At 41.9% G+C, this 144,179-nt stretch overlaps 2 protein-coding genes across 2 annotated transcripts in view; one reads left to right on the top strand and one right to left on the bottom strand.

Annotated features, from left to right (window-relative positions):
* The first annotated feature begins 78,851 nt into the window (after nt 1–78,851).
* LOC131248941 (tryptophan synthase alpha chain-like) lies at nt 78,852–136,073 on the top strand. Its single transcript, XM_058249469.1, has 9 exons — nt 78,852–79,067; nt 81,202–81,348; nt 81,466–81,531; nt 84,361–84,469; nt 116,697–116,773; nt 119,113–119,190; nt 132,251–132,328; nt 135,417–135,476; nt 135,594–136,073. Exons 1-9 carry the CDS (start codon nt 78,885–78,887, stop codon nt 135,726–135,728), a joined length of 933 nt encoding a protein of 310 aa, XP_058105452.1. The 5' UTR covers nt 78,852–78,884; the 3' UTR covers nt 135,729–136,073.
* A 7,662-nt stretch (nt 136,074–143,735) lies between these two features.
* The window catches only part of LOC131248940 (pentatricopeptide repeat-containing protein At2g22410, mitochondrial-like), a 2,920-nt gene continuing 2,476 nt past the window's right edge, over nt 143,736–144,179 (bottom strand). Inside the window, exon 2 of the mRNA XM_058249468.1 lies at nt 143,736–144,103. The gene's annotated coding sequence lies outside the window, so the exon portion shown is untranslated. The remainder of the gene's footprint in view (nt 144,104–144,179) is intronic.

The following is a 144,179-nucleotide window of genomic DNA, read 5'->3' as shown; positions in this document are numbered from 1 at the left end:
TTACATATACAGAACTTTTCAAAAATTTGGGAGGAAGTTATCCTAATCTAATAAGAACCAAATGGAAATCCATCTAACCTAATCCCAATATTTCATGTTCTTCACAAACATAGGGTGGAATTTGCACAATACTAAATGCAATTCCATCCCACCTAATCCCATATAACATCATGAGCCAAACGCCCCCTAAGGTGGGCCCCACGGTCTTGGAAGCACCCCACTACTTGTCATTCAGGTAACACGTATCCAGTCCCACCTTCTCGGTAAGGTTGCACATTTTCAAGAACTAATAGTCAAGAGCAATGCACACCCTATATTTTGTACTGGGCCCACTGTGATGTGTACCGTGACATCCACTTCGTTCATTAGATGTGTAATTCCATGTAGGGCTCAAAGAAAAATAAATTCAAGCTGATACGTGATTCAAGTGGGCCATATCAATGAAAATAATTGGAAGAGAATCCACCCTTGATTGTTATTAGGCTCAACGTGATGAGCATGTGAAATCCATTCCAACCATTAGACGCTACACCAAATGCTAGGCTTGATGCCTAAAATGCAGGCCCATACATGATTCAAGTGGGCCATACCAAGAGAAACATGTAGTTTTAAGGGTTAGTTTTCCCTACATACTATTTTCAATCGTGTGGTATACATGAACCACAGATAGGGTTGAATTTCAGGCTTTTGGTGTAACATGGGGTGACTTATCTAATGGTTGGGGTGGATTTTACATAAACACCATGGTGGGGCCATCCCAAGCTAGCAACTCCTCTCCTTCTTTAATTAACTTTTCCACAAGCATCATATATATATATATATTCTTGTGAGACCATCCCAAGCCAGCTTATGATGCTTGTGGAAAAGTTATACATACACCAAAAATCCACCATGACCACAAGATATGAGTTATACATACACCACCATGTTCATGTTTTATGAAAAAAGAAAATTAAAAATTAAAAAGACCCACAAGCTTCTTGTGTAGAGGATTGACATGCCTGAGTCCATGCACATCATGGCCCCTTCCCATCAATGCTCTCGATCACCTTTTCATACAGTCATAGGAGAACAGATCAATGAAACCTAACTCAACCTTACGACTTTTTCCAAATGCATTTGAATATATTCTTCATCTTATTATGTTGGGGGACACGAAAGCAACTTTGAATTAGAATTAAACAATAAGATGTCAAATAAAATAAGCACACGGAGAACACAAGATTTTATATGAAAAATTCTTGCGAAAAAAAAAATCATGGCACAAAGCGACAGTGAATTCACTATGATAATCAATATTATAAGAGATGGAAGAACTTACCGATATGAGGATACACCCCGAAAACCACAAAAAATCCTAGCTTTAAACTTCCTTTGCTCATCAAAAGACATAAGCACGTTTCCAATACCCTAATTCCCAATTACAAACCCTTAAATAGAGTTAAAACTGAATTAGGAAACATAACTCGCAATTCCAAAAAACTACGCAAGTCGTCAATGGGAGCTTTGATTATATTGAGTCCCATCGATGGGATCGAAGTCACCTTCAATCAGATCGATTTTGACCCAAAAACTATCTAGCGAGAGAAAGCTAAAAAAAATGGAATTTTATCAATGGGATCGAGTAGACTATCAATGAGATTAAGAGATGCTCGATGGGATCGAGTGGTCCGTCGATGCCATCAACATACCCACTTACAGACAGATTGAAGACATATGACAACAATATCCATCATGTTTTCAATTATCTTGAACTACATCTCCAAGCTTCATCTATAGTTTCCTCCATCATCATTGTGGCTTCTCGTGCACACTCCGTCTTTGTCAAGCCTTCCTTAAACCCAGGGAATTCGAATAGAACTTGAACTTCTCTGTAGGAACCACCTTCGTAAACATGTCACCAAATTCATGCTTGTGTGGATCTTCTCAAGAGTCACTCCGCCTTCTTCAAATACCTGACAAATAAATGATGACAAACATCAATACGTTTATTACAAGAATGATGAACTTAATTCTTCACCAAATTGATCGCACTTTCGCTGTCGCAATTTACTGGCACAACTTTTTGCTAAAGCCCAAGCTAATTTATCATCTCTCTCAACCAAACACTTTCTATGAATGCTTCTATCACTGCCATATACTCTGCTTCAGTTGTTGAAAGAGTCACCACAGATTGAAGCTTCGATATCCAATTGATCGCTCCACCCGATAGCACAAACGTGTAACCGAAAGTCGATCTCCTGTTACCCACATTACCTACGTAATCGACATCCACATAACCTACCAACTTATTCTCGAACTTTTCAAACATCAAGACATAGTTTACTGTACCTCAAATATATCGAAGTAACAATTTCAATGTCTCCTAGTGTTATTTGTTGAGGTTAGCCATGTATTTGCTCGCAGCACCTACTATATATGAAATATCAGGTCTCATAGAGACCGTGACATTATCAAACTACCAACAACACTCGAATAGAGCACAAGAGATATTATTTGTCTTTCTTCATTTGTAATAGAATATTGTTCAAAAGAAAGCCTAAAATGAGCAATATGGGGTATGCTAACTGATTTCGCCTTGTCCATAGCAAACTTAACCAATACATTATCAAAGTATTGTGCCTATGATAACCATAGCCTGCTCCTCTGCTCGTCTCTATAAATATTTATTCCGAGAATCTTTTTCACAGCCCACAGATCTTTCATTTCGAATGCCCTTGAAAATTGAGTCTTCAACATATCGATCTCAGACATATTATGTAACGTCTTGAATTTTTGCGGTTCGAGTATATACTCGTGCCCGAGAATTCTGGGTATTAATAATGTAAAAATTGGATGCTTTAAAATCATACCTTGTTTTTTTAAAAAAAAAAATAGATCATGTCCAGTTACATTCATGAAAGTAACCATTCAAAAGAATAAAATTGATTGTTATTATTACACTAAAGTAAAAGGAGTTTAACTAATTTTCTAATGCTCTCTCAATGGAAGCTTATTACATTGTCTTAAAGTAAGCAGCAGAAAATTAAATAAAAGTAAATCATGTGATATTCTTCTTTGCTATTTGAGCATATCTTTCACAAAACGGTCATCGTCTGTATCATCAACCTATAATTTACCTGCAACATCTGTATGGTTAGAGAGGGTCAACGCCCTACTCATAGTGATGGTTATCCTCTAAAGATTAACAATAATTTAAGAGATTCATAAAAGTAATTAGAATAGTCATCTCATTGTTTTGATGATTGTAATCCTTTGTATTGAATGTTTGTTGAATTTGTTGAGAATTAATATGCTATATGTTGTTATATATATATGACAACTGTTAATACCATGCACCGATCATTCTCATACATCTATTACTATACATCACATAACTGTGCTAAATACATGGGGGCACTCTTTGGATGACCTATAGGTACATATAATAACGACGACCTAGGAGACCATCCCTAGATGCCCACAATATGCAAAAGCCTATCAAGATGGTGAAAGCCTACCCAAAAGGGGAGGTGCGGATTGATGGAATTCAATTTAAGTGGATGGATCTACCCACTTGATGCATTCACATATCCATACATCTCATAACATTCATCCATTCTTATTTTAATTATGATGTGAATAAACCATGATGGGTTTACTCACTAGCCTGGCCAGCTAACATTGTGGATTAGCAACCGTACAGAGACGAATAAAATAGGAAATTTGAACCAATTGCCAAAAAATGAGGACCGATTGTTGAATGAATCGCCAGACAATATGTCGTATTTAGCAAAAGATGAATTTACTACGCTAGATTAATGAATCATTTATATAGCTACTGTTTAGGATTTAAGTTTTTGTATAGTATCTATTTATACATAAATGTGATTCATCATTGTTTATAAATATGATCGTGTTGAACAATATTTGATTTTTTTTTTGTTGAAGTAAGTTTTAAATGAGTAGACTCGGATGATTCATGTTCATATGATGTAGTTTTGAATATACGATGTTAGAAATTATAGGAATGTAATACAAATATCGATGAACGGATGTTAAATTTGGATGTCGACTTAGAATTCATTAAGTTGTGTCTCCAGACAACCATATGAAAAAGGAATTAACTACACTCATGAGTCAAAACTTGAGTTTGAGGGTACACACTCTATATCCGAATTTCAGGGCGTGACATTATGACTAGCAATAAGCATGTCATCGTCACATAATACTATTACAATGAATTATTCATCATTCAATGTCTTGTAATAGATATAATAATAGTATTTATTTCTGATGAATTGCCGACCCATCATGAAAGTATCAAACCTTTTGTACCATTGCCCAAGCGACTACTTTAGGCCGTATAACGACATTCTTAACCTGTAAACTTTATTCTTTGCCCCATTTATTTTTAACAATTCTAGTTGTTTCATGTAAATCTGTCCATCTAACTCCCCATAAAAGAAAGTAGCTTTCACATCCATCTGTTCCAATTCCAGGTTTTCATTCCGCAACCAACGTTAATACAAATCTAATAGACACCTGCTTAACTATGGCGCGAAAAATCTCACTAAAGTCGACACCCTCCTATGCATACTCTTTTTCGACCAATCTTGCCTTATATATATCATATTTATTCTTATAAATTTACTTACACCCAATCACTTTATGCCCCACTAGCTCCAATGTCTCATTCTTATGTAGTGAATCCATTTCGCCATACATGACCGCTACCCATTTCTCAGCATCATAATCATCTAATGCTTCTTAGAAGGTATATGGATCTCCCTCATTTGTAATAAGGGCGAATACAATATTCAAGTCATCCTTGTATCTAACTAGCAATTTCCTATCTATTGGCAAATTTCTTCTAAGAAATGGCTGTTCCACATGCTCTTATACCTCTGACTACAGCTCAAGCTCTACTTGTGTATCTTCTTTTTTAATCTCGACATTAATGCCCTCTGATTTCTCCGATTCTTTACGTTTGTTATTGTGGAACAATGAATCTTCATCAAACCTGATATCTTGAATAATTATGATCTTTCATGTGATTCGGTCGTACAGTCTATACCCTTTCACACTATCACCATAGCCCATAAAAATACACTTCTTAACCATTTGGCCTAGTTTACCTCTCTCAACTAACGGTACATGGTAATAAGCATTTAACTAAATACACGCAACTATGAGTAGTCTACCTCACGACCATCCCACACTCTTCAGGCTACCTTTGACACGCAACTTGAATATTGGCCCATAGATGGAAGTGAGTTTTGCAATGAAGTGGCTAATGTACTAAATTCTATCGAGAAAGCCGTTGATTTCCTTTTTTGCCCTTGGAGGTGACTTTTGTCTTCGTTTCGTCAACCCTGATGCCTTCTTCACTAACTATGAAGCCGAAGACGCATTTTTGATGGTTAAGACGAAGATTGTACTTCTTAAACCTATCCAAATGGGTTGGTCTAGGTCCTCTCACATTTAACTCAACTCAACTTGACCTAAAGCAATTTTGTCCATATTCCAGAGAAAATGTGGTTTAGGATGTGGGTTTTTGGTTTTCTTTTGGGTTAGACTCTTACCAATTGTTGACTAGCTTTTTTTTCTCCTTAGACATGGTAGCCCATTCACTACTCATAATAATGTAGACCATGCAAATCATGGACCTTGTTATCAAAATCATATTAATTGAACAAACTAAGCCACTTAATTTAGTTATTGAATTTGGATGATGAACCATTTTATCTCTGTAACCAAAATTAATAGCCATCAGTAATTGGATGGTTTAAGGTATTGTTCACATAAAACTCAATTGTAACTTTTATACCTAGAAAGGGCCCATGTGATAAAAAAGTAAGGTCCAGCTCTCCATGGACCCAGGTTCTATTCTTTAAATTAATGGGTTGACTAATTTTACGTTGGACCCAAATGTATTGATGTCCATTTTCAATCATCTCAAATGTGACACATGAGTGTCATCCAACTTGATTAAACCCCAACTTCAGGTGCTCACACATGTCAGATGTATCAATCAATCTATTATAGCACATGTACTACTGTATGTCTCCAGTTACCTCACATATGCCATATTTATAACAATTCATCTCCAAACACTTCATATGTCTCCACATGTAGCACTATCCATCTTCAAGCATCGCTAAAGTAGTGCATGTGTTAGTTTGATGCTTTTCCCATGATTTTTTTTTGGTTATGCCAAACAAAGGGCAGAAGAAATATTATGATTTAAGACTTCTTATTTTTTAGATATCCACCATCCGAAGGTGATGACCATGGCATAAAGGGTCTGGATCATAGGAAAATTATCTAAGATTGAAACATTAGCATGGCATAAAGGGTCTAGATCATAGGAAAATTATCTAAGATTGAAACATTAGTCCTGTTGTTGCAAGAATCTGGACCCCCCTCTAGCGAGCCCTGCATGCTCGGGATGAACCCTGGTCCTGCACAAAATAGTAAACAAAGGAGACCCTAGCTCAAGCAGGGGACCCTTTGATGCCAAAGTCAGGCTAGGGAAACCGAGTCTAAGTTGTGTAGAGTAGAGTGGGGTGCGAGATATTGCGTACCTGTTGGAATGGGTTTCCCTGGTATTTGTACCTATGGATCGAGAAGGTCGATGCTGTTAAACTCGGCACGATCTTGTCCATCAAGCGGGCATTGCACGCCGGAGATATCGATCATTATCCTTTAGATCGTGTTCCGGATTATTCTCTCAAATGCCTTATTGGGCTGAGCTCTGTACGTGATCTCCGGCCATGTTCTCATCCAAGCTGGTCTTGCAACTCGGACCTGAGCTTGTGGTGGGACTAACCTTGCTTGGACCTCCGACTCACCACATCCGAACTTTTAGTCAGATCTCATGGATCCTGTGATCAGAGTCTGTGATAAGGGCTTGTGGTCGGAGTGTACATCTTGGACTCGATCTCTGGTTTAAAGGTCGAAGATAGGCTCGGGTCGGCCGATCCAAAGCCGTAGTTCTTCGGATGAGACCTCAGGTCGACAGATCCAAGGCCGCAGTTCTCCGGATGAGAGTTCCAGTTGGCCGATCCAAGGTCGTAATTCTTCGGATGAGGGTTTCAGTCGGCCGATCCAGGGCCATAGTTTTTCAGATGAGGGTTCTAGTCGGCCAATCCAGAGCCGCCTGGGGAGCTCAGTCTGCCTCTCTTCCAGAACCCTAGTTGTGGAATCGTAGTCTGGAAGCATAGCCGACCCTGATGTAGCGTTGTCCTTCCGTGGTTTTATTCATTGGTTAGGTTTGCCCAAGTCGACTTTCATCGGTTCGGTTCTGATTTCCCATAACAGAAGCCCCCTACTTTCTTGGTCCGAGCTCTAACCTAGAGAGTAAATGCCCTGGGAAATGAAGCACCGCTTTTACCCATGATGGCGGGTTAGGGTAATCGAAAAGAAATTGTCGTAATGATGACGCTTCGGGATACGTACACGGTATGATGACTACAGCTTTTTGTCTTCTGACCTCTAGATGGTGGGCACATGGTGGCGATTATAGATTTTAATCGACAGGGCGAGCGGGACGATGTCGCATGTCCATTGGGAGGTGAGAGGCCGCCTATGCCATAAATGCCATTCAATGCCAACGATACTCGGCTCTGGGCACAAGGGCCTGATCATATAGTCTCCTTCCACGTGTCCCAATAGTCTCGGCACCGATCCACTCTAGATTCGGAGACAACTGTTTGCAATGTTGCCGTTAGGCTAGCAAAGGTTATATAAACCCTTCCTTGCCTCCATTTGGACTCTCCTACATTTGCACTCTTGCTTCTTTGCTCTCCATTTTCTCTACTTTTCTTAAATCGTCTTCTGCATGAAAAAGGGTTTTTCTTGCCGGGAAATGAGATTTTGTCAGTCAGAGAGGGGATCTTGCTCAAGGAAAGCACTCGGAGAAGAGAGAATTTTTGCCGGAGTAAATCACCCAAAGCGCTGTGAGTCCTCCACTATTTTAGCTTTTTCTTCCATTATGTCGAGTAATTCAGACAAGTCCAAGAGGTCTGAGGAACGTATGTGGACTCCGAGCCAGAACTACAAACTTAGAGCTCGGGGATTCCAAAGGTCCCTTGGAAGCCGTACTGCTACGCCCACTGGTTAAAAAAACTGCGGGTCTAAGGGCCAAGAGTCGAGACGCTAGACCAAAGAAGGCGCCCCGGGACTCGGCTGGAAGGTTTAAGGCTGGCCCTTCAGGAGGCAGATCTAAAGTGGCAGTTCCTGGGGTCTCAGTTTTGATCGAGTCTCAGATGGCCCAGCTCCGCGCTGACTATCAAATTCCTGACTCGGTGCATATCCGAGCTCCCTCTCCTCCGGATCAACCAGGTGCGCCAGCTGACAGGGATGTTGTGATATTCGTCTGTGCCCTTCAGTGCGGACTCCAGTTCCCCATCCATTTGTTTGTGCGTCTGATGACCGTACGCCTACAGCTGGCTCCGTGTTAGTTGGTTCCAAACGCCTGGTGGATCTTGGTTTCTACCTTCATCCTTTGGCACCAGGACCAAAACCAGCACCTGACGCCAGATGAGTTTTTAAATCTATACCTGGCCAAGCACGATAAGTCTGATCCGGCCTGGTATTACTTCTCAGCCAGACCCCATTGTACCCTGGGTCTGATAATCCGACTTCCCATCTCCAACAAGGATTGGAAGAGAAAATGGTTTTGTGCCTCAGGGGAATGGAAAGAGCCTACCTCTGAGCTCGATAACTTACGGGTCTGAGTACTACTTTGAATGGCTTGTAGCTTTGAAAGCGGTGTGGGCAACTAAGCAGGCAACCTTAGGAACCCATTTCAGAACTGTTTTGGGTTTGGGAATATAGTTGGTCTTCTTCTGTCTGATGCTATAAGAATGACTTACTGAGTTAGATTTTAAGAGCTCCTTGAGTAAATCAATTATCCTTTCAGCTAGTGAGTTTCTATTCTGAATTTTGAAGTTGACATAGCTGCTTTTAGATTTTTAAAAAGCTTTTGTATTTTTAGAAAAATCTTGACTAGTAATTTTTCCTTTTGAGTTAGAGGACTCTCCTTTCACAAACTTAGGAGGAGTATACTTTTGTTTAGGAGGAACATTTTTATCGTAGCCCAACCCAAATCTATCACCACATTTTCTATATCCGGATAAAAATTTTTCTAACTTTAGATCTCCTTGGGCATACCTCCATGTATCCTTTAAACTCAGAAGAGAAGATACTTCATTTTTAAGTTTCTCATTTTCAAATTTCAGATTTTCAATCAGGGAGGTTTTGAATTCTAAATCGCATTTTGATTTTTCAAAATAATCTGAAATTTGGGATTTTTCTAAAATAAGAGATTTAAAACATTCTTTGAGTTTAAAAAACTTTTCTTTATGAAGTTTAAGTTTAACAACAATTTTTTAACTTTCCTTGTATAAGGCATTGTAAGCATCTTGAAGATCATCTTCATTTTCATAATCATTATTTAGATTTTCTTCACTAGTTGAATCATCATGATCTGAAAAAGTGAATTTGGTCAGAGTCATAAGGGCTTTAAGTTCACTGCCTGAGTCAGTTTCAGAATCTTCTGATCTAGAAGAAGCTTCAGAATCAGACGATTCATCCCAAGTAGCCAACATACCCTTCCTTTTTGGTTTGTCATTTTTAGGACATTTGTTTGCTAAATGCCTATATTCTTGGCAGTTGTAACATTGACTATCTTTCAAAGACTTCCAAGTTTTAGATTTAGGTTTTGATCTTTTCTTATCATTTGATTTTTCAAAATCAACCCTCTTTTTACTCTAGAAAATCTTGTAAAACTATTTTAGAGTTTTCTTGAGAAATACATTTAGAAGATTTAAGAGTGATAGATTTACTTTTAGGAGCTTTAAAGTTTAACTCATAGGTTTGTAAAGAACCAACTAGTTCTTCTACCCTCATATTGTCTGTATCACGAAGTTCCTGGATCGCGGTCACCTTAGAGTTAAACTGTTCAGGAAATGAGCATAGTATCTTTGCACACACTTTACTTTCTAGGATTTTATCGCCAAGACCCCACATTGAGTTTACAATGTCATTTAATCTTGTGTAAAAATCCATAAACATTTCATTTTCCTCCATATGAATTTCTTCAAATTTGGTTGTGAGGAGTTGGACTTTAGATTTTTTTGACAATTGTAGTACCCTTGCGTGTCATTTCTAATATATCCTAAGTTTACTTTGTAGTATTATAGGATATGATTCTTTTGAACTCATCTGGTGATAGTGCGCAAGTGATTGCATTTAGTGCTTTTACATTGGCACTACTCTCATTTTTTTGAAGGGTGGTCCAAGAGAAATAAGGAGTTACTCTCATTGATTTCGAACCATCGATACTAGTCACTTCAGTGGTAGGTGGGTTCCATTCAGTCACTGTAGCTTGCTACATACTCTCATCCATTGATTTGAGGAAGATCCTCATCCTGGCTTTCCAATAGGCATAGTTGGAGCCATCAAAGGATGGAGGCCTAGTGACTGAAAGGCTATCAAAATTTGACATCTTATATAAAGCTTAGATCGTTAACTCATGAATTAAATCTAAATAAAAAAGTCAACATCGGTATATCCTGAAATGGCCAAGCTATATGTCCTAGAGGGGGTGAATAGGACTATGCCAAATTTAAAATAAATACAGTGGAAATAAAGAAAGAGAGAGCCAAATAAATAAATCAATACACAATGCGGAATGCAATCTCAAAATATTGATTGTTCTAAGGACAACCATGCACCATAAAAATGGCAGGGCAACCTTACTAGAACAAATAGAGAAACTGAAGCTTAAACTAATAAAGAGATAGCAAGGAATAAATTAGAGAAATATAATTCTAAGCTATTACAACATTCCCCATAGAGCTTGAAATAAAATGATTACAACATTCACATCCACATATACATCCCACAAATGAATATTAAAGATATGAAATATAAATCACAGAACCACAAAACACAAGGGATTATAGTGGTTCGCCTATGTGTACACAAAATGTTAATAAACAGCCACACAGCTACTCCACTCCTCATATCCTCACACAAGGGATATTAACGCTCACTATCAAAGATAGGTTTTCTAGGTTCACCCAAAATCTTCACAATTGTATCTTTCTCTGTGGGCTTACACAATTAAAAAAAAACCTCTTCTGAGTTTTCCGGACTCTCCTCAAATAACCAATACAATGAGATTTTTCTAACAAATCCCAAAAAAAACCAAATAACAGTAAATTACTTAAAGGTAAAATACTTGAATTTCTACTTCGTTGTAGCAACCCAGAAGAACCAAGTTGGAGTAGAGATTTGAACGTCAAAGTTCAATGTCCAATACTCACTTTATAATGGTTCTAGGTTCTAATAGATTTTAAATCAAACCAAATGGGGCTAGCTCTAATTGATTTTAATTTCAGAAAAAGGAAAAATGAAACTTCCTCTTTTTCAGATCAGATTGGAATATAAGAAACAAAATCAATTTGCAAAGCTAAAGAAAGAGAATATTAAACACACACACTTAGCTTAAATGGAGCATAGACTTATCTCTCAGAAGGCCAAATTAAATTAGCTTGAATTTCATATTTTATTTTGAGATTAGTGCTCTATTTATAGGTGAACAAATCACATCTTCGACTAGTCTAAAGATCTTTACGACTAGTTGTACAACCAACAGATATTTGAAAATTCAAGCACAATACGATCTGGCGGTTTCACGACTGGTCGTAGGACTCTTTCGACTGGTCATAGGTTTCTCACAACTAGTCGATGCTAGCCGAATTTTAACACTGTACTTTGAGTCGTAGGACTACGACTGGTCGAAGCAACAGTCGACACTGTTCATACGACTAGTCGAATAGTCCCTAAGACTAGTCGAAGCCTAACAGAAAATTTCTAAATTTTGCAACAAACTTACGACTGAAATATGTAGTCTAAGTGTTAATAGAAATGTCTAAATGGTCAGACCCTCTAATCATGCTGATGCCACTACAACAACTATATAGCCGGTGTAAGATACACCAACCAATATGATTCAAACAGGTGGATCCCAGAGTGATAGAGAGTATGTTGTCTAGTAGTACGCCCCACCCGAGATTTGGATACACCTCATATGGATGGACGGTGTGGATTCACACCTGTGCAGCGAGGTGGGTCCACGTCCCAAACAACTGGGCTGGACGGTCTGGATCAATATACATGGGGTGGGTCCCACCCATTCAGAATATTGGAAGGTGTGTATAAGACCCATACATCAGGTGGGACCAGATAACTTGCCGACGTCTGTAAACCAGCTATATAGCTGGTGTGGTGGTAGACCATCCAATCCACTTCCATGGTCGGTGGGTCCCATGTGGGGCCCACTAGATATGTATGTTATATACATAAACTAATATATATATATATATATATGAAAGTGCCCTAGTTTGTCAATTAGCGTGAGTGTTGAGTCCGCTAGATAGAGAAGCTCCATAGGAAGATCAATCAATTGTCTGCCTCAACCGGATGTGTGCCCGAACTCGCCACAAGTAAATCTAAGCCTCACATCCCATGTCGCAAAACATCAGGTAATTAAAACCCTTAAAACTGATTAGAATATCATAGGGTTTTTGAGTGAGAATTTTTTTTTTTAATTCACAAAAAATTCTAAGTTTTCTACCTCTGTCGATTTATCGATAGTCTGATCGATATAATCAAAAATTGATGTTGATATCCTCGAAACTCACTCAATGGTATCGAATGAGGATATATGTTGTCTAGCAACCGCATATACTTCTAGACAAAATTATCAATGATTCGATAGCTGTATCGATATCATCGAAATTTGAATCTCGAGTCTATCAAAGTTGACTCGATAAAATCGACAGTAGAGATTTTGTGCCCCTATTTTTTTATAGAAAATCATAAAGACCTTCGATATATCGAAGTACCCCTCGATATCCTCAGAATTCAACTATCGATGATATCAGAAGTTCTTCGATGATACCGGTCTTAGACACAGTTTACTAGCAATATTTTCAAATCTTGGATCGAGGGTCACTTGATAGAATCGATATTCAAATATCGATGATATTGAGGCTAGGTCGATTACATCGAGAATGGACATAAACTGTCCAGCAAGCTTAACTAGAAAATCCTTTGGATTTATCGATACATTAACCCGACTACCGATATCATCGACATTCAAATTCCGATGATATCGAGTGTACCTTGATCATATCTTTAGCCTGAAATATTTCAAAGAAAAGTCTCTCTCATTTTCAAATATTGAGGAATCGATCCTCGTATCGATGAAATCGGAGTACAAAATTTAATGACATTGACGCGTGTTTCGATTTCCTTGACCAACTGGCAAAATATTTCAAAAGCGTATGACATTTGAGTTTGTGTCATCGAGCGGCCAGTCGATGCAATCGAGAGTATACGCTCGATGATATCGACCCTGTTAAATGATATCGAACTCTATCATAAATATGACCATTTTATATTCGTTAGAACCTTTTGCCTATATATAGAGAGCTTGTCTTTAGTTACTTGTAGAGAAAGAAGAGAGTGCTTTTGAGTGTTTAACCGTAGATCATATACCCAAAGCCCTTTCTCTCATGAAAGTTCATCCTCCAATCCACCCTCATCATTGATATTTAATAGAGAGGATTGGGGAATAAAATTTCACATTCAAGGATCCTGCAGCTACCATCTTAATGGAAAATCATTAAGCTGGGATGCTTTGAATGCATAAATGATTGGAATCACTCTATTTCCCTTATAGGAAAGCTTTCAATAGAGTAGGATTCCATTATAACCTTGACCCAACCCGTCGCCATGTATTGGTACATCTTCTGTGTTGCAATTCAAGGAAGCAGAAGATTCTTCATCAACAAAGGAGGAGATCTCCGACAACGTGCTAAATGGGGCTCATCTACTTATCTGTAAGTCAATAGAGTCCAGAGAACCCTTGTGATCATTCCTTTGTAGGATTGGGTCTAAGGTGTTTCTCACCCCTTACAAGACCTCTAGGAGGCCTCTGGTGGGAGTATACGTAGTGGGTGCATTATGTTGACCCTTGCTCTGTGGAGAGCATAAACATTTAGGTTCCTTGTGTGAATCCTTGGCCAGTGTGCCTAAAATCAAGTGATATGTGTTGACCCTTGCTCGTGTGAGCATAAACAGAGGTTCCGTGTGTGGATCCTTGGCTAGTGTGCCTAAAATTGGGTGTTATGTATTGACCCTTGCTCGTGGGAGCATAAACTATCAGCCTAGGTATAGGTTGTACTGGTTAGAGGTGAACCTGATTTAAAACCTCGAGTTTGAGGTGAACCGTGTGAAACCTCCTTAGTGAAATCTGGTACACTCAAGGGTTAATTGTGATTGCCAGGAGTGGAGTAGACAAGTAGTCGAACCACTATAAAAATGACTGTATTTGAGATTGTTATTGTCTTCTATTACTTATGTGATTTCCTTAAGTATGTTCATGTTCGATTATTTGAGATCACACCTCACACACACAGTCATATCCATCATATACTAATTTGCATATTGTTCATCTCTCAAATAGTTTGTGATTGGATCCTCTACCGGGCTTAGAAGCTAGTAGAGTTACTCTTGAGTAATCCTAATATATGCTTGTTGTTAGGATTAGAATGATAGGATTTTAAATTGTTATAAAATTATTAAAGTCCTATTCACCCCCTCTAAGACATATTGGCATATTCCTACTTCAAATAAAGCGGTCATTACCATAATTTCAATTGGTATCAGAGCGGGTCTCTCTTTAAAGGCTTCACTGCCTAGAGAGCGATATTGACTGAAGTTGGTAATATAGCCAAAGGAGAGGGCTCATCGATCTCTAGAACTCTTGTATTTGATGGATCAAATTATGTATACTAGAAGGCTAGAATTCACTACTTTCTGAGATCCTTGAATCATGATGTTTGGGATATAGTTGAAAGAGGATATGTGCCACCATCTGAACAGATAGTACTTGAAAACGGCACAACTATCACCAAACCAAAATTTAAAGAGAAGTGGACAGCATTCAACAAAGAAAACCAAACTGCTGAGGCTAAAGCTATAAATGTTATCTACTGTGCTGTGTTAGTATGTGTGGGACAACCAAAGGAGCATGGGATTTGTTGGAAACAACCCATGAAGGAACAAGCACTGTGAAGAGATCCAAACTACAACTCTTAACATCACAGTTTGAAAGTCTCAGAATGGAAGAGCATGAGACTTTTATGGAGTTTTTCACAAAGCTGAATATCATTTGCAACTCCATGGGTGGATTAGGTGAGAAAGTTCCAGTTCCAAAAATCTATAGGAAAATACTAAGATCATTGCCGGGACGATTGAATCCTAAAGTAACAACCATTGAAGAATGTAGAAACATAAATGAAATAAAAGTAGAAGAACTAGTAGGTTCCCTACAAACATTTGAACTACACTTCAAACAAACCCCTAAATCCAAAACTACTGTCCTCAAAACTTTAAAGAATACAACAAATAAGGACATTGAGAGTAAAAGAGAAAATGACAATGAGGAAGTGGCTTTGTTGGCGTAATGATTTAAGAAGTTCTTTCAGAAAAATCGTGGCCGTCCATTTCAAGGAAGAAAGGTGGACAACAAGCATTCTGCAGGTAAATTTGGTAAAAAGACTAAAGAACCACAATGTTATGCCTGTCAGAAGTTTGGACACCTGTCTACTGAATGTCCAAATAGAAAAAATAAGGGTAAGGCAATGGCTGCCACATGGGATGGTATGGAAGAGTCAAACTCAGAATCTAGTCGCTCTGAGAGTAGTGGAGACCAGAAATCTTTGAAAATTCTTATGGTCTCCACTGCTCCAATCATTCCCATTGAAACTAAGAATGAGGAAGAACCACAAGCCGCTAAACAATTTCCATCAAACAATGAGGAAACTGAAAAGGAAGAAGAACAACAACAAAATAAACTACAAGATGCTTACAATCAACTCTACATCCATAGCATCAACATAGTTAGAAGACTTGGAATGTTTGAAAATAAAAAGGAGTTGCTACAAAAAGATCTGGATAAAACTTTAGAAATTAATATACATCTAATTAATGATCTATAGCAATATCATTCAGCAAATGATAAGTTGGAAAGAATCAGTCTATCCCTAAAAACTGAATCATCAAACCCTACTAAACAGATTGAACTATTAGAAGAAGAAAATGAGCATCTCCAAAATGAGAATCAAACACTCCGGTCTGACTTAGAAAAATCTAGAAAATCTGCTGAAATAAACTATAAATTTTCCCAGAGTGGTGAAAAGCTTGAAAAATTGTTAGGGATGGGAAGACGAGGAAAAGACAAGAGTGGCCTAGGGTATGATAAAATTAAAACAAGAACTGGAAATGCAACACAAATGGATAGATCTACTGCTTCTGGAAGTAAAACTAGAACTACTCCAGTGTGTCATCTATGTGGTGACTCGGGTCATTATAAGTTTGAATGCAAACAACCTGGAATGACCAACAGGATGAATCAAGTGCCTAAACCGAATAAGAAAACTAATAAATTTGTAAGACAAGAAAACACGATTCAGTTGCCCAACTCGATTAAAGAAACTAAAACTCCCATAGTTAAAAATCCTGTCACAAAATGGATAATCAAAGAAAAGAAAATTTTTCTTATTACTCATTCAAATCATATGACAGGTAATGATATTAAGTGGTACCTGGATAGCGGTTGCTCAAGACATGTGATGGGTAACAAATCTCTTCTATCAAACTATTCAGATCTGAATGATGGGATAGTCACCTATGGAGACGGAAACACAGCAAAGGTAATTAGGCAGGGAATTATAAAGGGAATAAATTTGCTCGAAAATGAGAATGCCTTTTGCATTAAAGGATTAACGCATAATCTCTTAAGCATTTCTCAAATATGCAACAATGGCATGTGGTTACATTCAACAAAGAAAAATACATGATCCCAGACCTTTCAGGTAAATCAGTGATGAAGGGTTCTCACACAAATAACCACTGCCATGTTATTAAAGGTAAAGGAAAGGCTGATTCATATGCTCAGAAATATTGAGCATGGAAAAACATGTCCAGGTCATGCATCTAGATCTGGATAACTGCTGAAAAGATGCAATTTTACTGAACTTCTAATGATATATCTGAGGTCTCTCACCTCAACTTTTGTATATAAAAATCTTGATGTTTATAATTTTGGTTTGTACAACGTTTGTGCAAAATTTTGCTATGTATACCATGCGATTCATATATATACTAAACTATACATAAAAATTTGTCAAAATACTGAAAATTGAAAAACATTCATCTTCGATATGTCTGTCGATACATTGTGTGAACTTTTCGATATCATCGACCATGAATCGATACCATCGATGACCTCTCGAGAAGCTGAAACGTCGAGATGGTTGGTCTTCCATCGAACTCTTCATTAAAAATATCAAATTGGGTATACAGATATCATCGAACCTATGCTCGATGATATCAAAAGTTACTGCTCAATTAAAGTCGGAAGACGGAAAAAGAGGCTCACTTGTTTAACACTACATCATTCTGAACAGTCTCTTTTGTTGGACTCTTTCATCTCAAGCAACAATGATTCACGACAAAGGACTTGTTCTCCCACAACGTTCCTCAACGGAGAGTAAGAAAGGTAAGAAGAATACGACTGTCTCATCTCCATTTTTCAACTTAAAATTTGTGGTAGAACGAGCAGTCCATAGGAAGTGCATTGAACCCTTCGGGATCATTGATCTCTTAGAACTGATTGGGTGTGGAAATATCATAAATTTTGGTGGAGGATTTCAACATAATCTTATGCATTAGTTTCTGAACTTAATCTAAAATGTTGAAAATAATCCTCCAATCGTTTCAGTCGCTGTTATAAATCGGACCGAGCACATCACCCCTAGATTGATAAGTCGTCTGGTTGGTGTAGAAGTCACTAAGATACATGTATCAGAACGAAGCATGAATGGTCTTAGTGTATGGAGAGAAGTTACTCGAGCACTATGTAATGGTGCTACAATCCTGAGAAATGCAAAGAATGTTCTTCTTGTTAAGCATCTCAGTCCTGCATATAAAATTCTTCACAGCATCTTCAGCACAAATGTCTATCCCTGTGAAGTCTCTGACAACGAGCTTTCTCCATACATTCTCAATGTTCTATATGATGTTCATCTAGGTATTCACGTGTGTCTACACATTCTCATTCTACAACAATTGATTCGAGTATCTTCAAACGAATCCATCACTACACTTCCATTCACATGTCTTGTCTCCAAGCTATCATGACAGTTTGGACTGCATCCTACTAATGATCTTCTGCGCCAGTGTGCCTGGTTCAACTATGAAGACATCTATAATCTAAATATCATTGACAACGTGTTTCGTGGGGGAAAAACCGATCCAACCTCAGGCAAGGGCAATTCTGAGCACAGCCCCGACTCTGTTAATATCATTCAGGTTGTCACAGAATGAGACATTGTTCAGGATCTTTTGGATAGACAATCTCACATGATGAAATGGCTCGATGACTGTGAAGCCTGCCTCTCAGAGATCAGACACATGCTAATGACTCTGCAACATGCTACAAAACAAATTTTGGATTCCTTACTAGAGCAATAAAGGCTTTCGTCGTCGATAGTACATCCTTCTATTCATCACATACCTGGAGTCTCCCTGAAATGATTAGGGCATAAATATCTTTTTGAATGCCCTATGCTCATTCATATATGTGTGTGATGCATTACTAATTTACAAAGTTTGATAAGTTTTTTTTTGTGAGGAACATACTCTGTTTTGGGTGCTCATGGATGGGCTTGAAATTTTTTTTGGGATAACTGTTATATTACTGCCAATCTTGGGCAGTATATATGTTTTGGATATTTTGGGCTATGATTGGTTATAATTCATATTTGCCTTACTGCCATCTCCTGTTTTATATAAGTACAGCTCCAATAGTATGTGATGCATGTGATATTTTGATCTAGATATGTTCTGCTATGTGTACATGGTTTATATCGATCTATTTTGTGCATGTGCTCTCTGCATAATGGTTCTCCCATATTATCTACTTCAGTCAATATCAATTATTATATTTACCTTTGCCAATGACTGACAAAAAGGGGGAGAACAAATCTACACCTGCCATAGGAAAATTGTGTGTATTTGCTTGTGAATGGTGATGCAAGTGTTAGGGGGAGCAGCTGCAAGAAGAAAGTGGGAGTTTGCAGTTAGGGGGAGCGGCTTCTGCATGGTTGTGTATGTGAACTAGATAGCATTGTACAATTGTGTAAAGTTCATTTACACATAATTTAAGGTATCAATATAGAAGTTGTTCTAGGATGTTTTGGTATTTTGTCACATAATTGACAAAGGGGGAGATTGAAAGTGCCCTGGTTTGTCAATTAGTGAGTCCGCTAGACAGAGAAGCTCTGTAGGAAGATCAATCAATCGTCTGCCGCAACCGGATGTGTGCCCAAACTTGCCACAAGTAAATTTAAGCCTCACATCCCATGTCCTAAAACATCAGGTAATTAAAACCCTTAAAACTGATTAGAATATCATAGGGTTTTTGAGTTAGAAAACTTTTTTCAAAATTCAGAAAAATTTCTAAGTTTTCTACCTCTGTCAATTTATCGATAGTCTGATTAATATAATCGAAAATTGTTGTCGATGTCCTCGAAACTCACTTGATGGTATCGAATGAGGACATATGTTGTCCAACAACCGCATATACTTCTAGACGGAATTATCAATGTATCGATAGCTGTATTGATATCATCGAAATTTAAATCTCAAGTCTATCGAAGTTGACTCGATAAAATCGACAGCAGAGATTGTGTCCCTGTTTTTTATGGAAAATTATAAAGACCTTCGATATACGAAGTACCCCTCGATATCCTTGGAATTTAACTATCGATGATATCGGAAGGCCTTCGATTATATTGATCTTGGACACAGTTTACCAGCAATATTTTTAGGCGGTTTTTATCTTGGATCGAGGGTCACTTAATAGAATCGATATTCAAATATTGATAATATCGAGGCTGGGTCGATTGCATCGAGATGGACATAAACTGTCCAGCAAGCTTAACTGTAAAATCCTTTAGATTTATCGATGCATCGACTCAACTACCGATATCATCGACATTCAAATTCCGATGATATCGAGTGTACCTCGATCATATCCTTGACCTGAAATATTTCAAAGGCCTGTCTCTCTCATTTTCAAATGTCGAGGAATCGATCCTCGTATCGATGAAATCGGAGTTCGAAATTCGATGACATCGACGCGTGTTTCGATTTCCTTGACCAGCTGGCAAAATGTTTCAAAAGTGTATGACATTTGAGTTTGTGGCATCGGGCGGCCAGTCAATGCAATCGAGAGTATAAGCTCGATGATATTGAAATCAGTCATAAATGTGACCGTTTTATATTCGTTGGAACCTTTTGCCTATATATAGAGAGCTTGTCTTTAGTTGCTAGTAGAGAAAGAAGAGAGTGTTTTTGAGTGTTTAACCTTAGATCCTATACCCAAAGCCCTTTCTCTCATGGAAGTTCATCCTCGAATCCACCCTCAACATTGATATTCAATAGAGTGGATTGGGGAATGAACTTTCACATTCAAGGATCCTCCAACTACCATCTTAATGGCAAATCATTAAGCTAGGATGCCTTGAATGCATAAATGATTGGAATCACTCTATTTCCCTTATAGGAAAACCTTCAATAGAGTAGGATTCCATTACAACCTTGACCCAACTCGTCGCCATGTATTGGTACATCTTTTATGTCGCAGTTTAAGGAAGCAGAAGATTCTTCATCAACAAAGGAGGAGATCTTCGACAACGTGCTGAATGGGGCTCATGTACTTATCTGTAAGTCAATAGAGTCTAGAAGACCCTTGTGATCATTCCTTTGTAGAATTGGGTTTAAAGTGTTTCTTACCCCTTACAAGACCTCTAGGAGGCCTCCAGCAGCAGTGTACATGGTGGGTGTGTTGTGTTGACCCTTGCTCTATGGAGAGCATAAACATTTAGCTTCCTTGTCTAGATCCTTGGCCAGTGTGCATAAAATCGGGTGTTATGTGTTGACCCTTGCTCATGTGAGGATAAACAAAGGTTTCATGTGTGGATCCTTGGCCAGTGTGCCTAAAATTGGGTGTTATGTGTTGACCCTTACTCGTGGGAGCATAACTATCAGCCCAGGTGTAGGTTGTACTAGTTAGAGGTGAACCTGATTAAAAACCTCGAGTTTGGGGTGAACCATGTGAAACCTCCTTAGTGAAATCTGGTACACTTAAGGGTTGAGTGCGGTTGTCAGACAAGTAGTCGAACCATTATAAAAATGACCGTGTTTGAGATTGCTATTGTCTTCCATTACTTATGTGATTTCCTTAAGTATTTTTATATTTGATTATTTGAGATCACACCTCACACACATAGAGTCATATCCATCATATACTAATTTGCATATTGTTCATCTCTCAAATAGTTTGTGATTGGATCCTCTACCGGGCTTGGAAGCTAGTAGAGTTACTCTTGAGTAATCCTAATATATGCTTGCTGTTAGGATTAGAGTGATAGGATTTTAAATTGTTATAAAATTATTAAAGTCCTATTCACCCCCCTCTAGACATATTGACATATTCTTTTGGCATATTCTTACTTCAACTAAAGCGGTCATTACCGTAATTTTAATATATATTCATATGTTATTTATTTATTTATTATTATTATTATTTTGAAATGGACCAACGTCGAGGCCTTGGACGGCTTGGATGCAAATGCATCATCCAAGCTAGGCCCCACCGTTTAGGGGGTGGACGGTGTGGCAAAACACATACATCAGGGTGATGCAACGTGGTGGCCCACTCGACCAAGCTGATATTTGTGGTTTCTCTCCATCTTGGCTAACCAAAAAGTGGGCAGCAAGGCGGACCCCATCATTGGATGTTCAAGAAGAAAAATCTAGACAGTCCAGATGGTTAATCACATTGGGCGGGCCACACACACATATCATCTTCAACATAAAAGAGAAAAAAGAAATAGGGAGGGAGAGAGAGAGAGAGAGAGAGAGAGAGAGAGAGACAGAGACAGCGTGCGATGGAGGGACCTCGACACTATGGGCCCTCCCTCCCATGCATTACAATAAATATATCAAGTGGGTCCCATTACATGTGGGTCCACAAAAAAAAAATATCAATGGTGGAGATCCCTTTCCACCATAAAATACAAGGTCTAGATGACCATTCACAATGGAAAAATAAACATCATGATGGGGTCTATGGAGAATGGCCCTGTCATGGAATGAACATATAAGTCATAGTGGGCCATCAGCCACACCTAGGGTCCAAAGTGAGATCCATACCATCAATTGGTAGGCCCCACTTGGCCCATCATCAAAAATACAAATCTAATCCTATTGAACACCCATCGTTCGATCTTCTTGGTCTGATGGAATGCCAAACTCCTTGGCTCTCTCTTTGATGGAGGTTGATGAGGATTGAAGGGCTAGGATGGGAGATCTTAGGGTCGGATGTGGGACACACTTGGCTCTTCTCTCCTTAGTCTTTTTCTCTCTTACTTGCTATGAAAAATGGTAGAGAATGAGTGAAAGATGGGAGATGTAAGGAGAGAGGGATGGGTGTGTAAGAGGGATGGGATAAGAGGTATAGTGGTGTAAGGAGAGATGACATGTGGGTTGACTTATGGGGGGTGAGGTGGCATGGGGTATAGTTTATTTGCCTTTGTTGGTAAGAAAGGGATGGGAGAGGCAAGGGTTGTTTACTTGACTTGTGATTAATTGATTAATGTGATGGGTTGCAGAGATTCTCTCGGAATTCACAACGCGCGACATTTCTTTAAAAAATACGCAAGCCCACAACTCTTGGCCTAGGTATCTCATCATGCGCAAGACGTGGCGTTGGAACCACGGCAACGGTGTGGTCGTGATGGTATAAGTTTCGAGTCGAGTTGACTTAGATCTACGGGCTGCGACTCATGGTCCCGTGCAAATGTCGATTATAGGTCGCGGGTTGCTGGAATTCGACAGGGAGGATTGCGGGAGTTTACGGAACGACATTGACTATGATACGGGTCTTACAAGGTATGCGGCAAAGCCCACCATCTGTGAATCGGAACACTCAAGTGGCTGCATCATCTTGGTAATTCTCGCTAGCCAGTGTTCTGCTTGCACTGGATTAGGTGCCCCTTCGAACGTCGGCGGTCGAAGCCTTTGGAATCGTTTGAAGATATCTGCTCCCCTGTCATCTCTATCCCATGACGACTCCCTACGGTCCCTACTTTGTAGGGTTTCCATCATCAACACATGTATGTCCTGTTGTTATCGCTTGAACGCATCCTGTTGTTGCTGCATTGCTGCAGCCATTTGCGCGAAGGTTGTAAAGGCTGCTGTCCCCATTGGTGAATCCACAGGTACGTCAACTGAGGGCATCCTCAGCTCAAAATACTGTGAGGGCAGCCCAAAAGGAATGACCTGAGGAGAAGGATAATCCCCTATGACTTCAAATCCTGTATCTAGATTTGCTACACTAGGCAGAAATCCTGGCGTGTATTCAGGGCTACGCTCTCGCTGGCGTTCTGACAATGGGAGGGGATGTATATTGGTCGTATGGATCCATTGTGACCATAACATAGGCAACATGACTTCCTGTATGGTCAGAATTTCATAGTTCAGGTAATAGAGCAGTGAATTACCATAGTATGATGGTGACAGCAACATGACGTCACGTTGGGTCTAGGCCATGGGCTAATTTCTTTATGACCATTAGTTGGATGATCACATGGACGAGTCATGCTCTAACAAGTACCATGACACATGCACAAATGGTTTGTGTAAATCAATTTATCTTGTGGCCATGAAATTCTTAAATAAAGCTTCTCTACTAAATGGGTCTGGGACTATGGAACTTGTGTGTGAAAGTCCTAGAAAATATATACCTTTTGCAAGGTCATGGAAAAAAAACGAGGCATTGGAAAAGTTGTTCCCAAATCCCTACGTTCTTGTGGGAGTCAAAATTATCCGTTATCAATATAAACTTCTTACTATGGTCAGTATACAATAGTATCTATAACCTGGACAACTCAAGGTACCAAACCATCAAAGCTTTTCAATTTTCTCTACTATGGTGGTGGTCAAAATAATCTGCCTAGTGTAAACTTCTTATTGTGACCAGTATAAAGAAGCATCTATAATTTGGACTACTCAAATCACCCAACCATATGACATGTGACTACATAAATTGCTCCATTAATTCCACACTCATTTTCTTCCAAATGGAATGACTTCTTAAATTGCTCCATTAATTTCGCACTCATTTGCTCTAATACCCTTATACTAAGCTTATTTTCTTCCAAGCTCTTTGGGACATGCTTTAGCCCTAGGCCCTCGCCCAAAAATCGGCTATATTATGTACTTGTGGACCACACCATCTTAGACATGGCTAATGATTAAGATAAGGTAAGTCATATGCAACGCATTTATCATCAGTTAGAAAGTCTTTCTAGGGAACCTAGGATTCCCATTCACGTTCTAAATCCCTTCTAGATATTGGGGATTTCTTTGTAGGCCAAGTGTTCACCTTACTAATATCTGCGAGAGCCTAGTGTTTTGTTTCTATGATTGTTTGTCCTAACTACCTTCTAAGGGAAATTTCCTAAGTTTTTCTCAAGTTATTTCCTTATGAATTTTATATGTTGATCCCACAGCCAGGCTGTCTCATACTCTTCTTTGCTACCAACAAACTTGGAAAATTTGATCCCATAGCCAAGCTGTCTCATACTCTACTTTGCTACCAACAATCAGGCCCCGGTTTTTAGGACCTGAGTATACGACTCGCATCCCAAAAACCCAGGAGTTAACAAAATATTAATGGCAATCAATAAGGATCAAAGTGCAAATAGCGAAAATCAAGTATGGCATAAATTTAACCAAGATGGGAATAATATCCTGGGCCACTCAGCTGGGGCCCAGATACAAAACTTCAAGTTTCAAAATGTTTCAAGAGTTACTAACCAGGAAGGAAATAAAAGCAATGATTGGTTTAGCCTATAAACTCCACTGCGCCCTGACAGGTCTCCTCTTCATAATAGTCTTTTCCCAATCCCGTGGATCTGTATCCAAATCTACCCCATTTGTACCTTCATTTATGCCTATATTCTATGTACGGTTATATATTCAAAGGATGAGTGGCCAGCTCAGTGGGAACTCCCCTCAAGATTACACACTACCGCATTAACTAAGCATTGTTCCAGATAATATACATTAAAAAACAATTCACAAATGTGAGCTTATTTAGGTGCATGGGTGCGTGAATGCATACCAACTGGGGATGCACATCCAGTTGGCCAAGTGGATAGACCTTTCGAACAGTCGGTCCAATAAACAAGAGAATGGGCCTTTCAAATAGTCGACTCAAGTAATGAATGACCTTTCAAATAGTCAGCTCATTCATGCTAGGGGATGGGCCTTTCGAACAGTCAACTCATCCTAAACAAGGGAATGGACCTTTCAAACAGTCAGTCCATTCAGGCGAGAGAATGAATCTTTCAAACAGTCGACTCATTCAACTTGCGAAGGAGTAGGTCTTTCAAACAGTCAACCCGATCAAGTAAGATAGTGGGCCTTTCAAACAGTCGGCTCACTTAAGCAATGAATGGGCCTTTCAAACAGTCGGCTCATCCCAAATAAGAAAAATGGATCTTTCCAATAGTTAGTCCATCCAAAGATAGGAGCACCATGTATGCATGACTAATTTCAGCAATTGTTAAACAGTCAATTTAGGAAGACATTTAAATAAGTGTCGCAGTTCAAGATTTATGAGCATGTGTTTCATAAAGGTATATATAGGTTTCCACAAATGAGTGTCATAGTTCAAAGGTTACGTATTACATAATTATTCCTTGAGTAAAATTTAGCATACCATACATGTAGGTTTTCACAAAATTGATATTAAGCATGAATAACTATTGTAAATAGCCAAGAAGACGGAGTCATTGATTATTAAGTAATAATTAGAGTTGAACCAACACATGAGTTAATAGGGAAGAGGAAAGCTCGAAGGGTAGAATCCTGACCTGAAGTGTTGCGGTCCTATTCTTGATTCAAGTTCCCAAGAATATCTTGCAGGCCAAATTTGTGTAAGTAACTTCCTGGAGGGCAGTTTGTATTAGTCAAGTATTCCTAAGGTATTTGTTTACTAGCATATTGGGGATTTTATGGGGTTTGAAAATGGCCATAATTAGGGCTATTCGGGCTCGTGCCTGGGTGATCAAGCCCATCAACAATGACCCAAAATATGACTTGGACTGGGCCCAGAACTGTCTTATACCAAGGTCCGAACTTGTCTTTGTTATGGCCCAGCTGTTGGGTCCAATACAATCCCAAAATGGGGCTATGTTAGGCCATCCCTGGCCCTGCAAATCATAGCCCAATGGGTCTGTTTTTAAATTAGTGTGGCTCGCCCGCACTTAGGTAGCATGCGGCCCACCTACTTTTTAAAGTGAGGCCCACTATAAAAGGTGAGGCCCACTATGGTGTGTGGCCCGCTGGATTTGGACTGGGCCTAATCTTAGGCTTGGACTGGAGCTGATTTCAGCCCAGATCCAGGGCAGATTTTTTTTCTAGCTCTAGGCTGGCTTTCAGCCCCAGATAACGGCCCTAATCTCATCACCTTTTAGCCATTATTTTCGGCCCACACCACAGCCCAAAATGGCCAGGTTTTGGCCCACTACATAGACTAGTTGAAGGGCGATATGCAGGCCAACAACAGGACCTGCCAAGGGTGTTCTCAGTCCTAATTTTCAGCCCGATTGAGGGCCATTTGAAGGGTGTCTTTTAGTTCTTCTTTAAGGCCCAGCTAAAGACTTTATCCAGCTTAAGCAATGGTCCAAGGTTTAGCCACTACATGGCCTGATCAGGAGAGCCAAACAGCCCTATAATAACCGCAATCTTAAATGGCTAATGGAGGGGGACGTTTGGTGTTACCTGGATTTTTAACCTGTTGGGGTGCACCAATAGCTCACCTGGTTATTGTAATGGCTCAGGGTTTGTAGGAAATGGTAATGGGTTTTTCAGCAACAACGGTAATAGCTTTGGCCCACGCTGACCCGGCTCAATCCGATTTAAATGGATTGACTCGGTGCAGTATAGAACCAGCTCAGCGCATGTGCCCTTACTCCCTTCTTCCTTACTTTCTCTCGCCTTTTTTCTATCTCTCTCTTTCTCTCTCTCAATTCTTGGAGTGCTACTGGTTTGCACTAGCTCAACTCAACCCACGCGGTCTGGGTCGACTCAGTGCAGCACCGAGCTCACTCTCCTCAAACCTATCTCACTCTCTCCCATTCTCTCGGCTCTCTAGTTCTTCTCTCACTGCCTCTCCTGGACGCTAGTGGAGATCTCGAGACCAGAGACCCAATTTTATAAGGCTGGGGCACATGTGGATGGCCCATCCAATGGCCACGATTTAATGGTCGAAAGCACACGTTTATTTCAAAATTTTGCATGCATGGAATCCATCCGCTGCTGGGGATGAGTTTCTGATGCCAAGGCCCATAGGAAAAGTAATTTTCCTCCCCCAATGGGTCCCACTCATCATGATGGGTGCTTTGGCGAAATGGGGAAGATGACATGGCCGATCATGGTCAATTTTTATTGACGGTATTTTCTCAAGATTTGATCCATTTGAACGGATCAGATGTAGCCTTTGATCAATTTTAGTTGACTCAACCTGAGACTTGTACCCTAGCGACCGCGCCATCGCCTCGGTTCTGAAGCCGCATATTACGAGCTGAGGCGATACCCGCGCCAGGAGATGTGGGCCTGCATTCGGTTCGAGAAAACGCTGCATATTTGTAAACCTAAGAGAGAGCTTTCAAATCAATCCCATCAATCACATCTTATGTCAAGTATACATCACCTCACACCCCATCCCCAAGCAACCCTAAAGTCAACTTTCTCTTTCAACCAAAGTACACCCATCACCTTTCACACATCCCTCACCCATCACTCACCCATCCCCCTCTCTCTTACATCCCATCCTCTCTCTCTCTCATTTCAAACTCCATCTCCCAAGCAACCAAGGGAGAGTGGACGTCCATGGCTTCCAAGGAGAGAAGAGCCTAATGTGGCCCACCTTCCTACCTCCCATCTCCACCATCCAAAGATCATCTCAACCATTGAAAATGCACCCTTAGAGCTCTAGATCACATCGGTGGAAGGAAGAGTCTAAGATCTAGCAGTGGGTGTTCATTTCATTTGATTTTGATGTAGCGTCCACATGATTTGGGACCCACTTAATGTATGCATCGTAAAGGGAGGGCCCATAGTGGCGAGGTCCCTCCCTCTATCTCACCGATCTCTCCATCTCTCTCTCTCTCTCTCTCCCTCTCTCTCTCTCTTTCCATTTCTCTCTTCCCCTGTTGATGGCCCACCCATATTCACACTGTCCATTCAGTGGACCACACCGCTGTCTCATGAGCGGGGCCCACCTTCCTGCCTTGTCCGGGGGCCCACCATTGCTGTCCGTTTGGGGTGGCCCGGACTGTAGGGAAAACACAAAATATCGGCTTAGTCCAGCTCGTGTGGCCCACCCACGTGGGACCACCGTGATGAGCGTAATCTGTCCACACCGTCTAGATCACTGGATGATGTGACCCACCTTTCATCCAATCCGTCTGTCAAGGACACTGGACACTGGATTCCAGTAGCATTATTATATTTTAATTATAATATATATTATATTATATGGTGGGCCCCACGTGGGACCCACCATGCTGGTGGACTAGATGGTGTCCACACACCAACTACATAGCTGTTGTAGTGACACAACAATTATGAGGGACCCACCTCATTGTATATCCACGCCGTCCATTTGGACGGTGTGTTGTGGACTACACCATGCTCTACAGCCACACCGTCCTTCTGACGTGTGATGGGTGGGCCACACATGATATATATGTGTTTTATCCATGCTGCATAGCAACCGTGGGATCCATACACGTGTGGACTCTACCATGCTATGTGTATTTCATCAACCCCATCCAAACAGTGGGCCACACATCAGCAATTACAGCTGCTGCTTTGACGCAGCAAGCTCTGTGGGTCTGTGCTCGAGCTATGTGTTGTATCCATCCATCCACACGTGTGAGGTCACACATGTGGGTCCTACCATGTAATGTATGGGTTTAATCCACATCGTCCACAGTGTGGGACGGTGTGACCCACTAGGATATTTATGTCTTATCTCCACCGTCCAGTAATCTGGACGGTGGATCACACCATGATGTATTTATTTCATGCACACCGTCTAGATTGTACTGGACGGTACTGGACAGTGTTTGGATGGTGCTGATTTACCTGGACAATGTTTGGACGATACTGATTTATATAGACAATGTTTGGACGTGCGATGGGCTCCACCATGATGTAGGGGGCCATTTACTATGTATGCGGGGCCCACCGTTATGCATATTAGGCCCATGTGATGAGGTCCACCTTGGTGTACATATTCTATATTCGCACTGTCCAACTTTGGACGGTGCCACGTGGGACCTACCATTGATTCATGTATTGTATCTCTATGTCGTTCATTTGTACAGCCTACCATGATGTGTGTGTTGCATGCACAAGGTTTATCCACTTTTCTAGGCCAATTGTGATGTATGTGCGGCCCATGAATGTCTGATATGATGTATTTATGTCCCATGTGTCACAGCCCATTGTGATGTATTTTCGGCCCATTGGTACGGCCCAATGATGCGGCCCATCTTGATGCATTTGTGGCCCATCCATTAAGGCCCACCTTGATATATTTGTAGCCCATCTATGAGGCCCATTGGTGGAGCCCATTGATGCGGCCCACTTGTGATATATGAGGCCCATTGGTGCGACCCATTAATGCGGCCCATTGTGATGTGTATAGACCCATGTCATGCGGCCCAATTTGATGTAATTGAGGCCCACATGATGCGGCTCGATTTGATGTATTGGAGGCCCATTGATACAGCCCACTTAATATATATGATGGCCCATTGATGTGGCCCACTTGATGTATATGATGGCCCATGGGTGCGGCCCATTGTGATGTACTGAGGCCCATGGGTCGTAGCCTATTGAGATGTATTTTCAGCTCATACGTCGTGGCCCATTGTGACGTATTTTCAGCTCATGTGAGGTGGCCCATCATGATGTATTTGAGGGCCATGTGCAGGGGCCACTTGTTATGTATTTATGGCCCAGTTGATAAGGCCCATTGTGATGTATTTGTGGCCCATATGGCGAGGCCCGATGTAGTGTATATGTAGCCCTTGAATGAGGCCCAATGCGATGAATGTGCGGACCGATGTAATGTGTGATTTTACTATAATGTATGTAATGATGTTATGTGGGCCACTGCTTGGGAGCGATGTGGTTAAATGTCCACATTGATGGACAATGATGGTTAGATGTCCACATTGTGACCTTCCCTTGGGCCATTGTGAGGCCTATTCTTGTTTTGAGTAAGTTGTCTAGGCCTATCCTAGATATGAGGAAAGTACACCATCATCATATAACATGCTTAGTATATCTTTATGACTCATGCCCATGCGCATCATATGTATACTTAATATGAGGAGTGATTGATCATAGTACATGTCATTAGGCAGATTATCATGGGACTCCCTGGCAGGCAGAGTTACCCCACATGAGCGCGCGGTACGCGCAAGTTTGATGCATGACTGGATAATATGACTCATGCATCTCACATTTTGTGATATGACCACCGTATGCCTCAGTGACATAAGGGTCGTAGCCTCCACAGGCATATCATAGATGACCAAATGGGACACCAAAAATATGTTCTACATTGGATGTTATAGATATCCCTGGGTGAAATTTCCAAAACCCTTTTAGTTCCAAAGGTTGATCCAACGTCTAGACCGAGTGGATGCATGAGTGCATGAGGGTCGTATACTGTTAGGCTACATCTCCCACTGTGTCGTGGTCGGTTGGAAGGGGGTGCGGCCTTACCTGTCCGTGAGGAGGCTGAGTTTGGCTAGCTCGAGGAATGGGTCCGCTATCAACGAACCGGGCCCGATATTAGCAGGCAGATAGTGAGGTCTCTTCCACTCACCTTGTTGCACGTGATGGGGCGGCAATCTGGTTTGGAGTGTACTAGAACCCAGTGATTTCCCAGAGAGGAACTGTACTGATATATGAACTTATTAAGTAAGAGTTGCATAGTCATTCATTCATTCATTCACTATTCACTTGGGTTGGTGGTACGCAATTAATTATTGTGTACCTTCGTAATGGCAAGAATTTCAGTTGGGGTGCATGACTGACCTGGATCAGGAGTCTATTACATTGAGTCTGGCTATCCAAATTTAGGTATGGGAATGGTTTGGATAGAAGTCCCTTGTGATGGACCCCATAGCCTGCAATACTATGTACTATCATCCCGACTTCACTCCAGCTTGGTCATTTTATTCGCACTGCATATTACATTGCATCCTTGGCATTCGATATTGGCTTATTATGTTTTTGCATCGCATAGCCTTGATATGGCCATTAGCATTCATGTCTTGCATCGCATAGCCATGATACGGCTGATAGCACTCATGGACTTAGCAGTATATTTACACTTACTCTGATATCGTATGATTCATGATCTTGTTAGTATTTTCACTTATTTCTGACATTGTATGATTATGGCACTGTATTGAATACTTGGCGCTTATCTTGTGCACACACTTTCACTACCCTCTAAGCTTTCTATAAACTTATCCACGATAGATGTGTGCAGGTGGCGTCAGGTTGTACAGTGTTGAGCTTGAAGCATGTGGCAGACTTTTGGAGCTTTGATTTTTGACATATGTATTTCCCTTTTAGCACTGTATTCAAATGTTTATATTAATGGATATGTGATGATGATGTTGCCTTTGTGATTTGGGTAAACTTGTGGTTATGCTTGTTATGAAACAAATGTACGTTAAAAATCTTCCTTGTAGGATCCCATAATCGGAATATGGCGTATGAACGTTGGAAGCCAAGAATGGGGTACTACGGAGGCTATCAACACCGGATTCGGTGATCGAGAATTTTGTGGGCCCGGTTTCTGAGTTTGGGGGTGACAGAGTGCCTTTTATTCTGTGTTGTATCTCTTACATTTGATTTGTCAATCGTACTCTGACCCATTTTCTGTTTTTATTTACACCCCAACTAAAAGGGCTTTCCGATCTCTCTCCCTTCCATCGAGCCCAGGTTGCCAGAGCTCGGGTATTCCGAGAGGACCAACACATCTGACACGACCTCATAGGCATGGATAGCCTCCTGTCATCAGGCTTCTGTAGGTTCAAACCTCACCCCTTTGCTCTAGGTAAGCGTCATGCTACTTTATTCAATAATTTCTTTGTGTTTATACTTGAGCTGGCTCTCTTTTGGGCAGGAATGGCCGAGGCAACTAGCTCGAAGGGAAGGAGGCCAGCCATAGTGCGCCCTTCTATGAGCGTAGTCCTGGCCGCCGAGCCAAGGGTGAAGATAACGACGAAGAAGAGGAAGGCTCCCGCCACGGAGTCCACCCCAGTCGGAGTCGAGCCCCCAACTGCTCCAACCTCTGCCCCCTGAGACCCAGCCCCCCAAGGTCATGGTTGGAGCCAAGCCTGCAACCGTTCCAACCTCTACCCCCGAGACACAGCCACCTGAGGCTCCACTAGCAACTCCTTCCTGCCCTCCTAGGGTTAGGAGGGAGTTCATCGGAGAGACTGCTGACGCCGAACTCTCCTAGCATGAGGACACTTCCATGGTCCCCGCCCATGCCGTAGTTCGCCTTACTGCCACCGAGGTTGATTTCTTAGTTGGCAAGACATATACTTTGGTCGGGAATGCTGATGTGCCTGAGGCTGAGCACTAAGCTTCCAAAGTCAGTGGTGTGGGGAGAGCAGCTGACCCGACTCCCTCAGAGACTTTTTCCCCAGGCTATCACATGTCGCTGATTAACAATTGGGTAGCTTAGCATGCACCTGAGACGTCCATTGCCAACACTCTCTCCCGAGCATATGATTCATTAGTGACCGATTATGCCTCGGTTGCTATACGGTAAGTTTTTGAGGTTGACTTGTTGACTTCATTTGTCACTCCTATTTTCTAACTCTCTTTGCTATTCCAGTCACTGCCAATGTTTGTTGCAGCCCAAGACAGGCTGAGGGAGATGGGTCGTCTTGAGGCGAAAAAGATCGAGCTTGAAAGGCCCTTGAAGGCCTCGGCTGGCGAGCTGGAATAATTGAAAGGGCTCGTAGAGGAAGGCCGGTCGAGGGAGTTAGCTCTTTAGGGTGAGGTTAACTAGCTTCAAGCTCGCTTAAACGCAGCAGAGCATGAGCTCGTACGGTTGAAGGCTGTTGTCGAGCGCACGGAGGCTTACGTCGAGCGCGTGGAAGCAAACAATGCACGGCTTTCACTTGAAGTCGGGATGGTGAGGCGTGAAGCTGTCGAAGAGCTGTCTAAGCAGCGGGCTGAGCTGGAGGCCTTGGCTGCCGCGGGGCTGGCCAAGCAGCAAGCTGAGCTTGAGGCCTCGGCTGTGTCGTAGGTTGTTGTGGTAGTTGAGGAATATAAGGTGTCCTTGGAGAGATCCATGGAGTTGGATAGGCTATATTGCACTGCTTACAACGCCAACCTCACCGATGTTCAGGATCTCCATCCCAACATTGACCTCGATTCCCTGGCCACGGATGATGCCAAGGAAGCTCCTGTTGAGGAAGCCGAAGTAGCTCTGACCATTGCCCAAGAGGCTAGAGAAGTTCCAGTTATCGCCGTTGCAGCCCCCAACGCCCCACCCTTTAGCTCAGCAGTTGGCCCCTCCTCTTAGAGGGAATGATATATTTTTCTTTTACTTCTCTGACATTGACACAAAGGATATTTTAACAATTTTTAATTTTTGACATGTGGATGGTGATTTGTTGATCATTTATGATAAATTACTTTTGCAATGTCTATCGATTGATGAGCTAACTTCTTCTTTAAGGGGTCAGTTCGTTGAAGGATATCATTTCTGCATGTGAGAAATGGTCCCCCGTAGCGTACTTGGAGCGATCATTTAGTAGATAATCTGAAGTAGAAAGTAAACAATCTTTTTATTGAAAGCCAAAATGGCAAGTAGACTCGAATCGTACATAGTAGATATGAGTACATAACTTTTTCCCTCAGGGGTAGTAGATCTTCAAGTGCTCGGCGTTCCAGGGGTGGGGTTGGTGGACATCCCTCCAAATCTTTCAAGTGATATGATCTTGGTTTTGCTGAGCCGACTACCCGGTAGGGACCCTCCTAGTTCGGGCCCAAGGACCCCACCCTAGGTTCCGCGGTGTTCTGGAAGACACGACAAAGGACGAGGTCTCCTTGTCCGAATTGCCTTGTTCGGAGTCTGGAATTATAGAATCGGGCGACTCACTGATGCCAAGCTGCGACTCGAAGTTTGGCGACGTCTCTCACTTCTTTAAGTAGATCGATGTTTGTGAGATCTGCTCAGTATTTTGGTCTTCCTGATAGCTCCTTACTCGCGCGGTGGGGAGGTCGATCTCTACTAGGACGATCGCCTCCAAGCCATAACATAGGGAAAAGGGGGTTTCCCTTGTGGATGACTGAGCCGTGGTCCTTTAGGCCCAGAGAAAGAACGAGAGTTTATCGGCCCAGTTGCTTTTGGCTTTTTCTAGCTTTGTCTTAAGGTGGTGTTTGATGACCTTGTTCACGGCTTCCACTTGCCCATTGGACTGAAGTCCGAGGAGTAAGCGTTGGCAATGCCGAGCCTCCGGCATATGCCTCAGATTTGTCGTTGTCAAACTGCTTACCATTATCAGTCACGATAGTATGAGGGATTTCGAACTGACAGATGATGTTCTTCCACACGAAATCTGTCACCTTCTGTTAAATAATTTTCACCGCTGGCTCTGCCTTAGCCCACTTAGTGAAGTATCGACTGCCATAATTGCAAACTTGGTCTTCCCCTTCTCGAGAGGCAGAGGCCCAATAATGTCAATCCCCCACTGGGCGAATGGCCATGGCCTGCTCATGGGGGTCAACTCTTTTGCAAGCTACCTTGGCACAATAGTGAACCTTTGGCACTTGTCGCACCTCCAGATGAAGCTTTTGGAATCTTCTCAGATTGTTGGCCAAAAGTACCCTTAACAAAGTATCTTTTGGGCTAACGCACGACTCCCAGAATGGTTTCCATAGATCCCTTCATGGACCTTTCAGATCACATAATCTGCTTCATCAGGTTTGAGACACCTGAAGTATGGTTGAGAGTAGCCCTTCTTGTATAGCGTGTCGTCCAGAATCATGTACCGAGCTACTCTAACCTTTAGACATCGAGCCTCCAACTTGTCTTGAGGAACTTCACTAGCGGTGAGATACTTTATGATTGGATCCATCCAACTCAGAGTCACTTGCACTGGACTAACCACCTCCTGGTCGGCTTGGTCGATGCTTGGGCTATCCAAGAATTTCACGAGGACAAAATCCTTGGGATCTTCCCCTCAATAGCCGAGGCTAGCTTTGCGAGGGCGTCGGCGTAAGAGTTTTTGGCTCTTGGGATCTGGTTGATGACATAATATCTGAACTTCCCTGTGAGCTTCCTCGCCTTGGCCAAGTAAGCTAACATCCTTGCCTCCTTGGCCTCATACTCTATCAATATGTGGTTCACGATGAGCTGAGAGTCACGACGTACGTCGAGGAGCTGGACTCCAAGACTAGCGGCTAGTCTAAGTCCTACCAGTAGAGCTTCATACTCAGCTTCATTGTTGGAGGCCTTGAAACTGAGTCAGATCGCATACTGGATGGTGGTCGAGTTGGGTGCAACTAAGACAATCCCTGCCCGGCTCATTTCGAGTTGGACGATCCATCCACGAAAAGAGTCTCCCCCTCTTGACTCTGTATCCTTGAGAAGAGGGAGAGCTGAAGGAACTTCAGGGGAGGTCTCCAGACTTGTGTTCCTGATGTCGTGTAACACCTCAAAATTTGAGGGCCGAGCAGGAACTCGGCTCCTAAATTTCCAAATGCCATGTGTGCACTGATGAGTCACGAATGCATGTAAATATCAGGTATTAGTAGGTAATGGAGATTAAACTAAGCATGCTTAACATTGAACCAATTAAACAAGATCCAAGTGCTACTAAAGTAAATAAATTCTCCAACATAAATCCAATCTCCATAAATAAACCCAACAATCCATAGTATCGTCATCTAGGGATCATGTCCCATCTACACGTCACTCCCTAAAATGATTTGGGCTCTAGCCCAATCCCTTCGTCATTCATCACGCTAGTAAGATCAGCCAAACGTCTAGAAATACACCCGCTTCTCGCTGTCGTCGACACCGACATCATCCAGCACGTCCCGCTCTAGGGTACTTACATCTATGTTGGATTTGGTTGGTGTTTTAGAACTCTATCCCAGAGTGGGAGTGAGTAACTAACTCAGTGGTATCATTAGCAATAGGTCATAAAAATTAGCATGCATAAAATATATTTAATGAACCACATACATCATAAAATCCTAAATATTGTTGATTAATGTAATACATGATTTAATGATATAGTGCATGCCCCTCACCAACAACACTCCCTCAAGCGATAACATCTAACGTTCGCAATGACTAATACTCCCTCAGTTGTGACCTCGACTACCGAATCACCACAATAATAATGCAATGTCATGAAACATGTTAGCCCAGTTAGTTAATTAGGTTCATTCGTCCAGCAGGTTGGGAAATCGGAATACCCTTAGTGGAGCTATTGCCTAAATCCGATCGCGTGGCTCAAGGGTCGTGGTCATATGACTCTCGCGATCCTTAACCCTGTATGGGGTCGTCAATCCTGAAATCCTTAAGCTCAGATGAAGATAATTGGGACTTAAATGTCCTACTCGCGGTCATTATGGGGGTCGTCACCCCAGTATAGGCTGACAACACGGGCACAGTGTCCCATACTACTGTCCCTGACTCACGAGTCTATGTGCTTAAGGCTCGTCACCCCAGCGTAGGTCGACAGCACGGGCATAGTGTCCCATACCACCATCCCCAGCTCATGAGTCTTGTGGGCCATAAATTATAGTTAATAGTGGGCGCAAAGGTCTTAGGGTACTTTGAGATCATACAAGCGTGATCAAACATGGTTAATGTATAGGGATGGCTAATTTGTGAGTTAATATACCCTGACAAGCTGAACCATAACTAGTCGGCCTGAGAACTATGTATCGTGTAGTCTAACTATGGCCAACAACCTACAGTTTAGCTAATCGGGCCAGATTTACCAGCGGGCAAGTCCAACAAGAGATCACCCAAGTAATTCCAAGTAATCGGCCGATCCATAAGGGTATATACATCAATGCACAACAAACATTATCAACTTTGGGGATAATTCACACATGACAGACATAAATCAGTAAATTCAGTACATGGATAGCAACATATGAAGTTCCACCAAACATACGGGTCACATCCAACATGTTCCAACCTATACATTTTTAAAGACAGCCATACATCGAAACATAGTAGTTCAATTTCACAAATTTTAGCATAAATTACACCAAACACCCATGTAATGGGAATTGAATGAAAATAATTCAGCAATTTAGAGATTTATCAACATTCATCACCACAACACCACACATACATGGCATGCAACAGGGTCAAATCAATAGACAATATTACTTGAAGAAATTGAAGTTCATACCCTAATTAAACATGCAATTCAACATTCCATGTAATTGGGGATGCTCGGGCTAAAGCCCCTTTCTTAAATTTTAAGAAGTCCTAGCCCTAAAGTCCCATTCATGCAATCCAACGAAATTTCAGCACATGCACTTACAATACACCACACACATTCACTAAACCTATGCTAGGCACGATAATCGGCCACCTAAAGGTAATGATCCGCACCTATTGTTGATCGGAAGTTGTTGAGATTGTCCTAGCATCGCCGAGTCCGCAAGCTCGATGTGTTGGGACCCTGCATTGCATGGAGTAGAGGGTAAATCACATGCATGTAGCTAAAATCAAGTGAAACATGATTTGAAGCCCTATCTTACCTTAGATTAGGCAGAATTTTGCTCCAAAGGTGTTTTGAGTCGACGTTTTCCAACAATAGGGTGGTGTAGGTGCGGGGATTCCCAAATCCCAAGCACCACAACCAATTACACCCACATAATCCCCTTTCTCTCTCCTCCCTTGCTCTCTCTCTCTCTCTCTCAACTGCTGGAGTTTATGGGAGTGAGAGAGAGAGGGCTGGATATTTATATGTCCATATTTATTTCAGTTGGCCCCACAGTTTGGTGAAATTCCTTCAATGGCCCCGTGGGTACATTTTTTATTATTGGGGCTGTCCTGATGGACCCCTGGCCCAACTGATCATGGAACACGTGCTCCATAGCCCAATGAAGGGTTGGGAAAATTTTAATCACAGATGGATGTTGGGTTTTGCTGCAATGGCTCGATTTGCGATCAATGGTTACCGACCCTCGATCGACGGTCAGATTTTGTGGGCGAGTGCAGGGAATTATTTTTGGCCTTCGATGTAAATTTAGAAGAGATCCGATAGTTGAAATACCTATAATCATTAGCTCAAGTCATAGGGTCAATTGTTTTAAAAATTCAGGTACTTGTGTTTTGAGTGGGGCGACTTGCAGATTGTAAGTGCTGACTAGACACAAATTTACCATTTGCGGGTATCATCTGAGCCTAACATCTACCATAGACCTCAAGTCTAGTGAGGCTCCAGGCTTCCATGAATTTTGGGGAATTGGGTCCTACCCCAGGCGATGCACGGCTCACACAGGCAGTCACCAAGGCTATTAGGCTGACTAGTTTTACAGCCCATGCTTAGCCCAAATATAGTTAGATTAACATCTCATTAGTGGCTTGATCTAGATTCATTTACTGGAAATCCATTCACATGTGCAATTAATTTATACACTCCTACACCAGTTCGCACGTGGGCACCTCAGGACACTGTTCATATTTGGATGGGGTGTTACATCTCGTCACTCGGAATGGTGAATTCAGCTATAAAGTCGGCCAAGGCTTGGCCCTTAATCGCAGTCCTCGGTCGATATTGGATATTGAACTCTCCGAGTTTTATCACCCATTTGGTGAGCCGCCCGGACACCTCGGGCTTCTGGAGGACCTGTCGGAGGGGAGAATCCATGAGGACGATGATGAAATGTGCCTGAAAGTACGAACACAGCCTCCTAGCAGAGATGACTAAGCTGAGGGCTAAGTTCTCTATGCTTGGGTACATGGTCTCGGCTAGGACCATTGCTTTGCTTGTGTAGTACACAGGACGCTACTTGCCTTCTACTTCTCGGATGAGCGTTGAGCTAACGGCTGAGCTTGAGACCACTAAGTACAAAAATAAGGGCTCGCCCTCTTCGGGCTTGGACAACAAAGGTGGTGACCCCAGATATTGCTTCAGCTGTTGAAAAGCCTGCTCACAGTCTGAGGTCCATTTCGTTTTCTTCTGACCCTTCAACTGCTAGAAGAAGGGGAGACACTTATCAGTGGCTCTGGATATGAACCGTTTGAGCACGGCTACTTGTCCCGTGAGGCACTGAATTTCTTTCATTATCCACGGTGAGCTCATGTCAAGCAGCACCTTGATCTTGTCGAGATTCGCCTTAATACCTCTCTAGCTAAGTTGAAACCCAAGGAACTTGTCCGAGCCTACACCAAAGGCACACTTGGTGGGGTTCAATTTCATACAATACTCTCGGAGGACCGAGAAGGTTTCTCTGAGGTTTGTGATGTGGTTGGATGCTCTGATACTTTTGACGAGCATATCATCAACGTATACCTCCATGGTCTGACAAATATGTTGGGTGAACATCTAGTTCACCAGCCTCTGATGTCTCCCCAACATTCTTCAGGCCGAATGGCATGACCTAGTAAGAGTAGAGTCCTTTGTCCATGACAAAGGTTGTCTTCTGCCTGTCTGGGGGGTACATCGCGATCTGATTATACCCGGAGTAAGCATCCAGGAAGGAGAGCTGCTCATGGCCAGTGTGCTATCAACCAACTGATCGATTCGAGGTAATAGGAAGCTATCCTTAGGGCATGCATTGTTCAGATCAGAGTAATCTACATAAATACGATACTTTCCATTAGCCTTCTTAACGAGGACTACATTCGTGATCCAGTACGAGTAGTGGATTTCTTTGATGAAGCCGTCGCTGATGATTTTTTATACCTCGTCGGCTATAGCTACATATCTCTTGGCTTAAACGCTCTCCTCTTCTACTTCACTGGTTTGTGCTCGAGATCCGCGTTCAACCTGTGAACCATTAATTCTAAAGGGATGCCCGACATGTCTTCGTGTGACCATGCAAAGACATCCTTATATTCTCGTAGGAAGACTAGCATCTAAGCTCATTGCTCGGTATTTAGTGACGACCCGAGCTGAACAGTTCTGCTCAGATTGGCCTCCTCGGGCTGGATGGGCACTACATCCTCTGTGAAGGAATCTTTCGCAGGGTCTTTGGAGTCGAGTACATTTATGGTGAGATCTTGCTTTGTTGAACCCTTCCTTACTACCATCGAGTAGCACCTCTGTGCCTCTCGCTGATCTCCTCGAACGTACCCGACCCCTCCTTCTGTGGGGAATTTGATCATCAGATGATAAGTAGATACAACCACCCTCATTGCGTTAAGGGACGACCGACCTAATATGACATTGTGGACTAATGACACATTCACTATCAGGAAGTCCACTAGTAAAGTCACCTAGTTTTACCCTTCTCCTGCCATGACTGGGAGGGAAAATCACCCTCAGAGATAACCTTATCTCTGGCAAATCCGTGAAATGGGGTCTTCACAGGTCGAAGGCGCGACTTATCGATCCCCATCTTGTCGAACGCCTCAGAGTGGATTATATCGGCCGAGCTTCCCGTGTTGACTAGGATATGGTAGACTTTATGGTTAGCTATTGTCATAGTCACCACTAGGGGGTCATCATAAGGATGTTGGATTCCACGTGCATCATCCTCTGTGAATGTAAGGCTGCATGGGCTTACTCAGAGCTCTTTCCTCAACCTTTCTGCCAAGTGGATGTAGTGCTCGGGGTTGGAACTTTGGGAATAGGCTTTACAGGCCCTATTTGAGTCACCACCTCCGAAGGCACCGCTATAAATCGTCCAGATCTCTGCAGCTTCTTCCGCGGCCCTACTCTGTTGATCATCATTCCGAGCTAATTTCTCTTCCTTTAGGTATTAACGCAAGTGACCCTTGTGGATGAGGGTCTCGATTTCTTCTTTTAAATCAACACGTTGCTGGTGTTATGCCCATGATCGCAATGAAAGCGATATTACTTGCGCTTATCTCAATGGCCGACGTCTGCCTTCATGCAACTCAGCCAATGCAGTAGCCTCTGATCTTGAATGTCCAATAGGATCTATTCCAGAGACGTTTTGAGAGGAGTATATGAGCTGAACTTACTCTTGGGCTTCCTGCTTGGCTTGGGGTCTCAAGAGGTCTGTCATCCAATCTCTTATTAGTCAATTGTGGCTCATCGTCCCTTGACCTCTTCCCTTTAGATGAATGCTCTGCAGCTTGGACATTTTTACGTAAGCTAAAGTATTCTTCAATGCTTGTGTACTTCTGAGCTCGGTTGATGAGCTCGGCCAAGGTGGTTGGTGGATTCTTCCCTATGGAAAAGAGGAACTTTCCTTTCTTAAGTTCGCTAATCATGGCGGACAATGTCATTTTAGTCATCCACCTGGAGAGCTTCCTCGTTGAAGTGAGAAATAAAGTCCTTCAGCGACTCTCTACTCTCTTGCTTTAGTGTAAGCAGGTAAGTCGACGGCTTCTGACTCTTCTTGCCCACGATGAACTGGGTCAAGTATAGTCTGCTGAGCTCAGTGAAGGTGCTGATAGACTTCGGCTTCAGTTGTCGATACCAATTCCTTACAGCCCCGGTTAGAGTTATCGAGAAGGCTCGACACATTATTGCTTCCGAGGCTGCCTGGATGTGCATCCATGATCGGTAGGACTTAACGTGCTCTGTAAGGTCCTTAGACCCTGAGTACTGAATGATCGGAGGCATCCTGAACCTCAGAGGCATCACCTCGTTCCTAATGTCCGAGGTGAATGGAGGTTCGGTCTCTTCCGTCATTACTTGCACCACAGTCGTGGTCGGGGTCAGCTTGTTCTGCTATAGAGTCTTAATCTAACTCCTAAGTTCCTCCAGTTAGGCTTCCCAAGGATTTCGGTTCTCAGTAACAGTCTCTCAAGGGGCTTCAACCTCGGGCGTCTTACCCCTTCTTCTCCTCTCTATCTCATGGCGAATGTCGGTCGGAGCCAGTGTCGAGGTCACCGATACAAAGATTGGGGTCCAAGTCGTTGCATTCTGTGTGGGGTTAGGTCTAATAGACAAGTTCCAAGATACTCCAGCCTACGAGCTGATCCACACTGGTTCTTCTGAAGCTGCCGGGGTAACTTCTTCTCGGATCGTGGGCGGTCGTTACGCCCGTTGTTGCCTGAAAGTGTTAATTTCATCCCTCAATGCTTGAATCTCGTTCTGCATGGCCTTATAGTTACCTCCTCAGCTTCGAGACCTTTGAGATGGCCCTGTTGGAGCTGACTCAGCATGTTGTAGGGAGGACAAGCGCGGTTGCCTGTTCGGCTCGGGCTCCATGCTCGCCATAGGCAGTGCTTTCTTCTTTCCTTTTGCCATTGTTGGTAAGCTTTTTAGTCTTTTTATTCCACTTCTCACAGACGGTGCCAAAATGTTGTTGCAAGAATCTGGACCCCCCTCTAGTGAGCCCTATGTGCTTGGGACGAACCCTGGTCTTGCACAAAATAGTAAACAAAGAAGACCTTGGCTCAAGTAGGGGACCCTCCGATGCCAAAGTTAGGCCAGGGAAACTAGGTCTAAGTTATGTAGAGTAGAGTGGGGGTGCGAGATATTGTGTACCTATTGCAATGGGTTTCCCTGATATTTATACCTGTGGATCAAGAGGGTCGATGTTGTTAAACTCGGCACAATCTTCTCCATCAAGCGAGCATTACGCGCGGAGATATCGGCTATTATCCTTTAGATCGTGTTCCAGATTATTCTCTCATATGCCTTATTGGACTGAACAATGTACGTGATTTTCAGCCACGTTCTCATCCGAGCTGGTCATGCAACTCGGACCTGAGCTTGTGGTGGGACTAACCTTGCTCAGACCTCCGACTCACCACATCCAAACCTATGGTTAGATTCATGGATCTGTGATCGGAGTCTATGATCAGGGCCTGTGGTCAGAGTGTTCGTCTTGGACTCGATCTCTGGCTTAAAGGTCGAAGGTAGGGCTCGGGCCAACCGATCTAGGGCTGTAGTTCTTCGGATGAGACCTCGGGTCGGCAGATCCAAGGCCGCAGTTCTTCGGATGACAGTTCTGGTCGGCCGATCCAGGGCTGCCTAGAGAGCCCAGTCTGCCTCTCTTCCAGAACCCTAGTTGTGGAACCGTAGTTTGGAAGCATAATCAGCCCTGATATAGTACTATTCTTCTATGGTTTTTCTTATCGATTAGGTTTGCCCGAGTCAGCTTTCATCGATTCGGCTCAGATTTCCAATAACAAGTCCCTTGATGTATCTAAATAAATATAGTGTTTTCTAGTAAACCTTCTTTTCTTTTTCTTTATTTTTTTATTACACACCTATCACACAAACCTAGGTGCTCAATCCAAATTGGTTTTTAACCCAATGGGTGTTGGGGGCCGTTGCACAAAACCTTAGGATCTAGCCTCCTAAAAACACCAGAATTATGGGATAGTAAAGCAATGAAATAAATCAAAGCATAAATCATACGACACAAGAGAATTTTACGTGGAAAACCTTCAAAGAGGTAAAAAGCATAGGACCGTGTCCAGATCAATAATTCACTATGAAGTAGAATGTTACAACCGATCAGAAGCACACACCGCTTGGATCAAACCTTCTTCATTCACGCACGAGTAGATAAATAATAAGATAATAAAGAAAAATGAAGAGATCTCACTGATTACGAGGACGTAGAAGCGCTGAGATATCGAGTGGACAATAGATCACCTATATGAGCATAACCTCTCTTCCACAAGCTTCCTCTCTCACTTTCTCTCTCTCTCACCTTTGATAGCCCTAAACCCTTTAGCAAACCCTTGTAAAACTTTAGAAAACCCTCTTGCATTACCTAGAAAGCCCTAAGTACCTCCTATTCAAAGTTTAGGAAACTCCCTTTCGCATGGGTGCGAAAACCATCCCAAATTTCCGTATTCCGCACAAAATCGCGGAAGTGAATCTGCGTAACCTCGACTGGTCGAGCAGGATCCTCGACCAGTCGAGCGGCCCACTCGACTGGTAAAGCACCTCCCATGACTGTTCGCGCACCACAAAAAAATTTCAACTAAGCTCTATGAGACCCGTATCCTTGCCCGTACCGTTTGATAGGCTCCCACAGTCTTCTCGGTTGAATTTCGACGACTCGCGACCTACGAATTTTATTTGCGATGACCCTTAAGTTCAATCATGTAAGCCTGACCCGGGTCGACTCAGAAATCAACGCCATAGCAACCGTCTTGTCGTCATGGTTCTAACACCACATTTCATGCGGCAATCTGAGTTGTACATCAAAAGATATAGGTCGCGCCCTATTTGGACCATTAATTGTGTTTTGGTGGGACCCACCTATCACAATGGCACTTTTCCCAAGGCTAGGGTGACATCACCCTAAGCCATCCATAATTTCTAGTCAAGCAATAATAACCCTAGCCCATAATTACTCCCTTTTCCCCAAAACACTTGTTACCTAGCTAAGAGAGAGAGAGAGAGCTATCATCATTACTCTCTCTCCTTCATCTCTCTCTTCCCTTTTCCATTCTCCATTCCACCATTATAGCAAGACCTTGGACGTCCCAAGCTCTCCAAGATTCCCAACCCTCTCTCACCTTAGATCCCCCATATCCGGCCATCAAAAACTCATCTCCACCGTTGAAGGAGCCCCATTGGAGCTTTGGAGCATTAGGAGGAATAAGGAAGGTGGGTGCTTCTCTCTCTCTCTCTTTCTCATTTTTGTGTGATGTGTGACCCACTCGGATGGACCCCACCATGAAGTATGTATTTTATCTGGACCATCCACTGGGTAGGCCTACATATTTGGTGAAATCCGACTATAGTGTGAGTGTGATGGGGCATGGAGGACGCTTCTGCCAGTGTCCAAAGAATGCTGCAGCAAGCAGCGTCCAGGTTGTTTTAAGTAGAGAGGAGAGTGGGGCCCACAACAGGCCCCATACATGATGCATGTGTTTAATCCACACCGTCCACCCTATTTCCCTGCTCATTTCAAGTGTTGAGCCAAAAAATGGAGCTAATCCAAATCTTTGGAGGGCCATGTTGTTGAGAATAGTGATATTTATGGCTAAAATCTGTTAGAGCCCACTGCGATGTTTGTATACATCAAATATGTTGAATATCGGGCTTATTAGACCCGTCACGAGCAGGAGAACCCAGTGGATGGACTGGATTGTCCCGATGTGGGTCCCATGTATGAAAATCTTAAAATATATATATATATATATATATATATATATATATATATATATTAATATCACACAGCAGATGCTCAAGCAGCGTCCGCAGCCTGGTTGGACGCTGGAAGAGCGGACCCCATCTCAGGCCCCCACCGTGATGCATGTGGAGCATCCATATTGTGCATTTGATTGGGCCCCTTCTAGTTGTGGGCCATTGAAAAAAAATCAGCTGTATGTGAAACTTAGGTGGCCCACGTCACTGGAAACAGTAGGATTGAAGTTTACCATTGAAACTCTTTTTTCGGTCAGAGAAGTTTTGGATCCATATGAAATTTGTTTTTCATCTTAATCCAGGTCTCTGTGACCTTATGAACAGATTGGATGGTGAATAAACATTATGGTGGGCCCTACGTGAGACCCACCTGCTCCGTTTGGCTAGGCAGCTAAATAGTAACTGTATTGCCGTTAGTAGGGTCTGTGGGACCCATCTCTTGCGTGGACCCATCCACGCCGTCCGTCTATTTGGATGGGCCACACATGATGCATGCGTTGTATCCACCGTCCATCAGGTTGGGACGGTGGGACCCACCAGTAGTGGGAAGGTTGGTGGGCTGGGTACCTCACGCCGGTTATATCGCTGGTGCATTGACCCCACCAAGCTCTGTGGGTCCCACTATTGTACGGCTTCAGCAAGTTCCACAGCCCCACAATGATGTATGTGTTTTATCTTCACCATCCACAAGGACGCGGGGCCCACCTTGATCTATTTGGGTTGTATGCGCACCGTCCAATCCATGGACGGTGGGAGAGGATTGGGTGGTGTACATCACATCAGCCATATAGCTACTGTAAGTACGCCAGCAATGTTATGAGGCTAGGCATTTTTTTATATTATATTATATGTATTATATTATATTATATTATAATGTAATATAGCATTGTATTATGGTGGGCACCACGTGGGACCCACCTGATGTGTATGCTGTCCATATGCGGACATCACGTGAGGTATGTGCCTCATCCACACCGTGCATCCGTAAGCCCACTACCATATGTGTTATATCCAGATCGTGGAGCATGGGCCACCTTGATGTGTGTGTTATATTTACACCTTCCATCTGTGTGGCCCGCCTGCTGGACGTGCAAGGTTTACCTATGATGTATGTGTTTTACCCTCTCGTCATTTGGCCACGTGAATGTGAGACCACCTTAATGAATGTGTTTTTACTCCACGTTGTCCACTTCCAGATATGAGTCCCATTGTGATATATATATGGCCCATTAGCGAGGCCCGATATGAAGTTTGTATGGCCATTGGTGCGGCCCATTGATGCAGCCCATTTGTTGTGTATTAGGCCCATGTGATAGGGCCCACCTGCCTTGTATTTAAGGCCCATATGATGGGGCCCGCCTGCTTGAATCTGAGGCCCATGTGTAGGGCCCACCTATTGTAAGGCTCACGAGTGAGGCCCATTGTGATGTATTGGAGGTGCATGTGATGCGGCCCATGTGATATGGCCCATATGATATTTATGAGGCTCATTGATGAGGCCTATGGACGCGGTCCACTTGATGTATATGAGGCCCATTGGTGCGGCCTGTGGGTGCGATCCGCTTGATGTATTTGATGGCCCAATGTTGGTTAAATGGCCACATTAATAGGTAATGATAGTTTTATGTCCACATTGTAACCTTGCTTTAGGCCTTGTTAGGCCCATTCTTACCGAATCTGATTGTCGTGACCGATTTGCCAATTCTGATTATCAATCGATCCGATTGTCGTGACCGATTTACCGACTCTGATTATCGATCGACCTCGATTATCGTGGCCAATTGCCGATTCTGATTGACGTGACCAATTTATCAATTCTGATTATCGATTGACCCTGATTGTCGTGACTGATATGCCGATTTTGATTATCGATCGATCCCGATTGTCGTGGCCAATTGTCGTGGCTGATTTTCGATTCCGATTGATGTGACCAATTTATTAACTCTGATTATCGATCGATCCCAATTGTCATGACCGATTACTGACTTCGATTGCCTTGACCGATTTGTCGATTCTGATTATCGATCGATCCGATTGTCGTGACCGATTTGCCGACTCTGATTATCGATCGACCCGATTGTCATGGCTGATTGACGATTTCGATTGACGCGACCGATTTGCTGATTCTGATTATCTATCGACCTCGATTGTCATGACTGATTTTTCGATTCTGATTATCGATCAACCCCGATTGTCGTGACTGATTTATAGATTCTGATTATCGATCGATCCCGATTGTCGTGGCTGATTGCCGATTTCGATTGACGTGACCGATTTACCGACTCTGATTATCGATCGATCCCGATTGTCGTGACCGATTACCGACTCCGATTGTCGTGACCGATTTGCCAACTCTGATTATCGGTCGATCCGATTGTCATGACCGATTTGCCAACTCTGATTATCGATCGACCCCGATTGTCGTGGTCGATTGCCGATTTCGATTGACACGACCGATTTACCGATTCTGATTATCGATCGACCCCGATTGTCATGACCGATTTTACGATTCTAATTATCGATCGATCCCGATTGTCATAGCTGATTGCCGATTCCGATTGACATGACCGATTTGTCGGCTCTGATTATCGATCGATCCCGATTGTCATGGCCGATTGCCAATCCCGATTAACGTGACCAATTTGTTCATTCTGATTATCGATCGATTCTGATTGTCGTGGCCAATTACCGACTCCGGTTGCCGTGACCGATTTGCCAATTCTAATTATCGATAGATCCAATTGTTGTGACCGATTTGCCGACTTTGATTATCGATCGACCCCGATTGTCGTGACCGATTACCGATTCCGATTGACGCGACCGATTTGTCGATTCTGATTATCATCGATCCCGATTGTCGTAGCCGATTGCAGATTCCGATTGAGCGAGGCCGATTCCGATTGTCGAGGCTGATTTCAATTGTTGAGGCCGATTTCGATTACCAAGGTTGATTATTGAAACCTATATGATGTTTATGCGACCCGTAGTTAAGGCACATTGTGATGTATTTAAGGCCCATTATAATGTATTCGTGGCCTATGGGCAAGGCCCACTGTGATATGTATTAGGCTTATGATGCATTTCCCATTTGATGTATTCAAGACCCATGTGTAGGGCCCACATGTCCTATATTTAAGGCCCATGAGCAGGGCCCACCTGTTGTGTATATGTGGTCCCTGGACAAGGCCACTGTGTTGTATATTAGGCCATTGTGTGAGGCCGCCGGCCCATTATGTGTTTGGCTCTATATGGGCAATTCCTTAGGGCAATGTTGGTTATATGTCCACATTGTCGAGGCCGATTGTTGATGCCGGTTATTGACACCAATTAGAAGTATGAGACAACATAGCATCACAACACATACGCATTATCTGTATGTTTGTTACGAGATGTGATTAACTATTGCATATGCCATAGGGCAGGTTATTCATGGGGCTCCCTGATAGGCCGAGTTACCCCAATGAGCACACAGTATGCGCAGGATTGATGCATGATTGCACTATGTGACTCATGCATCTCGCATTTGTGTGACATGACCACCGTACGCCCTAGCGACATCAAGGTTGTAGCCTACACAAGCATATCGTGGATGGCCAGATGGGACACCGAAAATCTGTTCTACATGGGGTGCTATAGATATCCTTGGGTGAAAGTCCCAAAACCCTCTTGGTTCCAGAGGTTGCTCTAACGTTTAGATCGAGTGGATGCATGAGCGCATGAAGGCCATATACCGTTAGGCCGCATCTCCCACTGTGTCGTGGTTGGTTGGAAGGGGGTGCGGCCTTACCTACCCGAGAGGAGGAGGCAATGCTAGGCTGAGTCTAACCAGCTCGAGGAATGGGTCCACTATCGACGAGTCGGGCCTGATATTGGCAGGCGAATAGTGAGATCTCTTCCACTCACCTTGTTACGCGCGATGGGGCAGCAATTTGGTTTGGAGTGTAATAGACCCCAGTGATTTTTTAGAGAAGAACCGTACTGATATGTGGACTTATTGAGTAGGAGTTGCATGCTCTCATTCATTCATTCATTCATTATCCACTCGGGCTGGTGGTGCGCAACTAATTGTTGTGTACCGTCATTATGGCAAGGATTTCAGTTGGGCGCATGACTAACCTGAGATCAGGAGTTTACTACATCGAGTCTGACTATCCAAATTTAGGTATGGGACTGGTTTAGATAAAAGACCCTTGTGATGGACCCCATAGCCTGTGATACTACGTACTATCATCCCGACTTCACACTCCAGCATGGTCATTCCATTCGCACCGCATATTGCATTACATCCGCGGCATATAGAATTTTGGGTTACTGTGTTTCTGCATTTATATGGTCTAGATATGGCTGACACTATTTGTGAACTCATCAGGAATTGTGTACTACATCGCATCCTTGGCATCTGATATTTGGCTCTTTATGACTCCTTATTTGCATAGTTGTTCTATAATGCATATTCTGATATTGATTGACTCATGGACTTGCCCGTATTTTCACTTACTCTGTTATCATATGATTTATGATCTTGTCAATATTCTATTTACTATGATAATTCATGCTCTTGTCAGTATTTCTGCTTATTCCGACATTATACAATTTATGGATTACCAGTATTTTCGGTATTGTATGATTAGGGCTTTATATTGAATACTTGACACTTACCTTGTGCACACACTTACACCACCCTTTAAGCTTTCTATGAGCTTATGCACGATAGATGCGTGTAGGTGATGTTAGGTTGCAGCAGTGTTAAGCTTGGAGCATACAGCGGTCTTCTGGTGCTTGATTTTCGATTTATGTATTTCCCTTTCAGCATTGTACTCAAATGATTATATTAGTGGATATGTGATATGATGTTGCCTTTGTGAATTGGGTAATCTTGTGGTTATGCTTATTGTGAGTTAAATGTATAAAAAAAACCCTCCTTGTAGGATCCCAGGATCAGAATCTGGTGTATGGACGCTAAAAGCCGAGAATGGGGTACTACAGAGGCTGTCAGCATCGGATTCGGCAATCATAATTCTTGTGAATCCGATTTCTGGGTTTGAAGCGTGACAAGCTCACTGGAGTTTGAGTCAAGCCAGTCCTCAACTGGTCGACCAGCACCCTTGACCGGTCGAGTGAGGCTCTCGACCGGTCGAGCCTGGGGAAAAAAACCCATCAAATCTCCCCCTTTTGACTCAGGAAAGATCCACCTTCTTCAAGTCAGTCAGGTTTCTACAAACCTCAAACTTGCCCTTGAGCAGTGCCTTGGTCATCATGTGTGACCCATTATCGTCCATGTGGACCTTCTCAATCTGTAACACCTAATGTTCCAAAGTATCCCTAATCCAATGATACCAAATCTCTATATGCTTCGACTTGGAGTGCTGACATAGATTCTTGCTCAAGTGTATAGCACTTTGACTATCGCAATAGACCACATGATGCTCCTGCTTCAAGCTAAGTTCCTACAGGAACCTCTTCATCCAAAGCATCTCTTTACATGCCTCTGTGACTGCAATGTACTCGGCCTCTGTCGTCGACAATGCTACGACCTTCTGTAGCTTGCTTTGCCAAGCGACTGCTCCCCCTGCAAATCTGAACATGAACCCTGATGTAGACCTCCTAGAGTCTATGTCACCTGTCATATCTGCATTTGTGTAGCCCTTTAATACAGGTTTTCCATCACCATAGCATAGGCTCAACTTGAATGAGCCTCTTAGATACCGCAGTATCTACTTCACCGCTGCCCAATGTTCTTTGTCAGGATTGGCAAGATACCGGCTGACAACACCAACCGCGTATGTTATGTCTGGGCATGTACACACCATAACATACATCAAACTTCCTACTGCTGACACGTAGGGTATCTTCTGCATCTCATCCACCTCTGCCTTCGTCTTGGGACACTGTCTGTCGATCAATCTGAAGTGACTATCCAATAGAGTATTGACCGGCTTCGCTGCATTCATATTGAACCGCTTTAGGACTTTCTCAATATACCACTCTTGTGACAACCAAAGCTTCCTACTACTTCTGTCAGGGTTATCTCCATTCCTAAGATCTTCATGGCTAGGGCCAAGTCTTTTATCGCGAACGGCTTGCCCAACTCCTGTTTCAGCCTGTCAATCTTCTTGATGTATTTTCCCATAATGAGCATGTTATTAACGTATAACAGCAGAACTAAGAAATCACTATCTGAGAATTTGCACGTGAACACACAGTAGTCCGACTCCGTTCTGTCATATCCATGCTTCAACATGAACGAGTCAAACTTCTTGTACCATTGTCATGGAGTTTGTTTCAGCCCATACAAGCTCTTCCTCAGCCTACACATCATATGCTCTTTGCCCTTGACTTCGAACCCCTCTAGTTGGTGTATGTAGATCTTTTCTTCCAGGTCACCATGGAGAAAGGTAGTTTTAACATCTAACTGCTCTATCTCCATATCAATGCTAGCCGACAACCCAAGCAACACCCGTATGGATGTCATCTTCACCACTAGTGAGAATATCTCCTCAAAGTCTATACCTTTCCTCTGATCGAACCCTTTCACCACAAATTTAGCCTTAAACTCTTCTGTGAATTTTCTGCTCAATCTTCTTTCTGAGCACCCACTTGTTGCTTAGAACTTTCTTGCCCTTAGGCAATTTCACCATATCATAGGTATGGTTCTTATGTAAGGATTTCATCTCCTCTTGCATAGCTTTCAACCACTCCCCCTTATGCTCGTCGACTAGGGTGTCAGAATAATCTTTTGACTCTCCCCCATCAGTGAACATAATGTACTCATGTGGCAAGTACCTCTTGGACGGCTGTCTGTCCCTAAATGACCTCCTCACTTATGGCTCAACAGTTGGATCAAGTGGAGGCTGCTCCCCCGGTCCATCTTCTGTAGGAACTCCTGTAAGTGCTATGGTTTTATGCTCCTTTGGTTGTCAAATTTTGTGGTGCTAAAACCTCAATCTATGTCTTGTGTAGCTCATTGGTATATATATTTAAGACATTGCATCACCTCTCTAAACACTTTGCTTCAAGTTAAAAATGAAGAACTACTTCAAATCATTTCAAGTAATGCAAGTACAAGCTACAATGGAAGAAGTGATCTTGTTCAAGACCCAAGTCAAGTGTAATTCAAGCTACAAGAAGTACAACTCAAGATTAAGTGTAATTCAAGCTTAATGTTATATCAAGTAGAGAGATTTCAAGCTTCATAATCTTCAAAGGTCAACTATCATCTGAAGAAATGAAGTCTCAACGTTCATACCTCACTTTCAAAGTAAGATTGACCTTAGATTGACCTTAGGGTAGGTCATTTTGTATACATAATTCAAATTGAATTACTTTACATGTATTTGGACTGTTTTAAGACTAGTCCTGAACTCTGTTCGACTAGTCCTAGCTCTGGGACCAGTCTAAGAAATTCCAAGACCAATCTTAAGTTGTTTCAAATTTTTAAAATTTTTTGGTTGAGCTACGACCAGTCCTGGACTCTATTCGACCGGTCGTGTGAACAATGCACGACTTTTCAACGACCAGTCCTGGACCTACGACTCAAATTCCAGCAACTGTTCCTGGTTTCTCACGACTAGTCGTAGGATGCTCACGTATCAGTCGTGAAGGGCTCACGACCAGTTGTAGACACCCTACGACCAGTCGTAAAATGGTTTTATTCGATCATGCTTTAAATTTCAAAAATCTGTTTGATCTACGACCAGTCGTAGTGTCCTCAGGACCAGTCATAGATGAGATTTCTGCAACTATAAATAGAACACGAATTTCAGAGTTTTATATCAAATTTCAAGAAAAATCAAGGCATTACTCTGAGATAAGTTTGTGTTCATTTTTAAGCTACATTGTGCTTATTTAATATTCTCTTTTGTTAGCTTTATTAATTTGATTTTGTTTTTATATTCCAATCTGAATTGAAAAGAGGAATTGTTGTATTCCTTCTTCTTGGAATCAAAATCAAATATAGTTAGCCCAACTGGTTTAATTTAAAATCAATTAGAACCTAGAACCATTTAAAAGTGAGTATTGGACATTAAACTTCCACATTCGAACTTCTACTCCGATTGGTTCTTCCGGGCTGCTACAAAAGGAGAAATCCAAGTATTTTACTGTATTGTAAATTTCCTTCATTTTGGTTTTTATTTGAGATTAAGCCAGAAAAATCTCAATCTAGTGGTTATCTGAGGAGAGCTAGGAAAACTCAGAAGTGGGGTTTTTGAATTATGTAAGCTCATTTGAAAGACACAATTATGAAGGTTTTAGGTGAACCTGTGAAACCTATTTTCATAGTGAACGCTAATAACCCCTGTGTGAGGATATTAGGAGTGGAGTACCAAGCTGTGTGGCTGTTGTTTAATAGTTGGTGTACATACAGGCGAACCACTATAACTCTTTATGTTTTGTGAATGTGTGATTTATATTTCCTATCTTTTATCATTCAAGTTTGTGGAATGTATGTGTGGATGTGAATGTTGTAATATTTACATTTCAAGCACTGTGGGGAATGTTGTAATAATTTAGATTTCAATTCTTGCAATTTATTTCAATTCCTTGCTATTTATTTATTCCTCTTCGGTTTGAGTTTTTGATATAAAGAACGTTCTATAAATAAGGTTGTCCTGTCATAAACCCTTAGTTTTTATGGTGTAAGGTTGTCCTTAGAACAGCATTTGTATCAACCCCTCAATACTTATTTATTGAGGTTGCTTTTCATTTCAGCATTGTGAATTGATTTCCTTTATTTGACTATCTCATTATTTAATTCTACTGTTATTATTTTAAATTTGACATTGTCCTATTCACCCCCCACCCCCTCTAGGACATATAGCTTGGCCTTTTCAACTCCCTCGTCCATAACACCTTATTGTACTCCCCCGTTATCAAGCACCACGGGAAGAATAACTGGATCCATGTCCTCTAAATCACATGAACTAGGCTGGTTCTTCTCTGGCTAACCAATGTCTTTTATGCACTGATTTTCAAATAAAACCACATCTCTGCTCCTGACAAGCTTCTTCTCGGTCGGATCCCACAATCTGTAATCGAACTTTTCATCACCGTACCCCAAGAACACACACTGCCTGATCTTCATATCAAGCTTGGACCTCTCGTCCTTTGGTACGTGAATGGATGCCCCTGCATCCAAACACCATGAGATGACCATACGATGGATCATGTCCAGTCCACACTTTCTCGGGTACTTTTCCATTCAACAGGGCTGATGGAGACCTATTTATCAAATACACTCTCGTGTGCATTGCTTCTCCCCAGAACATCTTGGGCAACTTTAAATGTGATAACATGCATCTAATTCTCTTAATAATGGTGTGATTCATTCGCTCAGCCACGCCATTGTGTTGAGGGGTCTTGCGAACCTTCTGTTCATGCCGTATACCTAGGGACTTACAATACTCATAAAAGTCACCGATGTATTCACCACCATTGTCAGTGCGGATGCACTTCAATGATCTACTTATCTCTTTCTCGACTATAGCATGAAACAATTTAAACACACCAAAGACGTCATCCTTGAATTTCAAAGTATAAACCCAAACCCTCTTAGATGCATCATTTATAAAAGTGACAAAATACAATGCCCACCTAAGGTTTTTATCCTCATAGGACCATAAACATCAGAATAAACCAAATCTAATGTATGCACTTTATTAACATGAGAAGCAGATTTAACAAATAAAATTCTATGTTGTTTCCCTGATAAACAATCAATACAGGTCTTGAGAAGTATACCTGTCATGTCTGGAAGGAGCCACTTCCTCACTAGTACCTGAAGCCCTTTTTCACTCATATGGCCTAGACGCCTGTGCTACATGTGAAGAGCTTAATCTTCCGCTGCGTTCAACCTACCCTTGCACATACTGACACTTGCCTTGTAAAAGGTGCAAAACTTCTTTCCTCTGATCGCGATTAATGAACCCTTGATGAGCTTCCAGTGCCCACTAACAAATCAGCTTTCATAGCCATCATCATCCAACCTTCCCGTCGACATCAAGTTGAGGCGAAGGTCAAGGATATGTCTCACATCCTTGAGAACCAATGTGCAGCCCACATCGGTCTTCACACAAATATCACCAACCCCTACGATCTTCGATACGCCAGAATTTTTCATTTTCACAATCTTAAAGTCACCTGACTTATATCTTGTGAAGAAGTCCCTGCGTGGAGTGGCATAAAACGAGGCTCTCGAGTCTATCACCCAGTCGGTGTCCTGACTCGTAGCCGTGAGACAAACATCATGATCTATAGAAAGAATAACTACAATGTCGTTATCTGAAGTGACCGCAGTGGAATCTGATTCATCTTCTTTCTCCTTTCATTTTCCTTTCTTATCGTTCTTATTCTTACGACATTCATGCTTATAGTGACCCTTTTTGCCACAATTCCAGCATTTAACATCTTTTTTGGTACTCGACTTGCCTCGTGATTTATTTGGGGCCTTCCTGCCCTTTTTATTCTTTCCTCTTCCCCATTCTTGTGTCATAAGGGCCTCTTGCTCAGTAGACTCCTGAGACTTCCTCCTTGTTTCCTCATTGAAGAGACGGGTAGTTACCTGTTCCATGGATACCTTTCTGTCTGGCGCAGAGTTACTTAGAGATACCACTAATGTCTCCCAACTATCAGGCAATGAGCTAATCAATAGTAAAGCCTGTTATTCATCATCCAGGACCATCTTCATAGCAGAGAGCTACTTCAATATATTGCTGACCTCATTCATGTGCTCAGCCACAGAACCACCATCTTTCAACTTGAGATTCACAAGTCGTCGTATAAAGAAAATCTTATTACCGGTTGTCTTCCTCTCATATAGCCCTTGCAGTTTCAGTCATAGGCTAGCGGCTGAGGTCTCTGTAGACACATGGTGGAATACGAAATCGTCCAACCATTGTTTAATAAACCCCACCGCCTTCCGGTCCAATTTCTTCCAATCATCATTTGACATATCCTTTGATTTTGCTAATATGCCTTGAATTGGAGAATACAAGTCCTTGCAATAAAGCAAGTCCTCCATCTTAGCTGTCATGCCCCAAACTCGGAGATCGGGCTCACAAAATTTTCGATCACCGAATTCGGTACCGACAGCCTCCATAGTACCCATTCTCAGCTCCCAGCACCCATTCGTCGGGTTCCAATCCTGGGATGCTACGATGAGGATTTTCAACATCATTTTGATTCGTAATAAGCATAACAAAAGGCATAACCCACAAACAACAACCAAAAACTCCATCACATTTCCACTATGAAAAAAATAATAAGTATAGTGCGCGTAAAGGGAAATACAATGATGATAAACAAAAAGCTCCAGGATGACCTGTTACGCGCTCCTGCCTCAGCGCTACTGTGATCCAATGTCACCTGCATGCAATGGTCTTACATAAGCTTATGGAAAGCTTAAAGGGTGGTAAAAGTGTGTGTGCAAGGTAGTAATACAATTATACAGTATCAGAGTAATGCGGAATATGCTGATGAATCCATGAATACTATTAGCCGTACCAAGGCTATGCGATGCAAAGCATGAATGATGTCGGCCATACCAAGGTCATACAATGCGAGATGCAACTCAAGCATACGAATCCTCATCTAAGTCCACATATCATTACAGCTCAACTCTGAAATATAACCAGGGTCTAGTATACTCCAAGCCAAATTGTCGTCCCATCGCGCGCAACAAGGTGAGTAAAAGAGACCTCACTATCTGTCTGCCAATATCGGGCTCGACTCGTCGATAGCGGACTCATTCCTCAAGCTGGTCAAACTCAGCCTAGCTTTGCCTCTTCCTCTCGGGCACGTAAGGCTAACCCCCTTCCAACTGACCACGACACAGTGGAAAGCGTGGCCTTCTGGTAAACGGCACTCAGTGCTTATGCACCCACTCGATCTAGACATTGGAGCAACCTCCTGATACCATAAGGGTTTACGGACTTTCACCCAGGGATATCTATAGCACCCCATGCATGCGGAGGCTATGGCCCTGATGTTGCTAGGGCGTACAGTATACATGTCACACAATGCAAGATGCATGAATCAAGTAATCCAGTCATACAACAATCGTATGCGTACAGCGTGCTCGTGTGGGCATCTCCCTTCACCAGGGAGTCCCATAACAATCTGCCCAATGGCATGTGCTATGATCAGTAACTCATCTCATCACAAGCATACAAATGATGCGCATGGGCATGTATCATGATGTTATGTTGTCACATACTTATAATCGGTATCGATAACCGGCGTCGGCCTCAATAATCAACATCGATAATCAGCACCGACAATCACATATATAAATAAGGCGGGGTCCATAGATGATCAGCCGATCAACCATAATATAAAGATCGGTACTCGGCCGTAGTTATATCAAATTCGATAACATGGAGTCATCCGTCTACGGTGAATGGGGCCCACTTATTTGGGTTAACCCACTAAGGGAATGATGATAATGGGCCTAACAAGGCCTAAGGGAAGGTCACAATGTGGACATTCAACCATCATTGCCCATCAATGTGGACATCTAACCAACATTGCTCCCAAGGAGTGGCCTACATAGGGCCAAACATATAGTGGGCCCATGGCCTCACGTACGACCACGATGGGCCTCATTTACATCATATAGGCCTCGTCATATGGGCCAACATACATCACATCGGGCCTCGAATACACAACAGGTGGGGCCTTGCACCTGGGCCTTAAATATATCATAATGGGTTGCATTATTTGGGCGCACCAACGGGCTTTATGTATATCAAATAGGCCGCACCGATGGGCCTCATGTATATCAAGTCGGGCCCACCCTTATGTATTTTGAGACCCGCCCTATTCATAAGATAACATAGAGATAAATGAAGTGAAGATAATATCAGCTTAATTAGAACTACCATGGCCCTTAGAAGTTTGAACGGTGGATGTCACGGTCCACTATTTAAATGGTGGGGTCCACTTGAACTTTAGATCTGATTCATTCTTTAGCTCATGCCATAAAATGAGCTTTCAAAATGGTTGGCTGGTTTGGATGCAACACATGCACCATGGTGGGTCCCATAAGGATGGACAACATGAATAAAGCCCAAACCTCATGGTGGGGGTCCCCTGCCATCCAGCATCCCAGCCAAAATGGCTGGACGACATAGATAAAACACATACATCATAGTGGGTTGGGTCCCACCGTCCAATGGTGTGGACGGTGTGGGTAAAACACATACACCATAGTGGGTCCCATGTGGGCCCCACCATAATGTTTATATGCCATCCAGTCTGTTGATAAGGTCACACGAACCCAGATGAATAGGAAAAATAAATTTCATATGGATCCAAAACTCCTGTGACACCAAAGGGTTTCAATGGCAAACATTCAATCACACCATTCCCTGTGATGTGGGCCACCTGAGTTACGTACACGGCTGATTTTTAGGGGGGCCCACAGGTAGAAGGGGGCCCACCAAATGCACAGTTTTAATGTTCCACACACGCCATGGTGGGGCCCACAGCTGGGACTCGTGGTCCCTGCCCGTTCGCCCATAGCGCAGAGGACGCTGCGCCGTCCTTGCAGCAGCAGCAGCAGTGTCAGCTACTATTGTTTGCTTCTTTTTTTTAAAAACCAGATTTTGTGTGATTTTTCATAGGTAGGGCCCACATTAGCAGAATCCACTCCAGTCATTGCATTTCATGGCTCATGGATGGTGTGGATACAACACATATATAAAGTGGGCCCCACCTACATATATGGTGGATGGCTTGGATGAAAAACATGCTTCATGGTGGGGTCCATCCAGGTGGGCCACACGGCTGCATCATCACATACAATAGGGAAAAAAATGAAAGAGAGAGGGAGAGAGAGAGAGAGAGGGACATGAGTGATGGAGGGCTCAGCCACTATGAGCCCTTCCTTGCATTCAATCATACATCAAGTGGGTCCACCAAATCAAAGATTAACGGTGGAGATTCCTTCTCCACTAAAATGGAAGGTCTAGATGACCTCTATTCATGCAAGGAAAATAAACATCATGATGGGGTCCATGGACAATGGCCCCATCATGGAATGATCATGAGAATCAAGGTGGGCCATCGGCCATATCTAGGGTCCAAAGTGAGATCCATACCATTAATCGGTAAGCCTCACTTGGCCCATCATCAAAACATGAAAATCTAGCCTATGAAGCACCCACCGTTTGATCTTCTTGGTCCGATGGAACGCCAATCTCCTTGTGTCACACTTTGATGAAGGGTGATGAGAAGTGAATGGCTAGGATGAAGGATTTTGGGGTGGGAAGTGGGCCACACACATGCACTTTTCTCTCTTGGGATGCTTGGACGTTCATCACTCTTTGGTTACTTGGAAATTATGTTTTGAGAAATGAGAGAGAGAGGGTTGTAAGGAGAGAGAGAGAGAGAGAGAGAGAGAGAGAGAGAGAGATGAGTGATGGAGTGATGGATATGAGGTGAGTGATGGGTGAGGTGAGAGATTGGTTGACTTTTGGGGTAGATTGCTTGACTTATGGAGAAAGAAAGCATGGGTTGCTCTTGTACTTGATATGAGGTGATTGATTGATTGATTGATGGGACATGTTGTAGAGATTCTCTTGGGATTGCAAACGCGCGGTGTTTTCCTCGAATTGAACGCAGGCCCACATCTCCTGGCCTGGGTATCTCCTCGACGCGCGAGACGTGGTCGCTAGGGTACAAGTCTCGAGTCGAGCTGACTCTAGAATACGAGACATGACTCAGGGTTGCGCGCAAATGCAGTTCACGCATCGTAGGTCACCGAAACTCAACTGGGAGGATCGCGGGAGTTGATAGAACAGTACGAGCTAGGATACAGGTCTTACAGTAGCCTTCCATATGGTCCATTTAGAACCATTAAGATTGATCATCCTTGATGAGCAACGTTCCATAATTTAAAACCGATCCCACTCCATTCAATAAAACTTGACGCTCTGATACCACTTTGTTGGGGGCCGTTGCACAAAACCTTAGGATCTAGCCTCCCAAAAACACTAGAATTATGGGATAATAAAGCAATGAAATAAATTAAAGCATAAACCACACAACACAAGAGAATTTTACATAGAAAACCTTTAAAGAGGTAAAAACCATGGAACCTCGTCCAGATCAACAATTTACTATGAAGTAGAACGTTAAAACCGATCACATGCACATACCGCTTTGATTAAACCTTCTTCACTCACACAAGAGTGGATAAACAATAAGATAATAAAGAAAAATGGAGAGATCTCACCGATTACGAGGACGTAAAAGCGCTAAGATATCGAGTGCACAATAGATCACATCTATGAGCATAACCTCCCTTCCACAAGCTTTCTTTCTCTCTTCCTCTCTCTCTCACACCTTTGATAGCTCTAGACCCTTTAGTAAACCCTTATAAAGCTTTAGGAAACCCTATTGCACTACCTAGAAAGCCCTAGGTACCTCTTATTTATAGTTTAGGAAACTCCCTTTCGCATGGGTTCGAAAATCGCTTCAAAATTTCGCAATCCACACAAATTCACAGAAGTGAATTTGCGTGACCTCAACTGGTCGAGCAGGATCTGTTACGCCCCAAACCCGAAAATCGGATTCATAGGAATCCCAATCGCTGAATCTGGTACCGATAGCTTCCGTAGTACCCCATTCTCGGTTCCTAACATCCATATGCTAGATTCTGATTCTAGGATCCTACAAGGAGGATTTTTTTTTGTTTGTACATTTAACTCATAATAAGCATAACCACAAGATTACCTAATTCACAAAGGCAACATCATCATCACATATCCACTAATATAATCATTTCAGTACAATGCTGAAAAGGAAATACATAAATCAAAAATCAAGCTCCAAAAGACCACTATACGCTCTAAGCTCAACACTGCTGCAACCTAACATCACCTGCACGCATCTATCGTGCATAAGCTTATAGAAAGCTTAGAGGGTGGTGTAAGTATGTGCATAAGGTAAGTGTCAAGTATTCAATACAATGTTATATTCATACAATACCGGGAATACTGGTAATCCATAAATCGTATAATGTTGGAATAAACAGAAATACAGACAAGTCCAAGAGTCATACAATATTAGAATACACAATACAAATCAACTATGCAAATGAGGAGTCATAGAGAGTCAAATATCAGATACAAAGGATATAATGTAATATACATTCCTGATGAGTAACATAAATAGTGTCAGTCGTACCTAGACCATATAAATGCAGAAACACGATAATCCAAATTGTCATATGTCATAAATGTAATGCAACCTGCGATGCGAATGGAATGACCATGCTGGAGTGTGAAGTCGGGATGGTAGTACGTAGTATCGCAGGTTATGGGGTCCATCACAAAGGACTTCTATCCAAAGTAGTCTCATACCTAATTTGGATAGTCAAACTCAATATGGTAAACTCCTGATCTCAGGTTAGTCATGCGCCCTAACCGAAATCCTGACCATTGCGGAGATACACGTAACAAATAGTTGCGCACCACCAGCCCGAGTGAATAGTGAATAATGAGTGAATGAATGAGTATGCAACTTCTGCTCAATAAGTCCACACATCAGTACAGTTCATCTCTGGCATCACCGGGGTTTATTACACTCCAAATGGCACTGCCACTCTCCCAGCAGCACAGTCCAACTGAGCGTAAGAAACCTCACTATCCGCCTGACCAATAGTCTGCCAATACATATCCGGCACGTCGATAGCGGACCCATTCACGAGCTGGTCAAACTCAGCCTAGTATTACCTCCTACGCTCGAGCGGGTAAGGCCACACCCCCTTCCAACCGACCACGACACAGTGGGAGACGCGGCCTCCTGGTATTCGGCACTTAGGATCTCATGTATCCACTCGGTCTTGACGTTGGAGCGTCCTCTGGTACCAAGAGTGTTTAGGGATTTTCACCCAGGGCCATCTATGGCAGCCCGATGTTAGAACAAATTTTCGGTGTCCCATTTGGCTATCCACGATATGCCTGTGGAGGCTACAGCCCTGATGTCGCCAGGGCGTACAGTAATCATAATGCGAGATGCATGAGTCATACAATCTACTCATGCATCAATCCTGCACATACCGTGCGCTCATATGAGACAATCTCCACCTATCAGGGAGTCTCATAACAACCTGCCCAATGACATATGTAATGGCCAACCACATCTCATAACAAGCAGGCAGATGATGCGTATAGGCATGTATCATGATGTTATGCTGTCACCTACTCATAATCAGTATTAATAACCTGCATCGACAATCGACCTCGACAATGTGGACATTTAACCAACATTGCCCCCAAGGAATGACCTACATAGAGCCTAACATATAGTGGACCCATGGCCTCACACAAGGACTAAATATATTACACCATGGGCTTTACTCAAGAGCTTAATACATATCATGATGGGCCTCTCACATGGGCCTCATATACATCACAATGGACTCTATCGCCTGACCCTCCAATGCATCACAATGGGCCTCAACTATGAATCGCATATACATCATATAGGTCTCGACAATCGGCCTTGGTAATCAAAATCGGTAATCGGCCTCAATCAATAATCAGCCTCGATCGATAATCAACAATCGGCCACGACAAATCAAAATCAGTGATCGGCCTCGATCGATAATCAGCCTTAATCGATATTCGGCAATCGGCCAAGATAAATCAGAATCGGTAATCGGCCTCGATTGATAATGGACAATCGGCCATGATAAATCAGAATCTGTAATCAGCCTCGATCGATAATTAGCCTTGATCGATTCGACAATCAGTCAAGACAAATCAGAATCGGTAATTAGCCTCGATCGATAACGGACAATCGGCCACGATAAATTAGAATTGGTAATCGGCCTCGATTGATAATTAGCCTCGATCGATACTCGGCAATCGGCCAAAACAAATCAGAATCGGTAATCGGCCTCGATTGATAATTAGCCTCGATCGATATTCGGCAATCGGCCAAGATAAATCAGAATTGGTAATCGGCCTCGATCGATAATGGACAATCAACCACGATAAATCAGAATCGGTAATCGGCCTCGATTGATAATTAGCATCGATCGATACTCGGTAATCGGCCAAGACAAATCAGAATCGGTAATCGGCCTCGATCGATAATTAGCCTCGATCGATATTCGGCAATTGGCCAAGACAAATCAGAATCGGTAATCGGCCTCGATCGATAATGGATAATCAGCCACGATAAATCAGAATCGGTAATCGGCCTCGATATACATCACATGTGGCCTTACACATGCAGTAAGTGGGCCTACTCATCACAGTTGGGCCTACTAGTGGTGCAGCCAAAGGACGACCTGGATAACACACACATCATGGTGAGGTGCATCATTGAGTCGCACCAATGGGCCTTATATACAACAAGTGGGCTGCATCAATGGTCCGCACCAATGGGCCCTGTATACATCAAATGATCCGCAATACATGGATCAAAAATATATCTCAATGGGCCTCACTATATGGGCCATAAACACATCACGTCAGGCCTTGCCTATGGGCCTCAAATATATCACAATGGGCCACAACCCATGAGCTTCAAATACACAATAGGTGGGCCCTACACATGGGCCTATATACTTCACAGGTGGGCCCTGCACATGGTCCTCAAATATACATCATGATGGGCTCATGGATGGATTGCACCAATGGGCCTCAAGTGGGCTTGGACCACACCATAAATCATTTAAATGGTTGTAGGTGTAACATGTGTATCACTGTACACTATTATTCCATGGGGCACATGGCCCACTAATGATGATCAACACTATTTAAACATTGACCAGGTAAATCAGCACCATCCAAACGTTTACCATGTAAATCAGCACCATCCAGCCATTGACCCTGAAAATCAACACCGTCCAAACACTGGACAACACCGTCCAAACACTGTCCAGTAGCATCCAGCACCATCTGGACGGTATGGATGGAATAAATACATCATGGTGGGGTACCACAGAACCTGGTGACGTCAAAATAGGTGGGACCCACAGAACTTACAAACTTCATGTACAACAGCTATATCGCTGGGTGTGAGGTACCCCAGCCATCCAGCTCCCACCGTCTATGGATTGGACGGTGTGGATGTAACACATCATGGTGGCCCCCTGCACAGCACTGTCCAAATGGACAGTGCAGCATACAGATGCATCACGGTGGCCCTACATATCTTGATGACGTCAATGGTAGCAACCAGGCTGCTAGAACTCACCGACCATATAAATGGACGGTATAGATTTAATATAAGGTGGGTCCCACCAGCAAAATCGATGGACAGGAGTGGATATACAATACATCAAGCTAAGGTAGCCCTAAACACTGCCGTGGTGTGAGGGATACCAATCAATCTACACACGTGTAAGGCATCCCAGCCAATCTTCACACGTGTGAGGTACATGAGATATATGCATGCTGGTGGTGTCCCACATGCATAGAACACATACATATGAGGTGGGTCCACACGGCTCTGGAGGAAGCTGATATTTGTTGTTTTAAATGTCCAGCAACGACTGCTGCTGGATGGTGCGTGTACAGCACCAGAAAATGGTGGGGCCCACTTCAATGGATGGCTTGGGTATACATACACATCACATGGGACCCACAGGACCTGCTACGTCAATTGGCAGGTGGGTCCCACCATCAAAACAGATGGTCAGCACAGTGAAACACATATGCCAGTGGGAACGTATAGAACTTGCTGACGTCTCCTACAGCAGCAACGTAGCTCGTGTGTTCGTACCCTGGCCACTCCTTTTACAGGTGGTCCCACGTGGGGCCCACCATAACGTTTATCTTCCATCCCAACCGTTGATAGGGTCTCACCGACCTAGATAAAGAAGAAAAATAAATTTCATATTCATCCAAAACTTCTGGGACCCATAAAGGATTTCAATGGTAGACGTTCAATCCCTGCCGTTTGGTGGTGTGTACCACCTGAATGCTGTAAACGGCTGTTTTTTTTGGGAATGCCCCACTATCTAGGTGGGGCCCATCAAATGTACAGTGGAGATGTTCAACATCCATCGTGGTGGGGCCTAAGGCTGGGACCCACGGTCCCTGCCCTGTAATAAAGCAGCAGCACGCTGCAGTGTCCTTTGGACGCTAATAGCAGCAACGTCAGCTGCATCAATATTTTTTTAAAGGTATTTTATAGGTGGGGCCCACATTAGGAAAATCTGTTCGGTCAACTGGATTCTCTGGCTCATGAAGGGTCTAATGAGCCCAATATCCAATATTTTCCAACGCACAAAACATCACTGCAGGCCCTAATAGTTTGTCACTATTACAATATCTTTTTTTTATGGTGTGGCGTACCAGAGGTTTGGATTAGTTTCATTTTTCGGCTCAATGCCTAAAATGATCTGGGAAATAGGGTAGACGGTGTGGATTAAATACATGCATCATCGGTAAGGAATATTGTGGGTCCCACACTCCTCCCTACAAAGAGTGTTGGGATGCTGCCTGCTGCAGCGTTGTCTGCACGCTGCAGCAGCGTCCGCTACACACACCACCACTCACGCTGTAGTGGAATTTCACCACCTATGTGGGCTCACTTGATGGACAATATGGACGGCTCACAGGATGGACAATGTGGGTGAAATACACCACAAGGTGGACCATCATTCAAGGAAAAATAGAGGGAGAGATATCGGTGAGAAGGGGGAGGAACTCCGCCACTATGGCCCTCCCTATACAATTCATACGTCAAGATGGGTCCCACCATAAGTGGGCCCTTAAATCACCAAAATAAAAATATAAAATCACCCACCTTTGATCTCCTATTCCTTCTTCCGCCAACGCGATCTAGAGCTCCAAAGGATGAACTTTCGCAGTTGAGATTGTTTTTAGATGGTGGGGATGAGAGATAGGAAGTGGGCCACACAAAGCCTCTCATGGAGTTTTTTGGCTTGGACAAGGGTTGCTCCCATGGGAGTTTCTTGGAATGATGAGAGAGAAAATGGGAGGGAAAGAAGTCGTGAGGTGGAGTGATGGGATGAGAGGGATGGTGAGTGATGGGTGATGGTTTTGTTAACTTTTGGGTGGAAAGAGGAATGGGTCTCATTCCTTGTTGGTGAAAAAGGGATGGATAGGTAAGGTTGTGTACTTGACTTTCATTGATGGATTGATATGATGTTTAGGGTAGAGATTCTCTTGGGATCGCGACGCGCGGTGTTTTTCTCGAATTGAACGCAGGCCCACATCTCTTGGCCTGGGTATCGCCTCGGCGCTTAATATGCGGCATCGGAACCGCGGCGACAGCGCGGTCGCTAGGGTACAAGTCTCGGGTTGAGCCAACTCTGGAATACAGGACACGACTCAAGGTTGCGCGCAACTACTGATGATAGATCGCGGGTCATCGAAATTCGACCGGGAGGACCATAGAAGCCTACGAAACAGTACGGGCTAGGATACGGGTCTTACAGGATCCTTGACCGGTCGAGCACCTCCCTCGACTGGTCGAGCACCATGGAAAAATTCCAACCAAGGTCGCTGGAGTTTAAGTCGAGCCAGTCCTCGACTGGTCGACCAGCACCCTCGACCGGTCGAGTGAGGCTCTCGACACGTCGAGCCTGGGGAGAAAAACCCATCAATGGGTACTTTAACCCATGACCTCATGTTAAAAATCTTATGAGTCTAATACTGAGGCATGATTAAAGATTCTATTCTAGCAAACCTCTCATCCATGATGTGGGAGGGCCAAACTCCATGTATGGAATCCTCTATTGCCCTTGTTTTACCCAGGGTGTAAAATGCTAAGTTAATCTGGGTGTATTCAAAATCCACTCCATCCATTAGATGCGCTCCGTGATGGGACCACTACTATGTGGGGCCACCATCGTATCTTTCATCAAACCTATTAATGAGATGTGACTCATTACCATGAAGGAAAAGGACAAAAGCTAAACCTAAGAAAAACTCGAGCAAGCCCCAGCTTATGAGCTTAGGGCGTGTTTGGTAAGTGGAATTGAATGGTATTGAATTGTATTAGATAGGATTAACATTATTATTGCACAATGATTGCATGTCGGGAGATACCATGGAATTGTAGCCATCCAATCCCTTGTTTGGGATAAAATTTTTGCCTCGAAAAACAATAGATTAAGGAAAATCATGTTTGGTGGACCATGGAATTGTGATCAACAGACCAAATTCACAACGGATGTCGTTCACTTGTACATGTATATAACCAGAATGTCATGTGTAAACAGTGTATATGGATGGACGACATGGATAGATGCATGCATCAATGTGAGACCCACATGTGTAGTGCATTTCAAAATCCACATAATTCCTGCACGGGACTAAATGCAATTCCATTCCACCTAATCTCAACCTTTTCCATCTTTTTCAAATGTTGGATGGATTTGCAGGGGACCAAATGCAATTCTATACCACTTAATTGCATCTAATACTCCGCGCCAAACGCCCCTTTAGTGGTTATTAGCGCACCTTTTCAAGCTTTCCATTAGTTTGACTAGAGTGGATTAGGTGATACCCTGGCCTCAAGACTGCGCAACCCTTACCGTGGGGCCCACCTTGATGTATGTATTATATATCCACGTCATTGTCCATTCATTTTTCATATCATTATAGGGCATTATCCCAAAAATGAAGCATATTCAATTATCAAGTGGACCACACCATAATAAATAGTGGTGATTGACCATTAATGGACCACAAAAGTTTTGAATCAAGCAGATATTTGTTTTCTCCCTTCATCCAGGCTTATATGACCTTACCAATAGATCGGATGGTAAATAAACACTATTAAAACATTAAGGTGGGCCTTAATAATGGAACAATCAATCTCCATCGTTTCTTATGATATGGTTCGCCTAATAATTACATCTGCTTCATTTCTGGAATACTGCCCTAAAATGATCTACAAAATGGATGGACAACATTGATAATAATACATACATCAAGGTGGGCCCCATGGCAATCCCACGGTATGGGCCACACTGTCTTGGGTGAGGCCGGGGTCTCACATAATCATCTATGGATGTGACCTACCAATTATTATTATTATTGAGGAAATCTTTTGTATGTACTACGAGCATAAGTGATGTCACTTGATGAACAATGTATTTCACTGGTGCGGACTAGGTGAGACCTCGGATACACCGAGGTGGGTGGGACCGCTGAATGTGGGGCCCATCGTGATATATGTGACTACATCCACGCCGTCCATTCATATTTAAAGCTCATTTATAAAACATTGTGGGCCCTATAAGTTAGGTGTTACATGCCTGTAAAAGATTTCAATCCAAATCTAATGTGTCTCTGTCGAACTGATTTACCCTACTAATCATATCAATAAATCAGTCGAAGGTCCATATGAATTGTTACTGCCAAAATCTTGACTGCCCTCCGCTCGGATCTCAGAACTCCGAGCCACCTCTAAATCTTAAACCTGCGCAACCACGGTGAACAAAGGAGACCCTGGCTTAAATAGGGGACCCTCCGATGCCTAAGTCAGGTCAAGGGAATCTGGGTCTAAGTCGATTGATAGAAGGAGAATTCAAGATATTGCGTACCTGTTTGCTCCCGCAAGAAGCTATTTATACTCCCTCGCCTAAGATTGGCATGTTTGCATAGCTTGACGCATCTTGGGGCATTTGCCACATCCTGCGGGTGATTCGGCTACCCCATCATGTGGTTGTGTGGACATGGGCAGTTGAGTAACCGTCGTCAATCGTGCGGTAATGGGACACGTCATGGTTCTCCTCGTTAATGGAGTCCAATCTCAGTTCCAAGTAGATCGTTCCGAGCCGACACCTTCGGCTTTGAATCATTCTAGGATTCCGCTTTAAATCCCGAGTAGATTGACTTGGCCCTAGACCATTCCGCCTGGGGCCTCAAAGCGAAGGCGTAACAGTCGTCGAACTGGAAGTCCATCCTTCACCTTTGCTCATAACTCCGAGTTTAATCTTACATCTTAGGTCAGCTCTGAACAGCCTCAGGCCTCGGAGTTGAGGCGTCTTTGATCTTCACATAACATGAATCTTACACATCCTAAATTTAAACTAAAAGACTGACCTTAACCGTCAAATTGGTGGCCAGACAGTGGAGGTTTAAATGGTAAATTTTCTATGGTTGGTCGCGAATCAAAAATTAAATATCTACTGTAACATTGACGTGTACAATTGCTCACTGGCGCGGGTTAGGCGAGTCTAGGTACTTAGTGGGTGAGTCCCCCACTGTGGGGTCCACCTTGACTTATTTTTTTATATCCACTCCGTACATCAGTTTTTTTCATCTCATTTTAGGGCATGATATAAAAAACGAAATAGATCCGACTCGTATGTGGACCACACCACGGGAAACAGTAGTTACTGACCATTAAAAACTTCATGTGGGGTACAAAAGTTTTAGACCAAGCTGATATATATGTGTTTACCCTTTATCCATATCTGTGTGACTTTAGCAAAAGGTTGGATGGAAAATAGGCATTACGGTAGGCCTTAGAAAGTTTTTAACCGTTGGTGTTCAATGATCACTATTTTCTGTGGTGTGGTGCCCTTAAGATATTGATGTCCTTCATTTTTTGGACCAGTAAAATGAGCTGTTAAAACTGATGAACAGAGTGGATGTTAAACATATGCATCAAGATGGGCCACGCGGTCAGGGATTCTCCTACTGAGCTGATACCTCGCTCTCCCCCAATCCGCGCCGCTGCCATGGTATCTGTATCTTTCTCCTCGTCCACTGTAGGAGCACACTCCAAAACGCTCGCACCCATTTAGCCAAAAATCTCGCTTCAGGCCTGAAAAACAGGGACGCGGATTGCGTCATACCCCCACGAACGGGCAGTTCAGCGAGTGGGCCCGCTGTGATTTAACTGTTTATCTACGCCGCCCATCCCTTCTCTCATATTATTTTAAGGTATATTTACAAAAAGAATAGACAGATCCAACCTTCAAATGGGCCACAGCAAATAATAAGCTTGGCTGCATTAAATGCACAAGGTATGAGATGCAAGTTGTATTAAATGCAAGAGTTAGCTGTTGTGTCGTCCACTTTAGCGTCACATCTACGTTATTTTTGTGAAAATAACTTAAAATGATACGAGAGAAGGAATGGACAGCATAGATAAATAGATAAATCACAGTGGACAAGGCCGTAAAACTGCCCGTTCGTGGTTAGAGATCCGCGAGGTAGGACGCAATCCTTGTACGAAATACAGAAACTCCGCGAGCTGAAAATCGGCTGCATTGTCCACCTATATTCACAGGGCACTTGAAAAAAACATAAAGCATATCCAAGACTCAACGGTAATGGGACGCGGATTGCGTCCTACCCCCGCCCGGACGGTAGTCTGTGTGGGCAGGTCTCTGTGGGGCCACTGTGATGTAAGTATTTTATCCATGCCGTTCATTATTTTTCTCCCATCATTTTAAGCCATAAGCCAAAAACTTAAGTAGGTTGAGAGCTCCAGCGTACCACACAAAAGGAAGCTGCAGTGATAATGACACTCACTGTTGAAACCTTTCTAAGGGCCAACGTGATGTTTTATTACCATCCAACCTATTAATAAGGTCATGTAGACGTGGATGAAGCGAAAAAATAAATATCAGCTTGATCCAAAACTTCTCCAGCTACCAAGAAGTTTTTTAATGGTGGAAGTTCAATCCCTAATTTGTGGTCCGTTCAAGCTTTTTCCTCTCTCATTTTTTGTATCATATCTTAAAATGATCTGAGAAAAACGATGAACGGTGTGGATGAAACACTTACATCACAGTGGGACTTACAGATCCCTGCCCGGACAGATAACCATGCTGGCGAGGGTTGGACGCAATCCGCGTTCTCGGTGATGATGACACTCCCAGTTGAAATCTTACTAGAGACCACCGTGATGATTATTTTCCATACGACTTTTTTTTAAATAATGCGTAGTGTACCTGGACGAAGGGAAAACACAAATATCAGCTTCATCCAAAACTTCCGTGGCACCTGAGAGGTTTTCAACCGCATGTGATTCATCCCAACTGTGTGGCTAAGTTGAGCCTTGGATATTCCTTATTTTTTATTTTATGAACTAAAATGATATGAAAAAAATGAACGGTGTGGATAAAACCCATACATCGCGAGTCGTGCCCAATCCGCGTACCTGAAAATCATACCTCCACTGCAGGCAGAGGCGCTGCATTTTCGTACCTGCAGATCGTGTACCACACACTTGGAACATACATATAATAATCTGAACCACAAATCATATGTGATACATTTTTCCATGTCCAATAAAAAAAATGAAAACAAAATTGGACCGCTTAATATCCAATAAATTAAAATGTTCTCAAATGGACGTGAGCCACATATAGATTTTGTTTTTTGGTGTTTATTTATTTGCTTTTACAAACTGTATGATAGTTAAGATATGAATCTTGTGTTATTTTTTGTTAAACTAACGTTTGGGATCTATTTTATATATGCTACGTTCGCACGGAATCTCCTATACTCCACCCACAGGCACTGAAAAGTTACGGTACATGAATCGCCCGCGGTAAGAAAGGAGACATGTCCTGATAGAGAAATTTCTTACTGTGCGAAATTTATGGCCCACGAAACCTTTTAAGCCCACTTATTTTTAGCTCCCGAGAATAAGCCCCGGATGTATGGATGCACATTTCCTGAACCAAAATACCCCCGATTCTTAAAAAATGTGAAAGCTGGGCCTATAGCTACGGATTATAACCGTAGCCATTACTATAATGCCCTAAAAAAAAATTAATTTTAATTTTTTTTACATGGAGAACTTTATTCTACCTACATTTTTCTCCAATACATATTTATATAAATATGTATATATAAGCATTTTTTTTTCTCTATTTTTTTTTTCATTTCATTTTTTATTCATTTAACAAGAATATCTTTTAAACCAAAACTAGTTACTTAACGTAACATATATGATTTTGAGGTAGGAGAGGCTACTTTAGCCAACCAACTTGGTTATTTTCCAAGATTCTATCAGGTCGATGGTCAAAAATTCATTTCATTCGCTTTGTGATCAATTTCATTCACTTCGCGGTCAATTTCAATCAGTTTGCGGTGAATTTCATTCACTTTAAGGTCAATTCCCTTCACTGCATGGTCAATTTCGTGCATTTCACAGTCAATTCCCTTCACTTCATGGTCAATTTCGTGCATTCCATGGTCAATTTCGGTGATTCCCCTTCACTTCATGGTCTATTCAATTCATTTCACGGTTAATTCTCATGCATGGAAATGACTGTGAAGTGAAAGGAATTGACCGTGAAGTGAAGCGGAATTGCTGGAATTGACCGTGAAATGCATGAAATTGACCGTGAAATGCATTGAATTGATTATGAAGTGAAGCAAATTGGCCGTGAAATGCATGGAAATGACCGTGAAGTGAAGCGAATTGACCGTGAAATGCATTGACTGTGCATGGAAATGCTTCGGCATGCATAGTGGACAACTACATTCTTGCATGAAAGAAAGGACCCGTCAAGCTCGAGACTCCTCCGAACCTGGGTTCAGCCCATTCACTTGTGGCCCATCGTATCAACGGGGCTGAATCCCCCTACTAAACTGGCCCATAGTGATAACCATTCACCTTATAACGCATCAAAGAACCCTCAAATTCTGCCACAAAAATATGAGAAATGCATGTGCAAGTGCTATGACCGACGACCAACTGAAAGTGAACTTATACAAGCAGTGCTCTTGGTTCAGTGATCTAGACAGTTGATCTGATGGGCTGGGCTACCCATTGCACACACCCAAAAAATAAAAAATAAAAATCTATTCATCCAATTTTTAATTATTCATATGTCACAAGAACTGGAAACAAACCAAGCCATCATTCACTAACAATTTTCTTGCACCTTTTCAAGAGTCCATGTTAAAAGCAAAGACCATTTAATAATCCTAATAATCCTCGTTTCCCCCTCCTCTCTCAGGCATTTTTCTTCCACTATAATTCAAAATTAGCTCTGTTCCACAGAACCAAATGAAAAACAAAACACACATTGCAAAGGGTAGATGAGAAAATCTTCCTAGATCCTTAGGAATTACAAGAATTTTCGAAATGCCGCTTGGAAAGCCTGTGTTTCGTTTAGAGGTGGGCATCGAGCTGAGTCGAGTCGAGGTGGGCCAAGCTCAGCTCGACTTGTCCATGATGTACTCGAGTTTGAGCTCGAGCTCGAGCTCGGCCTCGAGCTGAACATTGAAGCTTGGCTTGTTTGCCAAAGCTGTCGAGTCGAGTTCAAGTCGAGCTAGTGGTTCGAGTCGAGTCGAGTTTACCTCAAGTCAAGCTCGAGCTTGTTGGGTGAGAGAGTAATGGATTCTGTTCTTAATCATCCTCCATTGATGAGAAATTCAAAAATCTTAAGAGAATCAAAGCAAAACCCGATAAAAAAACCAAATAAAGCTTCGAATCAAATGAAGAAACCTGTAAGAACTGATCTGTTCTTGATCTTCTTCCACCAGCAGAAATCCAAGTACTAGAAAAGAAACAAAGTAGAACATAGATCAGAAATCCAAGTAAAGAGCTCTAGCCAATCAGATCAATGGATTTCCTTGAAGCTCTAACAAATCTGAGAAGAACCCATCTCGGATTTCTTGGGTTTCTCGCCCAAGAAGTAGATCTCAAGAGATTGAAATCATACTATTGTGGAGCTGAAATGAAAACTGGTGGTGGTGGTGGTCCGAGCGGGGGTGCAGCTGACAGTGGGTAGAGAAAGAGAAGAAAGGGAAAGGGAAAGGGGGTGCGTGCGGTCAGGTAGAGACTCTACTGTTTTTTTTTTTTTTTTTTTTTTAAAGTTTAAACTTAAAACTTATATATATATATATATATATATATATAAAATATTTATTAATCGAGCTCGAGTTCGAGCTTCGAGTCGAGTCAAGTTCGAGTCGAGTTGAAATGCCCCCTGGTCGAACTTGGCTTGAACTCAACTCGAGCTTCAAATAATTAGCTTGGCTTGGCTCGAATCGGCCATTCAAGCCGAATCAATCCGAGCTGACTCGAGCCAAGTCGAGCAAGTTTTTCGAGCTAGCTCGGCTCGTGAACAGCCCTAGTTTCGTTTCCAACTTTTAGCTCATCTACATGAAAATTTCTGATTCTCATAGCAAAATCTGATCTGATCGGTGGGATGTCTGATCGACCCAAAAGAAACCTAGTCGGGGTCGACCGGGTTGGGTTGGGACCCAATCGACCGGGTCAGTGGGCATCGAGTCAGGGTCGACTAGGTCAGGCTGTTTTTTTTTTTTCCCTTGGTGTAATCCCCACTGCCTTTTGTGGGTCCCATTATGATGTATGTGTTATATCCAAACCGTCCATCTATTTGGCGAACTCGTATTAAGGCTTGAGACGAAAAATAAGACACATCTAGCTATCAAGTGGACCACATTGTAAAAGGCAGTAGAGGATTGAACGTCTACCATTAAAACCCTTTTAGGGGTCACTAAAGTTTTGGATCATTATGAAATTTGTTTTTCCTCTTCATCCAGGTCTTTGTGACCTTATGAATATTTTTGATGGAAAATAAATGTTATGGTTTTGTGGTGTGGTCCAATTGATCTTTGGATGTGATTTTTTTTTTTTTTGATAATGCTCCGAAATGATCTCGAAATATGGATGACCCTTGTGGATATGATAAATATAACTGTAGGGCCCATGTAACTTTGATCTCTTTTGAACCGTTTGTACAACTCGGAGTTCGAGGAGCGTAAGAGCTCGTCTTCGAGCACCAGCCGATCAGCTTCTAGAAGGAAAAGCAGGGGCATTTTCGACCTGTGAAAAGCTGTCCATGCAGCTGGGGCTTGTCACTGGGAGATAAAAATAAGTGGGCTTAAAAAGGTTCGTGGGCCATAAATGGGTTGTACAGTGGGAAAGAAGACAGAGATAATCCGCTGGTGTACTGAAATTGTACTAATATGGACGAAATCGGATTGTGTACTGAGTTACTCAGTACGCTCTTATCGTACTGAGTAAACTCAGTTGGGCCCATCATGAATGCATGTGGTTTATCCACGCCATCCATTCGTTTTTCCAGATCATTTTATGGGTTCAACCCAAAATTGATGCATATACAAAGCTCAAGTGGGCCATACCACTGGAAAAAGTGGAACTATTGATTTCAACTGTTGAAAATTTTCTAAGGCCCTCAGTGATATTTATTTGTCATCCAACCTGTTCATAAGATCCGAAGGACATGGATGAAGGGAAAACACAAATATCAGTTTGATCTAAAACTTCTGTTGTCCCCAAGAATTTTTCAACGGTAGATGTTCAATTCACACAGTTTCTGGTGGTATGGTCCATTTGAGGTTTGGATATACTCCATTTTTGAGATTAAGCCCTAAAATTATGTGTTAAAAGAGATGTACGGAGTGGATATAATGCATAAATGACACAGAGGCCCACGGAGTTTACTCGGTACGCTTACCGTACTGAGTTACTCAGTACGCAAGCCGCTCCCAATATGGACAGGCTTCAATCATAAATAGGATCCGTAAATTATGGTCGGAACCGTTTATCCGTTGTATCCTTGATTGAATTGATTATAATGTGCAATAAACGGATTGGAATATGGATTGGGCCATCCTAATTAACAAACGGATGGCTTAAAACTTAATGAGGCAATAGTTCGTTCTTCGTAGATGCAGTGGACAGTTAACATTATCCGAAAATGGATTCCATGTGATGAATGGCATGGATAACAGAGGTGGGCCTCATCTAATGTGGAGTTTTAGTTTAGTCGCGTGGAGTAATTGAACAATCGAACATAACAAGCAGGGGAACGGTTTAGGTGCGGCCCACCTTGATGTATTTATTCTATATCCACACCGTCGATTGTTTTTCTAGAGAATTTTATAATATAATACAAAAATCGAACCAGATCGAAATCTCGTGTGGACCATACTATAGGAAACAGTGATGGTTGAAGCCACCCAGTTAAAAATTTCTTAAGGTCCATTGTAATGTTTAATAATGTTTATTTTCCATCCAACCTTTTGATAATGTAATAAAAATATGGATAAAGGGTCAAAATAAATATCATCTTGATCCAAAACTTCTATGACCCACAAGAAGATTTTAATTGTCAGTAGCCACTGTTTACTGTGCTATGGTGAACCATAGATGTAAATCCATTTAATTTTTTGGATAATGCCCTAAAATGATCAGATGAAACGGATGGACGGCGTCGATGTAGGATAAATACATCAACGTGGGCCGCACTGTCTTGGGTGAGGCCGGAGTCGCACCTAATCCGCACCCAAGAAACAGAGAACGGCATTAATAGCAGCAAATGCTATGGATTTGGGCGTAGGATTCCGAATCCTGATCCCCTGCACCTCTCAATATTGCAAAAGCATTGTATGCCAGATACAGACCGTTCATCGGATAGGACCAAAAGACAAATTTCCATCTCCCGATACTATCATTTGGATCTCTCATCAATGAAAAATGATGGGCAAGTAAAGTGACCAACGGTTCACTTGAGGCATATTTAGTTTCTTAATAATACACAAAACAACTATGCTCCACCTGATGAACGGCCTCGATCTCTTATAGGCCTGCCAAATTAGTACGCGTTTGGATATCAATAATCGAAATCGTACTCTCGCGAGTAGCGAGCGCAATCATATTTGCCACGTGGGGGGTAGACTCCTCCAAGCATATTGCATACTGACTAAACTCTGTGGTGTCAAACGTAATTTATGTATTTCATCCACTCCGTCCATCCGTTTTATAAGATAATTCTAAGTCTAGGAAAAAAAATAAAGCATATTAAAGGCTCAAGTGGACCACACCACATGAGAAATTGTGAATTGAACGTCTGCCATTGAAAGATTCTTGGGGCCACAGAAGTTTTGGATAAAGCTTATATTTGTGTTTTCCCTTAATCCAGGTCTTTTTTATCCTATTAACAGGTTGGATGACAAATAAACATCAATGTGGGCCCTATAAAGCTTTCAACGGTGGAAATTATTATTCCCAATGTTTCCAGTGGTGTGGTCCAACTGAGATTTTGATATACTTCAATTTTTGAATCAACGCCTGAAATGATATAGGAAAACAGATGCACGGCGTGGATAAACTACATAAATTCAAGGTGGGCCCAAATAAAGTTTGCTCCGTACGATAAAAGTCCTATTTTGGACTCTTGTTGAGCTGATGTACAGCTATCCAAACCCTCCAAATAGTGGGTCCCATCGTCAGATTGAGCATATGTCTAAAATCAAACCCGTCAAGATAAAATAACCATTCAATTAATTTCTATTAGATGGATGGTCCAAAGTAAAAATAGTTATTGGTCCGAACACGAATGGAAAAATCAGATGGTTAGTATCATCTTCTCAATGCAGTTTTTCGGATATGCTACGTCCATATTTGTATCTGTCGTCTGGACGGTCTGGATTGCCTTACAACCAGCTCCGTTGATTCCATGACCCCCAAAAAGTGTGCAGATCCAAAACTCAGGTGGGTGTATACACACACGGTGGCCCCTAGGAAGGTTTCAACGGTGGATGTTTCAGTCCCACTTTTCTCTTGGTGTGGGCCACTTGAGTTTTTGATCTCCCTCATTTTTGGTCCCAGAGAAACGTATGGACTGAATGGATATAACACAAATATCACTGTGGGCCCCGCAGAACAATGGGTTGCAGGTTGGACGCAGTTTGGCTGAGGACCCCCAACACCAGCCACCTAGTGGGGGTCAAAGCTCTGTGGATCCGTGATGTATGTGGATCCGTGATGTATGTGGATCCGTGATGTATGTGTTTTATCCGCACCGTTCATCCATTTTTTGATCTCATTTTAGGGTATGAGCCCAAAAATGAGACAGATCCAAAGACTAAGTGGACCAGACCACTGGAAAGAGTGGGGATTGAATGCTTACCGTTGAAAACTTCTTGAGGGGATACATAAGTATTGGATCAATCTGATATTTGTGTTTTCCCTTCATCCGGTGACCTTATGAACAGGTTGGATGACAAATAAACATCACGGTGGGCTTGAGTAAGGTTTCAACAGTGGACGTTATTATCCCCACCGTTTTCTGTGGTGTGGTCCATTTTAGCCTTGGATATTCTTCAATTTTAGGTTCATGGGCTAAAATGAGCTGGAAAAATGGATAGACGGCATGGATAAAACAAATACATTATGGTGGGGCCCACAGAACTTTGACAACAGTTAGCTGGGTCATCAGCCAAACCGCGTCCGGATTACGGGGGATTCCGGTAAGCCGGGTTACAGGCATATAGTGTAAGCGCATCAAGTGTCATACGCAGCCGAGTATCTACAGCTCCTAAAGCCTCTTCCCGCTCTCTCAGGGCTGCTGCTTCTTTCCGGACAGAAATGGCTGTTGCTCTCAAAACCTCCATTTTTCTGCCATCGAGAAAGTCTCACCTCCATTTTTTAAATCCCCTCACCCCAAAATCCATCGTCTCTGCGAAAACTCTCACTCCAATGGCTTCCCTCACTCTCTCTCAGGCCGCGGGTATTTCAGAAACCTTCTCCAGTTTGAAGAAACAAGGCAGAGTAAGCATTTGAATCTCTCCAATTGGCTCTCTTTCTACATATTTTCAGTCATTTTCTTGCTTTTATGTTGTTTTTGTTTAATGGGCATTTCTTATTTTTGAATTTCGGGTTTTTCTCTAGTCGAAATGGATGTTTCGTGGATGGGATTTGAATTGGGCTGCGGTGATTCAGTTGGTTGCATGGTTTTGGTTGATCCGTATTTCGTATTTTCGCTTTTCGGATTCTATTTTAGTCAAATTCGATTTTTTCATTCTGCATTTTGAATTGGGTTGTTTCTGAAAAATGGTTTTATGGCGTGGGTATGATTTCAGTGGCTCCTTTTGCAATCGTTTCATCCATTTTCTTGATTTTGCATAGGTTTTGGTGAATGGGTGTTTCTTATTTTCGAATTTTGAGTTTCTTCGGATTGATTTTGCTTCTTCTTTTTATTTTTATTTTTTCGGTTTGCAGAACTTGAATTGTGTCATTGTGATTTTCAGTTGTTTGTATGATTTTAATGGTGCAGGAATTATCTGACACGCGGCCTGCATCTTCTCATAGTTTTCACAGATTTTCAGTTCTGACAAGTGGGCCTACGCTTTGGTAATTCAGACGATTAGTCTGTTGAATCTAACAGTGGGCGGAGAATGCCCAAAAGTATCCCCGGTTGGATGATGACTGTGACCGATATCAGGATCCTTTTCGGTTGAATGTGTACATTTGTTATAATTCTCTTCTTAGCTGTCTATCTGCATGCCACAGATCAAAATGTTAAGATTATCCTATGAAGGAGATTTATTCAGAGTCCATCCATGGTAGGACACAGTTAGCCAATGGTCTGGATTACGGAACCACTGGTTCCCTTTATCAGAAATGGAAACATGTTTATACTGTGGCAAGACGTGGGTGGTGTTTCATGTGGTTCCGCTTTTTCCTGTTGATATTACCATTTGATTGGGATTATTTGTTGGGTTGTATGAGTTGTTATGCATTAGATTTTCAGAAAAGTGTTAGAGAAAAGGATGCAGTTTGAGAGTACAACTGTTTGTTATTCTATGATCATTTCGAATTTGTTTTATTTTTCATCAGCCTGCTTGTGATTATAGAAGAGTGGTGAAAATTTCCCATTTGTTATTTTTATTGCTTTGGTTTCTTATTTGTTGTGTTTGATTGTTTCATGTAGTTGACTTATGGTAGAAAGAACTATATGTAATGGTACACTAGTTGTTTGGTTGTTTACGAGTTGATAGTTGATACCTCATTCATCTTTCGGATAATGGTTGGAAAGGAAAATTTTGGGAATAGGATGTTCTTCTTTTGAGCTTTTTGATTGTTTGTCTGTTGAGGCTCATTCATTTGGTTGATAATCGGATGGTAGGAAAAGAAGTACCTGCAATTACTCTATGTTGGTTCTTTTTGTTTAGGTGATTTTTTTATTGTATCATGGAAAGTTGTATGGAGGGAAGTTTGCACGGTAGAGTATTAGTTGTTTCATTGTTTACCGGTTGGTATTTGACCATCTTGAAAAAAATTTGAATGGGAGAAAAAGAATAGGTGGAATCCAAAGACAATGAAGATATATTAGTAGAGGGAAACTTCTATTTGTAAGTTTCATATGAGCAACTAGTTTGTTGGTGTGGTTTACCATTTCTAGATTGATCAGCTCTTCTTGGTGAACTTTGGAATTGATGTGCTTGCTCTTGGTAGCAATCCTATTCCAGTTTTTTTTTTTTTTTCCTTCTTCAATGCTGCATTTTAATGATTTCTTTCACGCACAGTCTCTATCAAGAGTCCAGTGTAGTTGCAAAATGATGATGAATTTCTTTCTTTTTTATTAAAGATTTTTTATTTTTTATTTTTATTTTTTGCTGAATTTCATAGAGATTGTTTGTTTAAGATGTACTGCCAATGATCAATATGCAAACTCAAGAAGAAACTTTTGACAGAGGATTCGGGGGTACCCTTTTTCTTGTGATATGTTCTGTTTTGTACTTCTTTATACATTTTTGTCGAAATAACAAATGGATATATGATTTGAGAGTACATCATTGGACAGTGTTAATTCTTTGCGATAATATCGTGTAATCTTGAATCAGCTGATTGTTCTGTTTGATTCAACATAGTTTAGCTTCTAATGAATATGAATGATGCGTAGGTGGCACTTATACCTTATATTACTGCCGGTGATCCCGATCTATCAACAACAGCAGAAGCGTTGAAAGTACTTGATACCTGTGGTTCGGACATCATTGAATTGGGTGTACCCTACTCCGATCCATTGGCAGATGGCACAGTTATCCAGGTGTGGTTGTCTTGCAACTTTCTTGCCACTGTTTTTTCATTCCTCCTGAGATGTCTTGGTGTTTCATTTTTTCATTTCCTTTTCCTGCGATGTCTTGATGTTTCATTTTGTTTCCAGGCTGCTGCTACCTGCGCTCTAGCAAAAGGGATCAGTTTTGATGCTATAGTTTCCATGTTGGAGGAGGTATGACTGTTCAGATCACTGTGATACAGATAAAACTTGTCTGTCAATTATATTTATGTCTCTCACTCTCTCTACAGTCTGTACACAAAGAAATGGAGTTGTTGAAAATCAGGATGCTAGAGTCAGTTTCTAATAAAGTTAACAGTTTTATTGCGAAAAGAAGAAAGAAACTGTAGAAGGGGTTGGTTTTGCTCTATACAAAAGGAGAATTTAGATAAACCCACTTTTGCATAACTATCTGCTAACCTATGTGCATCCACATGTACCATAATTACATTACATTACATGAATGACCGAAATTTTGACTAGAGAAACTTCGCTTGGTGAATCAATTTAATTTTACTAGGAGTACACAGCTCTCTGTGTACGTGCTGTTGGTGTATATCTTTTAGTTATTTTTTATGTGCTTTGATTCAAATGATAATTATCTCATTAGCCCTTTGTAATCAGGAGATAAAGTGCTCAGGAGGAGAGATGTATATACAACTCTCTCTCTCTCTCTCTCTCTCTCTCTCTCTCTCTCTCTCTATCTCACGCACACCTATCCACTTCCTCTCTCTTCTATCTTCTTGTTTACTCTTGACTAAACCTACATGCTATTGCGGTGGAACTGATCCTCTTCTCTTCCTTAAGCAGTGTATTCCACTAATATCATGCTTTGCATGTCAAGGTATTCAAAATCGGTTACATAATGCCCGTAACGACCGTTATGTAACAGTAATGGTCATAACCGTTGCACGTTAGGGGGTCGAAACAGTTGTAACGACCATTACAGAAAAAACAGGCCGTAAAGGCCCTGTAATGGTCCCGTAATGGTCCCGTAACGGTCCTGTAACAGTTTTTTCAAAAAAAAAAAAAAGAAGACTGTAACGGCTGATACAGGGGTGTAATGGCCCGTATCATAACGGTAACGGTGGTGGCTGTTATGGCCACCATTACTGTTTTGGAACACCTTGCTGCACATGTACACGGAGCTGTGTACTCTAACAAGTATGATAATTTTTCATCAGATCAAATTATTGACAAAATCAGTAAAAAAAATGGCGAAAGAACATGTATGGAAGAATTGGATGGGAAGACATCAGGCACCAAAAAGCATGTTAGTGGTACTAGGATGATGCTGAAAAAGGCAAAAAGCAAATTATCATTGTCATTCATAGAAAATCATTATTGATGATGGATCTTTGTTACATTGGTCAATGGATAGGCCTTCCATAATCCTAAGATCATAGCATAATTCACAAAAATTCCAAACTGCAACATCCCTGCTCCCATCCCCACTCAGTTCAAAACTTGGCAAAACAATGATATTTTCTTTAATTTTATAAACTTCCTGTTTCACCACAAAGATCTCACATCAAAGAATTGGATTTCTCTTATTCAAGATATCAGCCAGATTCTGAATAAAATCAATAGATGGATTTCCTCCTCAGGGTGGCTAGAATTTTAAGTCGACAGGCGTCCCATAGGAATTCAGGTGATTCAGGTATTGAAGTGGTAAGGGTGAGAAAGGCTTGACAAGGCTTGTTTTTTCTGGTCTAGTTAGGAGAGGGGATGTGAGCTATATGCAGAATTAATGTCAATCAAAATATGGATTGCCTTATTGTAGAGTCTTGTATATTTCAAGTCCTGTTAATTGTTTTAGATGACTCTAAGAATGCAGCTGTGTGGCAACCGTTAAATACGTAGCTACATACTTGGAAATGGGTTTTTATTTAAGTGATATTAAGGCTAGGGTGTCTATGGGAGAGGATTAGGTGAGACGCTGGCCTCACCCAAGATGGTGCGGCCCTTACCATGAGGCCCACCTTGATGTACTTAATCTGTATCCATGCTGTCCATCTGTTTTTTCAGATCATTTTAGGGTATTATCCCAAAAATGAAGCAGATCCAATTATCAGGTGGATCATACTATAGGAAACAGTGGTGATTGAACGCTTTACCATTAAAAACTTCTTAGGGTGCACCTTAATGTTTCCGTAGTGTTTATTTACCATCCAATCTGTTGATAAGGTCACATAAGCCTGGATGAAGGGAAAAAATATAAGCTTGATCCAAAACTTTTGTGGCCCATTAATGGTCTGTTTCCTGTGGTATGGTCCACCTGATAATTGAATCTGCTTCATTTTTGGGATAATGCCCTAAAATGATCTGGAAAAACTGATGGACGGTGTGGATACAGATTAAGTACATCAAGGTGGGCCCCACGGTAAGGGCCACACCGTTCTGGGCGAGGCCGGGGTCTCACCTAATCTGCTCCCCATGTCTATGTTGTCAATCTTTTCTGTTCACATGTCTATGTTGTCAATCAGTATCCATTACCTTTTGAGGATTGCTGTCTGTCCTTTTTCTATAACAAAGTTGCGTTATTTACATTAAAAATAAAAAATAAAAAATCTTGCTGCGCGCAGCTAATTCGTTGAATTGGTCGTGGCAAAACCCATTTGAAATGCTAATAATTATTTGAAGCCTAACATCATTCTGAAATGGTTCATCTCCATCGTACTTACCACATTAAAAGTCTCATGAACCCATGTTTCTTCGACACATTAATCATCTTTCACTTTCTTTTGTGTTTTGTGCATGCATATTTTCTTACTAGACACCGACCTGTATCCCCGGTAGATGGGAAATACTAATTCTCTAGCTTTTGTAATTTTTTTGGTTCATGTTCTCCCTTTTAATTCTTCATACCTTGTATTGTGATGTAAATCTGGTCCACATACATCCTTCTAGCAACCTATATGGTTTTCTTCTACTTTGAACTTCTTAACAATGCGCAAGTTTGAATTATGTGCTATTAAGTTCTGATATAGGCTTTCATTGCAGGTGGTTCCTCAAGTATCCTGTCCAATCAGTTTATTCACATATTACAACCCAATTCTTAAGCGTGGAATTCATGAGTTCATGTCTACCATAAAAGATGCTGGTGTACATGGTAATTTACGTCAACTAAAATAATCGCCTTTATTTAATGTTTTGATAAAATAGAATCCATGTATCATATTTATATATCAAAATCATGTATGTGTGTCATTATTTATGTCAACTTTTGCTAATGTATTGGAATACAAGGGAGAAAATATCTTTTCCACTGAAATCCGAATTTCCTAGCAAATTAGGAATTTGGCATGGCTTTATCTATTTTTGGATAGTATGCTTACTTTTCCACGTGTTTCCCAATGATTCTATACACCATTTTTAGGAAATTGTGTTGGTTTCTATGTTTGTAACGTGTTATTTTAACTAGAATCATTCCTTTTTCTTTCTCAGTCAAGGTTGGCAATGAGGACTTCACCATGTTGTTCGATTACTGGGCAACATTACCATGTCGTTATTCTACCACCAACTAGCTTTACCATGCCATTTTGTGCCACCATTTGAAGTGCCCATCCTTTTCAGTTCATGACATGGTCACTTATCTCTTTCCATACATATAGTTTATCCGAATCCTTGTTAACAGGTTTTGCTTGCAAAACATCATTAAGGGAAATCAATCTCCCAAAATATTCAGAAATCCCCACGTGAGAGAGAGGGAGAGGGCCTTGGTGCATACAATAGAAAAGTAAAAGCAAACAGAAGGGTGAGAGAATTACTTGTGATTTTATCTTCAATGCCAACGTGGTGGAGGTGAGCTAAGGAGTATTGAATCTTCAACTTAACAAAAGAAAATCTATTTATAGTAAAACTAGGAAAAGAAATTATGACCTTCCAAAGAATCATGTACATCAAACACCACGGTTGAAGGGTTCGAACTTTAGTCATTGTGTGATTTGGAAAGGCTAAGGGAGAGGAGGAGGAGGAATATCAATTGTTTATTAGATTGTTTTGTGAATATTTTTTTAATAAAAGAATCTCCATTTCAAAATTCAAATCATTTTCATGTTCGTATTTCGAAACTCAAAGGGATACACATGATAGGAAATTCTTTTTCCAACCGAATTCTTGTTAAATATTCCATTTTTGACAAACCAGGCCATATATACCACTAACGATTTTGAATCAAATTGTATCAATTGTTTATTAGATCATTTTGTGAATCATTGTTTAATAAAAGAATCTATGTTTCAAAATTCCACAGGTATCCAGTAAGATTTACAATCACCTTTGGATTAAACAAACCTTTCAATTATTCCCATGTTCATATTTCGAAACTCAAAAGGAATGCACATGATAGGAATTTCTTTTTCCGACCGAATTCTTCCTAAATATTCTATTTTTCTATGAACCAGGCCTTATATACCACTAACGATTCTGACAGGCCCCTCAAGAAATAATACCCGGGCTAAAAAAAAAAAACTTTAAGTTGAAGCATGATTATTATTATTAAGTTAAAGGCATTAGCGGACAATGACTTTTCAGTTGTTACTTGCTGGCCTCAAAGTGTCTCCTCTATTTGTAGAAGTATAGAGAAAGAGAAAAGAAAAGAAAGAGGAAGAAGAGAAGGAACCTAAAATTCAAGGTTGATGCCCCCACTCTCTTTCTTTATATACTGAATTTTCTACTGATGACAAAAGTACTCTTAATAGAAAAAGAAAAATCCCATCATGTCCAAACCACTATAAGTAAAAGAGCAAGCATAGAAACAAATCTAAGTGAGCCTAGGTGGGTCGTACAATGGTCCTGCCCACATCCACATCCATTAACACCCCCCTCATGCTAGAGCGTAGATGTTGTCGATGCCAAGATTGGAGTATATGCGTGTAGCTTGACTGTGATGAAGAGCCTTGGTAAACACATCAATAAGTTGATCCTGAGATCGGATATGTGGTGTAGAGATTTCGCTATTGGAAACCTTCTCACATATAAAGTGACGGTCAACTTCAATGTATTTAGTTCTTTCATGATAATATTGTTCAAAATGTAGGCTACAATCTGATTATCACTGAATAACTGCATAAGTAGATTCACTGGAAACCCCATTTCTTACAATAGTTTCTTGATTCACATTAACTCAAGGGTTGGATGAGCCATTGCTTTATATTCTGCTTTAGTACTTAATTGGGCCACCACACTCTACTTCTTTCTCTTCCATGTGATTAGATTTCCTCCCACAAACGTGCAATATCCAGTAGTAGATTGTTTATCTGCTAAAGAACTTGCTCAAATTACATCAAAGTACCCTATGACCTGAAGATGATCATTCCATTTATATAAATTCCCTAACCTGATGCTCCTTTAAGGTATCACAGAATCAAAATAACTACATCCACATGAGGTACTTTCAGAGAGCTCATAAACTGGCTTACCATGCTCACAATATAAGATGTCTGGTCAAGCGATACTTAAGTAGATAAGTTTTCTAACCGATCTTTTATACCTCCATGGGTCTTCCACTGCATCTCCTTGGTCACTTACAAGTTTGTGATTAGGATCCATTGGTGTATCGACTAGCTTAGTACCAAGAAGACCTGTCTCCATGAGCAAATCCAAAACATATTTCCGTTTAGATTTAGATCAATCCCTTTCTTACTCCTACACCAAGAAAGTATCAAAGATGACCCAGATCTTTTGTGAGGAAATGTCATTGAAGGTACTTCTTTAGCTCTTCAATCTCCATATTCTCACTTCTTGCAAAAACAATATCATCCGTATACACTACATGCACAATGAAGCCTGAGGTACCTTTATGTAAAAAGAGCAGAATGATCAGTATGGCTTCGAACAAAGCCATAATTCAACACAACTTTGTTGAATTTGTCAAACCATGCACGTGGAGGCTATTTCAACCCATAAATCGCCTTACACAGTTTACACGCTTTGTCAGACTCCCTTTGAGCAACAAATCTAGGTGATTTCTCCATAAAAACTTCCTCTGTCAGATCACCATGATGTAAGGCATTTTTACATCAAGTTGGAAGAGGGGCCAGTCATGATTAACAACCATAGACAGTATAATACGAATGGAGTGCAACTTGGTCATAAGAGAGAAGGTTTCAGTGTAATCAACACAAAGGGTTTGAGAAATCCCTTAGCAACTAAGCGAGTCTTTAGACATTTAATCATACTGTTAGGATAAAACCTAATTGTGTAGACCCAGCTGTAACCAACAACACGTTTATTGGTAAGTAAACTAGTTAGTTCCCAAGTGTTGTTCCGATAAAGGGCAACCGTTTCCTCTTCCATTGCTTGCTTTCACCCCTTATGTAGCAATGCTTGCTTATATGACTTGGGAATAGAATGAAAAAACAAGAATAGGGCAAACTTATGGAAATTTGGATATAAACAGTTAAAAGAAACATATTTAGAGATAGGGTGATCGGTGCATGCGTGCTTACCTTTTTTCAAAGTAATAGAAATACCAGACATATCTAGAGAACTCACTAGATCATAAGGCTTGGAAGAAGATATGGGTGGATGGCACGTCATAATTAATTGCACTGCACTATCTGCTCATTTTTGTCATGAGTAGACCTTCAACTGAGATGCAGTGAGAATGGAAGAGTTGGCAGAGAGAGGAGGTTGGATGATGTCTTCTTCATTTACAGTAGGTACAGCCACGACTTCTGCATGAAGAGATTTACTGTCTCTTGAGAAGAATGGAGTAGACTAGAAAAAGTAACATCTGCATATGCATATTGTTTTTGAATTGAGGTATTGTAACAATGATAACCTCTATGTCAGCGAGTATTCAAGAAAAATACATTTAACTGCTCGAGGATCTAATTTTTCATGGCCCAACTTCAACTGATGAAAAAAGCATGCACATCCAAAAATTTTGGGAGGAAAACAAAACAACGGAGTATCTGGGATTAATATTTGATAAGGTGATCGACCCATCAAAACAGACGAGGCCATTTGATTTATCAGGAAGCATGCCGTGAGTACTGCATCATTATAAAAAATTTGGGAACATTTGTGTGAATTAATAGAGCATGAGTTACCTCAACTAGGCAACGATTTATCCGTTTTGCAACACCGTTTTATTATGGGGTGCGTGCACATGATGTTTGATGCAGGATTCATGTTTCAAAAGTACTGACTAAAAGCTTGGGACATATGTTCCTTGGCATTATTAAAACGAAACACATACACTTTTGAATTAAACTAATTTTGTACTTCTAAGTGAAAAGTCTTAAAAATATACAATAATTCGTACATGTCTTTTATTAAATAAATTCACATCGTTATCGAGAAATCATCAACAAATGTAATAAAATAATTATACCCTGACTTGAGACACATGTTGTCACGCTCCAGACTCGGTGACCGGACTCACAAGGAATCTGATAGCTGGTTTTGGCCGCAACAACCTCCGTAGTACCCCATTCTCGAGTCCTGGCTCAGGTTTCGACCCTGGGATCCCACAAGGAGGATTTCCATAGCATAAATCTAATCCGATAGGGTACACCCAAGATCATAACACGGTAATCTCAGAAAGTAACCATAGGAACGCATTGCAAAATCTACTAGAATTTAAGCTTTTACAGGTACATAAGGCTTAAAAGGAAATACTTAAGGTAAGGGAAGAGAAAAGTCTACAACGGGTCCTCAGCACGCTCCAATCCAATGCCCCACCGCTACTGCACCGACCTAGGATCTCCTGCACGCATCAATCATGCATAAGCTTATAGAAAGCTCAGAGGGTGGTGAAGGTGTGTGACAATGGTGCTCAGAAGAAGATAGGAGAGAATGCAGAAGGAAACATGGATGACACTAGCCGTACCGAGGCTAAGCTATGAATGCAGTAAGCCGTACCCAGGGCTATGCAATGTAATACATGAGTACCGGACGCCATACCAAGGCGATGCAACATAAGGCTTATATAGCTGATGCCAATACAATGTGAAGTAATGCCAGTCCTCATATCCAATCCATACATCAAGTATAGTTCCATCATAAGAAATCCACCGGGGTCAAGTACACTGAAGGATGACTGCCGCTCTCCAAGACCCGTACAGTCAAACGAGTGTAGGAGACTTCTCTACTCGCCTGTGGACAGCCAATCACCAACAATGCTCGACGGTAGCGAACCCATTTACGAGTTGGTCAGACTCAGCCTAGCTATGCCCCCTTACTTAGGCGGGTAAGGCCAAACCCCATCTCAACCGACCTCGCAACAGTGAGAGTCGCGGCCTAACGGTATAAGGCACTCGGACGCTCATGATTTCCACTCGGTCTCGGCGTTGAGGCGTCTCTTCGGTACTGTGAAGGTTTAGGGGCTTTCACCCAGGGACATCCTATGCGCCCCAAATGCTCAAGTATCATTTCCGGTGTCCACACACGGCCATCTACGATATATCTGTGGAGGCTACAACCCCGATGAAGCAAGAGCAAATATCCACATGCTATGCAATGCCAGATGCATGAATCATACAATTACCCATGCATCAATCCCAAGCATCCATCGTGCTCAAGAGGGGAAACTCCATCCCTCAGGGAGATACCAACATGTCCTATACAATGGCACAACCATGGCCAATCATACCTCAACCAAGCATGCATATGATGTGTATGGGAGTGGGCCATGAAGATGAATAGGGGTGCCAATGAGGTGAAGATGAACTCTCTACCTAACCATGAAGGGTCTAGGTACTTAACCAATTCCTCATAAGGAATAAAACCTCTATTGGGGGCCCATTTACCTGGGGTAGCCCACGAGACTAAGCATACAAGCTATGGGACTAAATAATATAGAGATGGGCCTAGCAAGAGTCTAAGGTAGGCATTCAACCACACTTAGATATAAATGGGCCTAGAGGGGTCCATAATGGGGACATTCAACCACCATTTCCCAATAGGCATAACCAACCATAATCCATATAGCTATAAGGCCCAAGGCCCACATCCAAACTACATACATAAGCCCCACATAAAGGCATGAGAAAAAGAGTCCAATACTACCTTCAACAACATGGGCCCAAAGAGGGGAATCAAGGCCCAAGACCCAAGTCCCAATGGCCATAGAATCCGTGCATTTAGTTGGACTTGGTGGGCAGCCCATGAACACAAATACATGGCCCAAAAACAAGTCTAAGTTGAGTGAAATGGGCCTCACAACATCAGCCCAATAACTGGTAATTTAAGTGAGCATTCAAGGGCCCAATTCCACCCTCACCTCAGCCTACAAGTCCAGCAAAATGTGGAAGCAGCCCATACATATTGCTGGGCCAAGTTGGGACGTCCCAGCCCAATCTGGGCTCGCTCGAAGTCCCAAAAATCTGGTCTATATTTGGGTCCACAAATGATCATCAATGGTGACCCAAAAATGCATTAATTAAGCCCAAGAATATTCTAAAATATAAGGGAGCAACAAATACCCAAATTCCTCAATATGGTGGGCCCCACAACCAATAAAAATCGAGCAATAAGAATGTTTATTTGGGGCCCTTGCTGGACTTTTAGCCCACCCAATATCCTGGGCCTGTTGAAGTCCAAAAACTTGTCAAATCATGTGGGAATTAATCCCATAAGGGCCAACATTATTCATAGGGGGCCCCACCAGATGAAGGAAATTTGGCACACAAATCAAGTGGGCCTGCTGCTGGTTTGCAAGACCAGCAGCAGCCTAGAAGCAATGGGCACCCCAAGGGCCTGGGCGGTCCAAGGCCTGGACGGCCTGGCCCATATACATGCAACAAGGTGGGCTCCACATGTCCCAAGGTGGGTCCCACAGGGGACGTCCACCTAGGGTGGACCCTTCCCACGTGGGCCACCCAATGAAGGGACGGCTGGGTGAAACACATACCCATGGTGGGCCTGCACACTGGACGTCCAGCAGGGGCGCTGGTCCAGCTCAATGGCCCCACAATCATGGCCCAATGGGCCCTCTATAATATCAGAGGTGGGCCCCAAAAATCATATACTAAGTCCAGTGGACTGGGGCCCAAAGATTTCTACAACAACAAAGAGGACAACAAAGTTGGGAAGAAAATTTTGCTACATACATGTTGCTGTCCTCAATTTGGGCACTCCATTGGAGTGGGTCTAGGGCCTCTAAAATTCTGGAAATTGGGGCCAAGGTCCCTCAATATGTATATAACAAGATAGAGTCCAGAAAAGTGGCCCACCTATAATACAAATATTTATGAATTATGGTTTTTATCAGACTATATTGCTGGACTGCACAACAGAAAATCTGGCAGTCCAACCATCTTGGCCCACTCTTTTGGATGCCCAAATGAGGTCAGTTGAAGCTGAAAATTTGCATGCATGTAGGTGGGGTCCACACCATCAAGAATAACCTATCACATGGGACCAAACACCCCACCAAATGTCCAAGAATCTGGGCTCAAGATGACCCAAAATCTGTCCAGACAGTTTCTGGACAGCAACATATAACTGAAAATAAATAAATGTAATCACCATTTAAAAGGGGGATTCATCCCATAAAATGTGTGATATGGACCACCCCAGTGGGCCCCACAAACATTCAAACCTTTCCCATCACAAAATACCATTTGCATGTGCCCTTTTTGGGTGCATTTAGGGCCCTACGTCCATGGAGTGGACTGTCATGGACGTCCGTTCCCCTTGGACGGTCCGGATGGTTCTGAGCCACAAGGTGGGCCACACACATCAAGATCAGAGATGTAAACAAGAAAAAGTAAGAAGATTCGCCCACAAGGGAAGAGGCTCCGCCACATTGAGGCCCTTCCCTTCATCACACAATCATATACATCCAATATTGCAAGATTACAAGGATCTACATGATCATAGGACTTTCTACTTAAGATCTATGGTAGAGATGCAATCTCTACCAAGGATCAAGGGCCTAGATGACCCAAGGATCCCTGATCAAAGAAAGAAAAGCCATGTAGACGTCCATGGAGAATGGCCCCCTGCATGGAATATGCATGCACAAAAGATGAACTATGAGCCACATCCATGGAGTCATGGGGGCCACCACCATCATTTGATGGGCCCCACAAGCTCCATCATGAAAGAAATGGGAAGAACAGCTAAGAAATTAAAGAAATCAGAATTTGTAACTACATGCACACCCACCTCAATGATCTATCTCCAAATCTACACCACCATGATCCTCAAGCTCTAAGGAAGAGGTTTCTAAGGTGAAGATGGGCTAGAGAAGGTTGGATTAGAGGGGATTAGAGGGAGAAGGGGCTGGAGAAATTAGAAGGGTGGGGACGGTTTGGGGTTCTCTAGCAAGGGAGAGAAGGAAAGAGAGAGAGAAATGGGAGGGAAAAGAAGAGCTTGGGAAGATGTAGCTAGAGGCAATCATGGTCTCTCTAAAAGAGGCTACCTAGATTAGAGAAATGAAATCATTGGGCTAGGGAGATATAACCAAAGCTTGCATAGGGTCTAGGTTCTAGCTATAGGCTTATAGGCTTTCTAGAAATCCTAAGCCTAGGCATGACATCACCACATGGGAAAACGTGCATGGCCATGGTGGGGTCCACCAATCACACATCAATGGTCCATATCGAGCGTGGCCCATAACTTGCGATGTACACGTCGGTTTCACGCACGGGATGCGGCGTTGGAACCGCGGAGCAGATGTGGACGCAATGGCATAGGTTTCGGGTCGATCCGAGTCAGGTCAACGTGACCGGACTTAAGGATGACCGCAAACACTATCCGTAGGTCGTGGGTCGCCGGGATTCGACCGGTAGGACCGCGGAACCTAAAGGAACGGCGTGCATACTTGGGTTAGGGTTTTACACATGTGAAGGATGGAAAGTGACAAAGTAATTAAGGAATTTGGTAAGTTTACTAACAGACAACAGACAAAAGACTTGAAGGAAATTTTAGAACAAACAAGACATATGATAATGAAAGGGAAGGGCTTGTATGAATAGTACCTATTCCACATACTTTGGATTGGGGACCATCTGCCAGAGTGATAGATGAACCCGTTAACGATGTATCAATGGAGGAAAACACACTGGACTCACCTGTCATATGGTCAGATGCTCCAGAATCAATAACCCATGGAGCAGGGAACTTGGATCCTAAACAGGCCATACTTGAAATCACAAATGTAGCTGTAGGGGTAGAAGCAGCTGCAGAAATGGTAGGAATGGGCTGATTCTGCGGATTTTTCAGCAACTTCGTGTGCTCTTTAGTGTAACTATTTCGCCAATCATACGTGACTGCGGAGCTGTAGACGTAGAACTAGTTAGATGAGGCCCACTGTTCTCTCCAATTTAAGATGCTTGATTAGCATATGCCGACTTTCCATGGAGATAGCAACATTTTTAACAGCATAATTGGAGAGCCCACAATGCATGTATTTTTTAGGTCCACAACCTCCTCACATCTCGCCACGTCCACGTTGATTACCTCTACCATCATGGCCACCACCATAGCCTCGACCAGTAAAAAGATGTTAAAGCCAAACCGTCATTGGCTCCACTCCTAAAAGCCTAGAGATACATGCTGGAGGAAAACATACAATTTGTTCAGAGATGACAAGTCCTTGTCACTCAAAATTTGAGCACGAACTGGCTCACACTCACTTTTCAACGTTGATAAGAACTTGGCCACATGAAACTCTTCATATTGCTGACGTAGCTTCTCCAAATCAGCAATAAGAGGCTGATACACATTCAAGTCTCACATTTTCTTTGAGTTTGGAATAGTATTTGATGCGGACACAAGCGTATTCAAGGTGTACGAACGAAGAAAGCGCCAACCACAAGTGCCGTCCTTGTGGATAGGCGACTATTGAGGAGCTGAAGACCTTTCACATGTGATTGGACATATAGAAGACTCCACTCAGGGAAGACACATGTGAAGGAAGATTGGAGAAAGAAGGCCGAGCGCTCAAACTTTCCCGTACTTATGTTATTTGCGCGTTTTTGACTTAGTTAGGGGTCTTTTAGTAATTTTATGTCTTTATTTGCTTATCCTAGGGGTATTTTAGTAATTTTATGTCTTTATTTGCTTATTTAAGTGGGCTAAAGCCCTAAACTCGAATTTTAACTATTGATTAATGAAAAGCAAACCCTTTGGTTGCCTCCTTCCTCTCTTCTCTCTAGTAGTGCTTCTTCTCTTCCCTTGATCTTCTTCTCCTAATTTCTTCTTGTGCCCCTCCAACTTCTTGAAGGTAATAATTTTCTTCATTCTATTTTCCAGTTTTGGCTAATCCTTCTTCGATCAAAATCTTGAGAACCGATCTAAACCCTAAACCCCCAAATTCTCAAATCCCTAATCCGAGAAACTTCTTGGTTCTTCGGACTAGTGATCTTCGTTGATCGATTGGGTGTGACCATGCAAGATCGGGAGGTCTCATCCCTCGCCGGATCCAACCCAAGTAGTAATTGAATTCCATAATCCATGGTTGTGGTGATGGCCCGCTCCATTGCATGTTTCCTTTATGATTTTCTCAGTTATGATGATTACTGTTAGAATTTTAGATCATTTATTCCTTTTATTTCCGCCGTTTAATTGTGTCCATGAGCATGCATCATAATTAGGGCTGTCCTGCGTCAAATTTGGTATCAAAGCCTAGGCTTGCATGGTTTTTGTTTAGATTGAGTTATCAAATTAGGGTTTTGATTTTTAGGTTTAACTTAGGAAGGTTCCAGGTTTAGAAAGTTTTCAATTTTAGAAACTTTCCAATTTTAGAAAGTTCCTAATCTGGAAAATTTCCAGATTTGAGTTGTTTCCTGTTTCAACTTAATTGTGTCAGTTCATATTAGTTTTGCATTCATTGCATTCATCTTGAAAGTCATAACACCTAGTAGTCTAGTTAGGTAGAGTTTGGTTCAAGTCTTCATTGTATGCCCACGAGAAGAGGTAGAGGTTTCGGACTTCAACCTACCATGAATAACGAGCAGTTATCTGAGCAACTTGCTCAATCGATACAAAAGATAATCGCCCTAGAAGCGGGTCAAAGGCGTGAGTTTGCCCGCCTTGAGAACCAAATTACCACTACCATGACTAAGGTGGAGCAACTAGAGGCGTCCCAAAAGGAAAGCCCCGCGGTGGGGAAAGATGCGCACTCCCAAGTGGAAGGAATCATTGAAGAACGCGCTCCACACGTGGTGGTAGTGAGGATAGAGATCGTGGTAACGGTCGTGGTGTGGTGCGAGAGGCACGAGCCACATGTGGTCATCAAGACCGCTATGATCCAGATGAGCGTGCGATGAAGAGTGTGAGAGTTGAGGCCCCGAGTTTTGATGGGCACTTGGATCCCAAGGCGTTCCTTGCCTGGGTTGCTGACATGGACCACTACTTTGAGTGGTATGGCATATCGGAAAACCGTCAAGTGCGGTTTGCTAAGATGAAGCTTGTGGGTTAAGCCAAGCTCTTCTGGACCAACACCAAGCGTAAGATAGAGAGAGTTGGTAGAGCCCCTATCACACATTAGTATGAGATGAAAGAGAAGTTAAAGGAGAAGTACCTTCCTCTCTCATACCGTCAGAAGCTCCTTGACTAATGGCAATCCTTACACCAAGGTCAATGCCTGCTGCTGACTACATTGCTAAATTTGAAGAGTATGTGATGCGATGTGATATCCGAGAAGACCCTCTAGTAACGCTCTAGCGTTTCAAGATGGGCCTTTGTACGGATCTTCAGTGCGAGCTTATTACTCGGCCCTTAACGGACTTAGATGAAGTATATCAAGTCGTGCAGGAGTTAGAGCAATATCCGAAGGCTCCTGTCGTTCGTCGTTTTGAGTCCCGAGACTTCAGTGCTAGATCTAGTTCCCAAGGAACTAGACCTAATATCGGTAGTCAACCTAGGGCACAGGCAACCATTCCGTCTAGGCTTAGGGAGGACAAGGGTAAAGGGGTTCTTGGTGCCGGTCCTAGTAACATGAACCAAGTGAGGTGCTATGAGTGTGGCAACCTTGGCCACATGTCTAATTAGTGTCCTACGAAGAGCCGTGGGAGAGCCTTAGTTATAGGCGAGTCCCACGAGGGTGGAGATGACTAGGGTGATTATGAAGTTGAAGAGTATCACCCTCAAGGAGGACTTACTGATGAAGAAGAAGTGGATGGAGAAGCAACGCTTGCAGTAGTCAGGCGTGTGTTAGCTCAGTCTAGAAGTAGTGTTGACTGGCGTCGAAGCACTATCTTCTACACTATTGCCAAGTGTGGTGAAAAGAATTGTAAGGTGATAGTGGATAGTGGAATTGTCAGAATGTGATTTCCACTAGCACCTTAGATCGCTTAAAACTGAAACCCACACCTCATCCAGACCCGTATAAAGTTTCTTGGGTTGACAAGACATCCCTACCTGTCACCCAACAATGTCTAGTCCCCATCGAGTTTGGGTCATATAAAGAGTCCCTATGGTGTGATGTTTTACCTATGGATGTGGGACATGTTATCCTAGGTAGACCGTGGCTATTCGATAATGATGTCACGATCTTTGGCCGTTCGAATGCGTGTACTTTTATGTATAATGGTAAAAAGATCAAACTTAATCCCATGCCACCTGAGAATACACTAGGGAAGACGAAGGATGAGAAGGCAAGTGAGCCTAGAGAAATGGGGAAATCCAAACCTAAGTCTTTACATATAATCAGCACAAGAGAGTTTGAAAAAGAGGCTAAGGAGGATTCTATGGTGTATGCCCTTGTGGCTAGAGAAATTACACCTGAGGTTCCATCAGAGTTGCCCTGTGAGGTGACCTCGGTCCTGAAGGAATACAGTGATGTATTTCTTGAAGACTAACCGAATGAGTTGCCACCTATGAGGGACATACAGCATGCCATTGATCTTGTCCCAGGGTCTACTCTACTGAACCTTCCTCACTACAGGATGAACCCTGCAGCGCATGTAGAGTTGAAGAAGCAAGTTGATGAGCTTCTGCAAAAGGGTTTCATCCAAGAGAGTATGAGCCCATGTGCCGTGCCTGCATTGTTGACGCCAAAGAGAGACGGCACGTGGCGCATGTGTGTGGATAGCCGTGCCATAAACAAAATTACTGTCAAGTATCGGTTCCCTATACCTAGACTTGATGATATGCTTGACATGATGGCCAGGTCCACTATATTCTCTAAGATAGACCTCAAGAGTGGATATCACCAAATCCGTATACGCCTAGGAGATGAGTGGAAGACGGCGTTTAAGACGAAAGATGGGCTGTATGAGTGGTTGGTCATGCCCTTCGGCTTGACTAACGCACCCAGTACTTTCATGCGGGTGATGACACAAGCTTTGAGGCCGTTCATGGAAAAATTCCTAGTGGTGTACTTTGACAATATTCTTATTTATAGTACCACTAAGGAATCACACCTTGAACATTTAAAGAAGGTCTGTAGTGTCCTTAGGAAGGAAAAGTTGTACGCTAATCTTAAGAAATGTGCATTCATGTCTAGCCAAGTTGCGTTCTTAGGATTTATAGTGTCATCTGAAGGGATGCGCGCAGACCCTGAAAAAGTCAGGGCCATAGTTGAGTGGCCAAAACCAAGGAACATTCATGAGGTGCGAAGTTTTCACGGCCTAACAACTTTTTATCGTCAGTTCATTAGGGGTTTTAGCACGATCATGGCTCCCATTACCGAGTGCATGAAAAAGGGAGAGTTCGTGTGGTCTAAAGCCGCCATCAAGGCTTTTAAAGAAATTAAGGGCAAGATGGTGGAAGCTCCTGTCATGCGTCTACTTGACTTTTCTAAAGTCTTTGTAGTAGCGTGCGATGCGTCTGGTGTCGGTATAGGTGGAGTGTTGAGTCAAGAAAGACACCCAGTGACCTATTTCAGTGAGAAACTGAATGAGGCAAAATAAAAATACTCCACTTACGACAAAGAATTTTATGCGGTAGTGCAATCCCTGAGACATTGGCGACAGTACCTCCTACCGCAAGAATTCATTTTGTTTTCTGACCATGAGGCTTTGAGATATTTGCATTCTCAGAAGAAACTCAACCCAAGGCATGCCAAGTGGGTAGTGTTTCTTGAGGAATATTCGTTTGTTTTGAAAAACAAGGCTGGGGTTGAAAACAAACCAGCGGATGCCCTTAGTAGGAGAGTGGCGTTGCTCAACTCCTTGAGTGTAGAGGTAGTCGGATTTGAGCAACTGAAAGATGAATACCCCATATGTCCTGATTTTGGGGGTACTTACGCGTCGCTCTCTAGTGACCAGCATATTATGGGTGAATATGTTCTTAAAGATGACTTTTTTTTCAAGGGAGACAGACTTTGTATTCCCCGTATGTCCCTTCGTGAATTCCTCATCTGGGAGCTTCATTCAGGAGGGATAGCTGGCCATTTTGGTCGTGATAAGACCATTGCCCTCGTGGAAGATCGTTTCTATTGGCCAAGCCTCAAGCGAGACGTAGCCAAAGTTTTAGGGCAGTGTCGAACATGTCAGCTGGCAAAGCAAAGAAAGCAAAATACCGGGCTGTACACGCCATTGCCAGTGCCACATGCTCCGTGGCAGGACATTAGTATGGACTTCGTGCTCGGGCTTCCCAAGACTATAAAAAAGCACGATTCCGTTTTTGTCGTTGTGGACCATTTTTCTAAAATGGCGCATTTCCTCCCATGTTCGAAGACGTTAGATGCGTCTCATGTTGCTTGTCTTTTTTTTTTTTTATGGTGTGGTGCGTCTCCATGGGTTACCTAAAACCTTAGTGTCTGATCGTGATGTTCGATTTACTAGCTATTTTTGGAAGACACTGGCACATTATGGGAACTCATTTGTAATTTTCTACTGCTTACCACCCACAAACAGATGGTCAAACTGAAGTGGTAAACCGTAGCCTTGGAAATCTTCTACGTTGTCTAGTGGGTGAACATGTTACGACTTGGGACCTAATTTTACCAACTGCTGAACTTGCTTATAATGGGTCAGTTAATAGATCTACAGGGTTGAGTCCATTTGAAATTGTAAGTGGTTATAAACCTAGAATGCACATTGATCTCTTATCTATGTCTGTTACCCAAAGGTCTTCTGAGTCAGCCGATGCATTTGCACGCCATATTCATGATTTGCATACACATATTAGACAGTGGTTAAATAAGAGCAATGATGATTATAAAGTTTCAGCTGATTCTCATCGTAGAGTGCAAGAATTTCAAGAAGGAGACTATGTAATGGTGCGAATAAGGCCAGAACGACTCTCTCAAGGATTTGCAAAGAAATTACAAGCGCGTAGTGCTGAACCATTCAAGATATTACAAAAGGTTGGGTCCAACGCGTATCGGGTTGACCTTTCACCTGAAATGAGCATTAATCCAACTTTTAATGTGGAAGATCTAGTCCGTGCCCATACTCCCATTTTTGATACATCGTCCCTTTCATGGCCTTTTTCTGAGTTTGCTACCTAACCCCTTCCACCCCCTCCTCCACCCATTACCCATAAAGAAGCAATTGAGGAAATCTTGGATGACGAGATAGTATACACGAGAGATGGGGGTTTCCAAAGGTATCTTGTCAAGTGGAAGAACAAACCATCATCTAAATCTACGTGGCTGTCGGGCGACGCATTGCAGGGTATTGATCCAGATCTACTCGAGCGCTACAAAAGTTTTAACTCGTCAGGGTTGAGTTTTTTTCACCCGAGGGGAATTGATGCGGACACAAGCGCATTCAAGGTGTACCAATGAAGAAAGCGCCAACCACAAGTGCCGTCCTTGTGAATAGGCGACTATTGAGGAGCTGAAGACCTTTGACATGTGATTGGACATATAAAAGACTCCACTCAGGGAAGACACATGTGAAGGAAGATTGGAGAAAGAAGACCGAGCGCTCAAACTTTCCCGTAATTATGTTATTTGTGCGTTTTTGACTTAGGGGTCTTTTAGTAATTTTATGTCTTTATTTGCTTATCCTAGGGGTATTTTAGTAATTTTATGTCTTTATTTGCTTATTTAAGTGGGCTAAAGCCCTAAACTCGAATTTTAACTATTGATTAATGAAAAGCAAACCCTTTGGTTGCCTCCTTCCTCTCTTTTCTCTAGTGGTGCTTCTTCTCTTCCCTTGATCTTCTTCTCTTAATTTCTTCTTGTGCCCCTCCAACTTCTTCAAGGTAATAATTTTCTTCCTTCTATTTTCTAGTTTTGGTTAATCCTTCTTCGATCAAAATCTTGAGAACCGATCTAACCCTAAACCCCCAAATTCTCAAATCCCTAATCCGAGAAACTTCTTGGTTCTTCGGACTAGTGATCTTCGTTGATCGATTGGGTGTGACCATGCAAGATCGGGAGGTCTCATCCCTCGCCGGATCCAACCCAAGTAGTAATTGAATTCCATAATCCATGGTTGTGGTGATGGCCCGCTCCATTGCATGTTTCCTTTATGATTTTCTCAGTTATGATGATTACTGTTAGAATTTTAGATCATTTATTCTTTTTATTTTCGCTGTTTAATTGTGTCCATGAGCATGCATCATAATTAGGGCTGTCCTGTGTTAGTATTCACCTAGAGATTTATGACCTTGTTAAAGCTCAAATATCTCTTCATATAACTGATATGTATGAGAGATGTTTTTGTTGGATGAATACATTTCTCGCAATGCATCATGTACTTCCTTTGTCGTGTCCATAAACATTATATTCGCACTGATGGATGGTTCTATTCTATTCCAAAAACATGTCATAATTTGGGCATTTTCCTAGATCCATTGAGTATAAGTACTAGAACTCTCATTATGTTTCTCTGTAGTCAAATATCTTAATCTTCCCTTGGTTAGAAATACTTGGATGGACTTCGACCATTGGAGATGGGTTGTTCCATTTAATTTAATAGAGGTTAACTGAACCCCAAAAAAATCAGTTGGATTCATGAACTAGATTTCGGATTACTTTTCATCTCCATTAGAACAAGTGAAAAAGAAAATACAACAGGTCTTGCACAAACATGGGCTGACCTAACATGATCGACGAACACACCGCTTGTACGCTTCACACAATGAGCACACCACGCTTGGAGAGATAACAGCCCACACGTTTACACTTCCAACCGGCCATGGATGAAGATGATCATGAGGATGATATCCAACAAGGGCAAGCAGCCCACATGCTCCTAATAACCATACGAGAGGTGAGATTATGTTGATTTCATTCACCAACTCACGCATGGACCATTACAAAAAGGCTCGGCACAAAAAGAAAGAAAAAAGATTTTCAGCACAAGAGGGTTGAGGAAGTACCAAAAGATTAAAAAAAGAGAGGGAGAAATAAGCAGATAATAGAAGGAAGAAAATGTCAAATAAGAAACAAGGATACTCTGATGCTATGTATAAGTATAGAGGAAGGGAAAAGAAGAGAAGGTTGGCAGAAGAGAGGGGACCCAAAATTAGGGTTAATGCCCTGGACCACTCTTTGTTTTTATATAATGAATTTTCTAATAATGAAAAAAACACCCTTAATAACTAAAGCAAGAATCCCTATCATGTCTTAAGCCACTCTAAACAAAAGAGAAGGAGGAGAAGGAGAACGAGAAGGTGAAGAAGAAGAAGCAGCAGTAGAAGTAGGAGGAGGATAAGGAGAAGCAGGAGGAAGGAGGAGGCGATCTCATATTCACCCCACAAGTTCTATTACCCAGAAAAATAATCTTGTATGGAGAGATCGCCCTAAGTGCAATTGGCGGTCTCATATTCCAACTGAAAGCGTTTGGCTGTGTGGTCCTGATTGTCAACCTTCTTTAAATACTCCCACATATCTCTTGCAGTCTTGTACGACCTCAGATTTAGGACAATCAGAGGATCAACAGATCCTAAAATCCATGTCATGACTCTAGCATCTTTCACTTTCCACTAAGCCAATTTAGAAAGTTCAGTAGGAGCTGGGTCACTTCCATCTATGTGACCCCATAACTCTTTCCCTAGGACAAATAGGCGAAATTGAAATTCCCAGGTAGAATAATTCTTGCCTGTGAAGCGCACACCAAAAGAATCCGAGTTGCTAGTAGACATGGTGCCCGTAACATAGTAATAAAGACAGATAATATTAAATCCACCCCACCCCTAGTCCAAAAACAAGTCTACAACTAGCAAGCCCAAAACAGAAGGAGACCAAAATGAGAGTTTCCAGCAAGAACTGGACACGCCGACAACCACTAATCACCACAAAATGAGAGTTTCCAGCAAGAAAGAAACTTCCTACCCTCAACAGAAACTGCCGAATAGCCGTTTATTACCCACCAGAATTGTCTACACCTTCCTTTGAAGGTATCGACAGCCAAGGAGACCAACAGATTAGTCCCAACCCAACCCAGAAATCTCAGAACAGGTAATAGAAATCTCTAATACCATGTAAATATTTTGGATTGAATGTCCTCATTGTGAGGTTCCTCTGTTTATATAGAAACTCCAGGCTAATTACAAGACTGAATTGCAGCCATTAACATCAATCTATGCTAACAAACAAGGAAACAGTAACTATACAAGATATATACAATCAATAACTGTACAAGATATATACAATCATGCCATAAATAGATGACCTAATTATGGCTAAATATGCTATACCGATTGGCACAATCATGCCATAATTAGATGACCTAATTATGGCTAAATATATGTTGTCCCGATTGACAGATAATGCTGGTAATATCGGAAATTCTAGGTATTAGCAATGAATAGCTAAGTATCGCCAACGTATCAATATCGCTAGTGTAATCGCCAATATTTTCAACTCTGTAAATTCTAGGTGTCGCTTGTATTGCCAATGTATCAATATCGCCGATGTGTCGCCAATATTTTCGACTATGTAAATTCAAGGTAATGCTTGTATCATAAGTATAACGATGATATTTCAATAATATTTCCAACGTATTGATATCATTAAAATTTTGTTTATTAGAAAAAAATTATTTCAATTTTTTCATGGGCACATGGTTGTATGTATTGGTCAATTTGTCATTGATAATATTGATAATATCTCGATATTATCGATATCGCAACATGCGCGGTATTAAGACCACCATCCTTTGCTTCCTTTCCATTTGTTGATGATTTCTTGGTGAAATATAATTTGTCGTTGATATTTTGTAATATCGATGGATGTTTGGATGGAAGGTTGGATGGTTAAATAGGCCGAATGGGATGGTTGGACTGATTTCTTACAACAACACATGCTTTTAAGGCCACATTAAATGGAAACTTGTTATGCATTCTTTTTGCAATTTTTTATTTCTAAATATGCAAATATGTACATTTTAACATCTCTTGAAGTTTTGTTGAAAATTCCACCGTTTTTCCTATGTTTCTCCGCATTTCCGGTTATCAGCGATATTATCGGTGATATCGATATTTTTTCCGTATCCATAGCCAGCGAAACTTGTAGCGATACCGATACTTCGAACACTCCCATTCTATCAAGAATTTAGTATAGAAATTTCCAGTCAACATAATCGTGAGTTTTCTCCATGTCAACCTTGAGAAGAAATCCTTTATAGCCCATTTTATAACATTAATCTGCAATTCCATGGGCTATAAATCCACTCTATCTCCTCCAACCATAAAAGCAGTTTGTGCCTGAGAAATGATACTTCTAAAGACCTTCCGGAGTGTCATTCCTAGAAACTTCTCAATGATTTTGTACAAGCTACCTTCAAGACTTACGAGACAGGAATCTTGGATTCTATGGCTCCTGCTTTTCTAGGAGTTGATGCAATGAGCATTCATGTCTCTACCCCCCTTTCTAGATCATCTTTAATAATGTCCCACCATACTTTGGTAAAACGGCATTGTGAAGCTAACTAGTCCTGAGAAATGATACTTCTAAAGACCTTCCGGAGTGTCATTCCTAGAAACTTCTCAATGATTTTGTACAAGCTACCTTCAAGACTTATAAGACAGGAATCTTGGATTCTATGGCTCCTGCTTTTCTAGGAGTTGATGCAATGAGCATTCATGTCTCTACCCCCCTTTCTAGATCATCTTTAATAATGTCCCACCATACTTTGGTAAAATGGCATTGTGAAGCTAACTAGTCCTGGCGCTCTGTCTCCTTTAACATAAAAATAAAATAAAATGCATATGATTTCTTCTAAACTGAAGCGCTCTTCTGGAAATACTAGATTCTACTGTCAATAATGTGTCGAACTGCAACCCACTGAATGTTGGATGATGGGGACAATCACTGATAATGCATTTGTGTAAATCCTCTTTTTTAGCCCGGGTAGAATTACTTCCTCAAATATGAGAGTGTAGTTGGATTGTCTTCCAACACAAGTAGTTTTGTGAAAATAGGTCATGTTTTTATGTCCTCCTTTTTTCATAATCCCCATGGGAAGTAGTTGTTATCTAGTGGATGAGTAGGTAATTTGATTTATCTATCTGAACCATTCATGTGGTCAAATCTACAACCATTGAACAAGATCAAGTAGAGAATGATTTGACGATGATAATGTGAAGAAGAGATGAGAATACTGAGAGAAAGAAGAAGAAGGAGAGTTTGGGAGAGATGATGTGTTAAGCTTACTTGCCCTAACACAATATTTTATTATAATAAAGCATATAGTACACTGTAAGAGAAGAGGGAAGTGTGCACATGCACTTACACTAAAAGGGGCCACTAACCACATACACAATATACTAGCATTCTCTATACTCCCCCTCAAGTTGGAGTATTGATGTTGATCATGCCTAACTTGTCACGAACACGATGAAGAGCATCTCGACTCAAAGACTTTGTAAGAACTTCAGCAAGTTGATCCCCGGATCGAACAAAAGGAGTGACGTCCTTAGAAGCGACTTTCTCCTGAATAAAGTGATAGTCGACCTCAATATGCTTGGTTTGCTCATGGAAAACTAGGTTACGAGCGATATGGATGGCCGCTTGGTTGTCACAGTGAAGAGGAACAGGATCCGAAGGAGGATAGCCAAGTTCTTCAAGAAGGTTACGAAGCCACACGAGTTCACACGTCGCATGAGCCATAGCACGATATTCTGCTTCAGCCAAGGACTGGGCAACAACTGGCTGCTTTTTGCTCTTCCAGGTTATAAGATTGCCACCTAGGAAGGTACAGAAGCTGGATGTAGAGCGGCGATCAAAAGTACTACCTGCACAATTAGCATCGGAATAGCCAAAAAGATGAAGATGACCATGAAACTGAAAGCGGAGGCCAAGACCTGGGGCTGATTTTAAATACCGAAGTATGCGGTAGACAGCCGTGAGATGGGAAGTACTGGGAGTTTGCATGAATTGGCTAACAACTCCCACCGCAAATGAGAGATCTGGGCGAGTAATAGTCAGGTAAATAAGCCGGCCTACAAGTCGTCGATACATCTCGGGATCAGTAAGGAGAGCACCATCATCTGGTCGAAGCTTCTGTGAAGTATCCATGGTGGTAGCAGGCTTGCACCCTAATATGCCGGTCTCCATGAGAAGATTAAGCGCATATTTTCGTTGTGACAAGACCAATCTGGATGATGAGCGAGCAACTTCAATTCCGAGGAAGTAGCGAAGAGGACCAAGATCCTTGATCTCAAACTTGGTCTTCAAAAAATCTTTGACCTCCCTCATTCCAACAGAATCACTACCGGACAGAACAATATCATCCACATAGACAATGAGAACCATGATGCCCGTCGATCGGCGACATATAAAGAGAGAATGATCGGCATGACTACGAATAAAGCCAAACTCCAAGAGAGCCTGACTAAATTTTTCGAATCATGCACGTGGGGATTGTTTGAGTCCATAAAGAGCCTTCTTCAACCGACATACAAGTGCAGGGTTGTGAAAAGCAACAAAGTCAGGAGGTTGATGCATGTAAACTTCCTCTGTAGGATCTCCATGGAGAAATGCATTCTTAACATCAAGCTGAAATAAGGGCCATGATAAATTAACGGCCAAGGAGAGCACAATGCGAATCGAATTAAGCTAGCCACCGGAGAGAATGTCTCGAAGTAATTCACACCATGAGTCTGTGTGTAACCTTTAGCAACAAGACGGGCTTTATAGCGATCAATTGAGCTGTCTGGAAGAAACTTGATCGTATAAACCCATCGACAGCCGACAGGTTTATGGCCTAAAGGAAGTGGCACAAGGTCCTAAGTATGATTCTTCTCAAGAGCAGACATTTCTTCTATCATCGCCTTTGTCCAATCAGGACTCTGAAGAGCATGTGAGAGAGATCTAGGAATAGTCTGTGATGAAAGGGAAGCTGTAAACGACTGAAAAGATGGTGAAAGATGATCATATGAAATGAAATTACTAATGGGGTGTTGAGTACAAGATCGTGACCCTTTGCGCAAAGCAATGGGAAGATCTAAACTCGATGTAGGAGAGTCACCTAAGCCAACATCCAAAGTGAGCGGAAGGGTGGATGGCTGAGCGTGTGAAGATTTATCTCGACGATGATACACCTGCAGAGGCTTAGGCTCACCCATATCACCAACAGGATGTTGAATAGAGGGGAGAGGAGTTTTCCCATGATCACTAGTGGAAAGAGGAGAAGAGATATACTCCCCCTGACTTGCAAGAGGATCACAAAGGGATCGGCTTGGAGCGGAGAAAAAAGAAATATCCTCAAAGAAGGTTACCTCGGCAGAGACATATTTCTTGTGAGTCAATGGGTCAAAGCATTTATACCCTTTCTGACCCCGAGTATACCCTAGAAAGACACATTTAATTGCCCTGGGGCTAAGTTTATCATTTCTCCCATCTAAAATTTGAACAAAGCGTGTACAACCAAAAACTTTAGGCGGTAGAGGAAATGGATTATCATAAGGATACAATATAGTAAATGAAGATTTGTAAGACAAAATACGTGAGGTTATACGATTAATAAGAAAAGTAGCAGTGAGAAGAGCATCACCCCAAAAATGTTTAGGTAGATGCATACCAAGCAGAAGGGTGCGAGCAATTTCAAGAAGATGATGATTCTTTCGTCCTGCAATATCATTTTGTTGAGGTGTGCGAGCGCATGACGTCTTAAACAAAATACGACATTCTTGAAAGAAGGACAGAAAGGCAGTAGACATGTACCCTCCCCCCCCCCTCCCAATTATCAGAATGGAGGAATTTGATGGAACAATGAAATTGAGTGCACACTTCATGATAAAACACTTTAAACGCATCAAATACTTCACTTTTAGATTTCAAAAGATAAATCCAAGTCATGCGGGAATAATCATCAATAAAGGTAACAAAATATCTAAATCCAATAGTCGAGGTAATTGGAGCTGGTCCTCAGACATCCAAGTGAACCAGAAGAAAAGGTTGAGATTTCCTCCCAGAAGAGCTAGGAGGAAATGTAGCACGATAATGTTTAGATAATTCACAAATATCACAGCATAATGTTTTAGTGAGAGGTAAGGAGGGAAACATAAGTCTCAATCTAGCAATGGATGGGTGGCCTAAGCGGCAATGCCACTGAGTCATGGACTCTCGATCTAGAGAAAGGGTACAAGAAGCGGCAATGGGTGTATCATCGAGAAGATAAACGCCTCCTTGCTCATGGCCCCCACTAATTGTTGGGATTTTTGCTGCGAAATCACATAGATCTAGATCTAGGATAGCAATACAATGACACCAAGCACACACAAGAGAACACAGTTTTATCGTGGAAAACCCTTGCGGGAAAAAACCACGACACAAAGCGACAGAGATCCACTATGAAATAGAAATTACAAAGAGAAATGACTTACCTGATTTGAACAACCTCGAATCTCACCCTTGCTACACCCTTTGATTTCCCTAGAACCCCTTTAGAAAGCTTTAGAATTATTTCCCATACCCTAGAAAAGCCCTAGGAACACCTATTTATAGTTTAGGCAACTTTCCTTTCGCATCTCAGTTGCGAAAGGACTCAGATTTTCGCAATCCGCAAAATCGCGGAACGAATCTGCGTAACTACGACTAGTCGAAGGGGAGCTACGACTGGTCGAGCTACGACTAGTCGAACAATCCCTACGACTGGTCGAAGGGCCCGGACATGAAAAACAGGGCTCGCTGGACTTTGAGTCGAGCGGGCTACGACTAGTCGAGCCGCTCCCACGACCAGTCGTGGCTGGCCCACGACCGGTCGAACAACCCAAACAATTTCAGATTAAAGACTTCTGACAACAATCTCCACCAAGTCTTCAATGTTCAACCGTATAACTTCTTGACCTCTTCTCTTATTTCTTCATTGCATCATATCATAGCTTCTCTTGCACACTCCGTCTTCCTTTTACACTATCACCAAGCCCAGAGAAGTTTTACAGACCTTGAACTTCTCTACAGGAACGATCTAGGAGAGCATGTCCATTAGATCAGAATCCACATGCCCAACCATCTTTGCTCCTGTCTTCTCAAAAGAAAAGACGTAGTCTTCTTACCATCTCACCGCTACCCAATATTGCTTGTCGGGGTACTTGCTCACAACATTGATAGCCTGTGAAATAACCGGTCTAATCCAGACCATGGCATACACTGCCAACCACATTCGAATAAGGCTCATGAGATATCCTGCTTTTCCTCATCTGTTTTGGGACATGTCCTGAGGAAAACTTGAGGAGAGACGCGTAGGGAACGCTCTCCGGCTTTACTTGGGCCATCACATCCTTAATCAATAACTACACACAAGGTATTCCTCCTGTGATTACCAAAGCCTACTCCTCCTTCAGTCTTAATGCCGAGAACCATCTTTGCAGCCCGCCGATCCTTCATCCTGAATATCCCACTTAACCGAGTCTTCAGTACATTGGTTTCAGACATGTCATAATTGGCGATCTACATGTCATCAATTCTTGACTCACCATGAAGGAATCAAACCACTGCCTAGGCGACAGGTCTAACCATGACCTCCTGCAAAGTCTTTTCTCAGCCCCTTTAACTTCGAACTGCTCTGGTTGCTTCATGTAGATCTGCTCTTCACTTTCCTTTGCAGAAGTGCAGACTCTACATCCATCTTTCCAGCTCAAGATTACATTAGCCAACCAGCGCCAGTCACGGATCTAATAGACACCTGCTATACCGTCGGCGCGAATATTTCTGAGAAGCCGATCCCTTCTCTTTAAGCATAACCCTTAGCTACCAACCTCGCTCTGTATTTATGTTGTATCCTCCTGAAGATCCACCTACATCCAACCGCTCTCTGGCCCATTAGAAGCTCCACCAGCTCCCATATGTCGGTCTGGTACAACGAATCCATCACATCGCCCATAATCACCTTCTACTTCTCAGCACCAGGCTCACCTAGAGCCATCAGAATAGGATGAATCCCCTGCGATATTGGAGTCGTCCATGTACCACGCCGATATCCTGCGATCATGCCATGTGATTCTTCTCACAGGTGGCTGCTCCACCTGCTCTGTATCCCTGTTCGCACATCTCAGCCTTCCTGCCCTGCCCGCTCATGTGGCCATGCCCAACATGCCACACACATGCAGAGGTGGAATCCGCTACATCCACTGCAGCTCCACCTTTTGAAGTGCTCCCGATCAACCTATATAAGTTACCGAGTTGTTGCGCTTTCATGATTACCCGTGCCCCCTTATATACCTTAAGAGCACTATCAATTCCTATGTACTTGCATCCTTTTGCCTCAAGTACACCAAGAGAAATCAGATTCTGCTTTAAATCAGGAACATGCTTGACATCAGTCAGGGTGCGCTCCACCCCATCAAACATCCTGATGCGCACCGTACCAGCAGCCACAACATTACAGGCAAAGCCATTGCCCATAAACACCTGTCCACCATCGCACTCCTTGTAGCTGGCGAACCAACTCCGATGAGGAGTCATGTGAAAAGATGCCCCTGTGTTTAGCATCCACTCGTCCTTATGATCACCGTATGGCCACCTGATAGTAGACAGACAAAACATCACCATCACATCCACTTGATCCATCTGACGTGGCAACATTGGCCTCCTTGTACGAAGCCTCAGAATCTTCTCTCTTCGATTTAGGATTTCCACAATCCTTCACATGTCCTTCCTTCCCACAATTCCAGCACTTTACCTTTCTTTTGCCCTTACCCTTGGATTTGGATCTATAACCTGAAGAACCCGTTCCTTGTTCAGAATTCCTACCCATTGTAAATAGTGTATCAGAAGATGTCCCCATGTCACCGTTTAGCTTTCTCATAGCCTTCCCTTGAAGGGCTGAGATAACGGTGTCGATACTCAGGGTTTTATTCGTGCTGCACATGGTGTCCTTGAATGACTCATACGATGCCGGAAGAGAATTCAATAACATACATGCTTGTTCTTCATCTTTCATTACTTCCTCCATATCCAGCAATTTGCAAACTAATTTATTAAAATTGCTGATGTGAGCCTCCAGATCTCCACCCTCTGCCATCTTGAAGTTATACCATTGCCGCTTCAAGTGTAGGCGATTTTCAGAGGATTTTTTCGCATAAATATCCTCTAACTTTGCTCATAACTTAGCCGCAGTTTTCTCCCTCATGACATTGTAGAGAACCTCATCCGTGAGATATAAACGGATCGATGATAAAGCTTTTTTATTAAGAGTATTCTAATCATCATCAGTCATAGTAGACTTTCGCTCCTCGAGAGCACCATCTTCGCCTTGCTTGATTAAGGTACTCATCATCTTGATCTTCCATAACTCAAAATTAATTTTCCCTGAGTACTTCTCAAGCTCATACCTAGTACTTCCCATTATTACTAATCCCTCAAATTCAGATCTGTGCCCCAATGATTGCTCTGATACTACTTGTTGGGATTTTTGCTGCAGAATCACACAGATCTAGATCTAGGATAGCAATACAATGACACCAAGCACACACAAGAGAACACAAAGTTTTAACGTGGAAAACCCTTGCGGGAAAAAACCACGGCACAAAGCGACAGAGATCCACTATGAAATAGAAATTACAAAGAGAAATGACTTACCCAATTCGAACAACCTCGAATCTCACCCTTGCTACACCCTTTGATTTCCCTAGAACCCCTTTAGAAAGCTTTAGAATTATTTCCCATACCCTAGAAAAGCCCTAGGAACACCTATTTATAGTTTAAGCAACTTCCCTTTCGCATCCCAGTTGCGAAAGGACTCAGATTTCCGCAATCCGCAAAATCGCGGAACGAATCTGCGTAACTACGACTAGTCGAAGGGGAGCTACGACTAGTCGAACAATCCCTACGACTGGTCGAAGGGCCCGGACATGAAAAACAGGGCTCGCTGGACTTTGAGTCGAGCGGGCTACGACTAGTCGAGCCGCTCCCACGACTAGTCGTGGCTGGCCCAGGACTGGTCGAACAACCCAAACAATTTCAGATTAAAGACTTCTGACAACACTAATCACTCTCTTCGTTTGTAGGTCCTGAAACAAACAATAAGAAGGGAAGAAGGTAATGGAACAATTGAATGATTTAGTAAGAAAGCTAACAGACAATAAGTTTAATGGAAAACGAGACACATGCAAGACTGAGGATAAAGACAAGGAAGATGAGAGAGGGATGGAACCAATCCCAGAGATGGGAGATTGGGTTCCATCTACGACTGTGACATACTGAGTGTGAGGAGAAGGAGAATAAGAAGACAAGAATTGACACTTACCAGTCATATGGGAGGAAGCTCCAGAGTCGATGACCCAGGAGGTAGGAGAGGGTAACGCAAGAAGGGTAGTACCTGATTGGGCCGAAGCTGCGTGAGAAGACTCAGGAATATTACGAATGTGAAGCAGCATAAGAGCATCATATGCAGCCCGAGAAATGATAAGACTCCCCTGAAGTAGACTGCTCAGCTGTTGGAGTGGAAGACTCTATCTTAGAAGCAACAGTGGATGCAACAGAAGCAGCGGCATACGTAGGATGACTATGTAGCTGTCAGCAATAATCAACAGTGTGATTAGTTCCACCGCAATGTGAACAAATGCGGGAACCATCACGTCCTCGTCCACGTCCACCACGACCACGAAGACTATGGCTGCCACGATTGCGATCTCCCTCGCGGCCTCTACAACGACCACCAAAGCTAGAAATGCGCCCCGAACTTAAGGATGGTGCCCGAAGACTAAGAGAGGACTGATCGCCAGCAAGATGTGCTGAACGCTCAGGTGGCACAAATGAATGAGAAGGAAGAGTAGAGGCAGTAGCATGCTGACACATGGCATAGACTGTCGTCAATGGGGGAAGAGGATCCTGCAAAACAACCTGATCTCGAACATGAAGGTAATCAGAACTCAACCTAGCTAGGAACTGCATGATACGAGTATCATCCCGTTGCTTATGAGCATGTTCATGATCCTCTTTACATTTGGAAGGAAGAGGTTGATACATATCCAACTCATCCCACATACCCCGAAGCGTCGAATAGTAATCTTTTAAGGATCTGGAGTTTTGTTGGAACAGATCAATTTCTTGAATAAGCTGGAATACCCGTGAAAAATTCTGAGATTCCGAGAACATATCATGAAGCGTATCCCAAATACCTTTAGCCGAGGATAAAAACATCACTGAATGGCTAATCGAGGAATCCATAATATTCAACAACCATGCAATAACTTGATAATTCTCTTTTGTCCAAGACTTGTAGGTAACATCTGTATAGCTTGGGGGATCATCCAAAATATATGACAACTTGTCACGGGCTCCTAAAAATACTTTTACAGATTGTGCCCATTGAAGATAGTTGTCACCATTCAACTTAGTGGAGGTAATCTGCAAGGGGTTGGATTCAAGAGACCCTATAGCAAGAGATGAGGGCCCTTTTTCACCCATAGGAGAGTCCAAGAGAGATAAACCTATGCCAAGAGATCCCCTACGCCAAGAAAGATTGATTCAAACAACTCTATCTCACTCAATCCTTCAAGATAATAAGAGATAAACCTCAAACAAATATCAATCATCCAAAATACCATGAAACACAGTCAAAAAAGCCCTAACCGAGTGAAAAACGGCCCAGCCGCACGTCCGTTTGAGGTTAAAAACCTCTCAAACATTGATCTTAAGTAAAAAATCCACCATGGGTAGCTTGGGAGGAAGATTACGGTCCATCTTGAGGAAAGAAACCAAAGAAAAGCTTACCGATTTGAAGTAGATCGAAGAAAAACGGAAGATGGGCTTGATTTTCGAATTTCTCTATTTCGCCCAGAATACCATGAAAGGAGGTCCGATAAATTCTGAAAAAATCATGACAAATCTTTTAAAATTAAGACCTATCAAACCCCTAAAACTTTTAGCTCAAACGGAGTCCATGTGTCCGTATAACGCTGACGTCAGCCGTACGGTTGCTGACGTCAGCAAGGTGACGTGTCGCCTCTTAATCTGTTGGATGCGGAATGCCTGGATCTAAGCTTTGATACCAAGTAGAGAATGATTTGATGATGATAATGTGAAGAAGAGATAAGAATATTGAGAGAAAGAAGAAGAAGAAGGAGATTTTGGGAGAGATGATGTGTTAGGCTTACTTGCCCTAACACGTAATATTTTATTATAATAAAGCATATAGTACACTGTAGGAGAAGAGGGAAGTGTGCACATACACTTACACTAAAAGGGGCCACTAACCACATACACAATACACTAGCATTCTCTATATATCACACTTATTAACCTTGACTATCTTATCAATAGCTTGAAAATTGCATGGTCCATAAAGCATAATAAGAAGTCCAATCATCAAACTATATGATGCATCTGCTAGAATCGGTTGTGGATGGCTCAAGTTTCTCAAAAGTAACTTTGATTTGAGAATCCTAACTATACAATTAATTTCTTGGAAAAGAATAGTTATTACAATAAACAAAAGAGGCCATTGTTAATTTGTTATAATGATTAGATCATCAATCAGTGTTTAATGCAGGGGCATTTTCACACCGAGCTCGAGTGCGGTGGCCTGTGGGATGCAGGGGCACACTAGGGGTGGGCGGCCCGTGTGAGGCGAAACCCATGTGAAGTGGGGCCTACGAGGGGGGTTCGGCCGAGGTTCTAACCCATGCGATGTAGGGCCTGGGGTATGAGATAAAGGGATTGATTCGCCATGCTCTATCAATTTGAGCTTTTAGAGCAAGTGGCTACTTGTCCTACATCAAAGTGGTATCAGAGTAGGATGTCTCGTGTTCGAGACTCCTTACCAGGGGTGATTAATGCAGGGACATTTTCATATCGGGCTCGAGTGGAGTGGCCTGTGGATGCATCGGCACACTTGGAGTGGGCGGCCCATGTGAGGCGGAACCCATGTGAAGTGGGGCCCACGAGGGGGGTTCGGTCGAGTTCTTAACCCATGCGATGTGGGGCCTAGGCAATGAGATAAAGGGATTGATTTGTCATGCTTTATCAGTTCGAGCTTTTAGAGCAAGTGGTTAGTTGTCCTGCATCAGTGTTCTATTGGCATGGTGATCCATGCGGAGTTGGGTGAAATATATAGATATTTCTTTTGGACTCCCTAGGTATCTGATACAACTTATTCATTGTAATATGGCGCAAAGTAGTTGTATAAGATCATACTAATGTTTTAAGTATGGATATCTCATGTGGCATCACACCTTTAAGAATGGGAAATACCACAGATATCATATAAAGTATGGCGGTGTGAGGAAAACTTAGGGTCAATGATGGAAATTTTCAGTGAACTTTAGGACATGTTAAAAGATACATGATGAACTCGAAACATTACCAAAAACAACTATGCATAATAACTTTCCATTGTTAAGGGGATAGCTATGTGCTGCTGGTAATGAGTGATGCAAATTTTTTTATGGGTATAAATGATGTAATTATATCCAAAATGCGTTCATATAATTCAAATCTAAACAATATGAGCAATAAAACACAAATAATACAACAAAAAACTAAACAGAAAAAAAAATAAAAAATATACCTTGTTAAAACAGACCTGATCTGGGAAAATTTTCACTGAAATACTTTATTTTGGTCGAGACTAGCAAAATATTGCAAGTTTCAACCAACATAATGTATCTATATAACTAAAGTTGAGCCCAATATATTATATATCACAATAAATTCAATATTGCAACTCATTGGCTGTTATGGGAATATTATCGATGGTATCTTGCAAATTCATATTCCAGCTATGTTTCGTATCACGCACCTGGGGAAATTGATATAGCTGCTGATATTTTAGCCAATATTGATACCTAGAACAGTGGATCATACTGGTGTTTTAAATATCGACGATATCGGCCAATATATCCCACGATATTTCTTGTATCCCACCTGTGCGATATGAAACGCACTAGTGGGAGATATCCCACATGTTCGATCCGGTGAGCATTTCTTATTATCGATCTTCTTCTTTTTTTTTTCCTTCTGTAAATCATGTTAAATCAGTGTCAAATTGTTACAAATCCATGATTTTTCATGCAAAACATAAACTTTCAATTTTGAGATTTGTAGAAGGACCGAGTTACGGAAAATTGAAAAAAAAATTAAAATTTTCCCAATTTCTCGCAAATCGGTTGCAATCTTTGTGTCCAAACATAAAATCAAACATGTATATAACCTGATTTGGTGATTCTTCTTTTGCTTTTGAATGTATTGCTTGTGTTTCCACACGTCTTCTTACATCTATAAATTATACGAATAACTTTGAATATACTTGCATCAATTCAGTTAGACAACGCATAGATTAGGACCCCATACAAAGAAAACCTATTATGTATACTTTGCTTTTGTAATGTTTTGATTTGTACAGTGTCAAATTGTTACAAATCCATGATTTTTCATGTTTTGCATGAAAAATCATGGATTGGGAGCTTCAATTTTGAGATCTATAGGAGAAGGACCGAGTTATGGAAAATTGATTTTTTTTTTTTTTAAATTTCCCAATTTCTCGCAAATCGGTTGCAATCTTTGTGTCCAAACATAAAATCAAACATGTACGTAACCTGATTTAGTGATTCTTCTTTTGCTTTTGAATGTATTGTTTGTGTTTCCACACGTCTTCTTACATTTATAAATTATATGAATAACTTTGAATATACTTGCATCAATTTAGTTAGACAACGCATAGATTAGGACCCCATACAAAGAAAACCTATTATGTACACTTTGCTTTTGTAATGTTTTGATTTGTAAGTGTGTATTGATATCTTTTTTAATAATCACTGAAATTTCATTGAAAAATTTAACCGATTTCCAATGTTTCCCCATGTTTCCAACATCAGCGATACATTATGCGATACAACTGATATATATCGTGCGATAACCGATACGTATCCGTATCCCAAGGGTGCGATATGTGACACGATACCGATATTTCGAACACTAGATCTTACGATTCATACTCCTAATATTGCTTCAATGAGTGGTAACCATTGATGTTTTATTTTCTTCAATAGTCATTGGCATGGTGTTAGTTTAGTGGCTAATAGATTTTCCTGAATAAAAATCATCCTTGACCAATGGAGGAATTGTGCCTAATAGTTATCATACTTTGCAGGACTTGTGGTGCCAGATGTCCCTCTAGAGGAGACCAAGATTTTGAGAGAAGAGGCTGTTAAAAATAAAATTGAGTTAGTAAGCCCGTCGGGACCACCCCCCCCCCCCCCCTCTCTGGGAATTCAAGTTTTGAATCTTTGGCTTATTAAGGTTGTAAATACTTGCTGCTGAAGCAGAAATTAATATTTAGAACTACCATGAGCACTTAATGTCAGTTGTCACAATAATGCAAGATAAAGGGGGAAAACAATATCAACCGTAAATCATATTCCAGGGTTCAATTGTAACAGCGATATCTCGAAGCCCACTGTATATGTGTAAATGGTCTGAAATTCAGAAAAAAAAGAAATCCATTTTTGTAAAAAAAAAATCGAGGGATTTCAGCACCTCATCTTCCTTTGTTGTGGATCAAACCTCTCATTTGGGGGAGAAATTACAGATTGAAAGCTCGGTAGGCCGGAATCAAGAAAAACATTTCTTTTAAATAGAAAATCAGTTTTTTATTTTATTTTATCTTAGGGGATCTGGTTGGGAAGTGGATTTTGACCAATCCCCTTCCATTTTCATGAATCAAATACCTCAATTTGGGGGAAATTTTGGGAAATGGGAAAAACACGTGAAAATTGAAAAAAAAATTTAAAAAAAATTTATTTAGTTAATTTATAAATTTGGAGATATGGTTGGAGAGTGGATTTCAACTACTACTCTTCCTTTTTCGTGAATCAAATCCCTCATTTTGGGGAAAAATTTGGGAAAGGGAGAAAACGTGCGTAAATATGCAAAAATTAGAAAAAATCAAAAAAAATAAAAAATAAAAAATTGGGGATCTGGTTGGGGACTAGAGTTCGACCACTCCTCTTCAATGCTTTCATTTTGTTGAATTATTTAAAATTTCAAAAAAAAAAAAAAAACAATTGTTTTATTTTAAAAAATAATGACGCTGTTTCATGCAAAAACTTGTTAATGTTTTCTTTTTATGGATGGACGTTGACGAGTGATTTGTTAGATTTTTCAACAGAAAAAATTAGTTTTTTGAGTTTTAAAAATTATGAAAAAAGAAGATCTATTTACTTAAAAAAATTATTATTTCATTTCATAATTATGTATGCATGTATGGATGGATGTATGATATGTATATGTGTGGATGTATGCATTGATGGATGGATGAATAGATGTCTTATAGATGGATGTGTTGTGCATGTATGTAGGGATCATGGATTCATGTTGTCATGCATGGTTGGATGGATGCATTAGTATATGCATGCATGGATTGATGGATGGATATACATATATGGTTGTATGCATGTATGCATGGTTTGATGGATCACGTATGTATGCATGCATGGATGGATCATGTATGTGTGCGCGCACGCGTATCGATGGATGGATCATGTTTGCGTGTATGTATGTAGATATGCATAGATGGATGGATGGATCATGTATGTGTGTATGTATGTATGCATGGATGGATCAATGGTTGGTTGGTTGGTTGGTTGGATAGTTGTATGGATGGTTGGATGGATGGATGGATGGATAGATGGATCTTGTGTGCGTGTATGTATTTATATATGCATGGATGGATGTGTTAGTGTATGTATGCATAGATGGATAGTTAGATGTACTAATGTATGCATGTATGCACGCATGGATGGATGGATGTATTAGTGTGTGTATGCATGGATGGATGTATTAGTGTGTGTATGCATGGATGGATGGATGGATTTATTAATGTATGTATGTATGGATGGATGCATGGATGACATGTATGAATGTATGCATGCATGCATGGATAGATGTGCGACTTCTTCTTTAAGTGATTATTGTGTTTCGAATGATGTCATTAGAGGAAATAAATTCATTTTGGTTACTATTGCACTGATTTCTTACAAGAGAGAACACGCTTAGCTGTTATCTAGTCTTTGACCAGTGATAGTACTTATAATGCTTAATCAAGAAGTAGTAGGTACCGGCCAATTCTACATTGATCATCTGTGACCTAAGTATAAAGAAGTTTAAGGTGCCTTCTAGTTGCAAGCTTGTTCACTTCTATGGCTGTTTTATTTTCTTTACTCTTCATGCATGAGACTTGAATAATATATTTGTGTTGTACAGAAGTTCTAGTGGATTAATATTCCGCTGGGCAAATTACCTGGTTTTTTTTCCTAGTTGATCAATCTGAGCATCGTTCTCTCTTTCTATTTATTTTAGGTTTGTTCACTTCTGGTTGTTTTATTTTCTTTACTCTTTATGCATGAGTCTTGAATAATATATTTGCTTTTTACAGAAATTCGAGTGGATTGATATTCCACTGGGCAAATTACCTGGTTTTTTTCCTTGTTGATCAATCTGAGTATCATTCTCTCTTTCCATTTGTATTAGAATACAAAAGTAATACTAATTCCTTTCTGTCATTGGAGGTGCTCCTCACAACACCCACTACTCCAACAGATCGAATGAAAGACATTGCTGAAGCTTCAGAAGGATTTGTATACCTCGTAAGTACCATTTCTATAGCCTCATGCCTCTTTCCTCAGTTGAGCTTAGGTTTCAATCAATTTGTGAATGAATTTGCAGAATTTTGATTTTTATCAAGGAATTGCAGCGGTGAGATTTACCTCAACAGGTTTATTTATTCAATGACACTTATTTTTCCATATTGATATTTCTAATAGAGTTGATTATGAACACTTAATTATATCTTTTTGATGACATCCAATTATTTGTTATGCTTTTAGCCAAGGCAAACTTCATTTGCTCATTACCTAGCAAGAGAAGCTCCTTTCTGTTTTTTGTTTTATTTCATGCTAAAGCTATTGTACACTGTCTTTCTTTTTTTCCTAGTCTTGGAAGAATGCTATTTTGTTCTAATATTGGAATTTGAACCAGATCAATAAATACTGTTGATGGCCACATTGAAAATTGTCACTCTCTTTTTTATTTGGCATTGTTCTGTATCTTCTATGGAAAATGAGTTTTTCAAATTAAATGTTTATAAAATAGTATCTATTTCCTTCTAGAGATGAACTGCCATATGCTTGGAGAATTAAACAGAGAACTTCTGTAAACAATCCATTCCATTATTAATCAACCATTTTTGTGTGTGTGTGTGTGTGTGTAGAATAAATAACAGTTCAAAATCAACAGTTTTAAATTAAAAAAAGAAGTGATATTCTAGTCCATCCATGTTTTCCACTGTGAGATCATATCTTTTATTGTCATAACTGATCCAACAATTCCTTTTGTTTTGGGAGCAATGCTACTATAGTCAGAAGAGAAATTCAATGGTTTGTGTTTTAGAGCAATTCCCCATATCTTCCAATTAATTTGCAGTCCGAATCTAAGACTATTTGCAAACTGCTTATCGTGTGATCGTACTAAATATTTGGGTCATTTTTAAAATTAATCTCAATTGCAAAACAGTTCTACTGGTATTTTTCTACATGAATGTCAAATAGTCATGATTTTTTGTAGGTCTGTTTATTTTGTTTCAGCTTTTAAATTAATCTTGGTTACAAATCAGTGATACTGATATTTTTCTGCATGAATGTCAAATTGTCATGATTGATTGTAGGTATGTTTATTTAGTTCAGGTTTTTTATGAATTACTAGAGTCTTCTAAATAAAAGATAACATTATGTGAGAGGGTACAAGGGACCATAACCTGCTAAAAGGGCATTGTGCCTTTTTTGGGATCCTACAATCAATCATGAAAATAATAGAAATGGGGTAGGGAAAAGTGGTAATAAAGATTTAAAGGATATAGTATAGATGTTAAGAGAGTAAGTAATGGGATCTTATTAATAAAACTTGTGTTAGGAGAGGAGATAACCAATGTTATTAGTGAATATACGCTGCAGGTAGAGTTAGAGGATAGAAATATTCTGGGAGAATATGGATGCACTAATGCAAGAAATTCTGAACAGAGAGAGGATATTTGTCACACCCCAAACTCGGAAACCGGGCTCATAAAATTCCTGATCGCCGAATCCGGCGCCGACAGCCTTCGTAGTACCCAATTCTTAGCTCCTGCTACCCATATATCAGGTTCCGATCCTGGGATCCTACAAGGAGGATTTTCAACATGAATTTGATCCATAACAAGCATAACCAAAAGCATAACCCACGAACAATTACCAGAACATCATCACAAAATGCACTATAATAAAAAACTTGAGATACAATGCGCAAAAAAGGAAATTCAATGATAACAAAAAGGATCTGGAAGCTTAGCTGCACACTCATGCTCCTGCTCGGCTATGATTGCGCCCTAGCATCACCTGCACGCATCTATCGTGCATAAGCTTATAGAAAGTTTAGAGGGTGATGAAAGTGTGTGCGTAAGGTAGCAATGCAAGTATATAATATCAGAGTAACGCGGAAACATGCCGATAAGTCCATGAATGCTATCAGCCATAGCAAGGCTATACGATGCAAGGCATGAATGTTATCGGCCACACCAAGGCCATGCGATGAAAGACATGAATGCTATCGGCCACACTAAGGCCATGCGATACAAGGCATGAATGCTATTGGCCACACCAAGGCCATGCGATGTGAGATGCAACTCAAGCATACCAATCCTCATCTGAATCCACATATCAATACAGCTCAACTCTGGGATATCACCGGGGTCTAATACACCATGCACCATATTGCCGCCCCACATTGGACGCACAACCGTGCAAGCGGAAGAGATCTTACTATCCGCCTGACCAATAGTCAGCCAATATCTATCTGGCACGTCGATAGTGGACCCATTTACGAGCTGGTCAGACTCAGCCTAGCAATTGCCCCCTACCCTAGGGCGGGTAAGGCCACACCCCCTTCCAATCGACCACAACACAGTGGGAGACGCGACCTCCTGTTATTCGGCCCTCATGCACTCATACATCCACTCGGTCTAGGCATTGGAGCATCCTCCATGGTATCATAAGGGTTTGGGGACTTTCACCCTAGGACATCCTTCGTGCCCCCGTGCTTAACAAGAATTTTTGGTATCCAATCCTGCCATCTCTGCTATATCTGTGGAGGCTACAACCCTTATGTCGCTAGGGTGTACAGTAATCATAATCACACAAATGCAAGATGCATGAGTCATGCAGTCCAATCATGCATCAATCCTGCGCATACCGTGCGCTCATGTGGGACAACTCCGCCTATCAGGGAGTCCCATGAACAACCTGTCCAATGGCATATGCAATGGTCAACCACATCTCATAACAAGCATGCAGATGATGCGTATGGGCATGTATCATGATGCTATGCTATCCTATACTCATAATCGGCATCGATAATCGACCTATATATAAGGCGGGGTCTATAGAAGGACAGTCGATTTAAACCATAACATAAAGATCGGTACTCAACTGTGGATATACCAAATCCGATAGCACGGATCCCTTCGTCTACGGTGAAGATGAACTCTTCTCAAATCAAGGTTGGGCCTAGGTGGCCTACCTATAATCCTAAGGATCTGGAACAGGCTTCCTTCACCATACTATCATATGCCTGCTAGATGCCCTAGGGGGCCCAAATAAGTCCTAGATGGACTCCAAGATTAAAAAGAAATAATCCTACAAGCAACCAATGGGGGCCCAACATTATGGGTTAGCCCAATATGAATAGATGGGTCCTGCAAACATGAATGGGGCCCAATGATTAGGGTCAACCCACTTAGAGAAGGATGAGAATGGGCCTAACAAGGCCTAAGGGAAGGTCACAATGTGGACATTTAACCATCATTGCCCATCAATGTGGACATTTAACCAACATTGCTCCCAATGAGTGGCCCACATAGAGCTAAACATATAGTGGGCCCATGGCCTCACATAAGGGCCTAATACACATCCCATTGGGCCTCACACAAAGGACTCATATACAACATAATAGGCCTCACTCAAGGGCCTAATATACATCACAATGGGCCTCACCAAATCGGCCACAAATACATCACAATGGGCCTCACCAAACGGGCCACAAATACATCACAATAGGCCTCACCAAATGGGCCACATATACATCATATTGGGCCTCACATAAGGGCCTCAAACACATCATATTGGGCCTCACATACAACATAATGGGCCTCACTCAAGGGCCTAATATACATTATAATGGGCCTCAAAACATCACAATGGGCCTCACCAATTGGGCCACAAATACATCACAATGGGCCTCACCAAATGGGCCGCAAATATATCACATTGGGCCTTATCAATGGGCCGCAAATATATCACATTGGGCCTCATTCAAAGGCCTCATATACATCACTATGTGGGGTCCATAGGCTAGACGACGCTGATAAAACACGTATATCATAGCGGGCCCCAAGGATGGACGATGTGGATTGCACATACAACATGGGTCTCATGGACGGTGCAGATAATGCACATACATCATGGTGTGTCCCACAGCACAGTCTAGGGACGGACGGTGTAGATACAAAATACATACATTTAGGTGGGCCCCACGTCTAAAACAGATGGACGGCTGGATGAAACAAATGTACCAAGGTGGGCCACACCAGTCCAGCAAACGGATGATGTGGCCAAGACCCATACATCATGGTCGGCCCACACAGCACTGTCCATGGATGGACGGTGTGGATACAGAATATATACATCAACGTGGGCCCCACCCCCCACACGTGTGGGGTGGGCCCCACGTGGCTGTCAAATGGAGGATGGTATGGATATACACATACCTCATGGTCAGGCCCCTGGAACTTGCTGACGTTAAATAGCAACCATAAAGTTGGTGGGTCCCGCGTCTAAGGTTTGGACGGTGTGGTTTCATCAGGTGGGACCACACGTGTAGGGTCCACACCCCATCAAATGGACGGACGGTGGGGATAAAACCCACACGTCACGGTAGGCCCCATGCCCTGCTGGATGGCATGGGAAAACACATGCATCATGCGTCCCATGGACAGACAACATGGATAAAACAGATACTTCACGGTGTGTCTTGTGATCTGGACGGTCTAGCAAGGTGGGCCCCATGGAGAGCTGGCATGGATAAAATACATACATTACAATGGGGTCCATGTGGGTGGGCCATACATCCCGAAAGTCAGGCTATCCTATGTGTTTTTCTCCATCTGGATTGGCCCGAAAATGGGCAGCAAGGTGTCCCAAAAATTTGGATGTGTGGATGCCCCAAGTTGGACAACAACATACATCATCAAGTGGGCCATCATGCAAGGATCAAAAGAGAGAGAGAGAGAAAGACGCGTGATGGAGGGACCCCGCCACTATGTCCCCTCAATACATGCATCATACACCATACATTAATCAAGATGGGTCCCATGCATTGCATGGCCCTACATAGAAAAAAATCTGAGGTGGGGATGCCATCCCCACCATGGATCAAGGGTCTAGATGGCTCATTAAAAGCATGGATTCAATAAAAACATCATGATGGGGTCCATGGAGAATGACCCCATCATGGATCATGCATGCATCAAGGATGGGCCATCGGCCACATCCAAAGGGTCAAGTAGGATCTCCACCATTGATTGGTGGGTCCTACATGATCCCATGCAATGAAAACTAAAAATCAATGAAAGGATGGAAGGATTTAATCCTAAACATGCACCCACCTTAGATCTTGATCTCCTTCTTCACCACTATGTTCTAGAGCTCCAAGGGATGAGATTCAATGGTTGAGATTGATTTTGGAGGGTTGGATTTGGGGGTGGAGAGCTTGCAAAGGGCTGGAAATGGAGAGCTCTCATGGATGTTGGGAGCTCTCTCTTTCTAGGAAATGAGAAAGAAAGAGGGAGTGAGAGAGATAAGAGAGAGGGAAAGGAGAAATGATTGCTTTTCTAGCTAGGCAATCATGAGTTGTAAGAGAGGCATGGGCTAAGGTCACTATGAGTTGTAAGAGCATGCCTAGAGCTATGGGCTAGGGGCTATAGCTAGGGTCATCCTCATGATGATGGTTGCTAGGGAAATGTGCAATCCGGATAGGTGGGTCCCGCAACGCGCGGTCCACGACCATAATCATGCGTGGTCCACAACTTATGATCTAAGCGTCGGATTGGCGCACGAGACGCGGCGTCGGAACCGCGGCGATGGCGCGGTCGCAATGGCACAGGTCTCGGGTTGAGTCGACTCGGGTTTACAGGATGTGACTCAGGGTCGTGCGCAAATGCAATTTAAGGGTTGCGGGTCGCCAGAATTCGACCGAGAGGACTGCGGGATCCTACGGAATGGAATAGACACTAGGACACGGGCTTGACAATATTTGTAGTAGTAGACTAAATTGTCATGTAAGAAAAGAAAGTAGAGGATATGAGAGGGTACCTAGAGGATATGGTTTTAGGAGAAGAAATTAGATGGGGGAAGCTATCCTTGATTTTGCTATGGCATACAATCTAGCTCTAGTAAACACATACTTCACAAATAGAGATGTGTATTTAATAGCTTTCAAAAGTGGATTATATATAAGCCAAATAGATTTCTTTCTACTCAGGAGACGTAACAAATTTGTAAGGATTGCAAGCTGATACTTGGAGAGAGTTTGACCGTGCAACATAGGTTTATGCTTATGGATGTTTATCTCAAGAGATAGAAGAAATGGAATGAAATTAATAGGTGTTTAAAACTGAGTGGTGGAATTTAAAACGAGAAAAAACAATGTTATTCATAAATAAATTTTAGGTAGAAGGAAAGTGGAATGTCGAGGAAGAAGTGAACGTTATGTGGCATGAGATGGTTGAGTGCATTAGGAAAGTGTCGAAAGATGTTTTATGAGTATTTAGAGGGGAAAATCCAATCATATAAGGAAACTTGGTACTGGAATGACGATGTACAAAAAGATACTAATGAGAAGTGTGTATGTTTCATTCTCTAGCAAGGGACTAGAAATAATAAAAATGTTGATCAATATAGAAATGCCAAAAAGATTACTAAGAAAGTAGTAAGCAAGGCTAATGGAAGACTTATGATGATCTTTACAATAATTAGGGACAAGAGAATGTGAGAAAGATGTCTTCAAACTTGCAAAAATAAGAGGGAGGAAGAGTAGGGATCTAGATCATGTTAGATGCATTAAGAGCAATGACCAGAGGGTACTAGTCTAGGATAATGAGATCTATGAAAGGTGGTGAAGTTATTTTCGAAACTTGTTAAATGGCAATCACTCTGAGAGCATAGAGATAGAAGGAACCATAAACTCAAATGACATTGGAGTCCATGGAATTGGATACTTTCAAAGGATTAGTACGTTTAAAGTGAAAGAAGCTTTATTGAAGATGAAAACAGGAAAGGCCCTTGGACTAGATGGCATACCAATAGAGGTTTAGAAGTGTATGGGGGATGCTAGGTTATTTTGGTTGACAAAGTTGTTCAACAAGATTGTAAGATCGAAGAAAATGCTAGACTAATGGAGGAAATGTACCGCGGTACCTATGTATAAGAATAAAGGAGATATACAAAGCTACACTAACTATTATGGGACTAAATTTATGACCCATACTATGAAACTTTGGGAACGAGTAATTGAGCAGGGAGATCTACTGCTAAAGCTATTTTTGTACTTAGACAAGTGATGGAGAAATATAAGGAGAGGAGGAAGGAAGGATCTCCGCATGATCTTTATTGACTTAGAGAGGGTTCCTAAAGAGTTAATCTAGTAGGTATTGAGAGAGAAATTAATTTCAAGAGGATATATTGACATTTATGTATGAGGGAGCAATAACTAATGTGGGGACCAATAGTGAAGAGACAAGTGAGTTCCCAATTACCATAGGTTTGCACTAGGGGTTGACATTGAGCCTGTACCTTTTTTCATTGGTTATGGACAAGTCAATGAGGCATTTGTAAGTAGAGATCCCATGGTGTATGTTGTTTTCAGATGACATGGTTTTAATTGACAAGATGGGGGAGGGCATTGACACAACTAGATTTATGGAGATATCCTTTAGAATCTAAAGGATATAAAATTAGTTGGATTAAAACAGTATATGATGAAGTGCAATTTTAGTAACAATATGAGTGGGAACTAGGAATTAGTAATGATTGTTAACCAAGTAGTTTCCCAAAATGACTGCTTCCGATTTCTTGGGTCGATAATTTGTGAGAGTGGAGAGATGAAAAGGATGTTGCCCATAGAATTCAAGCGGCTGGATGAAATGGAGATGTGTGTCTGGAGTTTTATGTGATGATCGTGTACTGCTCAAACTGAATGGGAAATTTTATAGGATGGCTATAAGATCAGCCATACTTTATGCGATAGAGTGTTGGGATGAGTGTAGTTGAATGAGGATGTTGAGATGGATGAGTGGCTAGACGAGGAAGGATAGAATTAGAAATGAATGCATTCAAGGGAATTTAGGAGTAGCACCAATAGGTATCAAGATGAGGGAAAGTAGACATAGATGGTTTGGTCATGTGCAATGCAGGTCAAGAATCGCACCTGTCAGGAGTGAGGTAGTACAAGTTGAAGGCTCTAAAAGGGCAAAGGAAGGCCCAAAAGGATTTGAGTCGAGTATGAAAAGACACAATGACCTATGTTCTAATTGAAGTTATGGCCCTTAATAGAGTGGAATGGTAGAAAAGGATTCATGTAACCAACCCCAATTAGTTGGGATAAGGCTTAGATGGTGGTGGTGGTGGCGGCGGCAGTCATGATGATGATGCCAGGTAGCAAAAGAAATGTGGGAATCTTTCCTTCTCTGGTTTGGGGTGAGAGGGTCTTTTAATATCTTGATCTAGAGTGTAGTGGTGGAATGGCCTAGTGGGCCTTTCAAGAAGTGGAAAAAGTTATTATGGAGGATGCATTTTTATGCAATCCTTTGGGGGCAATGGAAGAAGGCTAATCAAGATTTTTTAAAGAATAAAATCTTATCCCCAGCAGTTATTCTTACAAGGCTACTCCACCTTGTAAACGAATGGGCATTGGTTAATGGCGAATTTGGTGGTTGCTCAAAGGAGTCCCTTTCGGGAAGCTGGGAATGTTTGTAACTCAATGTTATGACAACTTCTTATTTTGTAGCAAAATAGAGTTGGATCTGGGTTGGTTCATTAGTTTTCTTTATCCTTGTATCTAGTAAGTTTTTTGGCCTTTTGTGAGTGATGAGAGGGTCACTTCAAATGTGGGTCTGGACTATGTAATGTGTGTGTGTATGCTTGGATGGATGGATGGATGGATGTGTGTGTCTGTGTGATGGATCCATCCATCTATGGGTGGATGCATGCATGTGTATGTATGTGTGTGTGTGTCTATGTAATGGATGGATGGATGGATGCGTGTGTGCATGTGTATGTATGTATGTATGTGTTTGTGTCTGTTTGTGTGTGTCTGTGTGTTTTGCTAACTCCCACCTTCAAAGGGATGTTAACAACGTCACCAAACCTTTTAAATGGCACATGGAGTGACCTATTGTCGATCTAAACCATTCATTCATTCATGCAACTTTGAGTAAGCCATGGTGCAAAAACGTCCCAAACCTTTGTATTTGTTATGATTCTAAAGTAACACTTTGATTTGATCTTTTTGGGATTTAATTAAGCTTGATCTATTGTTGGCTTTCGCTGAAGAATTTCTTGACTTTGGTTGTATTGTGACCGAGTTAGGTTGTTCTTTGCTGGCCCTTATTTCTAAGTTGGAAGGTGCAAATAGTCTTTAAATTTTCAAACCCATCAGTCTGGTTCCTTATAAGATTATTGCTAAGATACTTAGCCAAAGAATCAAGGTGGTTCTCCCTAAGGTAATTTAGCCTTTCCAAAGTGCATTTGTGGCCAGGAGGTAGATCCTAGATAGTGCTCCGTTGGCCCACTAATGTTTGGATTCTTTCCTTAAGGCGAGAAGGCAAGGTGTTATATGTAAGTTGGACATTGAAAAAGCATATGATCACGTGGATTGGTCCTTAGATTACATGTTGACTCGCTTGGGTTTTGGTGCTCAGTGGAGAAATTGGCCCGTTCCTATGTTTCTTCTAAAAAAATTTTGATTTTGAGTAATGGGTCCCCTTTTGGTTTTTTTAAAAGCCACCCGATGCCTTTGCCAAGGGGATCTTGTCGCCCTTTCTCTTTGTCATGGTGGTTGAGGCCCTTAGTAAAATGCTTTCTAAAGGTAAAACCGAATGTCTTTTCGAAGGTTTTTAAGTTGTTAATTTTCCTTAGATTATTAACCATCTCCAATTTACAGATGATACCCTTCTCTTCTGCGAGGCTTCTGAGTATAAAGTGGCTAATTTGTGGATAGCTATCAAGTGGTTCAAGGTAGTTTATGTCCTTAATATTAATTTTGATAAGAGCGAGCTTCTCAGGGTTAATATCTCTCAAGTTGAGGTAGCCCAACTTGCTAAGATTTTTCGTTGCCAAGCTGGTTCTTTCCCTTTGACTTATTTGGGCTTCCCTTTGTGCTTGGGCAAGCCTGCTCTGCACCTCGGAGATAAGTTAGTGGAGAGAATGGAGAGGAAGTTATCCCCCCTGGTAAAGCAAATATCTCTCCCTTTATGGTAGGATAACCCTCATCAAGGCTTCCCTCTCCAATCTCCCTTTCTACTTCTTGTCTATGTTTAAGTGCCCCAAGTTTGTGTTGGCTCAGATAGATGGGCTTATGAGGGATTTCTTATGGCAAGGTGGTGCAACTAATAAGAAATTTCATTTACTTAACTGGAATGAGGTGTGCAAGCCTATAGATGGAGGTACGGGGAGTAGGCATATGGAGGTTGTTAAGTTGGCCCTGCTAGGTAAGTGGGTCTGGAGATCCGGAGTGGACTCCCAACCTTTAGAGGAGGGTGACTGTTACCAAGCATGGCCCCTCCCCAATGTGCTAGTGGACTAGGGATTCCTCCCTATAAATGGCCTCCTTTCTATGGAATCGGTGGTAGTGTGGCTTTGTTTTTAGCTGGGGGGTTGAGATTTGCCATTGGGAAAGGGGTCTAGGATTATATTTTGGAAGGATGTCCGGTGTGGAGAAACTTCTGTTTGGTTGTCCTTCACTTCCTTGGCCTACCTCTGCCCTGTGGGTGATATTGGTGCTAGCTGCTCTAGGGGTGTGTGGCTTCCCCCCTGCTGTAGGGATAAATATTGTGATCTTGTGGATCTTTTGTCTCGATCGCATGGGATCACACTTGCTTCGGGTATAAAGGATTCGCTTATGTGGCGCTTTAGCAAGTCTGGTGCTTTCTCGGTGTTGTCTTGGCCTGATGCAGAGGGAGTTAGAAGTCACACATCATGTATTTGGTCCTATGAAGTGCCTCCGAAAGTCATTGCCTTCTGGTGGCTAGCAGGAAGGAATGGGATTTTAACAATGGATAACTTGCACAAAAAAGCCTTCATCTGTCCTAATGCTTGTCCTCCCTGCTTGAATGTTGAGGAGTCAATGGACCATCTGTTCATCCATTACTCCTTTTTCTCGAGTGGTTTGGTTTAGTATCCTTCTATCCGTGAGCATGAGTTGGGTGGTGCCTAGTTCAATTGAGGTTTTGTTCCATGCTTTGTACCATTTTTTTTTTTTTTTGGGGGGGGGGGGGGAGAAATAACCACTGCTTCCACAACCTTAGGGGTTCTGTTATTGGAGTTTGTAATCGGGTGGCTTTTGTATATCAGGGAGTGGGCTCCCAAGGGTGTTTATAGGTTTAGTGTTGTTTGCTTTGCTCCCTTTTGTTTTTGTTTTTGTTTTTTGTTCTCTTGTTTTTTTTTTTCCTGTGTTTTATTTCCTTTTTCAGCCATTGGCTTTAATGATATTGCTTCATCTTTCAAAAAAGATAAAGAAACACTTTGATTTTAATGATTCTAACCATGTGATTTATGGCTCGTAAACAACAGATGGTTGCAACAAACTAAACCCATTCAAAGGGTTAGGATCATCTGATTAATGCGTTTCTTGCACCATGGCTTGCTCCTAGTTTTTTGAGTGAATGAATGGTTCAAATAGACGATAGGTCACCCTATGTGCCATTTAAAAGGTTTAGGACATTGCTAATGTCCCCATGAAGATGGGAACGTTAGCAAAACCCTACATATTTATTATATATGCGTATATATTGACTTACGTGATACACTTGTTGATTGTGTGTGTGTGTGCGCGGGGGGGTTGCTGAAGTGAGGATCTTGTCCGCAGCCCGTCTAATAGAAGGCTATCCCTAGTGTAGTTTGTAAAAAACACCTTGGAAGAAAATTTCCCCTCAAAAGGACCATTTCCAAATTCTGCTATCCCCTTTCCTTGGTGGGAATTCATTTTGAAAGATGACTAGCATATATCCTAGTCGGTGTTTGTGTTTTTTTTTTTTTTTTTTTTTTTTTTAAAATACGGGTGGCAAGAGTCACTGGGTATTTGTGGTGTGCTTTTTTCTCTCTATGTCGCTTGTGGGTAGTTGTCTGGGGTTTATTATTGCTGGCCCCATGTTGTTGTTCTTTCTTTTGCTTTTAACCTTTTAAGAAGAAGCTGATTATCCATCAAAAAAAGAAAAAAGAAAAAACTCCCCAAATCAACAAATTTCCTACTTTTGCTTCAGGAGATGACGTTCTAGCCTACGGTGAATCTATGGTGTGAGCCTTCTTGGAAATGGTGACCCTATTTGCGACAAACAAATAGCGGTGGGATCCCCATGCAGCTCGGGGTGGGATGTGTTGGTGCCTCCAAGAGTGGTTGCTTTCATGCGGAATGCTTTGGCCAACAACATCCACACTCTCAATCACCATAAGCATAGAGAGTTTCTCTTGAAGAAGAAACTGAATTTTGATGGTTCCTCTCTCACAACACGGGTCCTTGTGGGGTGGTGGGGGTGAGTAGAGATGATAGACTACATCCATCATCCTATTCCAGTTCGGCAGCTCAGATTGAATATGGGTTTTTTTTTTTTTTTTTTTTTTTGTGTGTGTGTGTGTGTGTGTGTGTGAAATAAATTTTCAGATATTTGATTGTGGATGGGGACTTGGAATGTAATATTTCGCTTCTGCCTTCTGCTTGAGGTGTTAAAAAATGTCCTTTATTTTCTATGAATCATGTGCCGACTCTTGGGATAAACATTTTGATTGTCCACATATGTAGAGGCTAATAACATGGCAGATGTTTAGCTAGAGAGTGTGATAGTCGCAGGTCTCTTTCTTTAGGGAATTCTTTGTCACTTCTTCAATGTCTTATTTTCTCTATTCAATAAAGTTTGTTATCCTTCAAAAGGAAAAAGAAAAAAGGAAAAAAGAAAAGATAATGCAAGAGCTCTATAGCTCATTCAAACGTCATCCCAAAAGGAGATTCTGGAGCCATCTCCCACACCGAATCTGATACCTTATTTGAAAGCCTTTCCTTCCATTCTGGAAGTGTCCCCTATGTTTTAGATATTCGTCACAGTTGTTGTCTCTAAAATGACTTTCATTATCCAATCCAGATCTCTATAATGCCTTGGATAGTAATCCCTACCACCACCAACACCACTGATCCATTTCAACGCATGATTCTACTGCTAGAAACTGATATGCTCCTTGAAATGTTTTTATTGTGACTACTTTCTTATCCTTGAAGTAAAGAGTTCTGCGTATTGCTGTCTAAAAGTATTTTTGTGATTGCTTCATATTTCTGACTACTAATTTTCTTGAATAGGTGAGTTCAATTGGAGTTACTGGTGCCCGTGCGTCTGTAAGCACTAAAGTTCAATCTCTTCTGCATGAAATTAAAGAGGTTTCTCCTTCCATACAGTACTTAGAAAAAGCTTTTCTTCTATCAATTCTTTTATGCCTTTTGTGCAGTTACATGCATCTTGTGAAGATAAACATCCCTTATCTTGCATTTTCATCTTTATTTGCTTGTATAACAAACCTAAATGTCTGTCATATACTTCTGTCTTTGAGCGTTTTCATTTTCTTATTCAAATTTCTATAGTAAGCCAATGGCGTTGTACCTAGACTGTGTGCTTGATAATGGGATTGGGTCCCACCTGCCATAGCTAATATGTATAATGACAAACGCTTGTTCTGTGCCTCAATATCAAGGCATACTTAATTTGGGCCTAGGCCTGGCCCCCACAATCTTCTCAGTCCTTAAAACAAGACCAAGCCCAGATCATTGTTACCTAAATCACCAAACCCCCTACATTCTCCATTCCAAATCATGCGATCAGGATTATGGCTCATTTGTGATCCGGATTGCTATTTTTAACTGTTATGGTTCCGCTCTCTTACTATTGATGAAGTTCTAATGCAAGTTTGTAGTTACAATGTAGAGATTTATACTTTTATTTATTCAGTTATAATATAACATTGAGCATACTGGGTCTGTAACATTATCTTCATCATTTTCTATATAAATTTCAGTATGAATTCATACATACGAAAATTATATTGCATGCACTTCTGTATTGGAGCAAAGCACGTGATCCTAACCCTACCTTACCATGTATTGGAGGAAGTAGTGAACCATGTACCTGTTCCCATACCATGTACTGAAGCAACCTGTGGTCCAGGTTACCTTGGCCCAGACTATGAATCCCGCCCATGACATGCCGGGCCCAGAAACCTGACAGGCCAAGTCAGCCTTTTGTCAGCCCTTGGCTGAAAATGTGCCACATGTAGTGACGACGACCATTGATCTAGTGGGTCATCCCGAAAAGTGTCATAACAACATTATACTGAGAATGGTTTCTCCCTGTTAAATGAACTAAACAAAGAGAAAAACACAGAGATCTATATTAAAAGAAGGGCTGGGGCAGTTTTATTAGACTAGATCTCCTAGGTGCAAAAGATGCTAGGTTGCTTAAACACTCCACTCACAAGACGAGATGACTTGAGTCCCTTGATATAGATAGGAGCTTCAACCTACTCTCCCACATGTATCTGGTTTGGGACCAAACTCAGGAGACAATAAATATAAAACATGACATAATAAACGGTCGAGTTTGTACTCTCAACATTCCCTATTGCATTGTGAAGTGTTGAATGCCTATTTATATATTAGCAACTGTTCTCCCAATAAAGGCCAATCAATAACAAAAAAAAAAAAAAGTGGTTACACAGGACATTTTCTTTAGTATAATGACAGGAACACAATAAGACTGATCTTGTGTACAGGTGGCATACGTGCTTGCCAATCCACGCTACGTAAGGACTCCAATTGGGCTAGAATAGCCCAAAGTTCACCCTGATTGGATGATCTTAACCATCTGATTTGACTGTTGAATTTGAACTGCTGTCCAATTTCTTTTTAACCGTCCTTTAACCAGTTTTGATGTCTAGAATCATTAGATTGTTTTTTTAGGATATTCTCCCTCTAATGGGACCTGCTATTTACAGTGTTCGGATTAAATATACTTTTGCCACATGTAGTCTGTCCTGTGAATTTTCAAAAAGGGTTATTGCCTCTTAGTGACTCTCAGTGAGCTGTTATTGTCTCTTGGTGAGTAATAAATTTGTTACAAATGGTGGTGGAAAGTTGTAAACAAATCAAGAGATAACATGAAGAGGCATATGACTACTCATGAAAGGGTGTTTGTCTGTCAAGTACTTTTAAGTTTGATCGAATAGACACATTCAAGGGCCTCAAAGTGCCCCTTATAGGTCTATAAAAACCCAGCCCTTGGTCACTATGGAATCTCCTCAAAGACCCTTTTCTACTTTCTTAAATTAGCCCCTCCAAAAGTGTTTTTTTTTATAAAAATAATTATTATTAAACTTTGTTTTCACTGCAAAATCCGTTTTTTGGCGAGCTCTAGGCAGATGAGTTTGTTGTGAGTGTTCGGGTGTGTGTTCCCTTTAGGTTTTACAAGTCGAAGGACACCATTATTGTGATTGAGAGGTGGCTTGATTCATCCTGTAAGTGGGTTTGCCTACATCCCTCTTGTGAACTGGTTTAATTATCAATAGGGGGGTGAATATCAATTTGCAGATGGCGACATTGTAATGCAATTCAAGCCGATTCTGTTTTTCCCTACCTCAATCCTAACAGTCTGGCCCAGAGGAAGGGAAAGAGGGGGGAAAGAAAAGAATGACAAGATGTTCTTCCCAAGTGGAGACAGCATCTTTGAGAACCAAGTGGTTGTTTAAGCTCTGGAGCTATCAATTGGCTGATCGTGACCAATCCTGTTAGGGCCTGTTTGGTCTGTGGAATAAAATGGTATTGAATTGTATTAGATGGGATTAACATCGTTATTGCACAATGATTGTATGTCTGGAAATACCATGGTATTTTAGCCATCCAATCCCGTGTTTGGGATAAAATTCATGCTACGGAAAAAACACTGGATTAAGCAAAATCCTGTTTTGTGGACCATGGAATTGTAATCAACGGACCAAATTCACAACGGATGCCGTTCACTTGTACACATATATAACTAGAATGTCACATGTAAACGGTGTATATGGATGGACGGCATGGATAAACGCATGCATCAATGTGGGGCCCACATGTGTAGTGCATTTCAAAATCCAGGGAAATCCCGTATGGGACCAAATGCAATTCCATGGGACTAAATGCAATTCCAGCCCACCTAATCCCAACCTTTCTCATCCTCCCCAAATGGTGGATGGAATTTGCATGGGACCAAATGCAATTCTTTCCCACCTAATCCTGTCTAATACCCTGCACCAAACGCCCCCTCAGCAACACCAGCAGCCAAGCCTGCAATTCCAAAGCAGGAGCAGACAAGGACTTCTGCTGATTAAAATAACTTTGTGGACATTGGACTATGCCATGTTTTGTTATCTTATAGAGATCTTGGACAATTTCTCAGATACCTGCAGACATAAGTATGAAATATTTTTCATACTCCCTGCAGGCGACGACTAAACCTGTGGCAGTGGGCTTCGGCATATCAGAACCTGAGCATGTGAAACTGGTGAGTCATAATGCAGAGGCCAATGCATGTGGATTCATCAAGCGTCTAAAATTGATTGTTTTTTAAACACCTATTGCTTGACAGCATTTCTTTCAATGTCGGCTTCGAATCTTGTAGGTATCAGGATGGGGCGCTGATGGTGTGATTGTGGGCAGTGCCATGGTGAGGCTATTAGGCGAAGCAAAATCTTCCAAGGAAGGCTTGAGGGATCTTGAAACCTTCACCAAGTCCTTGAAGGCTGCTCTCCCTTGAGAACAACTTTCTGGGTACATAACTTGCATTTTTTTTTTCCTTGGAGAATGCTGCTAGATGTTCAATTCATTGAATTGCAATAGTCTCTTCAATAAAGACCAAGGGCCATTTGGATGCATTTGCTTGCAATCCTTTTTTTTTTTTTCCTTCATTGGTTCCTTCAGGGACAGCAATCTCAATCTGCAATTCCAGATTCCTATAAACTAGGATTGAATACTCCTCAAGAAAAAGGTGTGATTGCACAATCCTGGATTTAGCATTCTACTTTGAGTGATGTGATCTAAGATTGGTACCTGAGGCAGACAAGGGCATTATGGCCCCACATGCAAATCCGACATGTGTGTTAGATCCTGATGTAGAGCGGGTCGCAGACAGTTTCATGGCCAAGATGGATCAGAAAAGGCCCGGTCGACGACAGAAGTGATCCGGACCGTCGGACCTTAGATCAGGCGTATCTCACAATCCGGAATGAGTTATCTGACGTAAAATATATGATTTTGGGGTAGAACGAGCTACTTTAGCCAACCAACCCCGCTATGCCGGGTTGCGCAGCCCAGAATTGCGAAAAAACCCTGGATCGACGGTCGTTTCCTTGTTTTAATTTCGTTTTTACTATAAATATTAAGTTTTAGTTTGATTATAACTCTTCATCCGTCGGGCTTTCGGAGTTGCGCCCAACGTGAAAAGAGCTTAGAATAATTAGGAGAACGGTTTGGTGAAGCCAAATAGGACACTTACTATTTTTGGTCGAAAACCTTGCGCAGTAGTAGACATCACGACCGTCTATAAATAGTAAGTTTACTATTTATAGTAAGTCGCGGATTCTAGGAGTTTTAGTTGTAGTTTGATTCTGATTTCTTTCCCATTGCTTGGTACTCATATTTAAAGGGTTGTGAACTCGTTTTTATTCATCAATTAATCAATTTCGAATTTATTAGAATTTATTTCTATTTTCTGCTTTCTTTCCTGTGGATTCGAGAAGTCTCTGTGAGCAGTCTAGAGAAGCTCTGTGGATTCAGAGTAGTTATCCTCATCACGTTCATCCCTAAGTCAATTGGTATCAAAGCCAGGTTTTCCCTTGGGCCGATGGCAAACAATAAAGGTATGAATCAAAATCCTATAGACGGTAATCCAGGGATTCGTTATTTTTCGGAAAGAATTGAAGCCTTCCATCGGGAGAGTCATTGACCATGCAAGGGCTGCAGGCAACTCTCGACCGTCTTGCGGATGCGCTACTTCCGCCCCGAGCCCTAAGCGGTGCTCCACCACCTTTGGTTGCTCCACCACCCATGGTTGCTATACGCCGCAACTCCGATTTTCGTAGAGCACTACCAATGGCAAACCGTAGGGCTACACCAGATGATTCAAGTTCTAGCGACGAGGACCTTAATGAGGGTTTTGCCCGACGACCAATCTATGGAGGTGATCATCTAGATCGTGCTGAAAGAGACTATCGAGGTAAGGCTGAATTTCCTAGTTTTAACGGTTTATTACATATAGAAGATTTTCTAGATTGGCTAGCCGACGTAGGGAGATATTTTGATTATATGGACGTGCTAGATCACAAAATGGTAAAATTGGTAGCGTTTAAATTAAAATCTGGTGCTTCTGCATGGTGGGAACAATTGCAACTCTCACGAGCCCTCCAGAACAAAGCGCCCATCTCATCATGGCCACGGATGAGACGTCTTCTTCGATCACGATTTCTCCCTAGTGATTATGAGCAAATATTATTCCAGTAATATCAAAATTGCAGACAAAGAAATCGAACCATCACAGATTACACTAAAAAATTTCAACGGTTGGCTACAAGAAACGATCTGTCAGAATCTGAGTCACAGAAGGTGACACGATTTATAGGGGGTTGCGACCGACAATTCAGGACCGAGTTCAGATATACCTAGTCAGGACCGTGGATGAAGTAGTGTAATTGGCGGGTAGGGCAGAAACACAACTTGCAAGAGCTCTTACTCGTCCATATTCTTCAACTCGACCCCCCATGACGGGTCCCACGCAGGATCCAGTGCTAGCACGAGGAAAAGACCCAGTACCTCAACTTCCTACAACCGTAAACCGTGATACGGGGAGCGGCTCATCCAGACCTCAACGTGTAGTACCAACAACAGCCAGTCCGAGTAGGATTCCAAATCCTTATGCTCGGCCAAGGTCAAATAATTGTTACCGCTGTGGCCAACCAGGTCATTTATCAAACACTTGTCCTCAACGTCTCGCAGCACACTTGACTATGAACGAAGGGGGCACTGAAGATGAGGCCGTAGAAGAAGACCATGATTTTGATGAACATGAACAAACCACTGAAGAAATAGCAGTTGGCGATGAAGCGACGGGAGAAGATCGTGGCGAATTTCTAGTTGTGAGGTGATTACTGTATGTCCCATAAAATGAATTACATCCACAATGACACAATATATTTCGTACTCGGTGCACTGTCAACGGAAATGTTTGTGATGTGATCATAGATAGTGGTAGTAGCGAGAACATCGTCTCAAGAGTGATGGTGGATAAGTTGCAACTACCAACGACGAAGCATCCTTCCCCATACTCAATTGGCTGGATAAAAAAGGTAAATGAGACCAAAGTAACTAAACAATGCACTATCTCGTTTTCAATTGGCAAAAATTATAAGGATCAAATACTTTGTGACGTGGTCGACATGAAAGCTTGTCATATGCTACTCGGTCAACCCTGGCAGTCGGACCGTGATGTGACCCATCGGGGACGAGATAATGTCTACATATTCGTCAAGGATAGTCGAAAAATAATCCTTGCCCCTATGGCACCAGAGAACCACCCTGAAGCTTCTAAAGCGGAGGGGAGTTCTCTCTTGACCATTCAGGATTTCATGGAGGAATCCAAGGAAACTGGTGAAGTATACGCCGTAGTGGTGAAGGGCGAGAAAGAGAAACCATCAAACATCCCTCCAAGTTTAAGACTATTGCCAAACGAATTTAAAGAAGTTTGGCCTAAGGATCTACCTGATGGATTGCCCCCCATGAGGGACATTCAACAACATATAGACCTCGTCCCTGGGGTTGGCCTGCCCAATCGCCCTCATTATCGAATGAGTCCGAAGGAGTGTGAGATACTTTAGGGGCAAGTGGAGGAATTGATCCGTAAGGGTCTCTTGAGAGAGAGCATGAGCCCATGTGTCGTACCAGCATTATTAATGCCAAAAAAAGAAGGAAGCTGGTGCAAGTGTGTCGACAGCCGGGCAATCAATAAAATTACCATCAAGTATCGGTTCTTAATACCATGATTGGACGACATGCTTGATATGCTAGAAGGGGCTAAGGTTCTCTAAAGTAGATCTAAGAAGCGGGTACCATCAGATTCGTATCCGATTCGGTGATGAATGGAAAACGGCATTCAAGACCAAGGAAGGGTTGTATGAGTGGCTGGTCATGCCCTTCGACCTATCGAACGCACCAAGTACTTTTATGCGTTTAATGAATCAAGTTCTAAAACTGTTCACTGGCCGATTTGTGGTAGTATATTTTGATGACATATTGATATATAGCCAAAATGAGGCGGAGCACGGGAAACATCTCAGGTAGGTGCTGCAGGTCCTACAAATTAACAAGTTATACCTCAACTTGAAGAAGTGTAGTTTTTTAACTAACAGCCTATTGTTTCTAGGATTTGTTGTAACGTCTGCAGGCATTCGTGTGGGCGATGAAAAGGTACGAGCTATTAGAGAATGACCGATCTCGACAAACATTCATGAGGTGAGGAGTTTTCACGGGTTAACGACTTTCTATCGTCGATTTGTGCGAGATTTTAGTACCATAGTCGTGCCTATAACAGATTGCATGAAAAAAGGACCGTTCCAGTGGACCGATAAAGCTGACGAGAGCTTTCATGAGATCAAACATCGTTTGTCTATGAGATCAAACATCGTTTGTCTACAACACCGGTCTTAGTGCTTCCTAATTTCGACAAATTGTTTGAGGTTGAGTGTGACGCTTCATACGTCGGAATTGGAGGAGTGTTATCACAGGAAGGCAGGCCGGTAGCTTTATACAGCGAGAAGCTCAGTGAAGCTCGAAAGAAGTGGTCGACTTATGAGATTGAGTTGTATGCAGTTGTTCAGGCGCTGCGACATTAGCGGCATTATTTAATTCAAAGAGAGTTTGTTTTGTACACTGACCATCAAGCATTAAAGTTTATTAATAGTCAGACTAACGTGAATCGTGTGCATGCTAGATGGGTTGCGTTTTTACAGGAATTCACGTTCGTTCTGAAGCACAAGTCAGGGCAGCAGAACAAGGTGACTGATGCACTTAACCGTCGTGCATCACTACTTGTTATGATGAGCAATGAGGTGGTCGGCTTCGACCGTCTCAAAGAGCTGTATGCCGAGGATAAGGACTTCAAAGATTCTTAGATGAAGTGCCAAGAAGGTCACCTCAGTGATCTTCATATACAAGGCGATTTTCTCTTCAAAGGGAATCGATTGTGCATCCCCCAAAGTTCTTTGAGGGAGCAGATTATTCAGGAGCTATATAGAGGTGACTTTAGTGGACACCTGGGGCGAGCCAAGACGCGAGCTCTTGTGGAAGAGCGGTATTACTAGTCGCAATTAGTGCGTGATGTGGGAAAAGCCGTATAACGTTGTCATATTTGTCAGATTTCCAAGGGGCAATCTCAGAATACGGGCCTCTACACCTCGTTACCTGTGCCTAACGGTCCTTGGGAGGATTTATCAATGAACTTCGTGCTTGGTCTCCTACGAACACAACGCGACATGGACTCGGTATTTGTGGTGGTAGATCGTTTCTCCAAGATGGCGCACTTTATCCCATGTAAGAAGACCTTCGATGCAACACACATGGCGAATCTATTTTTTAAGGAGGTCGTGCGACTACACGGGGTCCCCAAGACCATTACTTCCGATCGTGACACGAAGTTTATTAGCCACTTTTGACGGACTTTATGAAATCAAATCGATACACGACTTCAATTCAGCAGTGCTTACCACCCATAGACTTATAGCAGACCGAAGTTGTGAATCGCACGTTGGGAAACCTCCTTCGTTGTATTTCAGGAAAAAAACTGAAGCAGTGAGATTTGGCCTTGTCTCAAGCAGAGTTTGCATTCAACAACATGGTGAACCGCTCGATAGGGAGATCACCGTTTCAGATTATCTACGGACGAGTGCCTCACCACACACTTGTGTTCGAGGTGGGCGACTGCGTTATGGTTCATCTGCGCAAAGAGAGATTTCCAACCGGGAGTACAAGTTGAAAAATAAGAAAATTGAATCTGTCCCAATCATTCGAAAGATTAATGACAACGCTTATGTTGTTGATCTTCCAGATGATATGACGATCTCATGGACTTTCAACGTCGCGGACCGGACCGAGTGTCATGAACCAGAGCAGGATGAGAACTCGAAGACTAGTTCTTTTGAAGTGGAGGGGACTGATGTAGAGCGGGTTGCGGACAGTTTCATGGCCAAGATGGATCAGAAAAGGCCCGGTCGACGACAAAAGTGATCCGAACTGTCGGACCTTAGATCGGGCATATCTCGCAATCCGGAATGAGTTATCTGACGTAAAATATATGATTTTGGGGTAGAACGAGCTCCTTTAGCCAACTAACCCCGCTACGCCGGGTTGCGTAGCCCGGAATTGCGAAAAAATCCTGGATCGACGGTCGTTTCCCTGTTTTAATTTCGTTTTTACTATAAATAGTAAGTTTTAGTTTGATTATAACTCTTCATCCGTCGGGCTTTAGGAGTTGCGCCCAACGTGAAAAGAGCTTAGAATAATTAGGAGAACGGTTTGGTGAAGCCAAATAGGACACTTAGTATTTTTGGCCGAAAACCTTGTGCACTAGTAGACATCACGACTGTCTATAAATAGTAAGTTTACTATTTATAGTAAGTTGCAGATTCTAGGAGTTTTAGTTGTAGTTTGATTCTGATTTCTTTTCCATTGTTTGGTACCCCTATTTAGAGGGTTGTGAACTCGTTTTTATTCATCAATTAATCAATTTTGAATTTATTAGAATTTATTTCTATTTTCTGCTTTCTTTCCTCGTGGATTCGAGAAGTCTCTGTGAGGAGTCCAGAGAAGCTCTGTGGATTCGGAGTAGTTATTCTCATTACGTTCATCCCTGCGTCAGATCCAAGTCCATTCATCAGGTAGGGTGCACTCTTAACCTGCCCTAGCTGAAAAACTGGACTTGTTCACTCATAAAGAAGATTGAACTTGTACATTTGAATATTGACTGCTGCTCGCATTTTCTTCCCTTCCAATTTTCATGTGCAAGTGGTATGCTTGATGAGTTGACTGATCTTATGCTTGGGATAAAGCAAGTTAACAGAGCACCTTATTTGATGAATCTCCAAATCTTTCACATATGTGCCATGTAGGCAAATTACTTATCATTCCTGAAACAAATGATAATACTACTAGATTGATGCTTCATCACCATTTAAAAATGTTATCACTCATCTATACTTGGCATACCTGCATGGAAATTCTTATGTGTAATCCAGACCATCCAGAGTCATGGGGGTAATTTTGATGGAACATAAATTAACCAAACTGATTGAGTGATTGTGACCATCCTATTGGTGGCTGTCCAATGTTCAAATTTCAAGAAAGAAATCATATGGTTAAGATTGTCATGTGAGAGTTGTGTCAGGTTAATCGTCTCAAGAGGTATCTTTTTAATGCTGGATTGGATGAGTTGACGAGCCATGGAACGTGCCCATGCACCAACGTTCTTACACATAAGGATTAGGTACAATTAATTCAACCGAAAAAAAAGAAGAAGAAAGAAGAAAGAGAAAGGAGAATAGGAAAAAGAAGAAAGAAGGTTTAAAACATCTCTCTTTAAATTGGAGAAGATTCTCAATGCTTTTGTTTCTTTAAGCTACTATAACTCTTTCTCAAGGGATCTAAGCTCCAAAGTTAAACACCCCTGGTTCTTGTAACCTCACGCCTTTACGAGATGAACCTTTTCACCACTGTTTAGAAGTCATAATCCTATCACTTGGTGTTTGTGTGTGTGTGTGTGAGAGAGAGAGAGAGTGAGAGAGGAACATCCAAGCTTTGGGCGTGGCGTGGACCCCTTGGTTGTTTCTTCACAGGCTTGGGACTATGAGCTTCCTCTCTTAAGTTGCATGTGGGCCATGCTTTGGGCGTGGACCCCTTGGTTGTTTCTTCACAGGCTTGGGACTATGAGCTTCCTCTCTTAAGTTGCATGTGGGCCATGTCACCACTTTGCATTGAGGAAATCACGCACATGAACTCTTGGCACCAACACATACACCATTCGCCATCCTTCTACATCATCATTACCCAACCATCATATGGGCCCATGTCACAAATATGGTTCCTGCTCTATAGTTGTGAAGATCAACCATCAGATTTGTGATAAGTGACTTCTATTAAAATGCAAAAATACCATTGTTTTCTTTTGAATCTCAACATATTAAGATCATTTTGACTCAATATGACCACATGTGCGCATGACTAACTAGTTCCGTTGATTCAAGTGGTCTTCTATGATGAAGTAATCTATACAACAAGTGGTTTCTTACACTTTTCCACAAAATCAACCTAATCATAAACATATATAATCAAATGTACCAAGAATAATGACATGTGTCAAAATTAATCAAGCAACTAACGGGGATACATGACTAATCCTTAGGTATGTGCGTATGTGGATCCTTACTCATGCCTCAGTGGTAGACTCACAAGAGTTTCGACACGAGGTCATGGGTTCAAGTACCCATTGTGGTGAAAACCACTGTGGTGTGAGTGTGTGGGTGTGTGGGGGTGTGAATGCGTGTGTCAAAGGTATGTATGTGCTCTCCATGTGGGGCTCGGGTGTGTTGCTCACATGATCCAACCATTCAATACATCAATCCTCAAAGGAATGACAGAATGCATATTGAACTTCAATCCAGTCCTGAATATACCACAATATATCCTATGGTATTATAACCCATTGGATGCACACACATGAGGATGAGAATGAAATGACAACCATACAATTAATAAATCAATCAGTAATATGTCAAGTATATAAAAAGATTTGGCTTTTCATGGCACACAACATCTACCTCATTTACTAAGTGGTCCACTAGATCAACAATCACGATGAGAGGTTGGATAATTGTATGGTGATCAACAATCGCCATAAATGTCTAACATTGTATGGTGAGGGAACTCCATGCAGCTTCAACATGGGTTGTACACTTGTAACAACATTCAAATGTATGAGAGGATGGATAACTGCAACAGCTCATGTGAGGGAGAGACTTCAGCAACATAACAGGGTTTTCCTTGCCCCTTTTCTTCCACTTGGATCCTTTTATTGTCAAATCTTGGATTTGCCTGTTCAGGATGTTAACCAAACAAAAGATTAGCAAATCCGGGATGACAACTCCAATGACTCACACCTCTAACAAGA

Source organism: Magnolia sinica, chromosome 6 (assembly GCF_029962835.1).
Source record: "Magnolia sinica isolate HGM2019 chromosome 6, MsV1, whole genome shotgun sequence".
Lineage (NCBI taxonomy): Eukaryota > Viridiplantae > Streptophyta > Magnoliopsida > Magnoliales > Magnoliaceae > Magnolia > Magnolia sinica.
This window is presented reverse-complemented; position numbering and strand designations above follow the sequence as displayed.

Excerpts from the sequence above, each read along its gene's own strand:
- LOC131248941 (XM_058249469.1), top strand. The coding sequence starts at position 78,885 with ATGGCTGTTGCTCTCAAAACCTCCATTTTTCTGCCATCGAGAAAGTCT. Across the intron at positions 81,532-84,360 it reads TAGTTTCCATGTTGGAGGAG|GTGGTTCCTCAAGTATCCTG; the intron begins GTATGACTGTTC and ends CTTTCATTGCAG. Across the intron at positions 135,477-135,593 it reads AACCTGAGCATGTGAAACTG|GTATCAGGATGGGGCGCTGA; the intron begins GTGAGTCATAAT and ends CGAATCTTGTAG.